Source organism: Hemibagrus wyckioides, linkage group LG06 (assembly GCF_019097595.1).
Source record: "Hemibagrus wyckioides isolate EC202008001 linkage group LG06, SWU_Hwy_1.0, whole genome shotgun sequence".
Lineage (NCBI taxonomy): Eukaryota > Metazoa > Chordata > Actinopteri > Siluriformes > Bagridae > Hemibagrus > Hemibagrus wyckioides.
The window spans coordinates 24,929,172-25,073,350 of NC_080715.1; the positions used below are offsets into that span (position 1 = coordinate 24,929,172).

General features: G+C 38.0%; 9 protein-coding genes across 18 annotated transcripts; 4 read left to right on the plus strand and 5 right to left on the minus strand.

Moving 5' to 3' along the window:
• Positions 1 to 3,409: 3,409 nt before the first annotated feature.
• LOC131354443 (hemopexin-like) lies at positions 3,410 to 7,003 on the minus strand. Its single transcript, XM_058392091.1, has 10 exons — positions 6,868 to 7,003; positions 6,565 to 6,587; positions 5,806 to 6,348; positions 5,401 to 5,555; positions 5,107 to 5,260; positions 4,770 to 4,982; positions 4,570 to 4,671; positions 4,295 to 4,419; positions 4,014 to 4,173; positions 3,410 to 3,903 (listed from the first exon to the last, which is right to left on the minus strand). The coding sequence occupies exons 1-10, from the start codon at positions 6,930 to 6,932 to the stop codon at positions 3,671 to 3,673; spliced, it is 1,773 nt and encodes a 590-aa protein (XP_058248074.1). The 5' UTR covers positions 6,933 to 7,003; the 3' UTR covers positions 3,410 to 3,670.
• A 10,794-nt stretch (positions 7,004 to 17,797) lies between these two features.
• On the plus strand, positions 17,798 to 31,696 carry ankrd50l (ankyrin repeat domain 50-like). 3 transcript variants are annotated; one of them, XM_058392094.1, is made up of 6 exons: positions 17,798 to 18,317; positions 19,273 to 19,506; positions 19,770 to 20,469; positions 26,407 to 26,654; positions 27,369 to 30,971; positions 31,132 to 31,696. In XM_058392094.1, exons 3-5 carry the CDS (start codon positions 20,033 to 20,035, stop codon positions 30,968 to 30,970), a joined length of 4,287 nt encoding a protein of 1,428 aa, XP_058248077.1. In that variant the 5' UTR covers positions 17,798 to 18,317; positions 19,273 to 19,506; positions 19,770 to 20,032; the 3' UTR covers position 30,971; positions 31,132 to 31,696. The 3 variants fall into 3 exon arrangements, with proteins under 3 accessions (XP_058248077.1, XP_058248076.1, XP_058248078.1); XM_058392093.1 differs by lacking the exon at positions 17,798 to 18,317 and adding an exon at positions 18,382 to 18,855; XM_058392095.1 differs by lacking the exon at positions 17,798 to 18,317 and adding an exon at positions 18,382 to 18,775.
• Positions 31,697 to 35,593: 3,897 nt separating this feature from the next.
• On the minus strand, positions 35,594 to 39,016 carry LOC131354118 (uncharacterized). The gene has a single exon (XM_058391409.1). It carries the CDS (start codon positions 38,852 to 38,854, stop codon positions 36,221 to 36,223), a length of 2,634 nt encoding a protein of 877 aa, XP_058247392.1. The 5' UTR covers positions 38,855 to 39,016; the 3' UTR covers positions 35,594 to 36,220.
• Positions 39,017 to 46,479: 7,463 nt separating this feature from the next.
• On the minus strand, positions 46,480 to 73,911 carry fhip1b (FHF complex subunit HOOK interacting protein 1B). 7 transcript variants are annotated; one of them, XM_058391798.1, is made up of 16 exons: positions 73,472 to 73,911; positions 72,800 to 72,866; positions 69,401 to 69,530; positions 66,198 to 66,343; positions 59,686 to 60,154; positions 58,503 to 58,638; positions 57,936 to 58,198; positions 57,335 to 57,565; positions 55,876 to 56,121; positions 55,558 to 55,725; positions 55,305 to 55,384; positions 55,034 to 55,203; positions 52,145 to 53,488; positions 51,846 to 52,024; positions 50,603 to 50,765; positions 46,482 to 50,380 (listed from the first exon to the last, which is right to left on the minus strand). In XM_058391798.1, exons 5-16 carry the CDS (start codon positions 59,812 to 59,814, stop codon positions 50,067 to 50,069), a joined length of 3,423 nt encoding a protein of 1,140 aa, XP_058247781.1. In that variant the 5' UTR covers positions 59,815 to 60,154; positions 66,198 to 66,343; positions 69,401 to 69,530; positions 72,800 to 72,866; positions 73,472 to 73,911; the 3' UTR covers positions 46,482 to 50,066. The 7 variants fall into 7 exon arrangements, with proteins under 7 accessions (XP_058247786.1, XP_058247781.1, XP_058247780.1 ...); XM_058391797.1 differs by lacking the exon at positions 72,800 to 72,866; XM_058391799.1 differs by lacking the exon at positions 69,401 to 69,530.
• A 3,865-nt stretch (positions 73,912 to 77,776) lies between these two features.
• On the plus strand, positions 77,777 to 84,408 carry cnga4 (cyclic nucleotide gated channel subunit alpha 4). The gene is made up of 7 exons (XM_058390884.1): positions 77,777 to 77,889; positions 80,978 to 81,079; positions 81,310 to 81,416; positions 82,050 to 82,719; positions 82,805 to 82,964; positions 83,059 to 83,224; positions 83,870 to 84,408. The coding sequence occupies exons 1-7, from the start codon at positions 77,777 to 77,779 to the stop codon at positions 84,406 to 84,408; spliced, it is 1,857 nt and encodes a 618-aa protein (XP_058246867.1).
• A 15,353-nt stretch (positions 84,409 to 99,761) lies between these two features.
• Positions 99,762 to 101,468, plus strand: nhlh2 (nescient helix loop helix 2). The gene has a single exon (XM_058393196.1). The coding sequence runs from the start codon at positions 99,778 to 99,780 to the stop codon at positions 100,150 to 100,152; it is 375 nt and encodes a 124-aa protein (XP_058249179.1). The 5' UTR covers positions 99,762 to 99,777; the 3' UTR covers positions 100,153 to 101,468.
• Positions 101,469 to 106,895: 5,427 nt separating this feature from the next.
• On the plus strand, positions 106,896 to 128,094 carry vangl1 (VANGL planar cell polarity protein 1). The gene is made up of 9 exons (XM_058393711.1): positions 106,896 to 107,022; positions 113,289 to 113,481; positions 114,751 to 114,883; positions 119,966 to 120,400; positions 121,386 to 121,561; positions 122,223 to 122,356; positions 126,464 to 126,599; positions 126,830 to 127,064; positions 127,570 to 128,094. The coding sequence occupies exons 2-9, from the start codon at positions 113,420 to 113,422 to the stop codon at positions 127,828 to 127,830; spliced, it is 1,572 nt and encodes a 523-aa protein (XP_058249694.1). The 5' UTR covers positions 106,896 to 107,022; positions 113,289 to 113,419; the 3' UTR covers positions 127,831 to 128,094.
• Positions 128,095 to 129,657: 1,563 nt separating this feature from the next.
• casq2 (calsequestrin 2) lies at positions 129,658 to 138,203 on the minus strand. 2 transcript variants are annotated; one of them, XM_058392125.1, is made up of 12 exons: positions 137,290 to 138,203; positions 136,880 to 137,127; positions 134,876 to 134,960; positions 134,347 to 134,447; positions 134,112 to 134,223; positions 133,451 to 133,524; positions 133,112 to 133,242; positions 132,824 to 132,869; positions 132,295 to 132,349; positions 132,097 to 132,197; positions 131,916 to 131,990; positions 129,658 to 130,663 (listed from the first exon to the last, which is right to left on the minus strand). In XM_058392125.1, the coding sequence occupies exons 2-12, from the start codon at positions 137,114 to 137,116 to the stop codon at positions 130,415 to 130,417; spliced, it is 1,266 nt and encodes a 421-aa protein (XP_058248108.1). In that variant the 5' UTR covers positions 137,117 to 137,127; positions 137,290 to 138,203; the 3' UTR covers positions 129,658 to 130,414. The 2 variants fall into 2 exon arrangements, with proteins under 2 accessions (XP_058248108.1, XP_058248107.1); XM_058392124.1 differs by having other exon boundaries at positions 129,659 to 130,663; positions 136,880 to 138,200.
• A 1,529-nt stretch (positions 138,204 to 139,732) lies between these two features.
• On the minus strand, positions 139,733 to 140,107 carry LOC131353811 (potassium voltage-gated channel subfamily E member 2-like). The gene has a single exon (XM_058390885.1). The coding sequence runs from the start codon at positions 140,105 to 140,107 to the stop codon at positions 139,733 to 139,735; it is 375 nt and encodes a 124-aa protein (XP_058246868.1).
• Positions 140,108 to 144,179: the final 4,072 nt, after the last annotated feature.

The window sequence follows — 144,179 nt, forward strand, 5'->3', positions numbered from 1 at the left end:
GTTAGCCAAACGTTGACTGCGCTAATGTTAACATACACTGTTGTTGCTAGGTAACTTCAGACTGTTAGCTAAATATTTAATGTAGATTAGAACATTCTGTGCACCATGAAAAAGAGTTCACTTTAAACCGCTCAATTTCTGACAGCAAAGTATGACAAGCAGACTGTGGATGCTAGTTTAATGTTAGATTCAATATGATAATAACTCAGTCATTTTCATATCAGAGGACAGTGTTGGATGCATGAAAAATGATTATGAATACTTCAGAAAATTAGCACCAGGAATGTAAATATTTTCATTAAGTAAGTGTGGTTGTTTATGCATGAGGGACAATTATTAAAGTAATGATCAACATTTCCATATAATTACATATTCATTTTGTCTATCTGCAATAGATATTACAAAATAGTGATTCAACACACACAGTTCATAAAAGCTTTTTTGCTTTTTCTATTCTAAACACCTGTGGTTTGGTGGAGGTGTCTCTGACAAACGTCCTGTGCAACAAGTGATTTATTTTCAGGTACAGTGGTTCATTTGAAATAAAAGTTTGCTTAACAGAGGAAATTGAGTCTCACATTATTTAAAATTTATTCACACACAAAACATTAATGGTGAACATTTTTGACTTTATAAAATGATTCTCTCAAGTCTTAGTGATCATAGTTTACTATTCTTTTTGACAGAACTTATCATTATAATCAGTTTAATTATTTCCTGTATTTTGTATCTCCATAGGCCTTATATGTATGTAAATACATTGTAAAAGCAATCAAAAACAATTTTCCCCCATTTTGTGCCCCCCCCTTTTCAAAACAATGTTACACCCATGATTATGGCTATTACATAAATCAAATGCTGAATGAACTGTGGCAGTGCAAAAAAAAATGTCCTCTATGATGTCAAGCACACCTATCTTGACAGTCCCTTCTCTGTACTTCACTATGGGAATAGTGTTTTTGGGATTATGCAATATCCTTATTTCTTCATATGTCAAGCCAAATAATTGGTAAATGGTTGTCTGAACAGAGTTCATATTGTTCCAAAAGAGTTCTGATTTGTTTGCTATCTATCTCTGTAGATTTTTCCAATTAAGTGTTTAATGATGTGGTCCCTAAGTATGTCAATGTTCCCCTTTCTGTACCTTCACAATGTTAGTGATAATGAAATGAAAGAACTAGGATGAAGGAATGGTAGTTAATTTCAGTTTGTCACCCAACAAGGAGAAAAAGAAAATGGAACAGTGCATTTGAATAATGTGTAGCCCTAAGAACAGCTGTATGTGTTGTTCATAGCATAATCCACTATATGCTAATGTGTTGTTTGTAGCATAAACCACTATACACAAATGTGTAACAATGACTGATGACTATTTTATTTACAATTGAAAATATATTTCATATGTATATGTAAATTCTATTTTCAAATTACACTACCAGTCAAAAGTTTGGACACACTTTCTAATTCCATGGTCTTTCCTGATGTTTATTTCTTTCTACATTGTAAAACAATGCTGAAGGCGGCCGAAATACACAATAATGTCCTTTGAACAGTTGATATTGAGATATGTCTGCTACTGATGCCCTGTAAAGCCTTCATAACGGCTCTAATCTGAGGTGCTGTTAATTGGTGATTTCTGAGGCTGGTAACTCTAAATGAACTTCTCCTCTGCAGCAGAGGTAAGTTTTGGTCTTGCTTTACTGGGATGGTCTTCATGTGAGCCAGTTTCATCATGGTGCTTGATGGGTTTTGCAAATGCACTTGACAATACTGTTCTTGCAAGAACTATTCCAGAACAAACTGACCTTCATGTCTTAAAATAACAACTGACTGTTTTTTGTTGCCGTTACATGGATTACATAAATCCATGTGTTATTTCATAGTTTTGAAATCTCCACTATTGTCCTAGAATGTAGAAAAGAAATCCCTAAACAAAAAACACTGAATTAGATGGTGTGTCCAAACTTTTGACTGGTAGTGTACATTCATATCTTAATTCATGACCACTCATCATGAGTTTTAAAACTAGCCTGTGTTGACTGGAAATGTGTTTGAAAATAATTTCACCAGACCTTCTCTTTGTGAATTTGAAATGACAGTTTTGTCTTTTGAAAACTTGGCTTTTTATATTACTGTATTGAGTCAGTGATACAAAAACACTCACTGGTGTCACTGGTGCAATGATATAACCTACAGAAATAGTCACTGAATGAATCAGTGACTAAATCAGAATAAACATTTTAGTGGATGGAATCAAAAGACTAGGATCACTGGAATAAACTGAAGTTACCACCACTACAACAATCTCAGGCTCAAACACTGGATCCAGGAGCTGAGAGCAATTCTTCCCAAATGGGACGGTGGTAGCTTGAGCGGTTAAGGCTCTGGGTTGTTGACCAGAAGACCAGGGTTGAAGCCAAAGCACCGCCAAGCTGCCACCTTGAGCAAGGCCCCCAACCCATCCTGCTTCAGGGGCGCTGCATCACGGCTGACCCTGTGCTCTGACCCCAACCACCAAGGAGGAGATATGCGAAGAAAGAATTTCACTGTGCAGAAATGTTATTGTGACAAATAAAGACAACTTAACTGTGCCACCATGCCCTTCAACTTCTACATTCCAGAAGAGACAAATTTAAAGAGATGACAAAATAATGTGGTATCATGTCTAAAGTCCTATTATCAATGCTACATGGCCAAAATTATGAGGATACCTGCCCATTACACCCATATGTGGTTCTTTGTCATTTTATGCTGTAGCATTACAGTTTGCATTCATTGGAACTAAGGGACCCAAACCTCTTCCTGCATTACAATGCCCCTGTGAACAAACCAGGTTTCCTGCACTTGAGCCCTGACCTTAACCCCACTGAACACCTTTGGGATGAACTAGAAAGCCAATTGCACACCAAGCCACTTTGCCGAACATCAGTGCCTGATCTCATTAATGATCTTGTAGCTGAATTATCTCAAATCCCCACAGCCACACATCTAGTGGAAAGCCTTCCCAGCAGAGTTGAGTTTATTATAACAGCCACAGGGGCTAAATCTGGAACAGGAAGTTCAACAAGCACATATTGGTGTGATGGTTTGTTGTCCCCTCTTGGCCATATAGTGCCAAATATGTTATATTCTTATTTATTTATTTATTTATTTATTTATTTATTTATTTATTTTATTTATTTATTTATTTATTTATTTATTTATTTATTTATAATAAAACACATTTAATTTTCCAGCAACAAATGAAGCTTATTAGAGTTACTTACAAATCTAAACTTGTTTTAATTGTATTCCAATTCTAAGTGTAGTTCACCCACAATATACTCTATGTTTTATCATTCTAATTTTTAACATAGCTATTTGGCATGCTATGTGAAATTTATTATCATTAAAAAAACAGAACATTAAATGATTTTACTTTAGTTTATTCATCAGCCACAATGTGCACAGGTGGTTCTCTATGATGACAGACAGCACTGACAGAAATAATAGCTTTGCAGTTTTTGTAACAAAAGTCAGGCTTAGTTAAACAAAGAACCAGAGGTAGGAAGAGATGCATATGAGGCCAGTGTGATAAAAGTGAGAGGAACACCACTACAGAATGGTTAGATTTAGAGGATGGAAGGTGTGTAGTCCTCCTTTAGATGTGGTGTTCTCTTCTCTCTTTCCCTCACACATGATGGTCACAGCCAAGCAGTTCCTTGGCCACATCCTGCTTCTCAGGCAGGATCCTGGCAGTAACAAATATAGCAGGGGACTGATAGTGGTAGAAGTCGTCATCAACCACAACCGACACACCGTTTGCATTACACATGGCAGTATCAACATGCTTATATGGAATTGTTTTTGCCTCTGTATGGGTAGGTGGCTCATGGCTTATGTCCACATCATATATTTTATTACCTGTAAATCATATAAAAGCACAGAAAGACAGCAGGGTTATGTCTAAATTATCATACACATCAAAAACTACAAAATCTTTTGATATTGCATTGTTGTTGCATTTTTTTTACCTTGGATGACATGAACAACATGAACATTGGGACAAATAAACGCAGCATCTATATGACCCTCAAGGCCCAGTGCATCCTTCACACTTCTGGGGTAACCTGATCGGAGTGTGTGAGGCTCTCCTTGTTTGTGTGATATGTTATAGACGTACACTTTGTCATCCTGCAAGGCACCAACAAATACCAAAAGATAATTATTTCTACCTTTTCTTTTTTTGTAATACAAGTTACAGACATTTTAGTTAGAAATAATGTTGAAAATGTCTCATTTAATTAGCACTAACCTTGACTATGTGTATGTGCTCTTCATGGGAGAAGGCAGCATCAATGCCATCATGGAGACCTTTAAAGGCACTCTCAATAGTTCCAGCATGATATTTGTCATCGATTTTACTGAGATAGTGGTGGCCTAATAAATGAGAATGAGAAGGGAATTTGAGAAAGTTTTAAACCAAGAAAGTTTGCTCAGTTGTGTGTTCATGTTGAAGTCTGACTGAAACACAATAGTTTTAGATTTGTGCCCATGCTATAAGTATAACTGTGTAATGCACCCACTAACCTCTGAAAGCAAACAGATCATGATCATCATCCTCAGTGATGGCATCCAGGTGCACATGGCTGCACTGCTCTCTCTCGATGTGCTCTGCCTCAGTCTTATCACCTAATAGAGAAGAGTACCATGTCATCAAAAATACCTTGAAATACAATAATGTTTTCTGCGTAGATACTAACGTGTTCATCCTCATGCTATTCACTTACCATAATGGGGACAACTCATGAAGTATTCACGGGCCTCCTTTGGATATTTTCCATGAACTTCACCAGTATTGGGGTTGAACTTGGAGAAATCGTGGCCATGCAGACAGTAATAGTGTCCTGCATAGCGGAAGGCAGCCGAGCAGTTGGGCATGCTTTTGAATTCTTTCTCATGGACCTCCTTGGTGTCAATGTCAAAGTGGTAGATTTCATGACCTGGAGTATGAAGGTGTATATTAATGGTTCATAGATTATTAATAAATTCAAATGTAACATTTAACATGCTAATCCATTTAACAAACTTTTAAAAATTGTTTTATAATGCAGTTAAATGTCATACCCTTGAAAAAGACTACGGTGTTATTGGGGCAGTCAGGCTTGTGGCACTCAACTGCAGCATCCAAATGATCTGGAATACCAGGGAATACCTCAGAGATGGCTTTTGGATAACCATCTTCCAGCTTGTGATTTTCATAGCTGAAAACCTTGTCATCCTATATAGAAAGGTGCAGAATATTTCGATTTAATTGAAATAGCTTAAATATTGAAACTCAGTAAACCATCAACACAGATGGCACATATAAAAAAAAGATATCGACTGTACTAATATACAAGTAAAGTCAATATGATGTACCAGGAAGAAATACAGGTGCTCATGGTGGTCAGGACTGTCCTCAGATGGCATGTGGAATGCTGCATCTATGTGTCCCAGGAGATGGTCATCCAACTCAGGGAAGGTCTTATTTGTAAGCTCACCGTCACCATGGAACCCCTTAAACACATGATCATCTGACCGCAAGCATCACCAAAAAAGAGACCAAATAAATTGTTAAAAAAAACAAGGAGACATTATATATGGGTATTTTATTTCTTCCCAGTAATAAGCTTTAATTATCCAGTAATAAGTATTATATAATATCTCAAACATCAACATTCATATTTGATGTATTGTATCTAAAAATACCTTCGACAACATATGGAGCTCTATTTGTTTTATTACAAAGGACTCCCTGATATATTTTGATTATTTTTTACTCACCCTTAAAGAAGTAGTGAACTCCGTCCTTGTCCTCAATTGCAGCATCAAACACTAATTCACTGCAGCGATCAAAGTGATGGTGATTTTTATTGCCATGATGATTGCTGTTCTTATGGTCATGGTTGGCATGGTCAGGGCCATTATTGGCGTGGTTAGGGCCATTGTTTTTATGTCCAGGGCCATTGTTGGCATGGTCAGGGCCATTATTGGCGTGGTTAGGGCCATTGTTTTTATGTCCAGGGCCATTATTGGCATGGTCAGGGCCATTGTTCTTATGTCCAGGGCCATTGTTGGCATGGTCAGGGCCATTGTTGGCATGGTCAGGGCCATTGTTCTTATGTCCAGGGCCATTGTTGGCATGGTCAGGGCCATTATTGGCATGGTTAGGGCCATTGTTCTTATGTCCAGGGCCATTGTTGGCATGGTCAGGGCCATTATTGGCATGGTCAGGGCCATTGTTCTTATGTCCAGGGCCATTGTTGGTATGGGCATGGTCAGCATGGCTATTTTCAGAATGAGCTTGAGCCCCAGTTACCTTTTCATCTGAATCAAACAACAGTCTCTTAATAAAACAACATCCATATTGTATATTTCCTAGCAATTTTGTAGCATATTTTTATGGCAATAATTTTGCTCTTGCTCTTTTACAGTTAGATTCAGTATGTAGACATAAAATTTGTACTGCAAAGCATACTGGGAATAACAAATACTTTTCATAAGGTTTCTCTGTGTATCTGACTTTCTCAAAATTGAACTTACCTTTAACCTGGTCATGATGATGCCTGGATACCAAGTATCAGAAAAACAGGACATTCGGGAAAGAGAGAAGTTAATATTAGATATTATAGTATATAATGTTATATTATTTATGATTAAAAAGTGTGCTATATTTGAAAACATCCAGGGACTATTACAGGCATAAATTAAAGAAATTAAAAATGTGAGAGCATAATGCTGCAAATACAGCTATAAACTGAATAAGAAAAATGGCTGTAAAAGAAGAGAAATTGATATAAATTAACTAGTTAAATAGTAAAAGAAGCTAGAGCATGCAGCACATACGAGGGAGCTGCCAGGCAGAGAGAGACAGCCAGGCAGATGGTGAAGGTCTGGATGAGTAGTCTCATGGTTAAGCGGATCCTCTGGTTCCAGTGCAGACACAGCTCAGCTGGAGGAGGTGCCGAAGAAACTGCTACCCTTCACCTTTTATAGCCAGTGTCAGAGAGGGCTGTCAGATGACCAACTGTTTACACTAATCAAACAGACGCCCACAGTTTGTACAACGAGTAGGTGGAAACACCCAGCCTCATCTGCACATACTCCCCCATGTTCATGTAACCACACACCTGATGTTCACCCCACACTCTGAGGTTGGTCAAGGTACACTGGGGACAGTGGAAGCAGGGTTATCATCATGAATTGAGCAATGTATTGTATATCCATTTATGCAGTAAATGAATATATTTTTGTTTGACAAACAACACTAATCATAAATGTCTAATTTAAACAATTATTTTAATGTGATGTTACTCTCAATTAGGTGACATCTAGGACATCAGTGACTCAAAAAGCAATTTAGTTTTTGAACAAATAAATGGTATTTAAATTTAAATTGGTTGTATCCCTGAGCAGTACTTATATGTATTTAAGTACTTAATCTTTGTGGAATTTATTGCTTGCCCTTACATCCTAATGCAGTTCCAAATAAGTACTTTAGTAATTGCACATACAGTTTACAGGACTTAAAGGATCTGTGGCTAGAGAACAGACCAACTAATTAGTGTATACCCTGTTAGGGTGATAAACTGTTTATCATCAATCTGCAATTGTATACTATATGATAGGGGTGGGATTTTACCTGAAAAAAGCCTTAATTAAAGTAGATACAAAATAGATGTTCCTCAATAACTAGCATGATATAATATCTGTTAGTCTAAGAAATTAAAAATCTAATGCATTAATGTGCAATATCTTTGTGAACTGCATCTATAAAATAATAAAAGTGTATTATTACAGATGCTTCTGCATTCAAAAGATCTTTCTAGATCTCTTTAGAGCTCAGATATTGCACATCACCAAAAAAAAAAAAATTAAGACTGCTGACCCCAGTAATGATTAACAGAGTAAACAGAGAGTCTCTTCTCTGGTATTCTGTTGGATTATTTTTTTCTCTCTTTATCTAAACATGCAGTTAGGACATCTGATTATTAATTTATAAAAGCTCTATAAAAAAATGCTACTACTAAAACGTTTTCATCAAAAGCATGTGTACTTTTTGTGATTTTCCCTCAAGTGGTTGTTTCTAGTTCAGCATCAAGCTACACCCAATAACATTTTATTATTCACTGTGTATTATATAGGCTAAGGTTGCCATTATAGATCCTTGTTAACAAACACAACTGTAATACTTTTACAGGCTCAAGACATAGTTTTTCAAGCAGACTGGTATCTTTATGAGCACTTTAAGTTCACATTTTAGGAGTAGAGTCTCTTTAAACTATGGTTACTATGCTTACTAAATTTAGACGATTGTACTTTAAAGCTCAAAAAGTCTCCAATTTTCTCATCAGTCAGCTTGTTAAAAATGGGAATTTTGGCATCATTCAGTCATTAGGCAGCGTTGCATTACTTTTTCCTGCCTGAGTGCAACAGGAGAAGTGGAGAGCATTCCCAGTGAGTTTAGCTGGATGTTTTGGCATGGCAGTGCACAGTGTAATATATGCATAGTTTAATTATTTAATTTCAATTATTAAAAAAATATAAAATTAGTATTTATGGTTGAAATGGCATACCAGTTTAGCCATGTTAATTATATTGTCATAGCTAAGACCACACTAGACAGAATGCTTCTATCAAAAGACTCAGTTTGATTAAGCAAAATATTTTGATTTTTTAAAACTTGTTTTAAGATCGATTCTTTCTGGACTGTGCAAATTAACCAAGACAAAATTGAAATCACCTGCAGTACTGTGGATTATAAAGATTTAAAACTTCAAAACTTCGACCTATAAAAGCAAATAATTCTGCTATAAATGTTAAATAAAAGATTGGAAATATGCAATTAAAGTGAATTATTATTATTTTATTGCATCAAGGAATGCATTTAATAATTTCCAAGGCTATACACTAAAGCATACATCATCAGCTGCAAAGGTTTCAAAAAAGAATGCTTGAACATCAGTTTTATTGAATGTAATGCCACGTTCAGGCAAGAAATATAAAATATATCATTTATTAACTTAAAAAAGAAATGAATTTACATTATATCTACTACTCAGTCAATAACGAAAAAAAATACATTAAGGGACTTGTCTTTCATGAAAATAAGGTAAAATGTCTTGAATTAAAAATGAATGAAAAATTAAAAATCCTGCAAAGAGAACTTGACATAAAGGAGAGAGATGAAATTGCTAGCAAAATCTTTATTAAACAGTACAAATTTTGTCATAGCTGTTTCTGCAATAGCTGTTTTTTTGTTGTTTTTTTTGTTTTTGTTTTTTAAATATGTACATATTTACTAATTACAAGTGATTAAAGTCCTGTATTGTTTTAATGCTCTTCCTGGAATGCAACTTTTCCAAACAGCAAACATTCTCTCTTGTAGATCACTAGAGTGAATGTAAATCTGGCTGTAGTCCTGTTTTCAGGGTTGTAAGTACAGTGTGAACAAAAGTTCTGCTGAACATACGATCACTAAGCAAAATATCATCATGATCATTTCTTTGAGCATGTAAAGAAGAGTTTAAATATAAAATAAAAATCCTGGAATGATGAGCTGCAGTTTGTTCAAATCCCAAAATGTTTGAAAAATATTTCTGGACTGCATCTTATATACTAACGGAATATCTGTTTTCATTCTCCTCAGCATCGGATGTAGAGGAATATCTCAAGGGAATATGTTGTATGGTCTGTCTATTCTAGGAAATGTCTATATTTATATATTTATACCGTTTTATATTTATATATGTATAGGCAGACTGGGAGCATCACATAACTTGATGTAATTCCCACTAAGACTACATATGGTTTTGTAGGATCACTGACTCCATATAAATCACCGGTTTCACAATGGAAATTAAATGCAATAAAAGGTGTTAAGCACTTAAAGAACAAGGTCTGATCCTTGGTCAAATGAAGGTTTGTGCTCTAAAACTAAAGGGTCATACTCTTTAATGAGCATTTGTTTGACTAGTGATGCCCAAAGGTTCTCACTGATGTAGCAAATCCATGCTTATTTGTTTGACAAACAACACTAATCATAAATGTCTAATTTAAACAATCATTTTTAAAATGTGATGTTGCTCTAGATTAGGTGAAATCTAGGACTATGTCTATTAGTGACTCAAAAAGTAGTTTAGTTTTTAAACTATTAAAATGGTATTTCAATTTAAATCAGTTGTATACGCACAGCATGCATCAAGCTACACAACAACAAAATGCTGAAATAGATTAAAGAACAGCAGCAACAGTAAAAAAAAAAATAAAATAAAATAAGTAAATAAATAAATAAAAACAAGAAGAAAGCAAGTTAGAAACTTTGGTTGTCTAATTAGAATTCCAGGCAACCTGGCAAACATTTGCTTCTGAGCTATTTCCTAGCCTTGTATAGCTTTAGCTCCAGTTTGTTGCACTTACCCAGGTTCTCTAAAATATATGAAGCTATGCTATTTTGTCAGAACAAAATAATGGAAGAAATGAAAGATGGAAAAATGAGCCAGATAATGTTCAATTTCTCCTGCAGGTAAATGATTTTGAACTCATTGACTCATGAAGGTTCATGATTTACTGTGATATTACAATATAGTCACCTCCATGTTACTGCATTATACAGTAAGGTCTTTTGATAAATCAGATAGCCCCGAAAATGTTTTTTCCCAGAATACACTTGGGCTACCGTATCAAACTGTAAACACATTTCAAATGTAAAGAAATGTAAAAATGTAAAGAAATGGTAGAAATTCTTTACAGGGATGAGCATGAACCTCATTTGAGCTCTGACAGACTGCAGAATTGGAAACCTTCCAATGTAATGGAAAACATTACAAAGTCTTCTAAGGTGAAAAACCTTTTTCAGATTAGAAAGCTAAACAAAGCATTTAGACACCTGCAATGACAAGGATAATCAGAGATAATGAATGACTATGCATACCCTGTTCAATGCACTGATTAAAATTTGATAAATGTTGATATGACTTTATTTTAATTGCTGCAAAAATGATTTGCAGTAAGCAGTAACAAAATGATTATGTGCAAATGCAACACAACACTCCACAGTCTTTTCTGTAGTGCACACATGATTTGCTAATATGTTTGCACTATTAGTGCTTAATTTACACTTTTTTTGCATTTTCTAAAGAAAATAAAAAACCTCTCAAAATATAAAAATATAATCGATATGGGTATGGCTTTAGATGATGGGTTTATGATGTGAACTCAAATTGAGTCAGTGACCGTGCGGACCCCTCCTGAAAAGAAGCCAAGGCCACAAACCTGCTGCCAGATCAACCGGCCTATGAACCCTGTCTTCTGTGCAACAGCGCAATATTCTGTACACATGCAGATCCCCAACTCTGACCTGATGCACACTCAATGTACTGAACATTAAGATGAAAAAGTCATTTTCGCTTCAGTCCAGTTCACTTTAGCTTTTAAACAATTTTCAGCTCTTTTCTCTGTAAATATTAAAGTAGATAATTTCCTGCATAATTCTATGTATTAATATTGAGTTAATTTATTGAGATGTTGCCTCATGAGCAATTTGCATGAAAAGAATTTTGAGAAGCCAAATAAAAAAGGATCTCCTTTGCAAATAAAAGAAAATGATTAAAAAACATCCAATGCATTTGCTTATATTGGTTGTGATTGGGGAAAAGGGTTCTCTGAGGAATAATAAGATGACGATTATTACTATGAATACTTATTACTTAATTAATATAATGCACTAATAATAATGCAACTGCACATGATGAGCACTTACCTGTTATATTGTTTTTTAAAAAATTTTCTATTTGCAGATAAGATTATTTTTGTTATTCCACGCAAACTGTTCATAAGTGCACACAATACAAGGATTAAAAGAGGATAAGAGGAGATAAAAGGAGATAAGCGGGTTTCAGTTATTTCAAATGCATTTATGCTGCAGAAAAAAATTACATTTTACTAATTAGTTCCTGACTTATGTTCCTGACTTTCTTTTCTAACTAACTTGTGTTTTTTACATACAGTATATGAAATAATGTCTGTAACTAGAAGGAACAGTCCCATTGTTGCAGTATACTTTATATGAGCTTATTAATGTGGAGTTTATATTAGAAGAGAGTCAAATAGTTGAGTGATTTTATATTATGTCATGATCCAAATGCAAAAACAAACAAACAAACAAACAGAAAAGCAGAAACCAGGCAAAGTGAAGTAATCAAGACTAGGGCAGGAAACATATAGTGCATCGGTTAATCTCTAATGTCACAGTAAATCTTACCTTTATTATTTCCTAAGTTGTTTTATAATTTTACAATATTAAATAGAGACTATTATTTGCAATTTAAACCCCATTTTTGGCTAATCAGACAAAAAAAATATTGACTGATCTACTACTACTAAGATTTGGAAAATTTCCACTCTTAAAGGGAGCTGCAACCTCATGTACTGAAAGCTCTAGAACTGTCTCACCGTTTAGTGATTATCCACCCACCCTATAAAACTTCCGTAGACCTTGATAGCTAAACTGATCTGATAAGAAGTCCTCAACAGGTTTGTGCAATACCTTCCTGAGAGATATAATCACATTATAATGGCTGTTAAGTCATTGAAGTCTACTGAAATGCTATATTAACTCCAAACTAAAAAGCTTTATAGATTTGTAAATAAACCTGGATTTCTTCTTACTTACCCAAGGAAATTGTAAGTTTGGGATAATCAGGGGATAATGGGGCTATTACTGTGGGGGGGAAACGTTTATTCAGTATAATGAAGGAGTCCAATCAATGGTTATACAAGTTATACTTGTAAGAGTTATACTCCTCAGGATGCTTGTTTCAGATTCTTCTTATCTTACACAGATAATAAGGTCTTAATAAATAAATAATCAAGGACTCCAGGACATGTAAATTCATGCAGCGTGTTAGTCAGTTACACAGAGTGAAACTTCATTCTTTTTTTTTTCTTTTTCCTCATTTACTGTCTATTTGTAACAGCATCAGCAAAGCACACATTGTCCAATCAGATGAGAAATCACACAAAAGGACAGATAGTAGAACTGTAAAATTAGTTGTGTTTTTTGTTTGTTTGCTTGAACATAAAGGTTAGACTTTTCTGGTATTTTGTAGAAAAAACATGCCATGAGCCCAGTATGGCATTACAGCTTCATAAATCACACTTCATAAATCACAAATGCATCTTCCTTTAAGTGTGTGTGTGTGTGTTGTTAATTTAAGCATTTATTTCTAAGAAGAAGCAGAATTATTGGAACCATTACCAGCTGTTGCATCATCTGTGTGCATTAATGAAGCATTAGTGCCAAAGTCCAGCTCAATTTCAGGCTACAAAATCCTCTTTGGTAAATCTAACTCCACCCTATGTTTATAGTGTCACACTAAGAAAAAAATGCATTTTAAATGTTCTAAGGATTGATTAAAATTCCAGTAAACCTCAGCCAACTCTGAATACAGAACTGCCTCTGTAATCAATATAGTAAAGCCCTTAAAACCTGGAACAAACTTTCCCTCTTCATGCATATGGCAGAATGGATTTTGTTAAGCATAAATATGAAATATCTATCTCTAAGATAGACTCTTCTGTCATCTTTATGTGCTCTGACACTGTTTGATTTGGGAGGGAACCTTCCTGTGCCAAATATTCTATTTGTTAATAGGTCTAGTGATATTCCATGTGATAGATAAGTCACTCAGGATTGAACCACTTGAGTAGAGCACATGCACAGGAATAATTCTAGAAACAGGAAAAAAATGTCTGCAAGATTCACCATAGAAAGGCAGGCAAAGTCTAGCAAGTTGTTACTGATGTCAAACATTTATTTTATACTTCATAAACTAGATTGTTAAGAATATTTGACACAACATCTTGTAAACATGGTAGACCTGTAAGTTGAAATTGTGCACAAAATTATTTACACAAAATTGTCTTCTCTCCAGTCTAACTTCTTTGTATACACATTTATATTTAATTTGGATCCCCTTTCAGCTCTAATTAACTAAATGTTCTAGTAAAGGCAAAAAAAAAAAAAAAAGGTTATATAGGCAATATGAAAGCAAAGATGCTGAGGTCTAAACCACTTCGGGTGATCCATAAAACACAATCCACCTACCATGGATATGGATGTTTTAATTCAAATCACACAGAAAAGTCTCCAACTGTGACTTTCTCATTTTTGACTATTTTCTTCACTGCACTTCACTCTCGTTTTTACTTGTCACACCACAGTCTCCATGGAGATCTAGCACAAGGACCATGAGTGATGAAATTAATGAAACATTGCTGCCTGCTACAGGCCAATAGACGAAATGGCACTGGAATCACTAGTTATATCCTACTAGACAATTACAGGATTACTGAATCAGAGAGACAGAGAGAGAGAGAGAGAGAGAGAGAGAGAGAGAGAGAGAATGAATGCCTTGAACATGGTTACTGCACCTCATTATAATTATTACACTGTTGGATCATCTCTGATAACAGTTCTCTCTGAGTTACCAGGCAACACAAAATATACACAAAGGGCATGAAAAATAAATTCATTTATGAAAAAAAACTAACTTTGATTAAAATAAATTGTTTGATTAAAACTGTACACAACAACAAAAAAATCATAATTGAGGAATATCTGAGAATACACCTACAGAGGGCACCATGGTTACTTCATAAACATTCAGCTACATTAATAAGGTTTTCATGATAAGCATACACAGAATTTACTTAAAACCATGTCCCGAAAAAATGATCGTTAATGTCTGATTCAGTCAGTCACGCTCTGAATATAGCATGGACAAATCAGCCTTACAAAATTAGCTTTTAAGTCCTCCCGAAAAATTTGGTGGCCAAACAGGTCTAGTAGTTCATTGAAATGTAGAATAAAAACCATCTGAAATATCGATCTGATCAAAACATGATGGTTAGAAAAAGTGACTTGAAGATTCTGCAGCTTATCAGATGTTAGCATTATTTTATTTGGTCTACTGTGCTGTCATGGTAAGAGCCACTGAATAGTTCATGTCTAATTACAGGTTTTTCTGATATATGGGCTATTAGTTACTTTTGTTTCTGCAGGTTATGCTAAGATTTTGCATTCTTCAAAATTCTTCAAAAGTTGAATTAACAATAAAATATAGTTTGATTATGCATTACAACCATTTACATTGCATATGTATGTGTGTAGGTGTGTGTGTGCATCCTTGTGCTTCTTACAGACACTGATGTTGCTGAATAATTTGTTTCAGACCAGGCAATATGCACAATGGACCTGCACATGAGAGATGCTTATTTTTTTAAAGTCAGAATTAATTTATGGTCACAAGGATATATTCAGGCACCTTTGTGAAGTCTTACATCATATACTCAGCTCAGTTATATCTGGGTCCCACTGGAGAAAGGTGTCTGCCAACATGTAAATGTTATATATAAACTGTTAAGGCATTAAGAATCTGACTACACAGTGACAGATAGGAGGGGCATCTAAGGAAGTGCACTATATTGTGCTGTAGAAGGACTAAGGAAGTTTTAGGTTTTTTTATTTGCAGAACAGGTAAGATTTTTACAGGTTCAAATTTAATGTGAAGCTAATGAATAAAACATAAAAGTTTATCCTAGCAGTGGAGCAGCGGAGCAGATAGAGAACTTATTATAGTCAGCTAGTGACTCATGAGATGTGTTTGTGTGTGTTCAGGGTATAGCCTTACACTTATTAAATGTCAAAATCTATATACACTACAAAGCTTAATACTATAAAACATTTTCAGTTTTAAAAAGAGACCAGTTGGTAGAATAGGTTTTGGGTATAATCAGAGTCGAATCATAAAATAAATTATAAATTGCATTTCATTTACATAAATGCAATTAGCAGGTAGCAGATATGAGAGTGTTTGTGGGGGTGCTATTGTGAATACTTCATGAGGGAGCTGAGAGAGAGTCAGACAGATGGTCTGGGTGAACAGGCTCGGCTAGGCTCAAACAGTCAGAAGGATCATTTGGTTCTACTGGAAGGACAACTAATCTATATACAAAATAACTCCCTGTTTCATTTATACACACATCCAGGTCATTGCACTGTGTGAGTGCAATGGGTACATATCAGCCTGTGTGTGTGTGGTCAACTGGACAGAAATTGTTAAACATAGCATTGTTTGGATAGATAGATAGATAGATAGATAGATAGATAGATAGATAGATAGATAGATAGATAGATAGATAGATAGATAGATAGATAGATAGATAGATAGATAGATAGATAGATAGATAGATAGATAGATAATTAAGCTCATTGGAATGAAATGCTGTGCAAGGGGTTATGCTAGTTATCTAATGGGAGATTTTGGAGAAACAAAGCCAACCAGTTGGAAGAAAATTAGCAGAGGCAGCCAGTGATTACAGCCATAATTATACTTGCATTATTCTCAAATTACCTTCCAGTACCATTTTTATGTCCAGAAAGGCTATGTCATGAAAAGAGATAAAGGGTACATAAAAATCTCACAAAGCAAATCCCAATGCTTCAGTGAAATTAAAGTATATTTAATTAATTAACCACATTATTATTCTAACAGACAGACTTCACTGCGTAATTTTGTGAAGAGCATTTATGTAACTCTCATGTGCATCTTTTTAAAAGGATAATTCTGAAATAATATGATAACCATCAAAAAATATGAAGTCATTTCCTACTCAAATGATACAGTATCTAACCTTAATACAATATAAACATACAAATAAATTAGAACAAAAAATGCTGTTAGATTACGTTTTACACAGCTTTGTGTTTTAAAGTGAGAGCACAGAGACTGACTCTCCTTTCATAATAGTCTGGTCTGATTAGGTAATAAGATATTAAGCAAAGCAGAGCAGCAATGGAAAATGAATAGAATTAGAGGTTAAACATGAGCTACTGGCATACTGCATTAGCAGGTGAAATTGCTGTCAGGAAGCCAGAAGCCAAATGCCATTAGTTTTTCTTTCTATTAACTTATTCATTGAGTTCCTGCTGCAAGAGTTGTGGGTTGCAGACACATGGACACAAAGGACTTCCTTCCAAACAGCACAAAGCTATTGTTTGAATTTTAAATATTTTTTTTTTGCTATAGGATATGCTAAATCTTTTTAGCAATTAAGCAAATGACATATAATATCCATATATTCAATTCTAAAATCGAGAGTCTAGTGTATTACGGATCATTAAATCCCATTATTTCAAACATTCCTATAAAATTTGTGATTATATGTTCATTGTGACTAAAAACTCTTTAGTATTATTATGGATGGATGGATGTGTGCATTTAACAGTAAAGTATGTACCTGTAAGGTATCAAGTACCTGTACTAGTTTCTTCTTTTACTTGATACTTTTGTGAATTTTGCTCACACAGTATATTTTATATTTTGTAGCTGTTTGTAAGTGCAACAATTTAAAGACAGACATCTACTGTGTTGAGGAACTAAACAGCTGAGGTCAGAGAATTGCTAGACTTAACAGGAAGTCTACAGTAACTCTTGGCAGTTGTTGAAAGCTGGAAAACATCTCAGAATAAACTTTGATACAGATGGATCCATTCATGTCAGCGAGGAACACGAATCTGATGCTACAGAGGGCACAGACTCACCAAAACTGGACATGAAGTGATCTTTAAATATTTCTGTATGATTTTATGCATTGCCATGCTGCCACGTGATTGGCTGGAACTGCACGAATGAGGATGGTTACCTGCGCTCCCATTAAAGTGGCCAGTGAGTTGATATACTGTCCTGTAGCTGTATAATTATCCTTTCAACAAATTATCACAGGGGCTGAATGGAAATCTAGGTTATTGGGTTATTAGTAGAAATCAAAATCTGTTTATACGTGGGGATTTATCGTTCAGTTGCAGCCTGAATACTGGTGTATATGCAGCTTAGTAAATAAATGAAGAAATGATTTGAAGAATCCAACTTGGTCGATGCAGCAGTACTGACGATGGATTTGATCTCAGACAGTCATAGTTAATTTGTCGCTGGATGCCATGACTGCATGCGGAAGCACCAGTGTCGGTGGTGTCATGAGCGCGTGGGAAACTTTGGAGGATGGATATATAACAATGCGCTTTAAAGTGCTGGACTGCTGCGGAAAATAAACGGCACTGGAATTCGGGCGGTGGAGTTAAAGCGACAACTGGGATAGTTGAAAATGCAAAAGCGTATTCAAATGCAGTAATAAGCTAATACGGTGACTGTAAATAAGCGGAACGGCGGAACAAGACATGGACCGAGAAGCAGGGCGAGACCGCCGGCGGTTCATCGCGGCGCATTGTGATGACGGTACAATGTTTCATTCACAAAGCGTCACGATCGAGCGTTTTAATTTTTATGAATGATTTTAAGCAGCCAATTCATGTCGATGAGTTCTCGAGTTTGTGCTTGTGTGCTTTTCTATGTGGTTAATAGCTCGTCTAGTCCGCCAGGGTCCAGTTTATCTCGAGATGGATCAGCCAGTAGTGAAAAGCAGGAAAATAAAAGGACAAACGCTTTCACGTGTCTCAAACTTGTGGAGAACTGTTCATGTCGCGCCTACTGCCCCGAAGCTCATTTTCGCAATTTAGTCGCTTATTTTATATCAGTTTAATCGTTTATCACTGCCATCTCTCTGCTAAATTCGTAGTTGTAACGCTATAGACGAGGGAAAATGAAACGTAAATACATATACTTGCAGATTGTCTCGGATTGGTGATGGTAAATGACGTGACTGATGGGCGTGACTGATTACCTCGCACGTGCAGGTATTGCGGATAGGTGTGTCTGGATCCAGGAAGTGTGTATGTACATATATGTGCCGCTGTTGTTTCCTGGGAGCAAATTGGTAATTTGCGTTACTTACAGTTCTTGAGTAGTGTAACTCTTTTTGTTGTTGTTGTTGTTGTAGTATATAGAAAACCTGATTTTAAATGCATACTCGTGTATTGTAGCCTGTGCTTGAGTGTAAGAGCAGGCTTTCAGTCGTGGAACAAGGAATATACTTGGCTGTTCAGCTGTTCAGTGAAACACCTTTCTGTTTTATGGCCTCTGGTGAATTGTAAACATGTGAGATATATTTAGAGCAAAGATCTACAGACCTTCCTCGCTTCCTCTTCTGATGCAATCGTGAGAAAAAGGGAAAGATGGAAGCTTTGGCATGCCTATCTGAAGAAACTTTGACCCCAAAACAAGTCTTAAATATCTCTCTCTCTCTCTCTCTCTCTCTCTCTCTCTTATGCTTCTTCATGCCCTGACATGCCAGGAACTGGAGGGGAGGAGATAAAGGAGAACAAGAAAAACCGGTGAGCAGCTGTGAGGCAGAGAGTGTGTGAAAGAAACAGAAGAGTCCAATTCTGTCAGCATAACCCCAGAGACCTGCTAGGAGGAAAGAAGGAGACCTACTGACCTGGTGGAAACCAGTACAAAAAAATAGAAGAAACTAATAGGATATAAATAAGGAAAGGATTTTGGATGTGTAGCGATCATCTGAGATCAAGTAAGAGCTTGTACCTTCTTTATTTTTTTATTCTCTTTCATTCTCTCAGTTCATTTCTGTTCAAGCCAGCTTAATTGATGCCTATAACAAAATCCTTTCTTGCTGATTTTGTGAAGGTTTCAGCTTGGAGTGAGACATTACTTTGACTCACCTGTAGAAAGTGAAAGTATTTTCATTCATCTGAGAAATTCGAAGGAAGCAGGCTTCTGTACAAGAAAATCAAAATTTGTATTTTTATTAGTCTATTTTTATCCTTTTAACAGGGTCCATGACAGCTGAGTTCTAACTAAAGCAGAATTCAAATGCACCTGCAGCCAGACACCATCTGAGGATTTTCAAATCTCAATTCCTGGAAGATATTTCACTATATGACTTCAGCATAATTCAGCACTGTGTGATTATTGATACAAATGACAGAATTATGAACTGAGGATTTTTTTTTACTTCTGGACTATCCTTTGTGCAGCTTGTGTTGTAGTATGGGGAAAGGTCTATCCACAGGCCTGACACCTTTTTTCTGGGCCAGATGAGGGGCTGCAGGCAAAGCTTGCTGCAGGGCCGGCGATTCCACTGTCGGGAATGGGCCCTGGAGAAGGTGAAGAGATACCTGGAGGCAAGAAATCATGTCAAAGGTGTGCAGGACTCATCCCATCCCCCATCAGGTGTCCTAGTGATGGGGGGACCTGGTACAGGTAAGACGGCCTTCTGCACAGAGCTGGTCTGGCCCCAATCAGAATCAGGGAGAGCAAGCGGGCTGGCATCACGGTGCTTGGCTTGGCACTACTGTCAACGGGAAGATGCAGACAGCATAGAAGTTTGGAGGTTTGTACTGGGCCTGGTGGAGCAGCTGCGTAAGAGCCCTCTATTGGCACCAAACTATGGCAACCTTTTGGCCAATCCTGCTATTGCTACCAGCCTAGATCCTCTTCACTGTCAACGCGATCCAGATGACACCTTTAAAAGGTGAGTGCTTCAGATCTGTGTTGTGTCTCACTTTCGTAGTACTTCAGGTGTAGACGTAGAAATAGAAAAAATACACAAAATCATCCATTACTCATTTGAAGCCTGTGTCAAAGGACAAAATGAGCTTCGTTAGGTTTCTGTATTCTGTAAGCACACAAATCTTTCATGGAGTCATCAACTTGTATTCATATTGACATTTTTTTACTTTGAAAATGTGATTTCTCTCTTTTATACACTGCTTTTCATGTTGTCCAAGTTGTCTGCTTTTCAAAGATCGTTTACTATTTTCTGTCTGCTGTGTTCTTTTATATTTGTTGCTTTCACTTATAAGAAGCCCTGTCATTTCTCTAGCTCCATCTGACACTCAGTGCCTGTTAGTCATGCCAATGAAATCACACTCTAAAGACTTCCTTAATATTGCTTAACTGTAACCAGACAGCTTGCCACTTCTACACACAGATCTTAGTCTCTACTTCAGATCTCTACTTTAGCATTTGCTATTATAAAGGCTTTGTATTTTTGCATATGTTTTAGTAGATATTTGATTTACTGGTGATTTGATCAAACCTTTGTTACATTAAACCAAACCTGCTGGATCTCAGCGACATGTTTCATTAATTTCCAAATTTCGCAAAGAAATTAAATCTTGATTCTTATATGTATATTAACAGCTGTTTTTGTTTTTTGCTGAAGTGTAATGAAGCACCACCCTGTCCTGTGGAAATTTGTCAGTGCATCTGGGCTTAATCCTGCTTGTACTCCCTTTTCCCTTGTCTCTTCTCTGGCACCAAGGCATTATTTGATACCCCTTTGAATGGCATTCTTTATGTCAAAGACAGGAAAGGGGTGATTGTTCTGTTTCTCTGGCACTTATATTTATTTGTTTATTCCCTTAACGTAATAATGCTGTCTATTCAAAGCAGTCACAATAGGCTTTGGAAGGCATGAATGGCAGTTGCTTTTTATGACCCTTTTAGGGGGAAAACATAAGACTGAAAAAAATGTGTCCCTACTGTGTCATGTTGGGTCTAGTTGGTGAGGTCGCCACCGCCATGCATCTGGCACTTTTCTTCTATTCTTTCTCTCTGTTTCTCACTTGGTATTTAGCGAGCTTTTGCACGTTGCTACCATTAGATCACCCTGTTTGCTTATGTCAGAGCTGAGGTTCTCACATTCTACACACCCCTCACACTTTACAAACTATGGAGATCTTTTTTTGTACCACACAAACAGGAGAATGTGTCTGTATAAATGAGAAAGAGCACAGTGGAGGACTGTATAAAGGTGTGTAAACTGGGCTTCTTGGGGGGGTCTAGCTACTAAAATTGTTAACACAGAGTTCAGAAAAACCTGGAGTGTTCCTTACCAGAGAAAAAGTGATCCAAGTGACTCTAGAAACTATGTGAAAAAATGATGTGAAACTAACTGATAGGTGTGAAGCTTACTTAAGTCTCAGAAGACCCTTAGATTATTCATTTATTATATTTTTACATTAGATATTCTTATGTAAGAACTAATAATTTCAATGCCATCATTAATTTAAACAAATTTACTTACTCATAACCTTACTCTTACTGACACTGGAAACTGCATATTGCCAGTGTTAAGCATAGTTTTTGGGGTTTTTTTTGCAAATCAACTGTTGGACAATATTCAGCAAGCTATACACTCAGTTTCTGTACTTTTTTCTTCTTAAAAGGTATATTTACACATTGTGAATCAAAGGTCAAGTCAAGAAGCTTTGGGTTTGTTAAATTTAAAAAAAATATATGTACAGTAAAGGCTTCAGTGACTGAGTAATAATAATTTTTGATTAAGCCATATATCAGTATTTTCAAAGTAAGCAAGAGAAATTACGTAAATCTTTACACGACTTTAAAATGTAGGTAATAATAAATTATTAGTGGTCGATTGAAAGCTTCATTGTATTACGTCAAATATAGTGCAGTACTATTGTTTCTGACTTAATAGCGATGGGTAACATTTTGTGAGCTCACCCATGTCATTAATAACGTTGAGGGCAATTGGCCAAACTCAATCCATGATCATGAATTTGACTTAAAGAATTATAATGGGGCCACATTAAAATGTTTATCATATTTTAATGTAAAGTAAACAGTTTCCTCCCATGTATGTACAATGTAGTAAATTTTGAATTCTTGGAGACAGAGTGAATGCTGTTTGCCTACATTTAGTGTTGAGTGGCTAAAAGTGGTTCATGTCACAAATAAAGTCTGAAGACCCTTCATTACAGTCTTGGATCAAGATTGCCTGCAAATGGCAAAGACATGATAGGTTAAACATGAGGTTCAAAAATCTTAGTCATTCTGTTCTCTGATCACCAGCACAGTCCTCTCATCTTCACCTTTAAATGAAAGTGCATAATATTTGATGTAGGCTATTTAAAGTAATTGTATAAAATCAAGGCAAACTACAAAATGTGGTAAGGTCTGATGTGGCAGGCAGTTTCACAAAGGCAATAATACCATCACTGTGGAAGGTTGGTGGTTAGATTTTGCCCAGGGAGATTATGAATTTCTTGCAGACAAACTTTCTGTGGTTTTTTTAGCAACCCTCCAGTAAAACAAAGGCATGTTGAGCACATGTAAAATATAATGTTTCAAAACTAACCATTGTCCTGGGAGGTGGCTGGTAATAAATGAAAGGAAACATACTGCCCTATGACTGTTCTAACTATTTTGCTTGTTTAGGGGACGGATTGCCCTCCACCTATTATCAGGGCCTCAGCTTACAGTTGCATTTATTCATTTAGCAGACTTACAAAGGAGACCTTTCTTGCTGTTGACTACAGAGGCAAATAAAGTTTAACATGATATTAGGTTCCATTAGGTATGCGAAAATATCTTTGCAAAATGTGGATTAAGCTATTTTACTTGCATTATAATTTGCTGCTAAATTTCTTATAATCACATAATTAATATAAATTCTATTTTGGAAGCCTAGACAATTTGGACTTTTGTTGTGGCAAAACATTAGTTTAAGCCATTAGGCCATATACACTCACTGAGCACTTTATTGAGAACACCTGTACAGCTACTCATTCATGCAATTATCTAATCATCTAATCATGTGGAAGCAGTGCAATGCATAAAATCATGCAGGTACGAGCCAGCAGCGTCAAGAAATGTGCACGTCAACCATCAGAATGTAGGAAAATGTCATCTCAGTGATTTTGACTGTGGTATGTGGTATGACAGACAGGTTTGAGTATTTCTATAACTTATGATGTCCTGGGAATTTTACACCAGTCTCTAGAGTTTTAACATCCAGTGAGAGGCAGTTTTGTGGTTGAAAGCACCATGTTGAAGACAGAGGTCAGTAGAGAATGACCAGACTGGTTCAAGCTGACAGAAAGGCTACAGTAACTCAGATAACCACTCTGTAAAACTGTGGTGAACAATAAACCATATCAGAATGCTTAATACTGTATGTTGAACTACAACAGCAGATGCCTACATCAGCTTCCACTTCTGTCAACTAATAACAAAAAGCTTGAGGCTTCAGATGGCACAGGCTCACCAAAACTGGACAGTTGAAGGATGGAAAAACATAGCCTGATTTGTTGAATCTGTCAACATCAGTCCAGGCTGGTGGAAGTGGTGTAATGGTGTGGCCACAATTTATCTTATTGAAGTTCTAATGGCTACTTCCATCATGATAATGCACCAAGCAAAAGTCATCTCAAACTGGTTTCATGAATATGATGATGAGTTAAGTAAGGAGAGATACACAGCATGACAGTGCATCTGAAGAACCTGCAGGAAAAGTGCAGAATCTCAAACGGATGTTTGTGAACTTGTGGAACCCATGCTATGAAGAATTGAGGTTGTTTTGCCCTACTTAGCATTAGTAGTGTTATTAATAAAGTGTTGGGTGAGTAAAAATGCTAAATTAGATTTTATGCAACGTTAAAAACATTCACTTGCTTAGCATTTCTTTGCTACTCAGTTCGATCATGATTGGTTCATAGTCTGTTAACTAATTTAGCTAATTCTGGCCTAACAATCAGATGTTTGTTAATATTTGTGTTTACATGTTTTGGAACAAATTTATAAAAAATCAGTGACATTAACAAGAACCTCAAATATTAATTACATCAGTATATGTAGGGAAATCTTACTATGCTGTTTTCCAGGTTACATTGGTGTGTGTGTGAAGTTTGATCATGTTGACTATAAATGAGACAAACTACAGGCCAGATTATTGAGATCTGTAATTGTCAACCGAATGTTGCGTTTTCTCCTTTATTCTGACTGTCATCTGCTTTAGTTCAGTTCTGTTTGTCCTTTATTCTGTCTATTGGCTGATTAAGCCAGTTCTTAACCCCTACTGAACCACTGCTCACATGGTCATTCACTCGTGTTTCACTGTTCTTAGCCATGTGTCAACCTCATGATCAAAGGACACACACTACTGACAAGGACTTGCCAAGCTGTTTGAATCCAAGTATGAGTTTGTTTTTTTAAGCATAACTTCATTTATCATTTATTGTCCATAATATAAACATGAAATCATTTTGGACCAAACAAAAACGCCAATATCCTGTCAGATCTGCAAGTAACTATATTAGGGTATATTCAGTACACTATAAATTGTTATTATGAGATAATCCCATCCTAGTCTAGCTTACTCCTTACCAGCAGCTTGTGGAGATAAATGGCAAGGATTGAAGGAGTGAACCCACATGATTGCAAGGATTGCAATGAATGGTAATTATTATGATTCAGAAGCACAGTTGTTAATTTTGCCAAGTAATTGTAATAACTCATGAAATACTCAAGTTAAAGACTGACATATTTAAATTGAAATTCAGTAGTTTAGGCATGTGATAGTTAGTTGTGTGATAAACTTGGCTGTTTTTTAGGAGAATGCTGAACGTTCATCGAAATGTCTGCTGTCTACTTTAAGAGCAGCATGCTCACAGGTTCTGTGCCAACATCTTATCCTCTAGCATGCATGAAGACACAGGAAATCTCTGAGCTTCCATAGCACTGACTCACCATGCCACATGAGCCACACCTCAGGCCAGAAAAGAGGAGGATGAGACAAGTGTGGGGGGTGTGAAAGAAAGAGGCGGATGCGGCCTGAGAAATGGTGTTAAAGTGAAAGGAAGGCTGTTTTCCCAGTTCAGTTCCTGGTGGTTCTCTTCCTGCCCTGACATGATTTTCATTCTTGTATGGTGGCTTATATTTGTTCCTGTTCCTGTACTCGTTACCCACTCTGTCTCTGTTTTTCTCCCCTCCCCTGTTTTCCCCTGATGCTTCCATTTCCTCCCCTGCTATATTTCCTCCCCTGCTTATTCTCTGTTCCAAAATCAGATGTGGGAAGTTGATAATTCTGATTACAAAAGCTTCCAGAGTTTCTGTATTGAAAAGATAACGTATAGAATGTGAAAATGGCTGAGCTTGAGAAGCTAGTGTTTCTTATAGAATTTATGATTAAGTGTGTAACATTAATGACAGAGCTGTTCCTGCCTGCCACATCATCGTCTCTTGTTGAAGTTAGATTTGTTAATTATTAACTTTGGTTAAATTATGCACTTTTCCTTACAGGTAGTTTATTTCTAATTTCCAACTTGCAAAGAATGCAGCATTAGACCCCCACTTCCTTCTCACTCTTTGTTGTCTCTTCTCCCATTTTTTTTTCACAACACCCACATCTTAATTAAATACAAATTTGTTCTGTGAGATTACAAAAGATGCAGTAAAAAAATCAAGACTGATATGAGGGATTGGTTTGTAGCTCAGCTTAAGAGTATTAAAAATGCAGTAAATGTAGGCAGTGTCTAAATTTATGGAAGTAACTCATTAAAATGACTAATAAATATGCTTGTGAGATGTAATGTAAAGCTGGTAAAATTTTATATTTAAATGCTACATTTTTGTGATAACCCACCCTTTCTCTTGTTTCCATCAGGGCAGTTTTGGAGACCCTGCTCTCATTACCCTCTCCATCTCAGAGTGTTTACATAGTGGTAGATTCTCTGGATTCTGGCTGTGGTGGGACTGTTGGAGTCAGTGAAAGTCTGACAACGGGGACTACGGGTACTCAGAGTACTACAATAGCGGAGCTCCTCCACAGACACCACCAATACTTGCCACCCTGGATTCTCCTGGTCTGTTCTGCCCGCAGACAGAATAAGGCTGTTTGCAAGATGTTCTCAGGTATGTACACCTGTACACACTTGGTGGTATCTTAGCTTTTTTACATCAGACAGCATGGCTGTCACTAAGTACCAGCACTGAATTTGGTAACCCTCCTTGCCCAGATATCAATAGAGTCAAGGATATGTAGATGGAGCTATAAGAACATCGATTGTTCGAACACAATCAACCAGTCCAGTGACAAGTGGCATTCTGACAAAGTTTCATTCTAGAGATACTTTTGCTGCCACTTAAAATGAACCTTTGTCCGAAATAAACATTCGATCCTTATTACTGTATTCTCTTTAAAGTTTCAAAATCATTTTATTTGTTTATTAACAGTAATATTTTATGGGTTTTTTAATTTAACTTGATATAGAAACCACAGTGGACCAAGCTGTTCAGTGGAAAATAGTTATTTTGAGACATTTAAAAAAACAATTAGTTTCAAATTCAGTAATACTGCACTACTTTGTTTTGCTTCTCCCAGCGCATGTACAGGTGTACATGTCTTTATATACATTTTCTTTTTTTTACTGGCATATTCCACACTTGGTCCATCCTGAACCATGCATTTACTAAAACTCACATTTCTTTAGTGCTTAAGCATGGACTTTACACTCGTAGTAACTCTGTCACAAATAGCCTTTCACCATTTTGTCATTTATTTATTCATTATATCTCCTATTTGTAATTTGTACATCATATCAAATCTATGTCATTTTTGTTGTGCAGGGTTTCGAAAGTTATGTCTGGATGACTTGCGGAAACCTTTGGCTGTACAAGATGTTCAGCATTATATTCTGCGGAGGCTAGATCAGGAGGGGACCCTGCGGCGGCAGCTCACACCAGAGACAGCTGACATGCTTAATTTGCTCCATATCAAGAGTGGTGGCTGCTTTCTCTTTCTTGAGCGAGTGCTGGATGGTGTAGCAAGTGGTTTAGTAGGGCTCAGAGAAATCCGGGACATACCAGGCACACTAAATGGTCTCTATCTATGGCTCTGTCAGCGGCTTTTCCCCCGTAGACTCTTTGTCCATGTTAGGCCCTTGCTCAACATTATTCTTGCCTCCCCACGACCCCTAAATCTTGAGGAACTCTTCAGTGCTGCACGAACAAGGGATGCTTGCCTGATACATGAGGACTTTCAGTCACAAATGCGTGCTCTCAAAGCACTGATAGTAGATGGGCCAGATGGGACTAAGCTCTTGTTCCATGGTAGTTTTGCAGAATGGTTAACTGATGTGAAATACTGTACACAAAAGTTTCTGTGCAGTACTAAAGATGGTCATCTTTCACTTGCCATGTCCCTATCATTGAGATCTAAAAGCCTTAACACAGAAGAGGTATGCCAAATGGGCCATCACCTCCTCAACAGTGGAATACATTCAGGTGAGCCGTCACTGCTGGCTCTATGGATGCTTTGGACTGGAGTTCCCACCCTTGGAAGTTGTGGGAGGGGCCCGTCTGCTACTTACTCTCAACATCTCTTTTCCATGCAAACACCTGTGCTGGTTCAACAAGATGTGTTACAGCTTCTGATGAAAAGTGGTGTTTTCCCTCCTACCTGTTCCCCAGACAATGGCCCTAGTGTGGGTGTACACTGTGTGGGTAAAGGGAGAGCAATAGTGAGAAGGGCACTGCAAAGAGAGGACTCAGTGCGAGCTCTTCTGGATAGTGGGGTTAATGTAAACAGGACAGATCCATCAGATGGACGAACACTGCTCTCTACTGCAGCATACAATGGGCTTGCAGATATAACTGCATTACTACTGTGTCATGGAGCAGACCCTTCTCTAACTGACAACCAGGGACATACACCTCTAACGCTTGCAGCCAGGCAGGGCCATGTAGGTGTACTTCAGGTTATGCTTGACTGGATTCAGGATCAAGAGCGTGGCATTGTTCGAACATTGCTGGAGCATGCAGACAGTGAAGGATGGACAGCTCTGAGATCAGCCTCATGGGGTGGTCATAAGGAAGCAGTGAAGATGCTACTAGAGGCAGGAGCAGAGGTAGATGGTTGTGATCCTGATGGGCGTACAGCTTTACGAGCTGCTGCTTGGGGGGGTCATGAAGAGATTTTGCTGACTCTCCTTGGCCATGGTGCTACAATTGATAAGAGGGACAATGAAGGCCGTACTCCACTCATCGCTGCTGCCTACATGGGTCAAAAGGAGGCAGTAGAGATATTGCTGGATGCTGGTGCAGAAGTGGATCTGGCAGACGGGGATGGACGCACTGCACTCTCAGTGGCTGCACTGTGTGTGCCGTCAGCAGCAGGGGGGAGAGGACATGTAGAGGTTGTGTGTTTGTTGCTGGAAAGGGGTGCTGATCCAGAGCATAAGGATAAAGATGGAATGACACCTTTACTCCTTGCTTCCTATGAGGGACATGAGGAAGTTGTAGAGCTTCTTCTGGAGGCTGGAGCTGATGTGGATGAGAGTACTGGAACCTACCCCTCTGCTGTCACACCTCTCCTTGCAGCTGCAGCCATGGGCCATGCAGGCACAGTGAACCGCATGCTATTTTGGGGTGCAGCAGTAGATGGTATTGATGGGGAGGGTCGCACAGCACTCTGCTTAGCTGCCGCTAAGGGCAGTGTACAAGTTGTGCGAGCCCTGCTGGATCGGGGCCTGGATGAGAATCACAAAGATGATTTGGGTTGGACGCCACTGCATGCAGCTGCCTGTGAGGGGCACAAGAGTATTTGTACTGTACTCACAGAGCAAGGTAGTATGGCCAGAGTTGGTGAATTGGATGTGGAGGGCCGGACACCACTCATTCTAGCAGCACAGGAAGGTCACTGCAGTACAGTTAGACTCCTGCTTGATCGCAAATCACCTATTGATCATCGAGGGTATAACGGACACTCTGCTCTCAGTGCAGCTGCCCTGCAAGGGCATGAGGAGGTGGTAGAACTGCTCTTGAGACGGGGAGCTGACACTGATGTTCGAGATGCAGAAGGAAGACCTCTTCTGTACTTGCTAATTCTGGAAGGCTGTTTGGATATAGCCACTTTACTCATAGAGAAAGGGGGTGTTCCACTAGAATCAAGAGATGCAGAGGGCCGTACAGCACTACATGTAGCAGCTTGGCAAGGTGACCTAGATGGGATTGAGCTGTTGCTCAGACATGGTGCAGACCCTAATGCACTGGACTCAGAGGGTCGACCACCACTGCACTCTGTGGCATGGAGGGGACACATGGGTGCTGGTAGATTGCTCCTCAGAGCTAGGGGCATAAATGTTAATCTAGCTTGCAAAAAACAAGGGGCCACAGCACTCAGTATCGCTGCTCAGGAGGGACACACTGAAATTGTGGCCATGCTTTTGGAAAATGGTGCTAAACCAGATCTTGTGGATAACTATGGCCGCAGTCCAGTAAAAGTTGCAGGAAAGAGAGGTCATTTCAGCATTGTCCGCCTATTAGAGAGCTATGGTGCAAAGCCATTCCTTGGACATCTGTCTTCACTCTGTGATACTCCAGGCTTCTCTCATTCCTCCATACTGAAAACTCAGGTTTCCATCTGCTCTGTTGAGGGCTCTGGAAATGGTGGCCCAGCTACGTCCTCCACCTCATCAAACTCTTTGTCAGCCTCTTGCTCACCTGCTTCTACAGCTGAAAGATTTCATTCAGTTCCTGGTTCACAGACATCTTCCTCCACATGCCACTCTCTGGCCACAGTGCAGACTGTGCCTGCAGACACCATAAGCTTCACACAGCAGATTCAGCAGCACTCACTACCCCGCTGCCGCAGCCGGCCATCCACCTTACCTCTACATGACTCAAACCATTCTAGCCTACAGAGAAGCACTGCAAGGAACAAGCAGAAAGCAGTTTCCAAAGATAACCCTACCCATGCACGATGCACAGTCCTTGGACTGCAGGACTCGCATGTTCCCCTTAAAGGCCTTGGGTCTTCACAAACTGCTGAATACAGCTTGAAGCCCCATACCCCTCACATGATTGAGAATGACCTAGAAAACAGTCCTCTGAAATTTGGAAGTTGTAAGTGGAACTCGGTAATAATGTCTCTAGGGTTGACACCAAACCAAGAGGGGGCCATTAGGCAGCCAATAAATAGAGACAGTCCACCTTTGGGATATCCCCCGCTTCATCTTCAGTCCCATGCACAAAAAGAGAGCTGGGATGGCTTTAAAAAAACATTTTCCCCAACCTTTGACCTCTCAGCTATCTCTCCACATGGTGCCTTACTAGAGGAATCTGTGTACATCACAAGCACAGACCCTCAGCTTAACCTCAAACAGGCCATTAAATTGCAGTTTGAGGGGCCAACCAGCGCAGCACTTTACAAGCGGGAAACACCACTCTAAGGTAAGGGCATACATCAGTTTTTATGAGTATATAAAAAACTGAATGTGAAAGATTAACAGATTGAAAGTAATTACTAAGTAAAAAGTTAGAGACACTTTTCTCTCCACACTCTACTAGGAGAGAATGTCTGGAATGCTAATGACATCTTTGTCTGTTGTAGGCAAACCATGATAATTAGGAGATCAAGGAGGAGAGGGTGCTATAGAGAATTACTGCGTGTAGTGGAGAACCATATATGAGATGAGGCCAGCATACCAAGCACACAATATCCTTTGACTTGCTTAAAAGGAGCAGCAAAGGAGAGGCGAGGAAGTAATGGACTTCAAAGGGCCTATGCTGTGTACTTTCTGGATATTTTTATGGCTAGTCACAATGGACAACTGCTAGCTCCCCACTCACTCAAACACTCACACAATTACAGGAAATATTCTTGCAAAGAAACACAACACATGAATAAGGTTGCATAGAGAAAAATGTTATTACATATGTGATCAAAGTACACCAAGAAATCTAAGACATGCCTGATATATAGTAAAGATTTGTTTATTTGCACACATAAAACAGGGAGTTAAATAGTGGCTCTCAAAATGGCCCAAGGCAAAGCAAGAATTGTATATTCAGAGTATTTGCATAGTACAGGGTGTCCCATCGGTCCAGCATCATATGGTTTATTTTTACAGACCATGAAGTATCCAAACAAGGACAAATAAATCCAAATAATTCAACTCATAGATTGAAGTCAAATGTATTAACAAAAAATTCTATAAATAAAAGCATATGTTTTGCTGTTTTTATATTTTCTCCTGTGATGCTGGACTTATGGGGCACCCTGTATAATAAAGCACCTTTAACACATTCTTGTTTTTTTTAAAATAATATGCACAGTGACAGAGAAGACCATTAATTTATCTGGAATGCACCCCAGCTTAAAGTAGTCTAAAGGACATTTTCCAAAAAAAAAAAAAAAAAATTATGCATCAGCTTTTCAACAAAAATAGCATAACCATTTTAAAACATTTTTGCATTTCTTCCCAAAAATGTTAGGTCATCATTGGTAATCATTTTACGGTTGTTCCTCAAGCTTCTTACCATGCTTTTTTTCTTTTTTTTCTTTTTCATTTTTTTATTACTGTTCTCTTTTGTGTAAACAGGGACTCAACAGACTGCTCAGACAATAATTTTGCAATATTTAGGCAGGTCACATGGATTAAATGAAATGATGGATTTGATATTACAATTGGAAAGACAAAGAATTCTCTGGATGTCAGAGAGAGGTTCTAGGAAAAAGAACAGATTTAAAATGGTAACAGATGTAATATGCTTTTTATTATATATGTCACAGTGTAAATAGATTCCTTAATTAATATTCTAACTTTCACTATTCTTGTTAATACTAATAATTGATAATTGTTTATAAGGATTTAAATTTTTGTGACATTCCATCACTTTGTTATGCACTGTGACAAATTTGTAGTGAAGGAGCAAGAACTTATTTCTTTCTCTCTCTTGCAAGCAAACAACAGGGCCAGTTTTTTTTGCCAGTACAAACATCAGTGCAAAATTGGGTTGAGTACAAAATGTTTGTCACTAAAATGTGCACAAAAATGTGTCTTATGTGTCTAATGTGCTAATATTCTGTAGTGCCTATAAATGTACATTAAAGCTTTTGCTATAATTTTTAGCTTTCACTGTGCAAAATCTTTAAATGTTTATCTTGTGCCCCTGTACATTTTCAGTATGTGCGAAAATTTTAGACATTCTTCTTTTTGTTTGCAGATGCATTGTGACACACACTCTCTTTTTCACAACTCAGTGAAGACTCTTTTATTGCCTCTCCAAGCTTGTTACTTCAAAAAAAATCCCCTAAAGCAAATAGGGCAAACAAGTCAAAATGCCACCTACACAAACATCAAGACATATACAGCTTAGAAACAGATGTCCTCAAATGTATGCAAATTGTACACAAGCCTTCAACTACACATGTTAGAACCATTATTATACAACAGTTAGTTCTAGTCCACTAATGTGATTGGTTGAGCAGTGTTCCAAGACATATAATGTCTTATATATTGTATAACCATATTGGGAAGTTTCGCTCATTGTATCACGCTGATTGTCTGTGTCCTCCACAAAAAAATTACAATTCCACCAACACTGAAACTCTTACTATAGTAGAAGTAATGACAAAAGCAAAGTTCTTCATGAATATACCTTTTGATTTGCAATATGAAAGCTTATTTGATAAAGATGAAAAGGAAGATGGAAAGATAATTTTCCAGGAAGCTCCTTTGACAAGAATGTTCAAATCAAGCTGACAGGATATAAAGTGCCTGTAGCTTTTTGGGGAGCTATTTACAAACGTAGGGAAAAAACAAATAAAACATTTGACCAAATTGTGTCTGAAATGTCAATTACTCTTGTATAAAAGCAATCACAATCGTGTGGTTATACTGAATCTTACCATGGCTGTGATTAGCTACAACACTCCCTGCTATACTCTTGCAATTTTGCTTACAAAACACATTAACAGCATCCCCTGTTTCAAAGACAGTCCCTGTTTGATCTTCTCCTTATCCATGCAGTGCCTTAAGTATGTAAATACATTCAAAGCAATTAAGACTGAAAGTAAAAACATTTTTTGGACAGATTATAGCAGAGCATTTTAGTAGTGCTGTGAGCATTCATCTTCAGATGAAATAAAGTTGCACTATGGGTACTGTAACATAATTCCCCATTATTCCCCATAGGACACTTCTGAAACAATTTTATAAGCAATAGGAAATCTATCCATAAAAGTATGAAGGATAATTATTTTGTACCTATTCACTGATTTAAAATAATGATAAGTTTAGCAGGGTCTGTGTATAATTCTGTTCAACTGTCTGGTTACTGGCACTAGGGAGGCAGTTTATTCCATTACTTTTTTTTTGTTTTGTTTGTTATTTTTAATCTATCGAACCCTCCATACAGCTACGTTTCTCTACACATTCTTTCTTTGCTTTGCTGAATATATGTAACTTGGTCTATGCAGCAAATACACAATTAATAGAGTGAAGACAGTTGTGTCTGAATGCTACTTTTTCCAGTGTTATTATAGAGGTAATTATGTTGGTTTACTATAAGCTATAAGGGTTTAGCAACCATGAAATATTATGATGGTGTTTTGTTTAATATACTGATGTGTGCTGCTATGAGCAATTTGTCAGCTCACATCTAACAGCTCTATCAGTGGAAAACAGCCCCCATAGAGACACAACTAAGATTTGTTCACCCTCAGTACAGGCAATGTAGTTGCGTAGTATTGTGTGTGTGGTGCAGCTATGAGTATATCACACTCAGCAACATTGCTGTTTGTTTTTAAACAAACCAACAGAAAACACCTGAATGCACAGGTTGAAAAAGAACTAGAGGACATGCACTGTAATGAGATTTTTTTTCTGCTGTCAGGGAGGTGGTCAGATAGGGTTTTTTTTTAATAAATAGTTAATGGCTTGGTAAAGAGTTACTGGATATTTATATTTAGCTATCCAAAACAACTCGAGGTAGAACGGGTTAATCTGGTTTCTACATGGCCTTTGTCTGCAAGCTAACACTTTTTCATGGACGAGTTGATCTACCTGTATTTTCTTACACTTACACCCTTATCTCATATAGTGTGAAAGCCTCTCTAATACACTGTGAACCTGGTATTTGTGTGGGATAGGTAACTGTGTGAAACTGACATTCTGTTAAAGGTCAGTACACAGGAGGGGAGAGAAAAGGTAGAAACAGAATTTTCTAAAAGCCCCACATTGAAAGTACACTATAATGGAGATATTGTTTTATTTTAAAATTACTACAAATACTATAGTTCACAGGTATGTTGATCTATTTGCTTTGTCCTTTGTAGTCATTGTAATTACTGCCACAGATCATTAGATGTCATTTTCTATAAAGATTCCATCCATCCTGCTTAAATGGAAACTTGCAAGACATTGTATCTAGCCTAAAAGCATGCATCAGAGAAACAGCTGTGTGTATATATGTGTGTGTGTGAGAGAGAGAGAGTGTCTGTGTGCTGGTTAGTCATCATCTCCTGCTGTCAGTGGGAGGTTTTCAGTTTTTCAAAACTAATATTCTACAGCTTGCAGGGAAAAATTCCAGAGTAGTTTGAGACCTAGTGAAGGTTTTGGAGACACTTCTCAAGATTCCACAGTCATTCCACAGAGTGTCACAGATTACAAAGACTTACTAATGACTAAACACAAGCACAGTGTTTCCAAATTCCTTTTAATCAAGCTATAACCCCCCCACCCCCAAACACACATACACGCACACACACATTACTGAAGAATGTGTCTGTTTTTTATTTAGGAGAATAACTTATGTTGCACTGCCCCATTAAAACACCACCACGTCAATAAACAAGTTTCCTCCCATCCCAAAAGGATGCCTAGAGTCCATAACACCCTTTACATGCCGTTACCTTTTAGAAATACTATGTGAAAGCTTGAGATGGGCAGATGATCACAGATTAAAAAACAGGGCCACATCAGTCAAGATTTCCAAGATTTTAAAAGACCAAATAAAGCAAAACTATAGCAAATTATATTTTTACACAGCATAATCCATACCACTAATGATTTGTTTGACATGTATCATTTAATATGAATACAATAATCATGCATAAAAGAAGAAAAATGAACATATAATAAAATACAGTTGAAACAATTTTAACTTTAAATTGAAAAGGGTAACTTTGATTTGAATCTAAAATTTAGCTAAAATAGCACGTTTATGGAAAGGTGTTACACTTATGCACTACATATATGAACTTGTAATCAGTTTGTACAACAGTGTCAGTGACATAGTGGGGATGGAAACAGATAAAGTGAGTCAGCTGTAATGTTACATGAGTATTGTTACCATACAAACACTATGCTATGCAATTACAGCTGGCAAATTATGACAACTTTGTAGAATAGGATTTTAAATGGATTACACAAGTTTACAGTGTATAGAACATTCAATTGTGTGATTTCAGTTCATGCAACACTACATGCATGTGTGTGTGTGGGGGGGGGGGATTGGGGGGGAGCAATGGTGTTTAAAGCAGTATTTAGACTGCATAACCCCCTGTTTGCTATATGATTTCCCAATGTAACACTATGAAGAAAAATGATAACATATGCAGTTAAAGTTCAGTCAGAATTATTTAAAACATAATAAACTTAGCAGCCAGGGCCTTTTATTTGATTTGAAGAACTTATTTATTTGTATTGGTATATCTTGATGCAGTGGTGCATGCTGTCTGACACCACTAAGAACCCATTGGGTAGCAAGGCAAGCCCTCGGGGACTACTTAGTCCCTCAGTAACCATTGTTCTACCTAAACCTTCAGGTGGGTATAGCACTACACGATGCTGCTCTGCCCAATCTGCTACTAGCACTGCTCCATTGCTGTCAATGCAAAGTCCCCACGGGCTGGTAAGGACAGGTCCCATGCTAGAACAAACTCCAAGGATGCGTAGAATATTCCAGTCAGGTCCCAGAACCTTCACACATGGCTCTCGACCTGCCTCACTGCCTCGCTCAGACACTGCCACAAGACCTGTGTGTAGGCACGCGTTCACTAGGTAAGGTCTGTGGAATCCAGTCACTACAGTTCGCTCTAGTCTTGATCCAGTTTTTGGCTCAAGTCTCAGGGAACTTAATGTGCCTTTACGAATATCTGCAACAAGGAACTCATCCTTCTGAGTCACTGTCACTCCCCTGGGTGCTTCCAGCTCATCTCGTGGGACCCCTGCAATATAAGGTCCCCCTCCAAAGGTTTGCAGGAGCCGTCCATGTCGATTAAAAATTAGCAGGGCTCGTTCAGCTGCACAGCTAAGAGCAATGAGACCTTTAGAATTAACAGCTACATCAAAGTAATTGCGGCAGGATCCTGATGAGCCTCTAGGGTCATTATTTGGGGAAGTCACTTGCTGAAAAACATTGCCATACTGATCAAATACCTGAACACGAGCATTCCCACAATCCACCAAGAAAAGCTGACCCTGAGGTGTAGCATGGACACCACTTGGCAGAGTAAGGTCTGCACGTCCTGAGCCCTGTTTACCAAATCGTCGAACAAGACACATTTCCACTGCTGACAATCTCTGTGCATCCTCTTCAAATTCCATAAGGGTTGGTTTACTTCTTTCTCCCCAGATCCTAACCCCATCCATGCGCTTAGACCCAGTGCTTACATGCTGGTTTAGTCTATCTTGGGAGGACCCATCAATGACTGACATAGACAGTGAACGTGAAACTCCCCAAGACCATCCTTTATGTTGTGGGTGTTCTTTTTGTGAATAGTTTCCATGACTAGGGCCAGATTTAGCCTGTGATGCTGATGTCTGCCGGTGCCTACTGACCTTCCACTTGCTTGATTGATCTTTTCCATTGATGAGTGGACGAGAAAGCTCACTACTGGATCTAGAGAGTCTGTGATTTGGAGTGGTATAGTTTTTAGAAGAGCTGACAATGAAAGTGTATCCAGAATCAACACTCTCAGCAGGAGAAGGAGTACGATTGTATCCATGGTCATCAAAGGATGTAGTAAGGTGAGACAATGAACGGTCATGTGACGGCAAATCCTGGCATTGGTGGCTAGAGTTAATATCTCTCTGACTTCTGGCGGATGGCATTGAGCTAATTCGAGATGTTCCCTTGAAGGAATTTTGTTCCCTCCTGTCTGTCTTTGGGTCTTCACAATGATTGCATAAGAATGGACCTTTCTGTGGCTGATGTTCTCTTTCTGAGGATAGAGATTCCAGCTGCTTCCTTGCTGCTTCTGAAGCAAGAGATTGAATTGATCCGTTTTGCTGACACATAAATTCTTCTTCTAACTCCATGTTGCTAAGCAATGCTGGTACAGCCATGAAAAGCTCATCTCCTTTGAATTCAGATGTGGGTGATTCACACTCTTCTTCCTGCAATGATTCACGCTCACTGGGGACCAGCTTTGGGTGCCAGTGGCCCATATGTGGTGACAGTGGTTTCACATCTTCACCAGATTCTTCATCACTTTGGGCTGAAAGTTTGATTTTTCGGATAGCTCTCTGGTTTCCACAACTATTTGATGAAATTAGAACTTGGCTATGTCCAGGCCCTGCTCCATCAGGCATGCTCCTACCTCCTTTCCCAGGTTCTGTCCATCTATCACATTGCCCCCCAGAGGCATGGAGGGAACACAGCTGTCCCTTTAATCCACAGGCACCAACAGGGAGATTAACAGCATGGTCCTGCACCGTAATATCACCAAAGGTGACAGCTTTTGGTTGGGCACTGGGTTTGAATGACACACGTTTTAGAGCAAGTGAAATTTCCCATGGCTGAAGAAGCTCTGCAACACTCTTAAGAAGCAAATCATACTTTTGGTCTACTTCACCCCCAACTTTGTCTCCATTTGCATTTTTTTCATTAGTATTTTTAATTTGATCTCTTAACTGACAGATTTTACGCAGGCGCTGATCTATAAGTGCTTGTCCAACTCGGACAGCTGCTGCATTGTCCCTTTGCATCTGCTCCAGTCTGCGCTGTAAATCCCGATGATCCTGCTCCACTCTCTCCAGCAGGCGACGTTCCTCTCTTTGTGCTCCCAGCAGAGCACGTTCCACTCCTCTGCCCACTATCTCAGCCTCAACTGCCTGCCGTTCCCGAAGCCGCCTGAGTTCTGTCTCACTAACTGCTAAATCACAGAGGGCCTGGGTGGCCCAACAGGGCAAGGGAAGGGAGGACACCATGGTACACTGTTTTTGGTTCTCTGGACCTTCTGAATCTGACTGTTCCACTGGACTAAGCAAGGATAGAAGAGAGGTACTAGGGGAAGCCTTGTTGCTTAATGGAGACACATGTAACATGACTGCACTGAAGGATATTTGGGATTGTGAGACTTTGAAGTATTATGTAATGGCTTCTAAGAAGGCATTCTTTTCTCAGGGACCTGTATAAAATATAAAGGGAAAAGGGCATTATGTTATAAATTAGATAATTATAGAGCAAATAGTTTAATACATTTTGAATACATTTATCTTTTAATACATTTTTCCAAGATAATAATGTTAAATGTGTTCTGGCATTCAGGTGATTGAATGAACTTCCCCTAGATGTCTGAACAGCTGATTCACTGGCAGTATTCAAACACTGTCAATAAACTTACCATTTCCTGAAGAACTTAAATTAACACTTTAATATTAGAAAATGTCTGTGTGCTTTTCTGCCTATATTACATCCACAGTTTATTTTTCCTTGGGTATTATTATTAATGAACTAGTATAAGGATGTATTTATTAACAGAAACTTCTGTAAGTCGCTTTGGATGAGGGCATCTCCCAAATGCCATAACTGGAAAAAAAAAAAATAAAAAAATTAGCAGAAAACTTCTATTATAATTACATCATAATAATCATTGTCAAAGTTTGTAAACACATGACCATCAGTCCCTTATATGAGTCTTCCCCAATTCCATGTGTGGAAGCACACAATTGAATAGGATACTTGTGTGCTGTAGCACTACAATTTTCATTCACTCTAATTAAGAAGGGTAGTGAACTCTGGAATGCGATATTATAAGTGTTAGGGAAAGATGCCCACAAACTTTTGCCATGTAGTGTATATAATAGATATTGAACCTACATTCTTATATGTGTAGCATTGGATACAGCTTAACTCACATGGAAACACAGCATTACTGAGACATGATTAATAAAAACTACATATCCTAATCATACAGTTGTTCACATGATCCCATTATTATTTCTAAAGTTTTTTATTATTTATAAAGCACAGTATATTTTTATTTACTTCTAATGTATACAAACTAGTTCTCTTAGAAGTTGATAGCTAATTAATTATGTAAAATCCTATTGCTCCAAAACGTCACCCTTTTTGTCTTATAGATAGTAATACAAATAGGCAACTCATCTATTGATAGTGTTGCTTGTTGCAGTAACAGTAGGAGGGAGTAGTGGTGGACTGACAGCTGGTTAGCTGAATATAGGATACAGATAATGTGACATCCTGTGGTAGAGTTTAAAAGGTGAGGAGACTGTAAGACGTAGAAAATGGAGGAACAGGAACAGAGAAGACTAGAAGACGGAAATCAAGATATTGCTACGGTATTTAAAAAGCACTGAATATTTTATTAGCATTTCAAATGCAGAGAGGGTAATAGCTGTGTGTGTGTGTGTGTGTGTGGGAGGAGGAGGAGAAGGAAAAGTCAACCTGTCATTTCACAAAAGACACACACACACACAGATCCCAGCCATCAGTATGGAAATCTTATGAAATCTAATCTAATGAAAAACACAGCTTAGTGAAAGCTATGACCACAAAGACAGGTTTTCTATCTCTTTGGCATGTCATATGGTTAATTTACATTTCATGTTGCAATCTATTTAAAATAGTTTCATTTAAACAAGTGCTTTCCTACTGTTTATTTGTGGAATTAATTAAAATATAAGCTGCTGATGAAAATGGCTGATGAAAATAATGAATTAATCAATAATCATGACTGAGAGCAAGGATTAATTGTACCAAAAGTTAACAAGGCATGCAATTTGTGCATTTTCCTTCTTTTATGTGTCTGTTTAGTAGTCGCATGTATAGCAGTCCTAAGCTGACAGTGTGTTGAATTTCCATTAGAATATAGCTTACATTCTAAATAATACAAAAGGAGATCAGGTATCCATTACAACCTAAATTATACATGAGGAGCTGATACTGCCGCAGTCGTAATTAAGTTCCTTTAGAAAGAAACACATTAGGTCTATGTTACCAGAAAGAAACAGACATACTAAAAATGTCATCAAAGAATAGTAAGCGACTGACAAAACTTTCGGAAACTTCTCGATTTCTTTGCTGCTAGTACGTCAATTATTTAACAATAATGAATAAATCACCATGCCAGTATGATAAAGCTCATGCATAACAGTGTACTTTAAATTAGCTACTACATTTTGTTGTATAACTATCATAGACAATTAAACAAAACATGCAAGTTTACTTAATTAAAAGTTTTATTTCAACATGTTGAGATGATTTAGTTTATAAGCATGCGTAAGCAAGTATTATTTGAAGAATGTCATAATGTCATAGTGAAGCTCATCATTAGATAAATATATGAAGAGAAAATCAAATTAGACCCTTACCTGTGTTGAGGGTCATGTAGGTACCTGTGCATCACTCTCTCTCTCTCACCTACTCACTGTCCCTCAGTCTCTTTTAGCATTCTGCTTCCTGCTGTTGCTAAGAGACTCAAAAAAAGAAAAAACCTAGTATAATGCTCAAGGGCAGCTGCCAGCTAATTACAGTTTTTGGAAGGAAAAAGGGCTAAACAACACTTTTTCTTTAACAAACAGCTTTGTGGGTTGGTTTGTAGTACTTTTGCTGTATGCATAATTAATAAATGAATGAATAATAATTATACTGCTATGTAATACAAAATATTCATATTCTTATTTCAACTATTAAAAAGCATCAAGTATCACAGATGTTACTTTTGATCACAAAATTGTACCGCATGTTTAGACATGAAGAAAAATTAACACTTATATCAGTTCTAATTGTAATCCATTTGTGTCACCAACGGCATTTATTTTAACAGTTACAATATTATTCTTGAGAATTGTTTTTACTCTGATTTTTCTCAAGATGATTGCTTGGCAATATTTTTTTGCCCTCTCTCTCTCTTTCTCTCTACATACATACATACACACACATGTTACCCAAGGTTTTGGGACACCCCTCCAAATCATTGAATTCAGGTGTTGTTTTTCAGGGGTTGGGTCTGGCCCCTTAGTTCCAGTGAAAGGAACTCTTAATGCTTCAACATACGAAGACATTTTGGACAATTTCATGCTCCCAACTTTGTGGGACAAGTTTGCGGATGACCCCTTCCTGTTCCAACATGACTGTACACCAGTGCACAAAGCAAGGTCCATAAAGACATGGGTGAGAGGGTTTGTTGAGGAGGAACTTGACTGGCCCACCCTTTGCAGCTATAACAGCTTAAACTCTTCTGGGAAGGCTTTCCACAAGGTTTAGGAGTCTGTTTATGGGAATCTTTGACAATTCCTCTAGAAGTGCATTTGTGAGGTCAGGCACTGATGTTGGAAGCTCACAGTCTTCACTCTAATTCATCCCAAAGGTCTTCTATCAGGTTGAGCTCAGGACTCTGTGCAGGCCAGTCAAGTTCCTCCACACCAAAATCACTCATCCATGTCTTTATGCACTGGTGCACAGTCATGTTGGAACAGGAGGGGGTCATCCCCAAACTGTTTCCACAAAGTTGGGTGCATGAAATTTTCCAAAATGTCTTGGTATGCTGAAGCATTAAGAGTTCCTTTCAGTGGAACTAAGGGACCAAGTCCAACACCTGAAAAACAACACCTGAATTCAATGATTCAATTATCTGTCCCAGAACTTTTGGCAATATAGTGTATGTATGTATGTTTGTATAAATATATTCATGTAATTTAATTTAGTAATTCTGCACCTAAATTAAAACTGGTATATACAGTATCTCACAAAAGTGAGTACACCCCTCACATTTTTGTAAATATTTTATTATATCTTTTCATGTGACAACACTGAAGAAATGACACTCTGCTCCAATGTAAAGTAGTGAGTGTACAGCCTGTATAACAGTGTAAATTTGCTGTTCCCTCAACATAACTCAACACACAGCCATTAATGTCTAAACTGTTGGCAACAAAAGTGAGTACACCCCTAAGTGGAAATGTCCAAATTGGGCCCAAAGTATCAATATTTTGTGTGGCCACCATTATTTTCCAGCACTGCCTTAACCCTCTTGGGCATGGAGTTCACCAGAGCTTCACAGGTTGCCAATGGAGTCCTCTTCCACACCTCCATGATGACATCACAGAGCTGGTGGATGTTAGAGACCTTGCACTCCCCCACCTTCCGTTTGAGGATGCCCCACAGATGCACAAGAGGGTTTAGGTCTGGAGACATGTTTGGCCAGTCCATCACCAAGGCAGTGGTCGTCTTGGAGGTGTATTTGGGGTTGTTATCATGTTGGAACACTGCCCTGCGGCCCAGTCTCTGAAGGGAGGGGATCATGCTCTGCTTCAGTATGTCACAGTCCATGTTGGCATTCATGGTTCCCTCAATGAACTGTATCTCCCCAGTGCCGGCAGCACTCATGCAGGCCCAGACCATGACACTCCCACCACCATGCTTGACTGTAGGCAAGACACACTAGTCTTTGTACTCCTCACCTGGTTGCCGCCACACACGCTTGACACCATCTGAACCAAATAAGTCTGCTATCTTCAGCAAACTGTATGCAGGCTTTCTTGTGCATCATCTTTAGTAGAGGCTTCCTTCTGGGACGACAGTCATGCAGGCCAATTTGATGCAGTGTGTGGCGTATGGTCTGAGCACCGACAGGCTGACCCCCCACCCCTTCAACCTCTGCAGCAATGCTGGCAGCACTCATACGTCTATTTCCCAAAGACAACCTCTAGATATGACGCTGAGCAGGTCCATTCAACTTCTTTGGTGGACCATGGCGAGGCCTGTTCTCAGTGGAACCTGTCCTGTAAAACCACCGTATGGTCTTGCCCACCGTACTGCAGCTCAGTTTCAGGGTCTTGGCAATCTTCTTATAGCCTAGGCCATCTTTATGTAGAGCAACAATTCTTTTTTTCAGATCCTCAGAGAGTTCTGTGCCATGAGGTGCCATGTTGAACTTTCAGTGACCAGTATGAGAGCGTGTGAGAGGGATAACACCAAATTTAACACACCTGCTCCCCATTCACACCTGAGACCTTGAGTCACATCACTAATTGGGCCCAATTTGGACATTTCCACTTAGGGGTGTACTCACTTTTGCTGCCAACGGTTTAGACATTAATGGCTGTGTGTTGAGTTATTTTGAGGGAACAGCAAGAGTGTCATTTCTTCAGTGTTGTCACATGAAAAGATATAAAATATTTACAAAAATGTGAGGGGTGTACTCACTTTTGTGAGATACTGTATATACCAATTTTAATTTAGGTGCAGAATTACTAAATTAAATTACATGAATATATTTATACAAGCATACATACATACACTATATTGCCATTGTGAGGGGTGTACTCACTTTTGTGAGATACTGTAATTGGTACGTGTGTAACAGTGTTAGATCACAGGTCTGGAGTTCGATTCTGAGCTCAAGTTTCCTAAGTTCTTGCAGAGTTTCCTCCTATAAAATGTGTACATTTCTTTTTTTTTTACTCACATTCATAAACCCTGAGGGATGCAAACTTTTTCTTGAAGAAAGTTTCCTAAAACAGTATTTTATCAGCTGGTGTCCAATTTTGTTCTTGATGATGAAGTTCAATTGAAAAAAACAGCAAAAAAAAATAAAATCCACTGACATTATAAAAGCTTTACTGCCACTGATTATCTTCCCAGCAGTGAGCACTGTTCCTTACCTACCCACATTTTGCTTGAATACTGCAAGCTGGCGAAAAGTGCAGTGGCAGACTGAGCTGCTGGCAGTCATGACTTGTATGAGTTCTGTCAGCCCAGACAGCCAAAAACAGCATGAAAGAGCTATAAACCTTTGGCAATGTGAAAGAAACAAGGTGAGGCTTCAACTGCAAATATACTTTGAAGTCATAGTCTATATTACATTCCTTCGCTAATAGTTGTGTTTTTGCTGAATATCAGTACTGTGCTTTATGTGCTTTTTCCTCCATCTCTATTTTTGCTGATAGTCTCCAAGCACTTTGGATAAAATGTGACTGTAATAACATATCCCGGGTGCTCATCACTGGCCCCACCATGGCTTCTGATGATGACATTTGATGAAAGAGAAAGGAACCAGTGTATTGTACAGTTCACAAATTTACATACACCTTAGCTAATGAAATTTCAGTCAATTACATCACACTTTTTTTATATTACCAAACTGTTCCTGTTTCAGTAATACTTTATGTCCTTGAAAGGTCATAGTTTTTTTTTAATTGGAGCATTTATGGAGTATTGATGGAGTATTGTAGCAAAGAAATGTAATGTGAGCCATGCACATAGAATTCAATAGATCCACCATTGAAATTAGGTCATAGTTGAATTTGGGTTTGTGTTGGGAAAACCTTAGGAATGACTCAAATTCAAGCAATCACATTCATCCTGTGAGAAAGCTCAAACTACAACCAACACAAGTTACCTAATTCTAATAACACAGCATGCATACATAAGGAACTTCTATGGGAAGTCAGTGCTGGCTCAGAGGGACTCTATGGTTCAAAACCATTCTCTGTGTGCTCAGTAACATGCTCTGCTCCTTCAGCTGCAGGTTGAGGTTACTGGATGGATGGAGCAGGGTTGAGGTGCATATCAGACCCAGTCCCCTTCTGGCCTTCACCTGCCTCAAGCTTTGGCCTGGGCAGTGTGGTTTGGTAGGGGGCCAAAAGGGATCCCCAAATACACAGATTGGTTCCTGGGTCTGCTTTCTTAGTTTGGTGAGTAATACTGGGATCGGGATAAGAGCTGACTTTGGGATTAAAAACAAGTTTAAAAAAAGTCAGGATTTTAGATGAATTAAATATTGCTGCAACAGCAAAAATTTGTTGCTAAGTGTGAATACTAAACACCAAAACAGGGAAAGTTTGTGCTGGTAAACAGATGTGCTGGTAATTTCCATCAACCTACTTGCATTGCTCAAATATATTTTGTTTGTCTCTTTAAAAAGTTTGAAACTCATAAAGAAACTTACTTTCAAACATTCTGGTTTAAGCCAGAGCCATGACCTTAAAATCATGCTTGAAAATGGCTGTGGCTTTTGTTTTGGGAAACGCCTCTCAGTTTTGTCTCCCTCTCACTATGAATAATTTCTACAAGAGCAGAACCATATTCAACTGAACTGGAATTATCCTCTGTTCATGTAGGCAGGCATATCACAAATAGCATATTTATCCTTTTAATCTCCCAACAAAAAGCTTCTGTAGGCACAGAGAACATCCTTAGTGACTAGAGAGGAAAGTGCTAAGGCAGGATTACAGTGCTGGAGAGTTCCCTTCATTTTGTTTCATCCATCATCATCATCATCATCCCAGTGTTTTTCAATATATTTATGATCCATGCTGTCTCAGCTGAGCACACTGCTGTGCTTGCTCAGCAATCAGTAGGAAAATCAAGGTGCTGAGCTACTCAATACAGACTGGACAAAGAACAAGCACTACTACCACAGCATTTAAGATGGAAGAGTAATAACAAAAGATTTTTTGGGGAAAAAAAGGGGGTGGTGGTGGCTGAGGAACAAACAAAACAATATATATCAATATACACAGGCATAATTTTGTGCGCTGTATGTCATAAAATTATAATACGGCACATGAGGTACTTAGTGACTTACGTTGATATTAGGTTATGTATTGAATCATACTGATACAGATGTGTCTGGAACACACAAAACAGCAATAGCAAGCACAACAAACCATGCTTAAATAAAGACCAAGACATCAGAGGTATTGCTAAGTAAAACATTTATAAATTAATTAAAAAAAAACATTCCCTTTTAGTGTTTTACAGATTTTTAAAGTGTAACCATTGATTTCCCCTACTGAGATCAGCTATACTCATCAGGATTTATATAGAAAAATATTTCTGGCAACATTCATCATTTTACATTTGTTTCCCTACAGTTCTGTGAATTGTTAAAGAAAAAAGGGGGGGGGTTGGGGGGGTTTGGGGAAATTCCCCAAGTTTAAGCATTACTGTGCGTGTACACAAAAGCGGAAACATTTCAAAACTAAGAGCAACGGGAGCAGGTTTGCATAGATAACAAGCACGCAAACACATGGACAACACTTCACCAATTAAAGGAAAAGCAGCCAAGATCAAAAAAAGGAAAGAAATAATAGTTAATGAATAAAAATGAACCTCAAAATCCTTTCTGGATTCCACTGAAATTACACACAGACATTTCCCAAAATCCTATAGCCAGCGACTGAGAACAAGCAATTACTTTGTCAAAAAGCTTCATTACTCTAGCAGTGTTTTTCCATTTTTGTCAGTTTTAAAATATTTTAGATAATCTAGAGGTCAAGCCTCCTGGAGCCATGTGCACTGGTGTAGCCTCTGAGGCTGAAACACAAAACTGGCACTTTTTCAGGGTATGTACACAACTGTGCCCCATTTACATTTTTAAAAAAAAAATATATCTAAATAGCACTAAAAACACCAAAGAGGGCCAGTAAGCTGTTTACTAGGCAATAATTGGCACCGCAGCTCCTGATGTTGTTCCTAAAACAGCTGTTTAATATTCACCTCTTTGCTTTAATACATGCCTTACATGCTTACACAAACCACAGCCAAAGGCATAACATCACTCCTAAAGAAATTTTAGCTCCTGTCAACGTTTTGGAGCACCTTCAAAGTGATGACTCAGTAAGAACCTGGCATATAGACAGATTTCAGAAACCCTGAACAAAGGCTTAAGGACAGTTAAAATTTTAGATGAATATTTAAACCATATTGCCACCACTTGAAACAAATAAACACAAAATGTGAACTGGTGCTTAAGTAAAAATATGAAAGACTGAAACGATGCTTAACTACGCAATGCATTTCTGGAAAGCAATCACCCCAATGGACTAATTCAAAGTCTGAGCAAAGAAAAGCTTGCTTGTAAAAGATAGCAATTAGGGCAGATGGCTAAGTGGGGACAAACGGATGGTCTGATAGATAAGTGGATAAGAGTCCAAGTTGCAACTTTTACATCCATCTTCTTAATTTAACCAGCATTTTACACACATACAACTATTGAAAATGAAACGTGATTCAATTTACAGGTCTAAAACAAAAACCTCTCTCTTTTTTTTTTCTTTCATTGAATGGAACAACTCTAAAACCTGATTCGGAACATTAACATGTGTACAGAACGTTAAAGTAAGTGTACAGAAAATGTGACATTGTCTCTATGGCTGTGAATAATCTGGAAATAATCAAGGTAGATTTTAGCTAAATTGCCCGCACAGTCAGTACATATTTAAAAAAAATAAAACAATATAAAAGAAGAAGAAAAAAAAATGTATTGGGAGAACAAACCACCCACACATACATCAGCACATGCAGTACCTTCACAATGAGTACTAAATTCTCCTGGGGGGGGGGGGGGGGATCCCAAATAAACTAAAACTAAAAAACATACAGTGAACTTACTGCCTGCTTCAACACTGAGATGGCTTCTGCTTCTCTGAACTTGGCACATTCCCTGCACAGGCTGGAACTCGCCTAAAACCTGACTGTCTCGTCATCTACGAAACCGGCCACCAGGGAAACTAAATGGCCCACTTATTCAGAAACTAAATGGAGCACCATAAAGAGCCAGTAAAGGATCAGTGCCTTTTCAAAAATCTAATTCTCCTGTTGCTATGATTATCCCTCCTCCTCCTGTTGTTATTCTCTTTCCAGTCAATTTCCTGTGCCATTTCACACAGTCTCTCATGACCACCTCCAGTCAGTCAGGATATTCAAGCCACTGTACTTGGAATAAAATATAATTTGACAAAAGGAACATAAAAAGTGGAGCATGCACTTTTCTATTGTGGTATGCTCTTTTGGTGACCTCTTTTTAACCCTCTGAGATCATGTATCTAGGAACAGACTCTTTGAGATGATCATACTTGACTGGTTAACTCTCCAAGTTTCCCCCTATAGTGTAACTACTCACTGAAACAGTGGATACATTTGTGACGTACATTAGTGGCATTCTATCTGGGTTTGTGATATTTTTGTATTTTGGTAACAGATGTTAAATTTGGTAAGAGAATTATAACAAGTCACAATTTTGCATCAATGTGTTACATTCTTCTTTTCATGTCCGGTCACTAAAATATTCAGCAAAAAATAATGCAAATACATCATATAAAATCTTAGGGAATCTTTATGGAAATCACCGATGGAAGATGGCAATTTATATGAAACCTGTAAAATGCAGTGTACCAAGCCTAACACATTTATTTCTGTGAATAAGAAATTACCCTATATTACTATATTAAAGAACATTATATTGAATTATATTAAAAATGTGCTTTATTTAGGCAATGACTTCCTTCGGACTAGCTAGCGAGCGAGCTTGTTAGGTGAAACAAGTTCTAAAAACCTATATATTTTTTGTCTGCAGTATCTTTTCAAATACTTAGACTATGGCACACAATTGACCATCATATACTATAAATAACTAAGCAATGTTTTACCAGGCAGCTTGTGTGCTCAGTGTCAAAGACTCCATTCTCAGTAGACAACAAATGCACCCAAGGTTTCAGTGAGTAGGACACTGTATAATTCACGACAGCTAACTGGCCAGCGTTCCACATTAATTTTATAATTGTAGCTTGTATGACAGATTTTCTTTCCTTTTCATAAAAAGGAGAAATAACACTCAGTTATAGACTTATATTTCAACTTAGTTACACCAATCCTGTTTTAACAACTGTACTACTTGGACAAGACTTGAAAATATTGATACTTAAAGGGTAGGTGTTGTAAGAATTCAATGGCATGTTGTCATTTCCCTCACGTTGTTTGGATAAAAGGGGTTGTACGTAGTAATCGTTCAGGCCTGCTGGCAAGGCCCTTATTATGGTTATTGACAATCAAGCCACATTGTGAAAATCAATTCCCTATTCAATTTCTACACAAATAACATAAATGTGCAGGTTTTACGGCGCTTTGTTTATATTATTCAGTAGATTCTTTGTATAGAATTACTCGGCACAGACCTAATAATATAAAAAGATCAAAGCAGCATGCCTCTTACATAAAAAAAAATGATATGTAGCGAAATAACACCAAAGATTTGCTTTAGGGAGTGCCTGTGTACAGCCATGTTAAAGCAAGTTGCTCTGAGCATAATGTGTAAAAACATTATACACATATTTTATATAGAATATATACAAGATTTATATTGACAACGTTCTAAAGCTTTAACAATTAAGCTCTTACATATCCTGTACAATTTTAAAAAAAAATTATAAACATACATTACACCTATCCTCACACGCTTGTTTTCTTTTTCCTTTTAAAAACTGTGTGGAAGATTGGGCACAGTGTCTGTCACTCCTCAGTGCCCTGGCTGGGTGGAAAGGGCATGGCCACTGCATGCTCCTGTGCCAAAGCTGCCAGCTCCTTAAGAAACTCAGAGAAAATGACAGCACAGTAAACAGTGTTCTTCACCCGCAGTGCCTCTGCCTGTTTCTCCAGACTAGAAGCTCCAGTTCCAGCCACCACGCCGCGGAACAGAGCGCTGTGCAGAGAATGGCCACCGTCCCTGACATGTGCCAGAGCCGCCTGAGCTGCATGGCGTGCTCGCGTTGGACTGTTAGTATGCCTCAGTATCAGCTCGCCCAGTGATGGCTTCCGACTCTTTACTATAAAAGAGAGACATGCATTTATGTAAGAGAAGCATGGCAAAGAAAATTCATCAGATTTATATAAATAAATAAATAAATAAATAAATAAATAAATAAATAATCTGATCAGTAGAGTAATTAACATAATTAACCTGATCAGCCTATTTCCTTTAACTTGACCTTTTCACACTATCTTATGAACAGATACCCTTTTCCACCATTTCTTGTTTTCTCACTAACCCATTGAGTCTGATCGGCGGAGAGGAGGTACTCCCGTGGGCGAATCTGTCCAGTCTAGTTTGCCTCGTGTGACAAGGAAGCGCCGAGCCTTCCTCAGCATAGCTGGAAAGTCCTCGTGCACTGCAGCAAAGGCTTCAATACGATTCTTTATAGATCCAAGCACCTGAAAAAAAAAGTTAAAAAAAAAAAGTAAAGGAAGGTGACATCAGTGCTTGCACATATACTTAAATAGGAAGGTGAAATGGTAAGTATTCACACACACCAATCAGGCATAACATTATGACCACCCACCTAATATTATGTTGGTCCCCCTTTTGCTGCCAAAACAGCCCTGACCCATCATGCACTGTGAATTCTGACACCTTTCTTTCAGAACCAGCATTAACTTCTTCAGCAATTTGAGTAACAGTAGCTCGTCTGTTGGCTTTGACCACACGGGCCAGCCTTAGCTCTCCACAAGCATTAATGAGCCTTGGCTGCCCATGACCATATCACCTGTTCACCACTCTTCCTTCCTTGGACCACTTTTGATAGATACTGACCACTGCAGTCCGGGAACACCCCACAGGAGCTGCAATTTTGGAGATGCTCTGATCTAGTCGTCTAGCCATCCTGCAATTTGGACCTTGTCAAACTCGCACAAATCCTTACGCTTGCCCATTTTTCCTGCTTCTAACACATCGATTATGAGGACAAAATGTTCACTTATCCCATCCACTAACAGGTGCCATGATGAGGAGATAATCACGATGAGATGAGGAGTTATTCACTTCACCTAATAAACATAATCTTTAAAGAGCACCTATCCAAAACCAATTGACTGCTGAGGAAAAAAACAGATGGATTTGACCCTGTTGCTACATAACATTGTGCAAAAACTCTTCTGAGTACCATTGCACTTCACTTGTTAATAGTCAAGGTCAGTTTATTGTTTGATTTAAAACTTGTGGATTATATTTACAGTAGCAGATAGTCGCGTATACAGCAACTTTGTATAACTTGTTTAACATCTGTAAACTTTTAGTAAAAAATAAGAATTATTAAGAATTATGCACACATTTTTAAAGAGTTTCTCCTAGCATAAAGCTAAAGGGTAAAGCTTATGTAAATGTGGTTTTGAATGGTACAAATAAGTAGTTGAAATATACTGGACTGTAATACGTTTTGTCACGATGGACAACTCTGCTACTTTACTGTGCTGTGTTGTTATTCAGACAGTGTCTTGTGTCCAGTAAAGTCATACCTGTATGAGAGACTTGACACTAGGCTGGAACACCATATTTGTGTTAAGAAGGAAGGAGCGGAGGAGAGGCTGAGGGTAGCAAGCAAGCTGAAACATGATGCCTGTCAGCAGAATGTTCACATACAAGGAATTTTGCATCATGTTCTCCAGCTTTGAAAAGAGGACCGTTAAAAAGGGACCTGTGGACACAAAGTGGACACAGTGGAAGATTTGTTGAGTTCAAGCTAGTCATTTTTTTGAAGTGTTGACAATTCTTGAACAGAATACTTATCACGTATGCAAAGCCTCAAAAGACTTACCTATGTATGGCTGTGCTTGCGGCTGTCCAAGTGGTCGTGCTGGGCTAAACATTGCTGGAGTGGAGGTTTCAGGCTTTGATTCTTCAGCTACCTGCTCAGTCTCTAATGAAGGGCACTCCTCATCTGTCCGATTTGAATCAGGAGGATTAGATAAGGGATCGTGAATGAAGTCATCAGTGCTTCGTCTGTGAACTCTCCTTCCCTTTACTCGCTCTTCTAGTTCTCTTAGCTCTTGGTGGAATGCTTCAATGCTGATGCCCTGGCCATTGGGGTCTTCTGACAGTGGTTCAGATGGTGCTTGCTCTATCAGCTCATCGATCAGGCTCTCAACTGACTCCAGCCCTGGGCTGCTGCAGCTTGTGGTGATGAAAGCGTCAGCTGAGCTCAAGGCTGGAGTAGCTCTCGGTCCCTCAGTGGACTTACACTCCTGGGATGAGAACTGCAAGTTTGACGGGCTCATCTGTGGCTGTGGAAGCGCAGAAGTTTGCACCTGAGATGGTTTCATTGCTGAACTATACTCTCCCTGCAAAGGAAGACTGGATTCTGTAGATACAATACCCACCCTTCCATTCATGCCCAATTCTTCCACTCCTCCACTAGCATCTGCATCTCTCTTTACCTTCTTCACCTCCATCCCTCCATCAGACATATCCACACACTCATCTGCCTTTACTGTGCCATTATAGAGTGCTCGATGTGGAAGTGTGTGTGGTTGCCGACCAGCAGGTTCTCCTGCCCCTAATGGGGGAACTGCTGATGACAATGATGATGATGGCTGCAGAGAGACAGAATTGGGCAACAGGCTGCGTTTCTTGCTGCGAGGTGTGAGGCTGATGCAGTTCTTACTGATTGTTACATCCCACTCTCCACTGTTTCGATCTGAGCTGCTCCACTCTGCACGTGCTGCTGCCACTATGGCTGCCCTCTGCTGCATGTCTTTAAGCCCGCTTTGCTGCATGGAAAAGTGTTCAGGCACCATATTGAGAGACGGGTTGGATGTGGGAGGCTGTGGAGGAGGTGGTGCAGAGTTGGGGGAAGGATTTTCTCCATCATAAGGGGCTGACCAGTTCCGACAGGCCCATGAGCAGAGCTCAATCCCCCGCCGTGCATCTCTGAGGTACTCCAGGTAACCAGACTCAGTTTCTGAAGCATCTGGAGGCTGATGCATGGGGCTATTGGGAGATGGTGTAGAAATGCTGCCCCGAGGAGAGGAGGGAGTGTTGTCAGAGGCAGCAGCAGTGGAGGACGGGTTGCCTGTGTTTTGCTGGCGAATGAAGAGAGCCAAGCGGGATGGAGTGCTAGGCTTGGCATGAATAGGTGACTCTGAAGTGGGGCTTCCCAACACTACAATAAGAATAAGAAATGAGATGTTTTAATTTGATACACTGCTTATATTAATTAATAACTGTACAAGTAATTTTACAGTCAGTGGTCATAGACAAGCACTTGAAATTCTGAGATTTTGTAATACTGTTTCTATCTTGGTCAGAAAAACTTCACTTCATAGTGAAGTGATCTATCTTTCTTTGATATGTTAATTCTGGGGCAGCACAGTGGCTTAGTGGTTAGCACTGTTGCCTCACAGCAAGGCGGCCCTGGGTTCAAATTCCGGGTTCGAACAAGCTGGGGCCTTTCTGTGTGGAGTTTGCATGTTCCCCCCTGCTTGCATGGGTTTACTCCGGTTTCCTCCCACAGTCCAAAAACATGTACATTACATACAACATAGTAATTCTAAATTGCCCATAGGAGTGTGTGTAGTTGTCTGTCTATATGGGATGGACTGGCGACCTGTCCAGTGCTGCATGTTTGGGGTAGGGACAGAGAGATAATACTACTTTACCCCTGATTCAGACAGAACATGAAAAGTAAGTCACTTTAGGACTGTTAGCACTGTTTCTGAGTCTTTAAAATTAGCACCCATAATAACCCGCTGACACAGTATAACCCCCCTATATGCACAGCTGCAGTTAATGTGAAGACATGCTGAATATTATGCCTGCTGATTTGAAATGCACAAAAAAGGTGCTGAAATTGATGGCTGGTTTACGCATTCAGACGTGCCTGTGATCTAAAATGGCTCTGCAGACCAATCACACTCATAATGTTGTGACTGTGAAAGATGTTTTCTAATAGGATATTACAAGCTTGAACAATTTTCAAAACAAATTTGCCATCAGCACCTCTTGATTGTTATAAAACAACGGGTGTCCAAATTTTTAGCCTGATGTAAAATAAAATTTGCATTCACAGGCCACACACACTTTGTAACAATAAAAAAAAACAAATAACAGTCCTAATTGATTACCACCACTAGCAGTGCATTTTATTTCAATTGCCGAATCAATGCATGGGTTTTAAGCACTTTCTGATGAATATTTATGAACGCTGTGTAAATTTCATAATGTCTCTTAACATTATTCTCCTTAATTACAGTGACTGACTGCTAACAAACGATGCACATTCCTTTCAAAAAGTATTTGTTTTGCCAGCATGCCTGACTTCTTCTACGTACATTTTTTTATTTTTCATTTGTTGACCGTCATCATGTCTAGCCAAAAGCTTGACAGAACTAATGCAGGCATACAGAATTAAGGTTTTGAGTAAGTTGAAAAGCAGATTAGGTTTTGACTTCCTTTACATGACAGTGACACCAAGTGTTCAAACCAGGAACCTCTGGATTTTTTTATATCATAGTAGTTCAAATTTTATTTTTTTTCTAAAATATCTAGTAAGCCATTTCAATAATGGCAGCAGGCAGCAAATGGACTGCAGGCTGTAGTTTGGACACCGCTGCTGTGTGTAGCATGAATATACTGTTGCCATTCAATATTTATAGAACAATTTTGGCTAGTTCCCACTGATTAAGCCTTGTTTAGTAGGTGTGCTTACCCTTTCCCCAGAAGGCAGGTTCCTCCTCCTTTTCATTACAGGCTGCTGTGGTGATTCGGCAGCATTCTGGGATGAGAGACAGGAACTTATCGGCTGATTTGCCGTAGAGGTCAGTCTCTCTGATTGCACGGCGTTGACTCAGCATCACATGTGTGCAGGGCAGCAAATACCTAAACGTACAACAGCAAATTAATGACTACGCTGCCTTAAAAGCATATTCGGGATCTAAGAGGAATTTAGGTAATTGCATATGTGTGGCACAGACACACACCTGAGAACAAGCTGGAGCATGAGGTCTTCACAGTTGAGGGAGAGCAAAGTCTTGAAAAGACTGAGAGAGACCATGCACAGCTACATAGAAACAAAAGCAAAGAAAGTTACTAGACACCACCAGCCTATCTTAAATCTACATGAAGACTTTGCTGGTTTCAGAGCTAACTAGACAGCTACACAGGAAAAAGATACAAAGTTCCTCTCCCACTGGAAAAGAAAATCAGACAGAATTTCCAGGGGCCCAGACCTACCCGTGAGTTGCTGCTGATGCGTGTGAGCAGTGTATCGAGGATTGTGTCGTTGTCATGACGATGCAGCAGTATGAAGCAAAGAAAGGTCTTGAGGAGGGACTTTTCTGAGATACTGCGTAGAAAAAGGTCCAGATATGCCGTACTTGCTATCATTTCATCCACAGATGACTGGATTGAAAAAGGACCGACAGAGAGAAAAACAAAAGTTTATAATATTATATTGCACAGCAATGGCAGTCACTGACTATGCCCATAATTAATATCAGACACAACCTCATAAACCTAGAATCAAACCTACAATTCTGAATTCTGTCTCACCTTGTGCAGGGCAGGGCCCATGACTGGTACCAGGAAGCCATTGTGGATGTAGTCAATTAGTTGGCAGCGAACGAGTGGGTGTGCCACCTGTACCACAGCGTTACAGAATTCTAGACTGTTCATGAAGAGAACCAGAGAGGACACTCCCATCCACTCCTCCCTCCGGAGAGCATGCCAGTCATCACCACGCACCTCAATCTTCCGTGGCAGAGAGGAATAGAGTGCACTCAGGCCTGTTGCTAGTACCTAGGGAATAAAGTTATAGATTAAATTTCCTGTTCAGCTAGTCTGCAGTGTTGAGCTAGAGAATAGTGTGTAACAGAGAGACAGAGACTGCTGTAAATAATGATTAAATGATTCTTTCTAATTTTAAACTTTGTTTAAAAAAGTGTTTTTCCATAAGTAGATTAGACATGTGGTTTTCTTCTACTATTAAAAAAAAGAAAAAAAAGAAAAAAAAGAAAAAAAGGTAGGCAGACATGCTAAATTGTCGCTAGGTCCGAATTATATGAATGTTTGTGCACTGTGCCCTGCGATGATGGATTCTCCTGTGCAGGGCCCCGTGTTAATGGGATATGATCCAGATTCACTATAACCCTGGTCAAGGTAAAGTGGTTGCTGAAGGTAAAGTTTAGGTTACAAATATAGAGGTAAGCAGAGCGTTTGTGTTTGTCACCTTGGGATCATTCCTGGCATTTGGCCAGAAATCATTAATGTGGATGAGATAATTGTCGTTGTGGTTGAGACATTTAAAGCTAATAATATACATGTGACTTCTACAATGAATTCTAACAGTCTGTAAATGTTGTTTGGCCTTCATTTAAATGGATCTAATATTTAAATAACTTAAACAAATAGCAGGTACATTTAAACAATCAAGTGGTTTGTGTCCTTCAGTAGCTTCGGAAAGAAATCTTTAAATGCAGTTTTCTCACTTTTCAATATCAGGGTTAGATTTAGCACATACTTGAAAAAAAAAACAAAAAAACAGTTCCATTCAGGAGAAACTATCATTTTTAGTACAATACAGTATTGGATTGGAAAGCCAAATCATTTGCTTTTGCTATGCACTTAAGACATCAGAGTTTGGGATCAAAATCTGAATATGAGACTATACATGAGAAAGCATTCAGATTTAATTTTTAAAGTGTTGCCAATGAGCTTAAAAAACATAGCGCTCAAGGTGAACATTCTCTGCTGTCTTCAATTCATTGCAAAAACAACAGAATTGGCCATGCCATTCTAACACGTTTGGAGGGGGCTGAAAAAGAAAGTGTCAGTATTTCACCACTTGAAGTGTTTTCCCAGGTTGCTACCCTTTTTATATTGAAGAAAATAACGTTGGCCATAAATAAGCTTTACAATCAGACAATCATGACACCATCCACCATCTCTCTCTAGTCTTTTGTTTTCCCAGATGTACACACATGCACATGCGCACACACACACACACACTTACCGGACAGAAGTAGGAGTTCTCAGTAATGTAGCGGGCCACAGCGTGGTTGCTGGCTGAGGTAGCCATGACCAAAAGCAAGGCATCACGTGCTTGCTGTCCCAGAGCTCCATCTCGATGGATAAATGGTACCAGCAGAGAGAAGATCAGCAGGTTTGTAGGACCCTGCTGTATTGTCCCACACTTAAACAACAGCTCCAACACAGCAGGCTGCCTTGCCATGGACACACAAACCTTAAAACACACATACACAAAAATCTACATAAAGCAATCCCAAACAATAACATGTGAGCATTAACTGACACTCTTGACCTTAATCTGCATGATTTTATGCACTGCAATGCTGCCCTATGATTAGCTGAATAGAGGCTGGCATAAATGAGCAGGTGTACAAGTGGACAAGGTAGACAATGATTGTATGTGAAAATGTTTTTAAATTGCTATATATATATATATATATATATATATATATATATATATATATATATATATATATATATATATATATATATATATATAAACACTGAAATTTATGGATCAAAATCTTTAATTGTAATAAATGTTAATTTGCGGTTTTAACAAATTGAAGCCCACACATACACACCTGGTTGAGCAGCATAACGAGGCTGGCCTCCAGGTTAGGGGGACAGCCGAGTTGAGGGTCTACACAGGCTCCCAGCAGGATGAGTAGTGGCTGCAGCACAGCGCTGTTCTGGAGCAAGGGCTGATGGGATTGGCCAATTAGCATTTCAAACAGCTTCAGTAGAGCTGTTTGACTATCAGGGTCCAGACCACGGCGCACATGCCACTGTACCAGTCGCTCCAGGATATTCTCAGACACCACCAGCTCCAGAATAGGGCCAAAAGCTGAGAAAGAGATGTAATAATAGCAACATTGTTATTGGGCTTAAGTTTAATCCACACTTCATGTGAACACTCAATCAATCAATTTGTTTTATAGTCAGTGCATATTTTCTATTTGTTGCTTGACCAAAGCTAATGTGGGAAATAGAAAAATCTACTCTTCTGAGACATTTACAACAATGAGACATGTAAATTGTTCTTAAGCACCTACTCAGATGAATTCTCAGTATAAAATACTTCACAAATCACAGATGTGCTTGAAAGCCTACACATGGTATTTGGCAGATTAAAGTGGGTTATTCTGAACCTTGTGGATCGCTGTCGCCCCCTGCTGGTCTTTCCTCTGCGAGTAGACACAGCATTTGATCAGTGTGATTCCTCACTGCTGTCAAATCATCAGCTCCCCCAGCTGTAGAGTCCCTTTGCTCTAATACCCATGACACCTGTTAATGTGGATGGAAGCCAGGTGTGAGAAAACAGCAGCAATTTTGAATGCCTCAGGCTTTAAGCTGAGGGATGTTATAAAATACAGTGGTTGCCTATAATAGATATTTTATGTAATATATATTTTATTTGAAATGGTCTCTATTTTTTCCACTAGGCTTAACATAACATCCATAACACAAAATTCTGCATTTCTATGCATGTAAGGCATGTGACATAGCTAATGCCCAAGATGGGTGTAATAGAGTTATTTAAAAGAATCAGGATGTAAGAACAAGAAGATTTTGTGTATTATATAACAGCCTTGGAACACAAAAAGAGCACAAACACTCTTACATATCATTGTGACCATGTAATGGACACGTCAACAGAGGAGGGTGTTTCCTAGCCTAGCTCTGACAGAATCCAAGATGCTTTACATATTTGTCTGAATCTCAGGTCCCAACACACTTGTCCGGCACAGTCATTCTTGGATGAACAGAATATGTTCCTGGAACATGCTTTTGTTTTTTCCTGAAACCTTTCCTTTAAACTAAATTGCTGCCATCTGATGTCAGCAGCGTATGCTTCCTTTTAACAACTTTACACAGCTTTACTTAATCTATGAACTAAACTGCCGAGGCACACAACAGATTTAGTCTCAAAACTGGATAGAGCAACTGAAGAAGTTTTCATTCAGCTTCAATTCAAGGAATAATACTGATGATGTCAAATTTGAGAAGAATCATGTTTATGGCTGTGTTGATGGAAGAAGAAAAATGCAGCTTTTCTAGGCAACTAGAAAAATGTCACACATAAGGCCAGGACCACATGTATAGCAATGTAAGTCGTTTTTGAATAGGAATATACAAGACTATACAGACAATTCACACTCTCATCCTGAGCGTGGTTCAGGCACTAAGGCATATACACATGCACAACCCCAAGCAGATCCTGTTTTAGGGAGTCCTTTTGTTCTCCACTGTCCAAATACCTTGTGATTAAGACTCAAGTGAGCAGAAACTGCAACTAGAAAAATCAGTTTTGTGTCTGTGTGCCTGTATCACCTGTCTCCAATGGTTCTCAAACACCATCAAGCATGTCTCGGGGTCGGCAGTGCACGGGCTAGATGGGGCAACGTTGCGACTATTCCGCCCCTCTGGACCCCTGGGAGTTATACGACTCAGCCAGCTCATCTTAGCTTCTAGGTCTTAGTTCAAAATTCTTGAAGTAGGGCTCTTCCAGGACAGAGGGGATGATCAGGAGAGAAAGGGAGGGGAGAAAGAAAAGGAGGAGGAAGGGAAAAGAAGAGAGGAGAGGAGAGGGAAAGAGGGGAAGGAAGGGAGCAAGTAACACAAAACAGCCAAAGACAGAGTGTGTACAGGTACACAAGAGAGAATGGGAGGTGAGAGACTAAAAAGGACGGAGTTCGGCCGGTGTCCTCAGCAAGGGTTGTCACGGTAACAGGACAGTCAGAATGTGGGACTGAAACAGGTCAGCAATGTCATCCAGTCTGTAGCCGACACCACTCCATACCTGCAGGGGGACAGAAGGACCGAGTCATGTCAGTGATGTGTGCTGCACACCTGCAATGCAACAAACAGTAAATACAATATAGGAAAAGAAAGAACAGATGAATATACACACACACACACACACACACACAGTGCATATCTGCTCTCTTTGCTGATCAAAGCTCTTCCACTGATTTGCATCTATTTATTTCCAAAAGTTGCAGTCCTGCCTACTGGAATGTGATTAGCCCATATCTACTGTCCCCCAAACCTCCAGTCTCACTCTTCTTACTCTACTCATCTTGCTTTAGTGCCTTGGTTATTTATTATTTGCGAAACACTAGGGTGTTACGTGCACAGTTCTAACTCAGATTGTCATAATGCAGAGCTCTCTGAACATTTTTGGGCAAAACATCACAGACAGACAGTATGAAATTTCTGCAAATCCAAGGTTCACCCTTTTTATTCCAGATATACAATATATAGCACTACTGCAATTATCCTTTCATTCATACGTGTAACATAATTTACTAAAACCAAATATGAGGTTTTGATACAAAGCAGATGTTTATATTTGCAATATAATTTTGGGTACAGGTAGAAACTGCATGAGTGGCGTTGTTCACACACTTGCTGTGTATCATGTACATCCAGGACTACAGTAATATGGACCCTATTCATTTAAACATGGCTTGTCTGAATGTGACTCTCAGTAACAATTTAGAATATAAAACACAAAATCTGTCCAATATTATTTTGTGAAATAAATTAATACAATGAAAAACAGGAGATTTTAAGTTTCTCTCACAACCCCAATTGTAAATCAAGTGACTCTACATGGGGCTGCTACCCCTAGTTTGGAAATTCCGTCTCTAATAAGATGTCGACTCCCTGTCTTTTTTAAAACAAAGGTTTCTTAAACTCACTCCAGTGATAATGTTTGCTCTTTTACCATCTGCTGATTCATTTTATTTAATTTTCTTGAAAAGGTTTAATTAGAAGCTTAAGTTCCTTTATGCATAGCAAGCCATCTTGTCATGTGACATTCCAGCAAGTTTTTGTAATGGTAGGGTGGAGTCCCTGGAAAAGTTTAAACAGAGGAGCTCTCTGCTGGCGTGTCATTAGGATATTTAGGTTCGAAGCACCAGTGTATATTTTTTAAGACATCAATGTCATACAAGGTTTTCTTTCCCACAAAATGGAACACAAAATTGACAAGTAAGACAGATCTGAAGTTAAAAGTGACATTATTTGATCTCTGATAAATCTTCTAAATAGTTTATAAATAGAACGGAATAGTCTTATAAATTCCGTAACAAGCAGCGCCCCATGAATTCCACCCCAAAAATTCAGAAAGCTTCCTGGAACATCACAAGATGGCTTGCTTCCCAAAAAGGAACTCACTCACCCCAAAGGAGGGAATCATGCCAAGGGAACCACAAGGTAGGAGGGCTGAAACGGCACCAGAAGCCTGTGCTGAGTCTCAAAGCACAAGACAATCTATGGTCTGTCCATCACGACTATGCAACTAACAGTGACATTGGCAAGAGCAGTGACAGAGCAAAAAACCAAATTATTCTAGGTACAGAATGTGCAGTTCTACGCTGCCTCACAGGAAGTAGCATAGTAACACGTGATGAACAATTCTGGGAAGAAATTACCTAACATTTTCAGAGATTTTATGACTGGAAAAAAACATGGATCTAAGGTCATACAAAAGTGTAGCGGATCTGCCTCCGATCTAACATCTGTAACATTACACAGCCCATGCACCAACACTGAAAACTCTTTATTCCTTAGAAAGCAAAGCAGACTGACAGCAGACTACTGTTCATCAGCATAATTACAGACAAGTGAGGTCACTGCACTACAACAGAAGCCAGAGAGATGAAATCTGCTCTGAATTCTTTATCTGATCTGGCTATAAGTAACAATGTGCAGAACATTTCCTGCCCATTTACTAGCAATGGCAAAAAGAAAAAAGTATAGCAGTTCAAAAAAGCAACTGGTTTGAAAAAGACTATTTGCGCCAAGGCATTTTGAACGCTGGGGAAAATGCTTATACCTTCAGAAATAATTTGTATTTACAATTCTGTATTTCAAATATTTGAAAAAAAAAAGTGAAAAAATATTTGAAGAAACATTTGAATAAGAGAAAAAAAACTGTTTCCATAATTTGCTATAGATGGCGCTGTTACTATTTTTGCACAACATTGTGAATGCTATTTCTTGAAGTAATGAATAAATGGGAACCATGAAATGCCACTGCAACTGAGAAGTCAACTTGAGCTATTCTTCTCCAATCTGAGCTTCTTCCCTGTTTACAGAGTGACATCAAATCAACATGGAGGCACATAGTATCAAAAACAGACAAAGAAAATTTTTTTACTTTTAATATTGACTAATGTTGATTATTGATTAATCTAAACTATTAGCTTTAGATTAATCAAGATGTTGACATTTTGGTTTGTTAAATCTAAAACAGTGACTATACATCACTCATCTAGAACAACTTAGATGCCTACATTGTTGCTTACAAAATATGAACAGCAAAAATGACCCAATTCCAAAACTGACCGATTATATTTTAGGTAGACTTGTTCATTTGTATTTTCACTCCTGCACCAATGACATACCTATGAATTGATATTCAATCCTTTCTTTGTTGAGCTCTTGATAGATGTTTTTCTTGATTAGAAAATTATATAAAACTATATAAATTATATAAAGAAAATATGCTCTAAAACTCACCTCATCACATAATCTAATCATATTTCCTTCAAAAAAAATAATGCTTTGTTATGCTGAATTCTTATTGTTTTGCATATTTAAAAAATCTAATTTTATTTGAATACTTTAGCAACTAAATATTTTACAATATGATAGAATTTGTATGTTAGCTGCTCAAAATGCCAACAATCATTTCATAATGCTATTCGAAATGAATCAGTGAATCTTTTAATGTTCTTGCTGCAGCATCCGAGGGTCCTGTTTCCAATCCAATCCGAATGCAATTCATGTGAAAAAACACTGCAGGTAGTGAAGAGTTAAACCAGGGCACACATAAGGCCATTGAAAGGTTTTGCATCATTTAAATTGGCTGGAAAATGCACAAATCAAATTAGAGCAATGGCAGCTGAGTGGACAGAGTCCTGCACCACTGACTGGACAGCGGGGAGCGGCCGATCTTAGCAAGCTCCCTGAGCAAGTCTATTCTCAACCCTCAACACACAAAGCTTTTCCCGGCATGGATTTATCATTTTTAGAGATGCATGCAACATTCTGAGTATACTGTAGTACACTGACACTGCTAAATAATATAGGCTTCTTAGGCAACAGTATACCTGAACCATTTTGTAACATGGGATATGCTGTGTTCTTCTTCACTATAGAGAGTAATCTCACAGAAGCGTGAGCAATTATGCACATTCATTGAGAAGTCAAAGCTGTGTTCCAAACAGGTGCACTAAATATTATGCCTAAGTATTAAAGACATCTGTATTGTTCTGACATACTTCCATAGCATGGTTGAGCATGGTTTGTAGTTTTCATGAGTCTGAAAATAAAAATAATCTCCCATGGTTCTAGTAGTACAGAAGAATTACAAGAATAAAAATACAAGACTACTGAATTTGTGTAGGGTTTTTTATTCTTCTAAATTTGCAACACAATTTGCAGGGTGTTTTTTTGTTGTTGTTGTTTTCCAGAAAATTAATTGCTCAATTTTACTCAATTGGTGAAACTGCATGCACGGGATTCTTCTTTTAAACTCCTACCATGTAATTAGACACATGTAATTACTTTCTTGTATTCATGTTCAACACACATGAACTGAAAAGTGCTTTGGCTGGATGTGTGCTGTAATGACGGCACGTCTTGGCCCAAATCTGAGGATCTATGTGTGGTATTTTTAAAACATTGCAAGCTCTGCTGCATGTTTCCGATTTTGTCTTGATTATGCATTAATTTCTGTGATATTTAGGAAAATAATGACATGTTCAAGCATCAGTTGTGTCTGCTTATATAGAATTTTAAATCATGACAAATTTAGCAAGAACTTTACTAAATTAGTCCGATAGAAGACACAATTGTAAATACTAAAATGTAGCTGACTAACTTCTAAACAGCTAACAGCTCTGAATTAATCATCGACAAAACCTGAACCCAAGGTACAAGGTGCTCTGTAATATACATATACAATTTCAAGCAGGAGCCTGCTTTGGTATCTCAATTTCCTGTTGATGTAAAAACAGACCATGGGAGAAATTTACAGCTGTAACCCGTCACCTGCCTACAGCAATGAAAATGGAGAAAGCTGACAGACCTAATGGGACACTGCGTTATGTTAGAAAACAACTAATTCCCACATAAACCTGTAATAAATCAACATATTAATAGGAACAAAATTAAACAGCGATTAACTTAGTTCCTGCATCAGATAGGTAACTTTGCTAAGTAAAGAAATCAATTGGCAAATGGTACACGTCACAAAAAAATGTGATCTTTTACAGTAATTACGAAAAGATCTTTTTTACTGTGTAAAATTTCTAGACTACATGAACATTGTTAGTGTTAAACACATGAACAAGTCCACAAAGCTCAGTTTCACACAGTTTCACACCTGAAACTAAGGTCCATTTATTCTTCCATACAAACATGCATGTAGCTTGGATGGGATGAAGGATGGCAAGTTGGAAAAGTCATTACCCAAATCCAAAATGTATAAGCTGCCTATGCAACTCCTTAGTGACTGCTTGGTATGGACATGAGATTGAACACATGCAGAAACATGTGGGAGAACCAACCGCATGTTTCACTCTCTTCAAACACATCTATCACGTGCTTGTTGGTCGTAATGCATCTATACTATATAAGAGGACTTAAAAAAGGTATCTGGACAACTGATCTTTACAACCCTATATCTGCCTTCCACAACCTGCTGCCACAAAGTTGGAAGCACCCATGCTCCTGAGTGGTGCAAGAGAAAAATTGTCACCCAGAAATCAGACTGAGATCACAAGTTTGAATCCAGACAATGCCACAGTCATCTGTCCAAGAGAGCAAAACTGGCTGTGCTCCCTGGGTGGGAGGGATGGCATATATTCTCTCTGCTGTCAATCACAGTGACACTAGCCAATCATGCTTGTCAGGTCTTCCATGCAGCAGGGGTGGATAGCTCTATCCTGTGCATGTGTTGCACTGCACTTTGATGCAGCATTAGAAAAGCAGGTCAAAACGATGAGGTTGGGTGGATTCACGTGTCTTGGACGAAGCAACTGAATGGAGACCTAAATGAACTGATTGTTTGGACTGAAAAAAAAAATTGGAAGCACAACTTCCAATATATAGTGTATTTGTATAGTTTGCCAAGGTAGATGTTGAAAAACTCACAGTGCCCTGACCTCACTGAACACAGCTGAGATGAACTGGGATGGCAGCTAGCTTGTTTGTTAGCAGTATTTTCTATATGCTAAATATCAATATTTATTATACACCAATCAGGCACAAAATTATGACCACCTGCCTAATATTGTGTTGGTTTTGCTGCCAAAACAGCCCTGACCCATCATGCACTGTGAATTCTGACACCTTTCTATCAGAACCAGCATTAACTTCTTCAGCAATTTGAGCAACAGTAGCTCGTCACTTGGATCGGATCACACGGGTCAGCCTTCGCTCCCCACGTGCATCAATGAGCCTTGGCCGCCCATGACCCTGTCACCGGTTCACCACTGTTACCTCCTTGGACCACTTCTGATAGATACTGACCACTGCAGGCCGGGAACACCCCACAAGAGCTGCAGTTTTGGAGATGATCTGATCCAGTTGACTAACCATCACAATTTGGCCCTTGTCAAACTCGCTCAAATCCTTACGCTTGTACATATTTCCTGCTTCTAACACATCAACTCTGAGGACAAAATGTTCACTTGCTGCCTAATATATCCCACCCACTAACAGGTGCCATGATGACAAGATAATAAGCGTTATTCACTTCACCTGTCACTGCTCATAATGTTATGCCAGTGCATGCTGAAAATGTAGCATTGACTTACAACTCTTACCTGTAGCACAGTGTATCCTAGAAAGCTAATGCTTCATATTTCCTGTGATAGAGAGGGAAATCTGTGGTAGAAAATCCTCCTGATAGTTCTGGGGTAGAGCTTCACACAGCACTCTCTTCCCACCTTCCCAAGGTCCTGTTCACACTCTGGAAGAGAACAATAAGACTAACTACACATTTTGTTGAAGGTATTCAGCCCACCCAAGTTATGGCTCCATTCACACTAAAATAAAAGAAACAGCTTTTGTTCGCAGCAGTGGTAAGCCTGTTGAGTTTATGTGCCACCTAAAGACCTTCGTGTGACAAGTGTCTACGACTCAAAGGGATATCATTTTTGACAAAGACATTCTTCTGGCCATCAGTTTGGGTTTTGTGAATAGAGCTGGAATAACTTTTACTACGGTTTGGATTTTCTATGTAAAGTAATTTATGATTACTATACATATGATTATTCAAAATTGTACTGGACACTTCAGGTTAGCACATGGCTTACATTTTAAGAAAATCTTGTCCTTTGTAGATTGCATCTGATCTAACATTAGACAACTTTTGGCATAGAAATCAAAGATACATGATTAAAAAACATGATTAAAGAATTCTGGGCTGAAAGTAATTATTAATAGTTAAATTAAAACCAAAACTAAACCTGTGGACTCGGATGTAATACTAATATTATGTGATGATAATGAAATAGTACCAATATTACCAAATGTCTCTAAATAAAAGTGTCCATTAAAAAAAATGCATTCTTTTATTTATTTTTTTTTATTCTGGCAGGACTTGCAACTATAAATCTAGGATCAATATTTTACCTATATTTTAGCTACACTGAATCAATGATAAACACATGCCTATTAATAACAGCTATTACAAGCCCCTGCAGCAAGCTAAATAAACCTGTAATCATCATGATTTTCACACATAGTTTACAGCTAGGTTAAGTCAGGACCAGAAAGAAGAGGACAAAAAGACAAACGGGGAGAGAAAAGAAGAGAGAAGAGCAGTGCAACTGTAACTTAGCAAACCAGCATCGTTTCATACCACTAACTAGCTAAATGTACTGATGTATAATCTATATTTAAAAGCATAGTTTGGTCAAGGATTAAAAAAATTTGCTTTACACAATTTTTCACAAATACAGATTAATCAAAAAGACTGCATGATAAACACCTATTGTGTTCTTTAACAGTGCAGCAATGGCGTTGCATTAAAAATGTAAGGAGAAGCAGCACTGGACAAATAATAATTCAGTCAGCTGGCCCAGCAGGCACGCAGAATCTCCAGTGTAATTGTCCAGATCCTGCATTGGTAACCTAGACAACATACCTTACTAGAATAAACACACAGCAAGCTACTTAACTAGTTATGTGCATTACCACAAGCTGAACTAACAAATACATAAACTCCCATTTGTGACCTCAACCAAAAGTCACCAGTTCAACAGATGTTTTTTTCACAGCTATGAGCTCAGATGTTCTCTCCTAACACAACAGTAATCATGTGTCTAGCATGTTTATTTTCTTTCTATATGATTAACTCTGACGTGACTGCACCTTTTGCTTGCACAAGGGTTACACTACATGGCCAAACGTTTGTGGACACCTGACAGTCACACCCATTTTCCTGAGTTATTCCCTGAACTGTTGCCATAAAGTTAGAAACAACAGTTGTACCTGTACCTGTACCACCTGACCTCCACCCCGCTTGAACCCGACTTCCTCACCTGATCTCACTAATGCTCTTTGTGCTGAATGAGCATAAAGTCTTCCCAAAAAAGTGGAGCTTATTATAACAGCAAAGAGGGGAATAAATCTGAATGAGATGTTCAACAAGCACATATGGGTGTGATGGTCAGGTGTCCATAAGCTTTTGCTAATTTTGTCTTTTGTGCAGGTTAATGAATCTCCATAGTTATAAGCATTCTACAATCAACCAGATCACGTCTCAGGTGATGTACTTAGTGTAGCAGGCAGTCGGCTTGAGAAGCATGAGTTTTAGTCACATCAGTGAGTAAAGTGCATTATAGTTAAAATTGCATAACAATCGAAAGTTACCGCTTAGCCAACGTCAACAGAAAGTAGGGTTTATTATTTGTTCACTTCTTCTTGTTCCTACTTGTACTACAGCTGGGAAAGTATGTGTGTAAAAAAAAAAACACACAAAAAAAAAAAAAACACACTAACAACCTTGACAGGAAAAGCTGCCCGGGCTAACTTATTTATAATAAGATCATGCATTTTCATTATTGCAGCATAATAAGTAATATAGTCTGTATTATATAGGCAGGGCGGTTGTACAGATACCGAGTATATGCAAGCCATTTAGGTAAATACACATAGCTGTACTTTACTGAAACACAATCTGCTCCGTGTGACTTAGTGGGAAAAGCAGAACACTCAACTCTAAGTCTCAGTCGCTGATTTAGAGGACCACAAAACCACAAAAAGCCAACAACTGTTTAATTTGCATGACCTTTTCAAATAAAACGTAAACACACACAACGTGGTGCCACAAAATGTAGGGGAAAATCATCTGAATGACAGGTAAAGGCAGAATTTCCAAGTGAGTCTAAGAGCTGAATAAATGTTATTTTAATAAGATCATCACTAAAAATAACCACATTAAAATATTAAAAAAAAAAAAAAAAAAAAAGTCTCACTGAATCACACAAAGGCTGCAACTGATAATATTGGTTGCTGTTGAACTAAGAACAACATACAGCTTTTATGCAGTAAGACAACTGATATAATTTTTCCATGTGCTCTCATGGCTGTTTTTTTCCCCTGATAGTTTATTGCATGGATCTGGATATCACTGTTTTACAGTACTGCTTCTCTCTTGCTCTTAAATCAGGAAATGATGACTTAAATTAAAATATTTTTATTTCTACTAAATTTAAGTCTATAATTATAATTACATCTGGTACAGAAGATAACAGTGTTACACTCAAAATAACATTTTTTTTCATCTATAATTGTTTATATGAACTCTTTCAAACATGACAGGGTAACTGGAGTGGCCTTGATTTTGCCTGATTTTCGGAAGCTTTGCTTTCTTGTGCAGTTCACTTCCTGCTCAGTGCTGCCTGCATTCTGCATCATGACTTGACATGCGCTGAATAATTCAGAGTTAAGTGTTTTACAGCCAGGGTTTGCCACTCCTCACAGAAACACACAGAGAAATGCTGCACATGCTGAAACGTACCATCTGTTTTGTTTGGTGGTTTGGGTTCGTTTTCTAGACCACACAGTCACTGAGAAAGCCCTGAAAGCCACTGTATTGATGAATTTTGGGGTGTATCGTCAGGGCATCCAAGACGGAGTAGATGATCTGTCTGTATAAAGACGGTTACACAGACATGAGGTTTTAACTTGATCTACCAATAACTCCTCGAGTGTATTATAATATACCCAGAGGTACTGTTTATATAAAAACATTTAAAAGAAAATGTATTCAAGGTAATATCAATATGGAATATGTGCCAGTAAAGAGAGGAAGGAGGCAGCTAACATCAAATCAGTAAACAGATTTTAAAATAATATAAAAAAAATCCTTTCTTGAGTTTAACCTATGTTACCCATGTATTGTTATATATCTCCTATTGTTTGTAACACAAGAAACAGAACTGTGAATAGCTTCTATTTTTTAGCTCAAAAAGGAGCTAAAAGTTCAGAGACGCGTCTTTCTTACAAAGTCATTTCCGCTCTCAGGTCATAATGAATCATTAGCCAGAGGTCTGATAATAGCAGGTCATTGTGGAATTAGAGATTGTGACCATGTCACACTACAGCCATATACAGATCACAGAATAAGCTACAGACTGAGTCACTGGGAAGAAAGAAAAAATAAGAAAAAAATGGCTCAGAGTTAGGAAAGTTCACAGGGCAACAATGACGAGTCTCAGGACAGCGTGTTTGGCTATTTTCTGCTAGTGGCCTGCTTTTGCACTGGCACAGTGGCTGCAAAGGAGGAGGGACTTCCAACAACATAGTGCACATCATACACAAGAACTGTTCCTGTAATTATGGAAATGGAAGAACATTGTAAAGAATATGGCAAAAGAGAAAAGGGGGTAAGGTTTTTCAAGCTAGTTACTGTAAGGGAGTTCCTTCTTGTCAGTACCCTTGATTAAAGGTTATGGATGATACAGTACCACTTACTGATACTGAATGAATCACTTTACAGTGCTTTCAAAGAACAATAATGTGTCCTGTAAATATAATAAATTATAAATATAATAAAATCTATCCTAAGCAAAAAAGAAACTTTTCCAGTCCCAATATATACATTTCTTTTCCAAATCAAATTTCAATCTTTGCCATTTTTTACAGGATCTGATATGATTTCTTGGATTTCCATATTGTTGGTAATATGATGATGATAGAGTATCAGTGTGTTGACATTTTTAGTTAACATTAGTTGACATTACGTTACCTAAAATGTCAATTTAGTTGACATTTTTAGGTAACGTAAAAAACAAAAAAGAACAGATTTATATTATATTATAAGTGCAGGTCCGTAAGCGATCAAAGTCCAGTCAGCTTCACAAGTAAAAGAGAGAAGAAAAAATCTTCAAGAAATGACTCCTACCCCTTTGCCCTATTGTGCATTTCTCGCTCTGTGTGTGTGTGTGTGTGTGTGCGTCTTTATGACAGATTCATCTAGAACATCCAGTGCTCCATGGTGCCGTTGTGTGGTTTTGGTTTTAAGAGCATTATGTTTGTACATGGTTTTATGGCACACAGCTATTGAGCTCCATAAGGAAGCTCAGCCATTATGAACTGCAGGGCTCTGACATGACTCACCATGAGTCTTGCTCTCAAAACTAGCCTCATGCTGCGTGTGGGAGAAGAAGCAAGATGAATTTGCAAAAGGCTTGCGTGGCAGAGTGGTGACAGAGAGAGACATGCACTTTAGACCAAGTTACCAAGTTGATCAGCTTCCCCTCAGGCACGTTGAGAACTGTCAAGTGGAACAAACAGTCAAACCAGGCAAACGCGTCCACCTGTCCTTACTCATCTATGCTTACTTGCTGACAGCACTCAAGTTCTGACTTGACTTGCTCGGAGGGTAGAGTAACTAGTCACGGAGTAACTGAAAAGACTTAAAGGATAACAAGACAGCACCCTATTTATGGACCAACCATTTAGAAAATTAACTCTACATTTCATTTTATGTGGCCTAAGTGAAAAATAATCAATAAAATACTCTGTATATCCAATGTGACAAATGTAAATAAGACAAGCTTAGAGTCTGATTTTTTTTGTCATTTTGCACTGAAGTCTAGAAATGAACATAGAAAGTTTTGCTCTACTTTCACTCTACCTGACTTTTGCGAATGGATCCGGAGCCTATCCCGGAAATACTGGATGTGAGGTGAGTATACTAAAATGCCAGGCCATCATAAGGCACTACACGCACACACACACCTAGAAGCCATTAATCTTAGAAACCAGAGAACCTAGAGTAAGCACATGAATGTGGGGAAAACACGAACAGTAATCTGAGCTCAGGTTTGAAGCAGGGACCCTGGAGTGGTGAGGTAATACCGACTACACTACTGTGTGCTAATATTTTCTGTAAACATGCATTGAACATAGCCCTCAAGCAGGTATCCATTCCTTAAATATAGTCATGTATTAATTGCCAATGTAATTTAAGACACAGTGGGACTTTATAAAAATGAGCAAAATGTATATAACTGAACGCTGTAGGATCACAGACAACTGGAATCACTTTTTTCCCCTCAGTGTAGTTCGGCATCATTCAGCTTCCTAGACGTTTCTTCTCAATGGTTGAGAATTATTTCTGAAATTTATTAAGGCAGTTCCACTCTTAAACAAACTATTTCTTAATTTATTATTATTTTACAAAACTGTTTATTTAGCTATTAGAATATATGACTCAAGTTGCTCAAGTGTTTGCACATTTGGGTATGTCATTAATTTTCAGTAGCTTCAGCTCCACAAAGACAGCAACTCAAGGACTTGATTAAAGCATGGACCTTGGAGCAGTGAGGTGTTACGTCTGATGTTATGAAAGTACAATACAGTGAAAGGGTAAACACATTGTAACTGAGGTAGTTTGAACAAACACATAAAAATAAGTACCGAATCTCTGACCAAGATTCAGGCACTGCACCTGGCACAATAAAGGCCATATGTTTACAGACTAACGGCCTACTTGTACAGGACACAGGTCCCGTGTAGGTCAGCGTCAGCTGGGGTCAGAGGCAGAAAACAGTGCACCTGGAGCAGAGCGGGTTAAGGGGAGCAGAGCAGGCAGCGCTGGGGTTTGAACCTCAATCATCTGACCAATACTCTATAACCTTAAAGAGTATCTATGAAATGAAAATATGAGGCATGTCCAAACACAAACAAGCATCCTGGATCAGAAGTTCATTTTTCCATATAGGTTTTCTTAGAAACTTTTTAAACTTTTGCCAAGGGCATAACTTAACCTATTATTTTTATATTATTATTGTTTAATTATGCTCCACAAGTAATTTTGTTGTTTTTCCTGGAGCACCTTTACACTAAATGTGAAAACTAAAATCATTTTCCTACAAATTTTAACAATTTCTTAATATGGATATATAATTACCTTTAATGAAGATGAAATGCTGCGGGTTCTTTCCAGAAACTGACCGCTTCAGATGACAATTACAATCCTAGAGACATGCCAGTAACATAATAATAAAACATGATCCTACATCCTCATATAAAACTAATCCAAACCTAATAGGGCTTAAGAGATAATATGTTTCCATTTATACAACTGCACTGCTCTTTACTTTTTTAATGTGAACTTTGATCACTTTACTGACTCAAGAAACGTGACCTGCCAATGTAATCTCTCTAGAATAGACAGCTTGCTGAGATAAGCTTGGTATGAACATCAACACACACACACACACACACACACACACCTTGTCCTTAGGAATTCCTGGATATATTTTGCTGTTTCACAGGCTCTCTGAAGAAGGGACTGTTACACACAGGGCCAGCTTAGCTCTACACACTGTTAGCTTCTCCAGGCTGAAATAAGGTTAGCTCGCGGTACAGTGACGATGAGTAAACACTTTCCATTCAGCTGACGTTAATCATTGCTGTCATGCACCACAGTGTTGTTAGCTAACATTAGCTTACTCTGAGGCTCAGCTGGACTATGGGGCTAATTAAAAGAAAAGCCAGCCAGTTAACAAGTATCTCAGGGTCAACTGAATCCGAAGTGGACCCGAAACTTGTCAGTAATTCGTCTCAAAATAACACTCACCTTCCTGATTAAAGCTGCTTTCCTCGGAGCCGGGCTCACTGGACGTGCCAATATTATTGAAGGAATAACTGTTAGCTAGTCTTGGCTCTGCAGTTAGCTACAGGCAAACGGCTCTGGTCTTCAACCGAATAACACCTAACGACAGAGGAAGACAACATCAGACAGGCCACTGGTCTCGCTCCAGTACGATTCGCTTTCTCTTTCCGTCTTCTTCAGTACGGGGACTGTCCTCGACCATCAAAATCTGTGATAGCTCAATCCCTTTCCCCTTTCGCAGCCATCTTCTTTCTCGAGTTCCTCCGTTGCATTATTTTTCCTCACCCGTATTCTGGAAAACCCGCCTCCTGCTCTGGGATTGGTTGACAGTTCGTCCACATGAGGAATTCACCAATTGGAACAAAGAGTCAGCCCTCGCGCAAGAGGCTAGGGCTGATCCGAATGCGAGTGGGAAAATAAATAAGGCTCCTCAAGCACACACCCACACGCAAAGGGACGATGTGACGTCTGGAACCGCTACTCATGCACCGAGCAACAAGACACACCTCTGTCCTACACACAGGGTTTACATGTGGGGTTATTCTGAAGGACAGGGGAATTACATTCCAAATTAATTTTATATAGCATTATCAATATAGCATTATTATTGTTGTTGTTGTTGTTTTTAAATGTTGATATTATTATTATTGAAAAAATAATTGAGTTTTCTCTGTACAATAACTCGTTTTTTATAATCTGCATAATTTAAATAAAGTGAAAAACGTGTGAAAATTGGTTGCTTTTTATTAAAAAAAATACGTCCCAAGCATATTGGCTAAGGGAGTTGTATACTATATACATCCACTCACCACAAGACCAAATATCTATATACACTACACTCCCATCCAAATCATTGAATTCAGGGGTTGTTTTTCAGGGGTTGGGTCTGGCCCCTTAGTTCCAGTGAAAGGAACTCTTAATGCTTCAGCATACCAAGACATTTTTGACAATTTCATGCTCCCAACTTTGTGGGAACAGTTTGGGGATGACCCCTTCTTGTTCCAACATGACTGCGCACCAATGCACAAAGCAAGGTCCATAAAGTCATGGGTGAGCGAGTTTGGTGTGGACCTCAAAGCAATAGATCATCTTTGGGATGAATTAGAGTGGAGATTGCAAGCCAGACCTTCCCGTCCAACATCAGTGCCCAACCAAATGCGCTTCTAGTGGAATGTTCAAAAATTACCATGTACTCACTCCTAAACCTTGTGGACAGCCTTCCCAGAAGAGTTGAAGCTGTTATAGCTGCAAAGGCTGGACCAATTCCATATTACATTCTTGTGCATGTGAAGGCAGACGTCCCAGTTTTGGCTTGGCTCGCAGTCTCCTCTCTAATTCATCCCAAAGGTGTTCTATCAGGTTAAGGTCAGGACTCTGTGTTATGGATCTTGCTTTGTGCACTGGTGTGCAGTCATGTTGGAACAGGAAGGGGTCATCCCCAAACTGTTCCCACAAAGTTGGGAGCATGAAATTGTCCAAAATGTCTTGGTATGCTGAAGCATTAATAGTTATTAATTAATAGTTCCTAAGTATTATAATTATAATATTCCTAAGGGGCCAAGCACAAACCCTGAATAACAACACCTGAATTCAATGATTTGGAGGGGTGTCCCAAAACTTTGGGCAATATAGTGTATCTACAGTATACATTTTCTTCAAGCTAGTTAAACACAAACTAAATAAACTAATTAAATCAGTGTGAAAATTAGTTGTTTGATTTACATACATGTCAGGCTATATATTAGCTGTTAATAGATGAGATGAGCAACAGAAGATAAAAGTATTAGCTACAAACACTCCCTAGAAACAGAGAGTCACACCGTTCATAGGAACTAACTGCAGGTAGGAACTAAAGTTGTAAAAGGGGAACTGAATAAAAAATTAATGGTCACCTGTTTCTTTTTTACTCACTGGTATGAGCTCCTGGTATATATTTATAAACAGTGCAGTAATGCTGTAAAGTAAGAATGCTTTCAAAAATAGATTTTTAAACTGTTTATTTTGATCAATTTACAAAAGTGAGCAAACAGAAGAAAAATCTAAATCAAATCCATATTTGGTGTGACTACCCTTTGGCTTTAAACCAGCATCATGCACACTTTGTACACTTGCTGCACAAGTCAGAGATTTTGTACGATTAGTGTCAGGTGTATCATCAATTTCATATTTAGCTTTAAACACAGTCATTAACTGAAACAGAAACAGCTGTTTAGGAACAACCAAACTTTGCTACTAAGGTGAGGCTGTGGAAGACAGTTTCATGGAGCAGGTCATACTCTATGGCAAGACTAAGCACAGCAACATGTCACAAGGTATTTATACTGCATCAGCAGCGTCTCTCCCAGGCAAAGATTTCAAAGCAGATTGGGATTTCAAGTTGTTCCGTTCAAGAAGCGTATAATGTTGAGGACCCTAGACACAGTGGTTGGCCAAGGAAACTTAATGCATCATGATGACTTTCCTTTGACATTGAAAGATGTCCAGCAGTGCCAACAGCAAAGAACTGGGACCCTGGGACACCCATCTTCTGCCTGCAGAAGTCTGGTCAGAAGTGGTCTTCATAGAAGAAATGTGGCCAAAAAGCCATACCTCTGACCTAGAAACAAGGTTAAGCAACAAAACTATGCATGAAAACATAAATACAGGGGTGCAGAAAAATAGCAGCAAGTGCTCTAGTCTGATGAGTCAATATTTGAAATATTTGACTGTAGCAGGAGGCATGTTGTTCACCAAAGAGCTCAAGAGTGGTACAATAATAAGTGTCTGCAGGCAACAGTGAAGGTGGATGGTGGAGGTTCTTTGCAAGTTTGGGATTGCATTTCTGCAAATGGAGTTAGAGATTTGGTCAGGATTAATGGTGTCCTTGATGCTTAGAAATGCAGGCAGATACTTATCCACCCTTCCACCATAGTTAGTCTGCAGCAGAACAATGACCCCAAAAATACAGCTAATGTCATTAAGAACAATCTTCAGTGTAAAAAAGTTCAAGGAGTCCTGGAAGTGATGAGTTGGCCCTCACAGAGCCCTGTTCTCAACTTATCGAGTCTGTCTGGGATTACATGAAGAGACAGAAGCATTTGAGGCAGCCTACATCCACAGAAGATATATGGTTTATTCTTCAATATGTTTGGAACAACATACATGCCAGGTTCCTTCAAAAACTGTGTGCAACCTTTTTTTTTTCTTAAGTTTTTATTCAACAAAGTAAAAACCATCTTTTAACATTTTTCTGGAAACCCTTTGCTCTAAAATTTATTATATAAAATTATAAATTACCAAAAAATTTTGCATTATAAAATGGATGTCCTTTAATTATCTAGTTGTTGTTGTACATTTGTTACATATCCTGCCTGTCTGTATTTTTCACTGTCCTACTTTATTTCTGTGATTTCCATAAATTGATAAGCATGCTGCCACCTGGTGAAGATGAGCACGACAGGAAGAACAACGAGATATTTCTCTGCATGTCATTCTATTCAAGCTGAGATGGGTGCTGTAAACAAGGGTAAGATGATTATAATTTGAATGGACTTGAGGGTGAAAGGGGAAAATTTTCTACTAGTAAAATAGTTCCTTAAATGACAGAAAGACACAACTGCACTGCACCAGGGTATGCCTTGTCAGGTCATTCTTATTCTCAGCAAAAAGACGAGTGTGGTGCATTGCATTGCACTACACAGCTTATTCATGTGCCTTGTACATTTATTTTTTATCTATCTGTTTATTGATTGATCAATCTATGTCCACTGTAACTGTGTTGTTAATCTTACACTATTCCTATGTCCTTAGCCTATTAAATCACACACAAAACAACTGTTTCTGCATAAATGCATTTCTCCTGAAACTATCTGCAGCTCAATTTAAACTCAACATACAATAATATAAATGTAAAAACAAGGTAAGCATTTCAAGTCATTAATTATTTCAGATCTTTTTGTTAACCTGCTGGGGTTACCTCCTGTGAGTTTTTGGCCATTTTTACTATGTCAGTAAGGCACCTCGTACCTGCGAGTCCCTCCAGGGAGATGTCACTGCAGCAACCAGCATCACCTTCCTCCTGCACTACACAGGCTGAGCTGCTTGTTACTATGAAGACAGGGTTATGAGGCCAAACAATACATAGGATCAGACACACACAAACACACAGACAAACATGAGGAAATGTGCAAGGAAATAATTTAACTATTTTACTGTTTTTCCACTAAAATAAAGACTGGAGGATCATGCCCAGTTACTGACTACTAGTAGTAATATACTGTAAAAGCTACAATGAATCGCTGGACTAAACTTATTAGTTTGCATCGCACACAAAATGGTGAAGCACAAGCAGGAAAAGCAGAAGGGCAGAAAGAAGAGAAGAAGGAACAGAAAACAAAAGTGAAGTGAGTGTTTCTTTAATAAATTTACATACATCCACATATATACATATATATATATATATATATATATATATATATATATATATATATATATATATATATTTATGTAACTGTATAAATATAAAAAATAGACAGAAATTTAAAGCAGAGCTAGGCAGCACTAGTTCCAGTTACTGAGATATTTCAAACAGATACTTTTTTCTTGCAATATTCAGGAATGTGATCCTATGTAAACATAAACGATTACTTAAAACACATATTCCATCAAATTCAGTTGTTAGAGTACTATCAGTGAATCTAGTAGCTAAAATAACTGGGTAGGCAATAATAATAAATACCAGCTAATAATAAACAGTGTAGTTGCTTTAACACATAAAATCAGATAAACTGTTTTAGACAAGTAGTAAAGGTCTATATTTATACTGGATTAATTTTAGCAGTTAAACCATTTACATTTTAATAGTTGAGTATACAGTCATGTGAAAAAATTAGGACACCCCAAGAAAGCTTGTGTTTTATTTAACATAGCTAAACATATGGGTATTTGATCTTCATTTTAACAATATTGAAAGGTTCAAGTAATATAACTAAACAAATAAAACCAGAGAAAAGTCTTTTTTTTTAATGATCTGTAAAATGAAATTGTAAGCAATCCAAATTCTTGTGAGAAAAAAGTAAGGACACCCCCACATTTATTTGTACTTAAAATGGATAAAATTACCTCCAGGTGTATTACATGAGGTGCAAATTATTAGAACATTGTACCAGAGTATTTTGAAGAAGGGTTGCCTTATTTAAACCTCAGACATTTAGCCTGGTTTGCTCTTAATTGATGAAGTGAGAGGTCTCACCATGGTGAGATCCAAAGAGCTCTCTGAGGCCTTCAGAAAGAAGATTGTTGATGCTTATTATTCTGGTAAGGAATATAAAAAGAGCTCAAAAGAATTTGTAAATCAGTTATTCCATTTTCCAGAAAATTATTTACAAGTTGCAAACATTTAAAACAACTGCCAACATGGCCAGGTCAGGCCATCCAAGCAAATTCACCCCAAGAGCAGACCGCAAGATGCTTAAAGACGTCTCCAGAAACCCTAAAAAAACTGAAAAAAACTAAAATAAATTGAAGCTGAAGCAAAACTGAACCTTGCAACATGACAGTGATCCACAACATATCAGTAAATCCACCAAGGACTGGCTGAAAAGTAAAAAAAAAATAATAGAGTATTCTGGAATGGCCAAGTCAAAGCCCAGATCTAAATCCTGTTGAGATCCCGTGGGGTGATTTGAAACAGACTGTGTATGCAATAAACCCCCCAAACATCACACAGCTGAAAGAATTCTGCGTTGAAAAGTGGGGGAAACTTTCTTCCAGTTGATGTCAGAAACTGGTAGATGGCTACAAGAAACATCTCATTGAAGTTATTTCAGCCAATGGGGGAAACACTAGGTATTAGGGCATAGGATGTCCTAACTTTTTCCTCAGGTTAAATGCTAATTGTTGTTGATTTATCTTGTTTAATAAGTGAAAACCAAGTGATATTTTGTTGTTTACATGCAATTACATCACTTTCATCTACAGGTACAAATTAAAACAAGATCAGAAATTGACATGTTGACATTTTAATAAAGAACTGAATATTCAATGGGGTGTCCTAATTTTTTCACATGCCTGTATATAAAAGTAGCAAACTTTTTTTTTTTTTTTTTTTACATTCAGTTGAGTACATTATTTTGACTGGAAACTTGAGTCAGATTTGTATTTATAAATCAACTTCAGTATACTTGTACTTCCCTGAAATTTGTAGTGGTGTTTTTACAGTAATGTACTGTTACCAATATATAGTACATAGTTTTGTGTTTTAATCTCCTGAGACCCAAGGAAAAAAGTGTCAACTATATTTTGTTTTGTGAGTTTTCCTACCTTTTTAGGTAAAAAAAAATCTACAATTTAGATTTCTTTTTTATTTTACGTGTCCACTGTAGTAACACATGATCATTGTAGTAAGAAATGACAGCCAAACTGATCAAATAAAAAAAAAAGAACAGATTATGCCTGTACAGTGATATTAATCCAAAAAATAAATGTAACCTAAAAACAAACCAAAAAATATGATTCTGGATTGTTTCACTTGCTGGTTATTGCAAGGATGATAGTATATCTTTTATTAAATTTAAATGCATAATCATTATATATGTCTGAGCCTTGCCTCATGTGGTCAATTAATGTCCAGACTTTCAAAAGAATGTCTGCCTTCTTTGTTTCCTCTGTTACTGCGAGATCACTGACAATTTCAGTGAGCTTCTCAGCTTGAAAAACCTATCCCTTGTCATTTTGCTGTTTATAACCGACACTTTTTGTTTTTTGCCCAAAACATTTTAATTCTGGGATTTCTTGTGGGGTAGTATTTAGAAACACTCCTCTACTTTGTTTTATAAATGATGCCAATTTTTTCCAATATTTTATTGTCAATGTACTGGGAAAAGTATTGAATAAGACTCCAGGTAGCACTGTGAATATACTGTATTATGATGGAAAAAAACAAGAAACAGCAAAAGGTAATAGGAATAATAATTAAATCTATTTGTTATAGCTGTGATGTACATTTGGTCTCCTACTGACCACACACATAAGTACAAACTTTGCGATCTTAGCCAATTTCCATATTTGATGATATCACTTGGATCTTCATATCTCACAGATAAATTATATTTCGCACTGATATTTAACACTTTATCACTGGCTGTAGTGAATAGTGTGAATAGTGTATATGTGCTTAGAACAGTTCACTACAATATTAATAGTGCCTAATTACTAGGACTGAATAAATTATATTGGAACATTGAGTCATTAAGTATATGTATGACAAGTACAAGATGGTCCTAGTGTCCACTATAGCTGACATTCATAAAAAGGTGAATATTTTAAAACACAAACAAATTAACTGCTTTCAGAACTAAAAGTATTATTCCTGACACTTTTATAAACAAGAATGTGTTTGATAATAAAAGTTATAGGTTGCTAGCATCCCAACCTATCACATCACATAACCCCAGCAACACACTACAATCTCTTTCTTTTTGTCTCACTCAGCTGGAAGGAGTGGGTAATTGATCCCTCTGAAGAGTTTTATTATGGCTGGTTGCAGGTCATGATCTTTCCCATTATCTACAACTGGGTTGTTATTATCCTCAGGTAGGAGGTTTTATGATGCTAATTAAGACAGAACAGAAGTCTAACTAAAACATAATAACATACTGATACTTGAATAACAAACAGCTTAGCTGCAAACAACAAGCAAGTACTTTTTATGATATTAAGATTTATTCAGTAAAGGTGAAGAAACCATGTCAGATATAGCTACATGTAGGCTGAGGTCTTACTATGCTCAGAATTAACTTCAGCCTTTGTTGACATTATTTAAGGGTCTGTTTTTATGAAGCTGACCAGCAATTACAGGCCGTTTGGTACACCTTAGACTACATCTCAGATCTGGTGTATGTGGCTGACATATTCGTCAAGGTCCGCACTGGTAAGTGTATAATTTCAGTTTTGTTATTTAAAATTACTTTCAGGGGCATGATAGTTTAGTGGTTAGCGCCTCTGGGGTATGGATTTCAGGTGTCCTCTGGGTACCCCAGTTTTCCTACCTAGTCCAAAGACGTGTGGTAGGCTCATGGGCATCTCTAAATTGTGTGTAAAATTGTGTGTAAGCGGTATCTTTAATGGAGCATAATTGTACCCCATTATTGGCTGGCACCTCATCCAGGGTGTCCTTCACATTGGGCCCAAGTCCTCTGGGCTCTAGGCTCCCAGGGACCAGGGTTTGTATGATAAGCACTACAGAAAATTGATGAATGTTGCTAATATTTAAATTGAGATAGCCATTTATTAATTATCAACATTCACATACAAATCAACTGCTGTCTTATCAAACTTTAATGTTTTCTGTCCTAAAAGAATAAGTTTTTAATACTAGTGTTTGAGTCCCTGGTATTACACCTGTTTTCTTGGACATAACTCACCAAATTTAACACATCACCAAATTACCAAGTAAAATAGGTGTGTTGGAACAAGTAATGAAAGTGAACTATAGCTAGCAAGAGTTCTGAAAGACAGAACTCAAATGGGTAGTTTATGTATTTCTCTCCTCTGTTGTCCACAGGATTTTTGGAGCAAGGCAGCCTAGTGCGAGATATGTCTCGGCTAAAAAAACGCTACCTGAACTCCTCTCAGTTCTTCTTGGATGTGCTGTCCCAGCTGCCTACTGATCTGCTGTATCTGAATAATTTTTTCAAAACTCCTGTAGTGCGGATCAACAGGTTCCTTCGCTCACCTCGCCTCTCTGAGGCCTTGGACCGCATGGAGACACGTACTGCGTACCCCAATATATTCCGCATATCCAAACTAATGATCCTCATCTTTATCCTCATCCACTGGAATGCATGCCTCTATTTTGCCCTCTCAAAACATATTGGCTTTGGAGATGATGAGTGGGTCTACCCTGACATCACAGACAGTGAGTTTAATTCCACACGCCGTCAGTACTTCTACTCCTTCTGGTTTTCCACTCTGATCCTCACCACAGTGGGAGACACCCCTCAGCCAACTCGTGAGGAAGAGTTTCTCTTCATGATTGCTGACCTTTTAATTGCTGTGCTGGTTTTTGCCTCTGTGGTGGGAAGCGTAGGGAATGTAATAATGAACCTGCGTGACCGGGACAATGTCTTCTTCCCTAATCATGAGTTGGTAAAGAGCTACTTGCGCAGCCGGAGAATCAGCAAAACGCTACACAAACGTGTCAATGACTGGTACCAACATCTCCATATCAACAAGTGAGTCATTCAGTTACACAGTATATACATATCATTTTGTACAATAGAACAGCTTTGGTAGCCATTTAACTCTGCTCTGAAACAGAAAGATCACCCGGGAGAATGAAATCCTCCAGCAGCTCCCAGTCACACTACAGACAGCCATTGCTGTGAGCGTGCACCTACCCACTCTATCCAAGGTTACCATCTTCCAAAACTGTGAGAGCAGCCTGCTGGAACAGCTGGTGCTCAAGCTCACCCCACAGGTCAAAATTTAAAGCTCACCGTAAAAGAGGTTTGAAGCTAAAATAATGCTGCTGTGTATTACAATGCTTTTAACTTTTGTGTACATTTGCATAGGTCTACAGTCCTGGAGAGTATGTGTGTAGGAAAGGTGATGTAGGGCATGAGATGTATATCATTAAAGAGGGGAAGCTGGCTGTGGTGGCAGATGATGGGGTCACCCAGTTTGCTGTACTGGGTGATAGCAACTTCTTTGGAGAGATCAGCATTCTCAACATAAAAGGTAGGAACATCTACTGATATGACAAACATGTGCATGTGCAGTGTTTTTACAACAGCATTATAGTTGTTGGATGCAAGATGAAACTTAACCAATAAAAGAATTTTACAACAACCAAAGCACTTTAATAGGAACACTGTACTAACACTGAATAGGGTCTCCTTTGCTTTTTAAACAGCCTCAATTCCTCATGGCCTGGATTCCACAAGATGGAAACATTCCTTTGTGATTCTGGCCCATGTTGACATGATTGCCTCACACAATTCATGCAGAATGTTTTATGTGTTGTGCATTCTGAGTTGTTTTCCTGCTCACCACAATTGTCACCATTCTAAGTAAATTGTAGAGACTGTTGTGTGTGAAAATTCCAGGAGCAAAAAAATATTTATTTATTAATTGCATGAATGAGTAGGTGCACGGGTGTTCCTAATAAAGTGCTCTTTGAGTGTATAACAGTAAGAACAACAATAAATTAGTGGTATATATCATTTAAAGAAGGAAGCCCATCTCATGTGCAGGTTCTAGCACTACAAAATGTGGAAAAGTTCACAGGGGGTGAATACTTTTGCAAGGCACTGTAGATAATTCATTTGATTAATAGCAAATCATATTATGTCCTTTGACATTGTTCCATTTTACACCACTTAGGCAACAAATCAGGTAATCGACGCACAGCCAACATCCGCAGCATTGGTTACTCAGACCTTTTCAGCCTGTCCAAGGAGGACCTGACAGACACACTGTCCGAGTTTCCAGCTGCCAAGCGCCTTTTGGAGGAAAAGGGGCGGCAGATCCTTACTAAGATGGGAATGCTAGAGATTTCAGATGAAGGAGAAGAGGAAAAGGAAAAGATGGAGGACAAAGTGGTGCGCATCGAGTCTAGCCTGGAGACATTACAGACCAAGTTAGCACGGTTGATGGTTGAACTGGAGTCTAGTGTCCGCAAGATGATGAATCGAGTGGAGCAGCTGGAACTGCAGACTGATGGCTGGGAGGGCATTGTGGCTGAGGGGGCCGGGAGCGAAACTGAAGATGAGGCTGAGAGAAAGAGGGAGATTGGAGATGGTGAGGGAGAGGGAGAGGGAGAGGGAGAGGGAGAGCAAGAAGAGGCACCACAAGGAGAGAGGGGTGAGGGGGATGGAGGGGAGGAAGATAAGGATGAGGGAAAAGAAGTAAAACAGAAGTGAGGATAAAGGAAAGGCAGGCAGTGTATTAAGACAGGAAGAGAGAATCAAGATAAAATATATACATTATTTACAGGCTATTTCACCAGATAATTCCAAATCAAAAGATTAGAAAAGCTGTATGTCCCACAAGTAAACTGACATTCCCTCTGCTGAGATCCATAGAATGCTTATATTATGTTATACAGATCAAGCAAAACAGTTCAGCTACAAAACTTCATCATGCCGAATGCAGCTACCTCAGTTCAACACAAGATGGCAGCAGATGAGCATGAGAGCACAGGCAGTAACATTCAAGTCATCTTACAGATAATTCCCTCTTGAGTAACTACAGTTGAGATAACGTGATTTGGCACTCCATTGCTTATAATGATAATGTATATATGATATATGATAATTCATTCAGAGTAACCTGTCCAATGTGTGTGTGTGTGTGTGTGTGTGTGTGCGCAAAGACAAACTCCCAAAGCCACTTTATGTGCTTGGACTATGTATGTATGTATGTTAGATTAATACAATATAAAGACCTAATTAACTTAATTTCTTAATTTATTACTTTTTTTTTCTTGATTATGTAGAATTCTCTTCAAACCCCTGATATATTAAGCTTAACAGAGATACTTACTAGCATGAATAATTTGAAAAAACTATGTAGAAACTATTCAAAAATGTATTATGAAGCTGAAAAAAAATCCAGTGTGGAAACCTGGATTTTTTGTTTGTACTTGGATTAGCCTCTTGCCAGTCATTTTATTGTCAAGTACCCACTTCACATCATCTTGAATCATTATCTGGGGTGGTGGATGTTTGCTGTAACTTGAATTTCAAACAGCTAAGTTGTCTTTATTTGTCACATATACATTACTGCACAGTGAAATTCCTGTTTCACATATCCCATCATTGGGGGTTGGGGTCAGAGCACAGGGTCAGCCATGATGCAGTGCCCCTGGAGCAGGGTGAGTTGGGAGCCTTGCTCAAGTGCCCAACAGTGGCAGTTTGGAGGTGCTGGGGCTTGAACCCCAATCTTCCAGTCAACAATGCAGAGCCTTAACCACTTGAGCTACCACTGCCCCCATAAATATTCTACACTCCTGTAGAATGTCTGAGTGCAATTCAATATAATGTCATGACAGTTCTTGCTAATGGTATCTCTAGTTGAACCACTATTTGCAAGTTTTGGGGGTAAAGCTTTGTGTATATTGATGGGAAAAGGGGTAGGCTCAATGAGCATAAATATCATTCAATCTTATTCAGCTCCACCCGTTTTTGAACTATTCTGTATAAACTCTAAAAACTGTTGTGTGTGAAAATCAGCAGAAAATCAGCAAAAAAGGGGGAAAAGGAGATCAGCAGTTTCTGAAATACTTAAACCAACCCATCTGGCACCAACAGTCATGGCACTGTTAAAGTCACAGAAATAATGTTTTTGTCCATTCTGATGTTTGATTAAACATTAGATTAGATTAAGTGACATGACTGACTTATATATGCATGATATTGACTGATTGTATAACTGTATAAATGAGCATGTGTACATGTGTTCCTATTAAAGTGGACAGTGTGTGTATGTCAGCATTTTTGAAAGAGGTTGTTCTTTAAATTCTTTTAAATTACTTGAATCAAGCAACTATTATCTTGAATTAAATCCATTATTTAAGCCAAAGAAAATATTAAAATGTCATTAAAATATTTGATACATTTATTTTAGCTGGTAAAGGTAGTCTTTACTTACTTAATTTAGGCAACAAAATTTTATTTATTTATATACACTATATGGCCAAATGTACACCTGACAGTCACACACGTATGGGGTTCTTCCCCAAGCTGTTGCTACAAAGTTGGAATATCTTGTATAAGATGTCTCTGTATGCTGGAGCATTGGGATTTTTCTGTTTGACAAGGTTGGTGTGGAAGAACTTAAATAACCTGCACAAAGCCCTGACCTCAACCTCATTGAACACATCTGAAATGAACAATGACTGAACCCCAAACCTCCTCATCCAATATCAGTACCTGATCTCACTAATGCTCTTGTAGCTGAAAGAACACAAATCCCCACAACCATGCTCCAGCATCTAGTGGAAATCCTTACCAGATGTTACCGACTGCCAAAGATTGACTGGGTATTCACTATATTTTATACTTAAGTGAAAAGGCTGAAGTAATTATTGACGTCTCTGTTTGTAAATCTCAGCTGAGTCATTTCTCATGCATTGAGCCAATTCTCAAGGTGTCAGCTTCAGTGGTCCAAAGGGATTCGGCTGTCGCCTGAGCTTATTTCAATAATTTATGTCACCATCCAATCAGAATCGGTCACGGATTATGTCCATTTTCTGTGCTTAATTGGACAGCGGGTTCACGTGGCTTGTCATGGCGGCTGGGCCATGGCAAGAGTAGCAGATGGCGATTTAATAGCCATGGGGTTAACACAGAGTCCCATTTTACGGCTCCCTTTGGCCATTTTAGCTGAAATGTGGGTGTGATTGTATTTTATTTAGCATTAATTTTAATCTGAGTCATTACTTTATTGTATGAACTAGCCTACGATAGAGTAAACATACTGTTTTTTTCCTATTTGTATCCTATTTTCCTATTTCCTACTTCCTGTACAGTTTCCACCTTTGACACATGCCCCTGGATTGTTTTTTAAGTCTTTACTGGAAACCCCAGTAAGTTCCGTCGGAAACTTCTCTCATTATAGCAGCATTGGTGATGGATGAATCAAATATTGTTGAAAACTAGAAAAGGAAACATCTAAATCAAAATATTCTGTTGTGATTGTAAGTTAAAGTGAGATTTGAGAGCAAATGGGGCAGGTGTGGGAATTCTCCAATATGAGCTGCACCCCTTCGCATATTACAACAATCTGCTCAAAAAAGCCCATCTGTTCTGAATTGTGTGTTTATAAACGAAATTACTGCGCATATTGCAGTCTTGCTCTTGTTCTCAGTGTGTATGTGTTAGACTGAATGCTGACCATGCTGCACTTGATGACTGATTATATGAGATCATAACATCCAAGCAGATGAGCCTTGCCATTAAAAAAATAACAGTGTGATTAGAATCACTTGGTAGCAAGACAGGCAGATTTCCACAGAAAGAAACTTTAGATGTGTGAAAAAGTTATCATATTAGTTTTTATGAAAGCAGCAACTGCACTTGTACATGACAGGAACAAGATCTATCCTGACAGACGTTAGATGAAGTGGTATGGCAGTGTTCCTAAGATATTTCTGCTTGCCATGTCTTTGCTCCCAACTGAATATGCAGAGAGCTGGCTCAGGTGGTCGGCGTGGAGCCTCAGATTGTCAATTTAAAGAAGAATGTCTCAGAAATGGCAGGAGGAATGCAGCGGAAATAGGATCGGGTGAGGATTCCAAACGAGCTCTGCCTAGAGCCGCTGCTCTGTATAATGCTGCCCGCTCCTGTATCAAGCTAATAAATTACAGTCCATCCCTTCCATAACAGCAGTGTAAGAGAGACTAACTCGGAGAGAAAGAGACATTGTGATTTAGATCCCAGATGTGACCCTGCGTTACCTAGCAACAGGTCAAACCCTGAAACATAGAGATAGAAAGATAGAAATGATCTCTAATCTAAATATATCATAAATGTTATAGGCAATAGGCTATACAAAACTCGAAAAAATTTTCCTGGTGTATATAATGCTACCACTTTATGTATTTAGAATGGCAAACACAGTCTAAATGCAAGCACATAGAATCTTGCTTTACACAAACATGCAACTTGAGTTTAATATCAATCTTTCATCAAATCTTCTACATCTTATTATGTAGACTAACAGCATACTCTGGGGCATGAAGAGTAATGCAGTATTAACCTCAGCAAACTCATTGCAATGCATGTCACAGTATCACAAATTATATATACAAATTTAATTAGAAATTAATAATGTAATTACAAATGAATAATTGTATAAAAATATAAAGAATATTGATTGTGCTATCTGTTGTTAAATGGCAGATTTTTAAAAAATACTATTATTATTATTATTATTATTATTATTATTATTATTATTATTATTATTATTAATCCCCACATAATCATTCTAGCAACTAGATTGTTGCTTAAAATAGCTCTCTATGAATCTGGCCTACATGCAGACCAATTCTTGCTGATTTCATGGTGTGCTTGGTTTTATTATCATACTGAAAGTTCCACCTGCGCCCTAGCAGAGCTTCCAGCCCGAGACAAGCCAGGTTTGTGCCAGAATATCCTAATACACACTCAGTGGCCACTTTATTAGATGCATCTTTTCAGAACTGGATGGAACTTGAACTCATCTCCAGCCTGAAGTCTCCACAATAATAGCCATTTATCAGGGCCTATAGTGAAACTTTCAGTAGGGGAAGCTGCTTCCATGATCTTGAACGTGCCATGTCTGACACCGAAAAGCATGTCATGCTTCAAAGTCTCTTAGATCAATCATTTTAGAAATTCTACTGACTATAGAAGGTTGTAGCTATATGGCCTTTTGAACTAATGTGCAGGAGTTTTTTATATTCAGTCAAAGCCATTAGGTGTTCTGGAAGCCATCCATGATTAACTATCAGTTCACAGTAAATATCTTAATTGATCTATTTATCCAGATTTGTTAACAGTTAATGTTAATAGGGCAGTACAGTAATGCAGTACGAAGCATTGCCAACTGACAGCTCCAGGGTTCCCAGTTTGATCCTAAGCTCAATGTCTGTGTGGATTTCAGGTTTTAAGAATTCTAAGGTTAATGTCTGTGTGGATTTTCTGTGCATGCTCTTGTTTTGTGCATGTGAGATTGCTTGGGTTTTTCCACTTTCCTCCTACCTTTCAAACACATGCCAGTGGGTGGCTTGGCTGTGCTAAATTGTCCTTGGTTTTCCATCTAGGGTATTCCCTGGGTTCATCATGATCCAGGCCAGAATAGAGTAATTACTGAAGATGGATGAATTAATTTTACATTACATATATTTTATTGTCAAAAAATGTTTGACAATAAAATACTGAAAAGTACAAATAATACTGTAAAATTGTTCCCAAGTGGTTGTTTCAGCATCCTAGTATTTTTATACACATTTAAGCATAATGGATAGATCAGTATTTGTGCTAGTAATTTTGTAATTTTGCTAGTAATTTACAGATTAATCCTTAATCAATAAGGAAAATCCAATATGTCACTTTGCTTTGAGAGATTTGTTCTCTAGCAGTACATCTTGTCTGACATTTTCCTGTGTTGGCTTTCCGTGTAAGATGTTTCACCTCTGTTCAGATAACCTTATACAGAATTTTTACTGGTTGAAGATAATGTCTTGAAATAATAGATGCTTATAGATATTTGTGTAAAAAAATGTGGGTTTTTTGGGAACTGTTCTTTGAAAATTTAGCATCTTATAGGGTGGAGGCAAGAATGGGAATACTTATAAAAACAATAAACATTCTTAAAGGTCAGACTATCTACTTTCATAGGAGCTATTCATATAAGCCATATGAACCACCACTGTGGAGTGTGACATGAAAAAAATTCGATGGTGCATCAAAATAGGTTTTGCCTCATCATACACTTTACAGACCTGTGTGTTTATGATATAAACGTGTATTTGTGAGTGATGCTCATGCACATGCGCTTAAGTGCTGTTTTGCAATGGACAAACATGCAGCCATATTCTCTAAGGGGTACTTTTCATGCCCTGACATGCTTTAGTGCAACTCTTTCCCCCTCTCTCTCTTTCTTTTTTCCCTCTTGTTCTCTCTTTAGCTTAAGTGGCTTGCACCAGGTTTCACTTTATATTCTGTGTTAAAATTATTTACACTTCACCACCCTCCCAAGGTATTATCCTAAGCATTGTTACCGTGGTGACCTGGCCTTCTCAAGGCCTCAGAGGCAGATGACTAGCAAACACAAACACAACAGATGACTAGCAAACACACACACTCCCCCCCCCACCCCCCACCTGCCCCACACACACATGCACACGTATATGCATGTTAGATTGCAGCATACTGTATGTTTTGAAGATGCTGAGGTGTTTCCCACAGGATCTTTCATGAGCAAAAGGATTTTTGGAGGTTACCTTATTGGAATTAGAGCTGTCTGCACCCACCGAGTGCATGTTCTCTGAAATGAGTAATTTTGAAACTCATTGAGTCAAGGAATGGCTTCATCCATCTCTTGATAACTCATCTAGATGATATACACACAAGCTGCATCTAATCAAGCTCATACTCACCCACTGAGAGGCAGAGAGTGGTGGAAATGGGGAGAACGAAAGAAAGAAAGCGAGAGAGAAAAAAACTAATTTAAAGGAAGAATCCATCATCATGGGGCTTGTCACTTTTCATTAGGGAGTGGCTAGTGGTCTGGGAGTGGCTTGGGGGAGGAAATTTTGTTGTGTTGTTGGAAGAGTGGCAGCAAGAATGAGAGAGACAGAGAGAGAGAGAGAGAGAGAGAGAGAGACAGAGAGAGAATGTTCTGGTAGAAGCTGTGTTACAATGACAGACCTCCTCGGGTCAAACACTCGTACCTCAGAACCATGTGTCTATTTCACTCATATCACACACACACACACACACAGTTGACAGATGTGATGAAATTGATATATCACCTGTATTATAGCAAGGCAGAGGCACTAACAGAGAAGATATCATGGTGACCATACACCAAAAACTCAATGTCCAGGTAATAATTATCAAATTAAATAGTGTAAAGATCAGGACAATTTCACAGCAGTCTGATAATAATAGATCAGAGAGTAGAGTAGAGATGTCAGCACAGTTTTACTTTACAGAAAAAGGGAACATCAGCAATAACAAGACTGTACATAAGAATTAAATAAATTAAAAAAACTAATATCGCAAGAGAAAATAGAAAAATAAGCTACGGATAAGGTATGAAGTACAAAACAATTATTTAAAAAACAGTGAAAAAAAACTGCTTTATCTCTGCCATCATAAAATGAAAGTTTGGCTTTGAAAAATTAATGACTTTGCTCTTATTGGCTTTATTTGTAAGCTAATAATACACCATACTGATGCACCATATGTATGTGTTTAGCAGAAATTAAAAAGTTAACTATTTAAACTAATTCCTGTATGCACAGATTAGAAATTCTGCCCTCCAAGATTGCGACAGTATTGACAAAAGAGGACTGGCCCAATAAAGCAACTATCTACAGGTTTGTGCACCTGTGTAATATCTGAGTTATCTTTACTTAGCAATTTAATGATGAAAAGAAAATGTAGATTTTTGTCTGTTTTCTCTTATTTTTTATCATCGCTACACTTTTACCTCATCTGTGCTAGCTACTTCAATCCATTGCTAGCATCAATCAATAGCCATTGCAATTTCCCACATCTAAACCATAATCCATTTAAATTCACCATATATAAAAAAAATAAACATGTAATCCTTATAATGTTCTCTAAAAGGTGAAAAAATGAATAGGTTTAAAAAAACAAACAAAAAAACACAAACTGTGTTCATCACAGTAACTGATTTAAGTATTATTTTTAAGCTCAGTGTCAATAAGAAGAGCGCCATGTCAATAGTGGGAACTGCTTTCTACAATGCCATCATTCTTGTTTATATTAATAAGCACTCGTTTCAAATGCAATCCAAAACACTGAGAAACCCCACATTCAGAAAGCAGCAGAGGAGGAGAGAATAACAAAAGACCAGAATGCTTGTTAGAGAAAAACAGATGGCCTTTAAACTCAATGGAGACCCCAAGGGAAAGCATATAGAAGCAGTATTTACACTTCAGATGTGTGGGTGTGGGTGTAAAAAGTGATAAAAAAAAAATCAAGTGTATTAAAAGTATTTTTCGTCACAAATATATATCAGTATCTTCTGTCACACACATTCACAAAGACACATCACTTAGCAATGGCATGTAGTATATAGATGACATCACTGACCAGTAAATCCCTGCCCTTTGCATGCGCCAACACACACACACACACACACAGAAAAAGACAGATGTGCAATGTGACCATACTGAACATATACTGTATTTAAATTGTTGATTCAACTGTTTAAAATGATTCCTCTAACAAACACACACACACGCACACACACACACACACACACACACATATATACATACACACACATATGTCTCTCTAGGGGTCTCTCACAGGTGCAGCATTGGCCCCTGGCACACAACCTTATACTGGCACTCATCATCACTATGACAGACAGACATAGACACACACACACACCCTCGGCTCAGCTGATCTCCACCTGAGCCTGCTGCAGTGAAGAGAGAGGAAGGGAGGGAAGGAGGGAGGGAAAGAGGGGCTCTGACCTAAACTCGCTCTCCACACTACCTCATTCTTTCTCTTTCCTGCTGTGTGTTTTGCATATGACTCTGTGTGTGTGTGTGTGTGTGTGTGTGTATAACCTTATACCAAATATAACAGTTTTTCTACATCATGGTATACATTAATTTCAAAACATTAAAGGTCATTCACAGGGATCTGTGTCTGGCCAATATCAGCAATGAATGCTGGATCAGATAGCAAAGAAAAAATTCAGTTCAATCCTGTAACAAATGGAAAAGACTACTTTGGAACTGGTGACATATTCATCTAAAGAGACATGACTGTCTGTGATTTCTTTTGCTAGTATTGATTTCTCTTTGTTAAAAGTATCATACTTATCCTTCAGCTGATTCAAATGCTGCAGAAATACTTTTTTTATTTATTTATTTTTTATTTCTGCCCACTCTGTAGATACAAATAAAGTGACCTGGTTATAAATTGTCAGAAATTGTCTATTATTTTCTCGTGTTTTTATTGGCACCAGTAAGAATAATGTTAACTTAGCACTATAATCTCTCAGCCTTAGCGTTATTGTGTGTGTGTGTGTGTGTGTGAGGGCCGGTGTGTTCAGCAGGACTGAGCTCAGGTGTGTGGTGCTGATGAGCTTCAGCTGGACAGTAATGGGTGCTGTCCAGTGCTGAGGTCACACTCGTCCAGCTGCGGCTGGAGGAGCCCCGTGCTCTCCTTCTGTTCCCTCACACTGAGAGTAAGAGACACTCACCTCCATTGGTTGCTTAATGGGCTATGTGTGAGTCCACTGAGGTTATAAATCTGTAAACGATAAGATGAATCATAGATCATATAGGAAAGATAATTAATAAATAGTTTGATACTACACCTCAACTTCAATGCTAGGACCCCAAGTGCACTCTGATTTAAAATGCAAGCCCTAAATAAGAGAATGGATAAGGATTAGAAGAAATTTTACATAAAAATAGTAATGTCATTGGTCAGTAAAGCTGGAAAGGGCAATACATGAAATATTCATATTAAATCTGGACTCTGAGAAAGGCCGCATAAGCTCCATGTTGTTTGGCCCATATGTTGCACATCTGTGTGTGCTGAGCGCACACATGCACGTTTATGTTTGTTAAAAGACCATGTGTCATGGTATAGCATGGCAGGAGGGATTTTTATTGATTTAGTACTTAAGCTGAATTAAGCTGTGAAAGAGTTTTCCATCAATCAAGCTGTCACAACACAAATCGATAGCCGTGGTTCAAGCAGCCTCCCTTTCAACTGCGAACACGAGCCATATTACACCTCACACACACACACACACACACACACACACACACACACACTGTGGTGTGTTAGTGCAGGCTAGAAGTCAGTGTTGAGTTAGATGTCCTGTAACAGTGCACAGAGAAGATAGCTAGAGCTCAGTCTGTTTAATTCAGTGTACACATGAAGGATGTTTGGGGACTGAAGGTGGGCTGAGACATTTATATTGTATTATAAGTATTTATATATCACACATGCTACAGGGAAACAGTCTGCACGGCTTTTCACATTGCACATACAATGCCGATTATGTAAAATGTTATCTTTCATTTCTTCTCCAGTTTTCCACATCTTCTGTCTTTAGTTGATACCAATTTGAATGAAATAAAAGACTAGTTAAGAGTGTTATCCATGCTCCATACAAATTCTACTCTGCTTATAAAAAGGCTAAGGTATAAATTCAAAGAAACACTGCATTTTTGCGGAATTGTGTGTTCATTTAGAACATTTTTAGAAAGCCCTCTTCTTTGCAGTGAGATTTGTTGCTTTCAGAATCAGAGGGAAAAATACTTTCCATGTGGATTTTTCTGCCCTCATCTTGGAAAACTCTAGCTATAACTGTAAACTCTGGTTGTATTTCGGCATAGCAGGGTGTGCAGAAACTGATTACATTAGGTCTATTGGTAAAAATGTTTAGTTTAAGCTATACATTATTGAAATGACAATGAAAAACATAATTTTTTCAACAACATTCATTGTTTGTACCTGAAATTGAAATGAAACATTGTTTGTCACCTTTTGTTTTTATTTCCTGTTGGCTTTCTTTCTCTCTCTCTCTCTCTCTCTCTCTCTCTTCTTTGTGCATCTCACTGTTTCACTTCTCTCAACCATCCACTGTTGCAGAATGAGGCATCCTGCTTACATCCATCTCTCCATCCACACATCCATCTTCCTATCCTCCAAGCACTATTAGCCAGCTGCCTCACAATACACACACATGCACATGCACACACACTGTTTTCATGTCACAGAGAGAGAGAGAGAGAGAGAGAGAGGGAGCGAGCCTTTAATTCTGTCAGTAAAATCTTTGCCCCTTTCCCATACTGCTGCCGTGAGTAGCACAGGGGGTGGGGGTGGATTTCTCAGGACACCATATGCTCCTTTCTCACATCTGATTCCTACATAATGTGTGCCTATGTCATCATGGGGAGGAGGGAGCGATTGTGTGCTAATGTGTGCCGTGTGTTGCTGACATCTGGGAAAAATGTTTTTGATCAAGAAAGAAGCATTTACATGCATGAATTCTGCTGGCACAAATACTAGAGGAATATGTCAACACACTTCATGACTATTGACCCACTGTCTGAATAAACATACAATCTAACCAATTAAACATGGTATCACACTGGGTCAAAATTCTGTCTTGTTTATAATTATACCACTACATGAACTACAAACAGCCCCAAAACACAGCATCTAATTTCAAAAATATTAATCATAAACCATTAGTGAGCATTTCTATTCTTTTTTCAAAACATTTTTAGGAATGACATTTAATTTTACAAAATTTACTAATTTGATCACCAACTATTTCTTAAACATCCGACTCATCCTCATAGTGAAAATAATGGCATGTAACTAGGCTTGCTGATGTTTTTGTAGACTGTCAGAAATTTTCACAGCTTATGAAAAATGTTTAGCAGAGCTTTCCGTTTCTTTGAGATTGCTTAAACACATTCCAAGAAAGAATATGTCTGTTCTTAAAGGCTGAAAGACCTTTTTCAATTATGAGCAAAAATAAAATACTGCTTCCAAAACCATCATCTGACTGAAGTGAAAAATTCACATTATAAATATTTATCGTGCTCATTTCTAGTTTCTAGCGCAGTCCTGCTCAGTTGATAAGTGTGTGTGTGTGTGTGAGTGAGTGTGTGTGTGTTTGTGTGTGTGTGTGTGTGTGTGAATGCTGCAGACTGTAAGATAAACATAGTGGTTAACATAGAAACAAACATATCATAGAAACAAAACCTGCTGCCTTAAAAATGAGCAAACTCAACTTGAAGACCGTTCTTTCAACTCACAAGCAGTCAAGTCAATGGATTACTTTAAGTTTAATTTTCAAAAAACATATATTCTCAATTCAATATCCAATCACTGTCGTGACAAATGGAGTTAAACGAGAAGAAATAAGTTGGCATACCTTATCATGTGTTGCAGTGTATACACATAACATTCCATATAAATGTTGTGAATTGCTCACTGCTGTGTGTATTTCATTTGTAATTCTAGTGTTGAAGATAAATAAATTAAAATATTTTAGGTTGGATGAAGAATGAATAAAGGAACCAATGAATCAATCAGTGAATTAATCAATCAATTAGTCAGTTAAAGTTGACACAAAAATATACAGTAACTGGTCCCTTTACTAAGAAATGAGATATGTCAGATTCATACATTTAGACAGAGAATTTTGTGTTCTTTTGTGATCTGTAAAATCTGTTGAATTACATGAACTAGTGTAACCTCAATTTCATTCAAAATTGTTTGTCTCTGTGGGGCAGAACCTTCCACTTCCATCTCTATTCCATCTATCTATCTAACATTTTATACTCTCTTCTTCCTCTAAGCTTATTCTGTCTCATAGAACTTTTGTGTGTTTATCTGTATTTACATCTGTCATTTACAAATATACATAATATCTTACATTATTATCAGTAAAAAAAAAGTAGAATATTATCTGTTATCGATAGAAAAGGAGGTTGTTGCTTTCTCAGCTAAAACAGAGCTTTAGAGAAAATCTCTGTAGTGTGAAATCCAAAATACAGAATAAGACTCAGCTTAGAGCTTAGAGGTGGGCCGCTGTGTAAAGTGTGTTGAGTGAGATTCATCTGTGTTAAAACTGTGTTTAGAGTTTGTATTCAGGCATATTTTTTGCACTAGTGTGCAATATCACTATGTAAGCACTGATCAGTGGTAATTGGGCAGAGTAGTGGTAGCCCTGGACTGTTGACTGAAAGATCAGGGTTCAAGCCCCAGCACTACCAAGCTCCCACTGTTGGGCCCTTGAGCAAGGCCCCCAACCCCTCTGTTTGTAGAGTTTATACATAATAGTTAAAAAACAATGAGTGTAAAATGGATGGAGCTGAATAAGATTGAATGATTTTTATGCTCATTGAGCCTACCCCTTTTCCCTTCCATATACACAATTCTTTACACCCAAAATTTACAGGACAGGAAATTAGGTCTATTGAGAAAATGTTTATGTTTCTTTATTGAAATGACATTAGAACAAAAAAAATAATAATGTTAAGCATTTTTTGAATAACATTTTTGCTTTATTTAATTTCTTTGTCTATTTAACTGGTCACTTCAATGAAATTGGTTTAATCCCAACCTTGCCAACTAACAAACAGAAGTGCTATAGCTCCATTAATTAGCCAGGAATGAATTTTGAAGACAATCTCTCAATGATTAGATGTGAAGTTTACCTTTTTTATTATTCTTGTGCTGTAGGCTGACTGCTATCTCCAAATTGTCCAAAGTGTGTCCTAAGGGTGTGTGAGTGTGTGTGACTGTGCCCTGCAATGGGATGACCTCTGCCTTGTTCCCTGAGTCTCCTGGGATAAGCAGATGGAAGTTATTACTATTATTATTATTATTATTATTATTATTATTATTAGTTTTTTTGTTGCTGTTGTTCTTGTTCTTGTTCATGTATAAATATTATTATGTTAAAAACTTAAAGCCAAAGAAAGTTTCAGGGATTGTGCAGAAGCGCAGGTGTATCTGGCTATGACCTGAGCTCAGGTGATGCTGAATGATGCGGGAGCCTCCTGCAGCTCAGGTGTGCTTCCATATAATTAGTGGCAAAGGAAACAGAGGTGCTAAAATAGACTCCAAGGTAGAACATTAAAAAACTTTCATGGACAGTTCTCCGAAAGATCATAAAACCTTTGCATATCCTCAGAGGATCTTTCAGCCTATAACAGCTAAATCCGGGCGGATTGCGTCTGCATGAGGTGGGGGGGGAGGTGTAGGAGACAGTGACTGTGTGTGTGTGTGTGTGTGTGTGTTCGTGCGTGCGCACGCGCGCGCACCAAATGTATTCAAACCCTGCTGTCTACCCTCACCCCTCACTTTATTTTCTTCTCCTGAACCATCAACACCAAGTCTGGCACGCGCCGAGTGTGTGTTCTTCCCCTCTAAGCCGTGTCTCGCGCATCACTTCTCACTTCATCCTGTGAAAGACGACCGCAACGTATGGAGTTGAGGAGATTCGTATCACACACACACGCGCGCATCTTTTAGTTTTGCTCTCTACGCAAAAGGGTCAAGCGGCAGAAAAGCATCATCTCTCAGCATGCTTTATAGCTGACAGTCTGCGGAGTCAGGATCTTTCAAATGCGTGGCTGCTATAAATAAACGGAACAAACTTTCCCACGGAAAGACTTGCTCAGAAATCTGTTCCTGGCTATATGCTGAATTCCTAAATGTCATATAAGGAGGAATGGATGGGACGCTGAAGAAGATCCACTGAAAACACCCTAATATTCCACCTGCTTTCTTCCACTTTCTTCCGGTCACATTCAGCATCCTACCATAGCTGGTGGAGGCACAAGGTGAGCAAATTCTATGCTAATAATCGACTTGAAAAAAGTGTGTATAACCTTCATGCAAAAAACTCTCATTATGCTATAACGCATTTATTATCGGCTAATTGTGAATTATCGCGTTGTTTTTGGAAGTGCGCTTTGATCCTTAGCAAGTCTGACTCATCCATGGACAAAATCTCATAAGTTTAAGACCTACATTTTCATTTCCACTTAGAAACATATCATTAATCCTAGTCTGAAGCTGTTGTTTGTTGGCGACCTGTCTTGTCATGTGTCATCCGGCTTCATTCCAAACCGCATAGTAGGCTATTACATCCAGCTGCACACTATGCAGAAGTGTAGTATACCCCTCTGTGGGTGCAGGATGTGACCCATAACGACAGATGGCCAAGTGTGCTTTTGAGCTCTCTGAGGCTAATTGGTTTTCCATTAACTTCAGTTAGGTCTATATTTACAGTTGCTATTAGGAATGTTAAGGAAAATATAACTCCGAAAAGTAAATCCAGTTTAATGGGATTAAATGAACAGGAACATCATCACTACTTAAAGAAAACCAAAATAAAATACGAATCTTATTATTCACTTTACAAAGGATTAGCTAACCTAAAGTTTTATAATCAATGAAAAAGAAATAAATGATCAAATAAAATATAGATGTGTACTTTGAATCATACTAGGTTGCCCTTCTTTCTTTCTTTCTTTCTTTCTTTCTTTCTTTCTTTCTTTCTTTCTTTCTTTCTTTTATTTTTATTTTCTCAATTCATTCTTTCTTAATATATACTTTTTAACAATTTATTGCTTTTCTGTTAAGCTTTCATCATTTACACTTAAGCTTATCTTAAATACACCAATGTAACTTAAGCTTATATGCATCCCAAACTTTTTCTTTCTTTCTTTCTTTCTTTCTTTCTTTCTTTCTTTCTTTCTTTCTTTCTTTCTTTCTTTCTTTCTTTCACTTATTCACTATATGTAAGTAGTCTAAATTTCATTAAGAATATATCATTCTGTACTTTTTTGTAAATCTGTACTCTTGAGGGTCACCAACAGCCGGTACCAAATTTCTCATTCATTCTCCCATTAATGTTAAAGTTTTCAAGTTATATATCTATTTCTGACTTTCTTTCTTTGTTAATTATTAAAAGTTAATTATTTGTGTTGACTTTTTAAATAGTATTATTCTTGTACCCATCCACACAGGTGTGATTTAGCACTGCGCTTAATGAAGATGATGCTGAGTCCGGATCAGAGCGATTCTGACCTTATGTGGACTCAGTCAGACCCGGAAACGGTCCTGAACGTCATTAAAGTGGAGTGTATGCCTGAAGAGTCTCCGCTAGCAGACGGGAAGCAGCGCGCGGTCGCGCCTCCCGCACTGACCCGTGAGGAAAAGCGGCGGAGGAGGCGCGCGACCGCCAAGTACCGACTGGCCCATGCCACGCGCGAGCGCATCCGTGTCGAGGCTTTCAACGTGGCGTTTGCCGAGCTGCGAAAGTTACTCCCTACTCTTCCCCCCGACAAAAAGCTCTCAAAGATAGAGATCCTTCGCTTGGCTATATGTTACATATCTTACTTGAATCACGTCTTGGACGTGTGAACGAACTGGAGAACATTAAACATTAAAATCATTTTAAATCTGTAAGACTATTGTGAGGGCAGGAATAAGATCTAGGCTGTTCATAAGGATGTTGTTATCGTGTACCACCTGTTAGATGTAGACTACAGTGCGAGGTACCCAGAGGTTGAAGATGGGTGAAAGATCTTGTGTGAAAGATATTTGTGTGAAATGGACTACAGATAAATAGCTGTGTATTTTTTTTAATACCCTCAGATGAATTTGGGTTTAGCATCAAGACATTTTCACACAGTTTAGAGCAGTGCTGGAATCATCCTGCTAAAAATAATTATTTTAAAAATGTTATTTATTTTATGTTTGTGCTGTAAACAAACTTGTACATTTTATGTGGTTGTCTTATAAATTTGGATAATTTATTTTAATTTATTGTTTGATAGTGCTCTTACACTAGGCCAATGGCGTTGAATAAATGTACAGTTATTTATATTGTAAAGTTATTGTGTTTAAGGTTTTGTTGTTGCGTTAAGCTTGCACATTTGTTGAGTTAACGCTACGTTAGGTCCTTGATATCAGTGAAGCAAGTGATTACATGGAACTGATATCTACATGGCAACAAGATGCACTTCCTCTTTTTACAAACTGCGTACGGATACAAGATCATTTCTTTCTAGAACTCAGTGTAATCTAGCCTAAGAAGAGTCGCTTTGAGGATTAAGCAACCTACTGTTTAGACAAAATAATTGATTTCGATAATCAATAATGGGCAATACAACAGACTGCAATATTATCTAATACGGCAAGACTATGTAAATTCAAAAAGATGCATTCTCTGCAGCAGGCAAGAGATAAAGCTAATTATTTATTTTCTTTTACAGACAAGCTATTTTCTATATTTTATTTATTTACATTTTCATTGTGGAGCTTAGATTTTATGGTATAAAATGTTTCTTATCTGCTTTTTATCCAAAGATGCCCAATTCAGGGCCTTAAGTGTCATTTTGTATAAAAATGTTGAATTTCATGTCTTGATGGAGAAAAGGATAATTAAAATGAAACAAAATGATCCATTGTGTGTGTACAGTATATATAGATGAAGCAAAGATATCTAGCATAATTTTACCTTGCATTAAAAACATTAGTCAGTGTTTCATGTGATGATATTTATTGAATATTTTAACTTTTGTTTCTGTAATATTTAGAGAACTCCTCAATAGATGGTTGTCAAAATTCTATGCACAGCAAAAATCCTCAGTGTACAGACTTTAAATGTCAATTCAGCCCATATAGCATATATTTTAAAAAAGGATGCATATACTGTATAATATACATTCTTAAAGTTATTCTTTGTCATACTGGTATAGAAAATGTCATTTAGGGTGCTTTGTTATGGTTATGGTACTCAAGGTATGAAAGTTTTAACTAGTTAAACAGGTGAAAGAAAAAATAAAAAATGTTTAAGAAGACTCTTTCTACTATTCAATGATGTTATTGCATTGGAGAGAGAGAGAGAGAGAGAGAGAAAGAGAGAGCATGAAAGTGACCTGTTTAACGTTCAGTATGACTGAAGGCTCTCTTCCATCTATTTGTTATTCTGTCCAACCCTCAGCCCTGAAACACACACATGCAATCTTTCTTGTTTTACATAACACAAAAAGTTTTGATTTAACATGGAAATCAAACTACCACACTAACAAAAATATGCACATAAAGACAGACATTTCACGCTAGAGTTCCTGTGGAGGTGTGTATAGGCCTGTGTGGGGATTGTGCTGTGGCCCAGTGCCCTGCTGTAGCACCATATGCCAGTCAGTCTGTTTAGGCCTCAGCTCATGCAGCATGCAGGTAGCCAATGTTCATGACCCCGCATGCAAACAGGCAATCTGCTCCCTCTGTGAGACTGTTAAAACCTATGCATTGCTAATCTTAACATCCATATGTTCCTCAACATTTTGAGAGTAGGAATCCTACAGTGATATGTTTGTCTTCATCTCAGTTGGACTATGGGAGTGTAAGGCACGTCCAGCCTATATGAAGTAGGACCTCATCCAGATATAGATAGAGTTGCCTCCTCTGTTCTATCACTCCTAAAAATGTGGTTGCTCTGTTGGTACAGAAGTGTTGAATGTGTGTAGACAGCAGCAAACCTGATAACACCTGCCAACACTTTCTGCTGCATCAGACTACTTAAATCTTTTATCAACTTCCTTTTTCGGCATTTCCCAGGGAGCTCCTTTGACCACTTTCTCCCCTTTTTATAGAAAGTAAGAGAGACTACATGGAAATATCGGTATAGAAACAGAAGACCTGCATGACCCATAGGCTAAAGGCAAAATCTGTTTCAGTTTAATCTTTTTTTGATGGAAAATTATGTGGAAAAGTACCAAAATCGATGCAAAAAAAACCCCTAAGAATGTGTCTGTTTTTATTGTGTGTGCCTTTATGACAGCTACACATCTCTACACCATCCATCTGACAGAACATGACAAAATATTCATTACGGTTTGTTTTATTTTTTTTTGGAAAAAAGGTGATTTAATAGATAGTGCTGCTTTTTCACAGTGCTGGGGTCCTGAATTGGTTCCTGAACTCTGGATGGAGTTTCTGTGAATATTTTCATGTCCACATGAGTTTCCGCCAGGTCCTCTGATTATCCCAATGCCCACAAACATGCTGGCAGATGATGGACTGGTAATACTTAATGGTCCTCTGTGTCAATGAGTCACCAGTGCATAGTGCCCTGTGCTGGACTGCCCATTAAGATTGTGTCACCACATCAAGTGTAGTGTTCCCAACACAAGCTCCGAATCCACTACAGTCCAGACCAGGATAAAGCAGTAACTGATGATAAATGGTTAACTGTTGGAGGGAAGGAAGGAAATGCTTTATTGGCTTTACTTTTAGCTTAATGGCCTTACTTTTAAAATCAGCCATTTGAAGAAAGTTTTTGAGAAAATTAATTTTTTGTTTTGTTTTTTAGACAACTGATTAAGCTTCAACCTCATGCTGGTTTCCTGACTAGAATAAAACTGTTACTAAAAAGTGAGTGAATGATTAACATACAGGCAAAATGCAGGCCATCATATTTTGACATATTTGAAGCACGATTGCTTTTTAGGCTGAAATGTACTCATCATTTAGTCATTACACTGTGCCCTTCTTATATTATTTTTATGCAAAGCACACTAGACCAGTTATCTAAAGCCATCCTTTTCTACAGTGTGTCTGAGTGATGCTGGAAGAAGTGTCATTCACGCTGAAAATTGACTTAAATTGTAATCAAGTCACTGGTTTTCAGCACTATCCATTGTCTTCCCATCCCATCCCATCCTATCCTATCTCATGCTGTTTATACTATGTAAATGTGCTTTGAACCAAATTTCCTGGACATCATCCTATATCAGTGAACGGGCTGTATGAAATTGTATATGGTGAGTAAGTAAAGAGGATTGGGACATCATTTCCCCCCCTCAATCGTCCCGCGGTGAAATGTGATTATGCAGTAATGAGCTGTCATCAGGGCTGTAATAGAGTGGGCAATGAGTCAAGAGCTATTGAAGAGGCGCGTTTAAAGCACGTTAAATGGCGCCATCTGCTGGTTAATACGAGGAACTGGCGTTAGTGGGTTTCATTGGCTTTTGCTCCTAGCAAATGAAGTAATAACAAAATAAAAACCAAATGCCGTCTGGAAACTGTGAGAGATTAAACAAAATGTTTATATGAATATTTAGAAATATCTAAATGAAAAACGAATGAGAATTGATTGTGATTAATTACCATAAATGCTAGGCTGGTGTTTCTGGTTAAAAAAAAAAAAAAAAAACTTATTCAAGGGCAATAAAAACTGAAAAAAAATGTGAGTACTTTGGTTAAATATGATTTGTGTGTGTGTGTGTGTGTTTTCTATTAACTCTGACCTACCATGAGTCAGAGCTTGTCAGTAAAAGGAAAAGCAAAATGACAATTTTAAAATAATATACAACAGTCTTCAGAATTTGTAAAGAGACTGAATCAACACTTCTGTAATCCAGACCCAACAAGAATTCTCTTAAAAAAAGGCCTCTCACATAACACACAGAGACAGCTGGAATAAGAAGCACAAAATCTGGTTGTCAGACTGATCTGCCTCATGATTTATGATTAGTTTTGTGTAAATTTGTCCCATTTTCCTGTTTTAATTATGAAACGGTCGAAGGATTTCTCCACAGCTCCAGGATTTACTGACTTAATAGATGTTGTCAGGAACTACTGGGACAATTCCCTGCCAGACCACCAGAGGGGGTGCTGGCAGGTGTATTGCTACAGCTTGGTTAATGTCATGCAGTTATGTCATGTGTGTTGTCACAAGTTTCCCTTTATTCCTAATGCGTTACCCCATTTATACCTGCTCATTTGTATGTCTTTGTCAAGTTATTGTTTATTGTCACATTGGGTTTTTAGGCTCTTTGTTATTTTCATCCATGTTGTCTCTGTTGTTTCAGTGTCGTCTTCATGTCTTCAGGTACTCGTGTTTTGTTTATTTCGGGCCATGTCCAAGTTATGTTGTGTTTATTGTTGTTTTATGTTAATGTTTATCCTGACTGTTTTAAAAAGACTGTTTTATCCTGCATTGGTTCTGATTGGAGGCGTCTTTCTGAAATTGAGCTTATTCCCTGGATTAGCTCTGGATCCACCACTGAAGGTAAATGAAATGATTGAACGACTACATTTGTGGAAGTAATTGATCAATGCAATGCTAGTACTTTTAAGGTTGGCCATTTGGATTACTGTTATGAAGCCATTTTACAGGACCAGGCACACCAGGCAATACACTGTATTCACCTGCAGACCACACAGAGTCCTATACATTAATAAACCAAATGGGAAATTCTAAAACTGACTGGAGGAGAGGTCCACTATGTCATTATATTAATTGCAGTTATACTTCTATATTGTTAGGCGTTTAATGTTCACACTCTGAACTCTTTACTTCCAAATAACATTCTTTCAGTTATTTTAAAGATTAATTTTACCTGTATCTAATAAATTTTACAAACATAGTAAAATACATATTATTTTATACATATTACAGATATGATCTATTCTAAATAGTTATAAATAATACACTGTTTAGTATTGAAAATATCTGGGAAACAAAACTTTGTTGTTTCCCTACATCAAGGTTATACCAAAGTTGAGGCTGCTATTCAATCATTCACACTTGCCTGTTTTTTCTGCATTTGATTATTTATTTATTTTAATCATAAAGGTTAGGATCAGGGCAAGGTTAGGATCAGGTGCACAACGGAGGAGGCGAGATCTGAGGCTTTACCTTCAATGCAAATTGATGTTTAAATAAGTTTTGAGTTTAATGACAAATAATTTATAACTTAAGGGTCACTCAAACACCTGCAACAACCCCTGTTCCTCCCAGTATGACTCAAACCTCAAGCACTGCCTTATTCTCTTTCCCCCATCCACCAGCCCCCTGCCCACCATATCTGGTTGTTCCCTAATGTTTACTTCAATCCTGTGAAAACAATGAATTTTGATTGTGTTCTCATTGTGGTCCTTGTTACTGCTGAATTAGAATTACAGTGGTATACTAAATCAGGCTAAATAACACAGCTACAATGCCTCTGAGTGAAAACTAGTCTTCAAGCAGCAATAAACTAAATTGAACAATGAGGTGGGCAATGAATGAATGATGCATTCAGGGATTTGAGAGGAGTTAAAAGGGATTTTAAATAGTGTTATTTGGGGATTATGATAAATTCAACAAGGAGCAGGAATCACCTTGGATACAGACATGCTCTGATTGTGTACTTTGCCTTGAATGATTATTTTATTCATTATTTATCCTGGTCAGGGTTTTGTTCAATCTGAAGGACAAGGCAGGAATGTACCCAGAATCAGACACCAGTCATAACACACACACACACACGCACACACACACACACACACACACCACCACTCCACTCCAGCAATAGTTGCTACTCCCTTAGAGAGCATCATGCCTACATTTTTTTCTATTTATTCATTCAAGGCATAGAGCAGTCTCACCCTGCCATTAACCAGTTCTCAAACCTAATAAATGTGTGTGTGTGGGGGGGGGGGGGGGGGTAACTATAGCTTTCAGTCTCAGAAATAAAGGTACCAAACTTACGCTTCCTTGTCGCTGGGGTAATACCATCTTTTTTAACTTCTTGAAATGTACCTTTTATTGTTTACATTAAAGCTGTAAATGTACACCAAGTTTGTAAGGTCCTATTATGTACCTTAAATCATTTCACAGGCGTAGTAATTTAGTGTATTCATATTAATGATATGTAGTAAAAGTGCCATCCCAGTGACAAAGCAAAATTTGATCTTTGGAATGTCAGGATAAACAGTCATGCTTGCAAATGACATTGTAACTATGTGCCATCAGCAAGGTGCAGGCTAGACCAGTATTTCTCAACAGCAGATGATCACACACACTTCACATTTGTGCTGTAACAGCCAAATTATCTAATCAGATAATGATCATGCATTTCATCAGCTAAGGCAGGTGTGTTAGAGCATATTAAAACACAGACATGTGCAAGTTAAAGGGATCATCAGAGATCATTTCTGCTCTGTGCAACGCTGCAGGCAGTAGCCTGCAGAATATGCAGCAGTGTGTCGAGCTCGCCTTCCTGCAGCAACACAACACAACCCGACTGCAGAATGAGACTCACAACATGAAACTAGACATTTAAATTCTTTAAGCGCTGTTATCCCCCTCTAGTGGAAAGTAATGGTATTACACCGCCCATCTGCTTAGAAAGAAAAAGGTACGCTGCTTCAGTCCGGTCCATATGTGTGTGTACAGAGGTGTTTTCTGCTTTCAGCGTATTTGTGTTTATTTTGTGGGGATGCTATTGAGGCGAGAAGGTAAGTTTAATCGTTTCTATTACCTTGTTCTTTGTTTGCTAGGTTGGTTACAGCAGTCTACCCTGTAATCACCTTTGGCATATTAAGGAATGAACAGAATGTCTATTGTATATATAATGATATTATACGCTACTACTAAGAGCACATAGAGTGGCCGAAATCTAGCTGAAATCCCGAAATGTGAATGTATGGCGTGGCATGAAATCTAAATTTGTTAATGAACGTGATTTTCACGGCGCATCATTGGAATTTTGTGGCCCCGTCTGGTGCGTCTCAAATCGCATTTATCGCGCTAAGTACTGTCAAAACAGCACGACACTTGAGATACAATATGTAATGTAGTCGGTTCATAGAAATGCATTTTCTGCCATTGTACTGCATGATAATCTTGCGGTTTTTTCCCCGCAGCGGGTGTAGCGCGAGCTGATCGGGTGTTCCCCCTGCCGAGCGCGCGCTGCATCCCCTGTTAATATCTCTTGACAGACATCCATAAGACCATAGTGCACAAGAACAATGCTTTCACGGAAGTGCATGGATTTGGGTGTGTGCGCTCTGCGTCTCGGAAAAAAAAGAAAAGCGAGTCCACATGGACTGGGAACACCAAAAAGATTCATTTATCACTAGATATTTGCTGTGTCTCCTGTTCTGAAAGGTACATACTAACTGCTCAGCAGATGTTCAGTTCTGCTCAGGCACCAAGAGAGGCACCCTTTCCCCCCCACCCCACCCCCCCAAAAGGCTATGAGGTGCAGGTAACATAAAACTGGGAGCAGACTATTCAGGGTGTTTTTTCTTTGAAGCATTCACAAAAATAGCATATGGGAAAGCCTTCCTCTGTAAAGATCACAGATCTTTCCAAAAGACAAGTTTTTTTTTTTTTTATCAAACTCTGCAGCTGTAAGAAAGCAGTGCACATGTGCACCCTCTGCAGAGTGATAGTATATTATCTGCATCTGAAGAAAATGGACCTTACATTTCAAAGCTTGATGGGCTGTAATTTTCCACCAAGATGTCTGGCTAATTTTGCTCCAAGCTGAGACAGAAAGAGATTGATGTAAGCCATTACCCAGCCATTGATGGTCTTTGGGTGTTAACAGTCTCCGCCATCATGAATTCTGTGATCACGTCTGGTGCAAGTTCACCTTCAAATCAAGTGGCATGTAATCTGTTGGGTTCCAGGCTTGATGAAAAAAAAAAATACTTTAGGCTCCACTGTCTGTCCCAAATCACATCTGGGTCAATATACAATTTAATGTTCGCAAATACCACTTGCATTTGAAATTATTTCATACTTGAGGTTAGCGAATCTGGGCATAATAGTGTCAGAAAGCCAAGGCTATGAAGGTTATCTGCAAGAAGATTGGTTTTATGTCACTTTTGAGTTAATCAGTTTTCCCTATGAAAATACATGCATACAAATAGCTGTTTGTCTATGTGCCAGCCTAGTCTATCCTGTATCACCTGTACTGATCACTTAAACCTGAAAGAATGTTATTTATACTGTTTCAGTGGCATCTCCATTGTTTGCAGATACTGTAATGGTTTATTAGTATGATCTGTAAAGCAGGACTGAAGAATGTGCCTGTACACTCAAACAACAGATGCGCTCTTAATGTGAGCTGAAGTTTAGGCTGGGAAGCCCACATTAAAGTACAATTAATCATTCTACCCCATTTAACACGCTAGATTGAACTCATTAGCTCATTATCACTGGCTTCATAGGCTGGATTTGGTCTGTTAGAAACAGAAAAAAATCGATGTAGTCTGTACTCCTCCATGAATTCTATCTGACCTGTATCTATAGATGATGGGCTTTCATGCAAGACAGTAGTGAATTGTTTCAAACTAATTGATTGTAATGTCACATTCTCAGGCACACACATGCTTGGGAATACAGCAAAACGCCACATAGTACACAACTGACCTAATTTCCCTTCCCCAGGGAGTGAGGGTTTGTTCTGATCTCAGTACAGTCATGTCCAACATCTGTGGAGTGTTACTGTTTAACTTTTTACTTTCTGCTTTAATGTGTGTGCAGTGGTATTCCCTCAGTCACCTGAGAACTGCCTATGGTACTTCTGAGGTAATCCAAGAGGATGTGGAACAAATAAAAGGCCCATAAAGCAAAGTGACATGAGAAAATAATGGATGCAAAATGCACCACAATGCAAAGCAATATGTCTGCCCAGTTTGTTATCTGGCCATTGTGCTATACTGTATATCAGAATGCTTCAGAGAGCATTATCTCACTTAATGAGGGCAGGAGAAAGCATAAATTCATTGACAAGCCCACTGGGAAAGTCAAAGCTCCAATGTCTTTCCATGTTATCCTTCCCAGAACAACAATTAATAGTCTGAAAAGAAGCTACTTATGTATTTTAACTGAAAATGTATGACTGTGTTGGTTAATTGTCTGCATTAACACAGACTGAAAAATACATAATCCATAGGAGGGGTGACTACATTTAGATACAGTCTTTCCTGATAATGTCTCAGGTGACAAAGGCAGAAAATCTTTGGCTTATATTTGATGAGCTGTGTCTTTTCTCAAATACAGCATGGTTTTCACACTGTCCTGATTCTGGAAAGATTGTCTAGTATCCGTTCAAGCTAATTAATATTCCTAATAAAAATAGTCCTTACCAGTAACTAGACTACATACTCAGTTTTTGTGAGTAATGATGCAGGTGACAGCATTCTGTGATCGAAATATATGAACCAACAGGTTCAAGCGTGACTAAGTGTATCCCAGTGGTTAGTGTTTCTTTATGTGGGTAGTGGTAGCTCCAGTGGTTAAGGCTCTGGGTTGTTGATTGGAAGAGTGGGGTTCAAGCCCCAGCACTGCCACATTGCCACTGTTGGACTCCTGAGCAAGGCCCATAACCCTCCTTGCTCCAGGGGAGCTGCATCATGGCTGACCTTGCCTTCTGATCGCAACCTCCAAAGTTGGGATATGTGACTTTCACTGTGTTGTAATGTGTATGAGACAATAATAAAGGCTTCTTCCTCCGTTACATTACAGACATCTTAAAGCAGGGGTGTCCAATCTTATCCACAAAGGGCCGGTGTGGGTGCAGGTTTTCATTCTAATCAAGCAGGAGCTACACCTGATTCCACCTGTTTAATCAGTTGATCTTGGCTTTCAATAGACTCAGGTGTGGCTTCTGCTTGGTTGGAATGAAAACCTGCGCCCACACTGGCCCTTTCTGGATAAGATTTGACACCCCTGTTTTAAAGGAAACTCTTTCTCTGGAGAAGTCAGTTTAGAGAATTTTTCTTTTTCTGGTGACTGGGTGAGTGCAGAAAACAAATCAAAACCAAACAAAAACGCTGGTGACAGTTATATCATCAGCTTACTGAACCTGCTTGGCCACTGGGCAGCTCTGAATCAAAAACAGATCTTTGTCCCAGGCACACTTCACTTCTTCACACCTGTATAATAAACAGTATAAATAGCAAATTCGTTCATTTTATTTGGCTAACGCTGTCAACCTACTCACATTAGTAGTCAACCCCACACTCTCCCAGCTTCTGTCTATCTGAGAACATGGATCATTGATTTCTGCAATACTCTGGCACTCTCACACATCCTGATATAAGACTGATTTTTTTTCCACCCCAAAAGCCCAGAAAGCTGCTGCTTATCAATTTTCACGTCTTCACACCTGCTTAACAACCTGACACATTGTCCTTTACACATACCTACACCTAGTGGCTATTGGTGATTTCCAGAGCTATTTATTTATTGAATGTTACAGCAATTATTTTCATCAAAGCCACACTGTACTTTGCCAAATGGTCATTGAGGCTTCAATTCTGAACTTCTTAGTCAGAGGCCTGGCTTAAGGAGTTTGTGTGTTGCCTTTTAACCTGTCAGTATTTTGAATATTGTGATGCTGTGAAATGGCTCAAGCACCAGTTAGAGCTGATAGACTGATGGAAAAAATTCTGAGAAAAAACTCACGTGATCTAAATAATCTCAAATAATTCATGTGATCTATCCATGAAAAAAGAGATGGTTTTGTTGCCAGTAAATTCATTAACATTATAACATATTGTAGTGATAAGAAGCAACCCAAAAATTATTCAAGTATGATAGACCTCTGAGGCAAAATCTGAAACATACATGTAGCATTTGCAGATAATTTATCCTCTTGAGTCTTAAAAAAAGAAAGAAAAAGAAAAAACCTCAACCTTAAACAAGCTCTGCCTCAGTGATTTACAGGCATATTACAAAACTGAGTCATCTCACTCACTATAAAGAGTATGGTTTGTTAAATTTCAAGTGTTTTCTTACTTCTGAGCCTCTTTTCAAATCATTACAACTCATGTTTTTTTTGTAGTACTTTTAGATATGCAGGACAATTAGTTTCACCTACATTTTTTCCTGTTTCATTCTTATGCCTGTTTTTTTGTCCTAGCTTTTTTTTAGCACACAATAAAGAATTGTTTATCTTTTTCTATAATTACTTTTTATTGCCCCTGGCTATAAAAGCCCAGCTCTGAGTTTCAATATACGTAAACGTTCAAGTTTATAATGCTTAAAAGCAGTGTGTGTGTGTGTGTGTGTGTGTGTGTATGCCTTGACTCTGTAGGTGTAATGACTGAATAAAGCTAGAGTTTTGAAAGCTAAATGTCTTTGCCTGCGGCATCTCTTCTCTTGCTCCAATTCCCCAGTGTACTGTACTGTAATGGACTCATTATTACAATACCGTAAATCAGTCAGCATGACCTCTTTAGTTTGTCAAATCACTGGTCCTGCCCTCAACGTCCAGTTTCACTTTTATGATGGCCTTATCTGGCCTCACAGTAGGCCCATTTTATATTATACACAATGAAAAGGGATATATATGTGAGCTGTCAGATTTCATGATGCAGGTATGAGAATAAAAAAATCAGTCACATATTGTTTGTGTATAAAGTGGTGTTCTTATCTTATTTCACCCTTCAAGAAATGCCAGCAGAAAACTGCATCCCTGTCCCATTGTAAACCATTTTTTGTTTTGCCCTTGTTTATCATTTGTGATAATGTGAACTGTTAGCTTGGATTGTCTGGCCCATCCCTGTTGCTTTAGAGCTCGTGGTTTCTTCAACAGCAGTATGCCACCCCTCCCTCCCTCTCTCACTCCCTCTCTCACTCTCGCACACAGGAATCAGCAGTGGTGTATTCTTTTCATAATGAGACATCTGGACTGGGCATCTGCTGTAGCTCAGTGTATCTGTTGTCTTTTCTTCAGCTATTCATGATGCCCATATTACAGATTTAGTGTGGATCGTATATCTGAGCCCCACACATTCTTTCTTGCAGTTTGATATTGGAAATGAGATTTATGGGGTCTTACGGAAACAGCTAAGCTTTCTTAATAAGAGCAAAAGCCAGGCACATTGCTTAAATCACATAGAAAAGGAGAAAAATCAGAATGGCTACTGGTACATGCATGCATTTTGTTTGTGGGGTTTTGTGTGTCCGTGATGTAATCTCAGTGGAATTATTTGTGTCCGTTTCACCGAAGCATGAGGTAACTCCAGAGGAATTGTGTGTGTGTGTGTGTCTGCCAGCTCAGATTACCTATATTGACGGCAGTGACTGTAGGAGTGCAGAGGCTATCAGGAGAAGATGATGGAGTATGAATAGGGAAGTGTCTGTGTGTGGGTGAGGGTGTGTTTAGGGAGGGAATGTAATCAGGATAAAGATTCAAGGTTAGCTGGGTTAGTAAGCATGACAAATACCTTAAAATCAATATATGTTATTGACATTGCAAAAATACCTGCTGTAAACACATATTCTCATGATTAACCTTGGCTGTATACTGTTTCTGGACATATCAGTGTGAAAATCAAATACAGCTTTACAAATTGTTATGGACTGAGTTCAAAGTAGGTGCTGTGGAATGTAGGAAGTGGGCAGGGGTGAGAAAAGAATAGCACATATATCGGGTGATCTGCAAAGGAAAGTCGTGCTGTTTCCCCTGCTTAGGGTAGATTGTTGTTCACTGTTTTGTTATGAAGTTTGGGGTCATGACCTAGGAAAAGGGGACTGAGGTTTGGGTGGTGGTGGTTGGTGATGGTTGTGGGGTGGTAGTGGGGTATACAGCAGAGCAGCAATCACCTAAGAGAAACCATAAAGGAAAGAGAAAAGCCTAGAATACTTGATAAATCTTATATTCCAGTTATTCCATAATTCTTCTGGACAAATGCTTCTAGCCTCCTGACTAAATTTATATTCTTCTCTCTCTCTCTCTCTCTCTCTCTCTCTCTCTCTCAAGTTGACAGTAAATTGGTGTAACCATAACTTGGTTGCTGCTTCCTGCTTCCTTGTGGCCTTTAACGTTCTGTGGCCAAGCCAAACAAAGCCCTGGACCAATCATAGAAAAGACACTTCATCATCATCATCATAATGGACACAGACTCTGTCCACTCTGGCCACTCTCAGCACTCTCGAGGGTCAAACAGACACAGGTAAATCACTTCCCCCCTTATTATTCAGCAGCTTAATTAAAATAGCACTTTTTCCAGCACATTCTATTGTTTCAGAATCAGAAATGCTTACACAGATGTAAAAAAAAAAGGTTTATATGACAAAATATTTACATTATACTTTAATATTTAAATGATTGCAGCTTAATATGGCTGTGAGGTACAAAATCAAGAAATCATAGTGTTTTCCCTACATATAGACTGTATTATCTAGCAAATTCATATCTAGCAAATAGTTATACATTATTTTATAATTATAAATTATATTTAATTTACTATTTGATTAATAAATAAATAAATTAATAGCTCAAGGTCAGAAATCTCAAATAAACAAAATGTTTTAAAAACGAATTTGTCCATGTTGCTTCAAAATGCAGAATGCATTGCCAGTAGTCCTTTACATTAAGGGCAGGCAAGATTGTTAACTTGCAATTGTAGTTGACCCTTTAAAGCCATAACAGATTTTTCAGTGATTTGTTGTTAGCATGTTATTTAGTAACTCCCATGAAATATACACTAGCTACACTGAAACTAATCGGAAAGTTAGGTGTCTGTTGTTACGTGTGTGAGGAACCCACCGGCCCTGAGACTTAAAAAGTAATTCTCAGAAAATATATTCAGCAATGCTCTTTCTTTTTCACATGACTCATAATGAATATGGCTAGGATCAAATTTCTGTTTAATGTGTGAAAGAAAGGTTAAAAAAAGATGCTTAAAATGAACTCTCTTGGTAAACTTGTTTTATTTACAAAATAAAATAGCACTTTTAATTTATCCTTTTCCATCTGTCTGCAAGTGTGTCTGATGACTCTTACTGCTCCAATTACCCAAACAGAGCTGCTAAACCACAGGAGGGAGAGGCAAATTTGTGTCAGTGTGCTTGTTTAAACTGCTACACCAGAAACTGTGCCATAGGGACAGACATTGCTCCACTTACCGGGAAGACAGCAAGAAGCTTTGCTGCTTTTTTGTCATGAGTTTGACTAAATCTAACATAAGAAAGCAGATTGTGCTTTTTATTTTGCTGTCTTGATGGAGTATTAATGGGAAAATTACAAAAATTTCTGGTGGAATGCTCTAAAAAATATGTGCTTAAAGAAATCCCCCTTGATTCACATATCCTGTTTTACACTGCCTACAAAACCTTACCGCTTATCCTCTTTCAATTAAAAAAATAAATAATCAATTTAGCTCAAATATGATAATGAAGAGTATAAAGACCTTGTCTACACGTATGTTTATTCCATACAGTGATCGCAGTAAAGACCGCCACAAACCACGCAGTCATGATGGCAGCAATCGCTCCGACAAGAACGTCACCATCAGCAGCCTGTCTGCGCAGACAGGAGCGACAGAGCAGACCCCGGCTAGCACAGAGCCTCAGGTCAGTCCATTTTACACGTGAAGTAGTGTGGTTAATGTAGTTAACTGTAGTCTATGGGTGTGGTTGTGGCTCTGTGAAGAGGTGTGAAGATAACTATGTATGTTATTAATGCCTTTGTCACTTTTTCTTGTAAAATCTCTCACAGAGAGAGAGAGAGAGAGACAGAGAGAGATACAGAGATCAGTAATGTTGGTGGCTTGGTGAATGGTGAAGGTATGCCCTGTTTGAATTAGGCTGATTACTGTACTTGTAAACCAGTTTTGTTGGATAATGCCATCGACACATCAGCATGTGATATTTTGACAACATGTAGACTAATTATCATTTTATCACAAACAAAAGGAACCTATCTAATGAGTGTTTCTATCATGAGTTTATAGATCAGTTCTTTTTACTAGAAGGTGAATCAGTGCTGACGAGGGAGACTGAAGGAAATCTTTTTGTGCTTTTGTTAGTCTTTTCTAAGAGAGAGAGAGAGAGAGATGCTGCTCTTGGCATTACACTTCATTCTGACCTAGTTGTTGCTCACAGTGGGAGAAGCCATACAATTTCTCATGTTTTCGTGTGTGTGTGAGTGTGTGTGTGTGTGTGTGTGTGTGTGTGTCAGATTTGAGACATACAATTAGGTTATCCCATGCAAGATACTATGCATGTACCATGAAGCATGATTTTACCTCTAATGGTCTGTTTGTCCTGAAGTGTATATATATAATAATATATATATTTATATTTATTTATATTTATAAATATATATATTTGTGCTCCACTCAATCTCCACTCAATGTCTTTTAAAATCATACAAATGTTAACATTTTGTTTATCTTATTTTGACCATAGAGTAATTAACAAATAAGTGTTGAGTGACTGGCATTTGTAATTCTGAAGCAAAATAGGGATTTTAAGTGACATTCCATGCCACTTTTTCTCTATCTTTTATTTGCACTCCCATTAGGAGTCTGCCAGATAAGGAGCACTATTTTAAAGAAAGAAATTAAAGGCTGACATATTTTGCTATTTAAAGCTCCTCATGTATCCATGTACATATACTCAAACACACTGTTTAAACCAGGACTTGCTAATAAGGGATCCAACAGACTTCTAGGCAACAGTAAAAGCACACGTTAGCTGAGCCTCATGATGAGCATCCGTGTTTGGACCTCGGTGCTTCAGTGTCTCATGTGTTCCCTGGCAGTGCTACAGGGCTAATGATAATCCATGACTGATCTATTCTTCTCTGTGTAATGCAGCCTGTTTGACTCACATGTCCTTTATTGTATCTGTCAAACGGTGATGGTGTGTGAAATTCTCTCTACCCTGAAGAAACTGGAGACAAACAGAGGAATGCTTTTTAAATACTGTGCACATCGTTCCTCAGCTGCCATATTCATGCATGTGGAAATGTGGTAATTAATTTGTTTAGTAGTAAGACAGGTTTAAAGAACATACTTATTAAGAAAATAAATATGTAATACACGTATCACAAGGAATATGTTAAATTTTTTTAGGTAATATCAGCCATAACATCAAGGCCACCTGCCTAATATTGAGATGCCAAAACAGCTCTAACCCCTCGAGGCATGGACTCCACAAGACCTCTGAAGGTGTGCTGTGGTTTCTGCCACAAACACATTAGCAGCAGATCCTTTAAGTACTATAAGGTGCGAAGTGGAGCCTCCATGGATCAGACTTGTTTGTACAGCATGTCTCACAGATGCTCAATCAGATTGAGATCTGGGGAATTTGAAGGCCAAGTCAACACTTTGAATTCCTTGTCATGCTCCACTATCGATTTTTGCAGTGTGGCAGGAAGCATCATCCTGCTGAAAGAGGACACTGTTATTAGGGAATGCTGTTGCCATGAATGGGTTCTGAAGCTCTGACCTAGTCATCTAGTCATCAGAGTTTGGTGCTTTGTTAATGTCACTCAGATCCTTACTCTTATCCATTTCCCCTGCTTCCAACACATCAACTTCAAGAACTGACAGTTCACTTGCTGCCTAGTTTATTCCACACCTTAACAGGTGCCACTGTATGTAGACAATCAATGTTATTCACATCAGCTCTCAGTGGTTTTAATGTTACGGCTGATTGTTTTATCTCTAGAGAGGTGTTTTAAACTCATCACTGAGCCAGAGTAACCTGAATAATAACCCATATGTGTCATACAGAAAGTAACATGATTCAATACTCATGAGACACCAGTGTAAATATTTGCAGATGCACCCAAGAGGCTCGAAACAATCCATCAAACTCCCTTCATGCTTCAAATCCCACCACAGCTCCTTTAACCAGGGATACACTGGAGATGATAATGAGCCTCTTTGAAGGAAAACAAGTCAGCGCATTGAAAATATGAAGTGACTATTCTGTTGGTTATTCATTCGTTCATTCATTTATTTATTTGCTTTCATTCTTAAGTTACACACACACACACACACACACACACACCTACGAGCAATTTATCATAGTCTATATAACAAACAGCATGCAACAGGATCAGGGACAGGTGTGTGTGTGTTTAGAATCAGGGATTAGACAGCTCATCTTCCACTTGAGAGTCATTCTTGATGTTTAACCTTACATGCCTAAGGAGTGTGTGTGAGTTAATAGACATACAGCACTACAGAGATTCCCCTTCAGTTTACAGCCTGAACTGTTGTAACTAAAACAAAAATCTCACTTAAGTACTCCGAGATATCCTATCATGTTGATTTTGGAATATTTTTGATGTTCTATGGAAGTTAATGCTTCACACAGTAGATTTTCTCCTCAGAAATTCTGATGCCCTCAAAAAACAATGGATCTCAAAATATTCTTTATGACATATAAATAAAATCTTAAATCTTAAAAAAAAAATAAAATTCTACTAATATCTTCAGTATGTAGTATAAATAGCAGCACTTGCCTTGCTGTTCAGAGGGTTCTGTATTGGCTCAAAAGTAGAAAGAGAGAGATCACTTGAAGTTAGCAAGCATATTGATTTGAAGCTTAAAAGGGATAGAAAGGGAAGAAAGGCAGTGAGTGGCAAAATCTGGCTAGTTTTTATAGGGTTGAATATTTGAGTTATATTTTAATATGTATATACATAAAAACTTTAGGTATTCGCTTGAACACCTGTGTACTATATCATCTTAATTAAAAGCCATAATGAGCATTTTACCTTGGTTGTGGCACTAATAGTGATTAAACTGTAATTAAACCAAAGGAAATCCAGGTATCCAAACACCTGCTATTGTTACACTGGAGTTGTTTTATACAATATGTGTTAAATGTTTACATACACACACACACACACACACATTTACATTGCCAGTCTGTTTTAGATTTTCTGCCCTGGTCACACAGTATTATTTTGGAAAGAATGAGAGGAAAAGGGATGGAGGGTGGAAAGAGGAGAGGTTCAGGACATTCGCACACTTGTTTATCACTCCCTCTCTTCCTGCTGCTCGCTCTTACACTGCTGGAGCCCACAGTCTGTCTCTGTTAACCAGGAGGAAATGAGTGTCGGTCTCAGTCAAGCAGGGCACACACACACACCCAGACACCCACACACACACATTTAATACTTTCTCGCATTGTCATTTATGTTCTTTAATTAAACTGACATTGACTCTCTTTTCTTTACCGTATCACGTTTTTGCACAGTGGTTATAAATGAATGTGCCATGCTGACGTGGGGTAGACAGCACACGAGAGGTGTGATGTTCAAAATCAGCTGACTCAGTGGGATTTTTATAACCTTTTTTAGTCCAGAAATGTGCCTGCGTAACCACCCAAACCTCCTCCCCCCAAAAGTCCCACCTTAAAAGCCTCTTCCCATTACTCATGACCAGTTTAGTGGATGTTCACTATTTATGTCACCCATCGTTCTTTGTTTTTTGCACCATTCTTTGAAAACTTTTGTGTGTAATCTGTTGTTTGTAATGCACAAAGGAGATCAGCATTTTCTGAAACACTCAAACCAGCCCATTTGGTACTAGCAACCATGTCATGCATAAAGGCACAGAGATCTGACTTGCATGTTTACTAGCTTCTGTTTTAACTGTTTTTTAATTACACACCATCTGTGTTATGCAAAATAAAAAAGCACACTGAACTGTAAACTCCACAGAAATCTACTAAAAATAGTATCACTCTTTTAACATAACAAATTTGCTTATCTATGCTGCTAGAATATCAAAGGCATTCTTAATGTTGTACTTAACAGCTTGTTAAGTACATTCTCCCATGATGTTTTAGATTTAGGCCTGATCTGAACAGAGGATATCAAATATCCCTAAAAAATAAATCTAACAAATCTTAAAACTCTTACATAAATTAAAGTATACATTTTAGGGAGTGTCTTTTGTTTTTTTTGTTTTTGCAGTTTTTCACAGTGAGAATTTGATGTTTTTATCATGGTGTTTAGGCGATAAATTATTAATTAAAATTCATATAATGTATAGTGCACACAGACAACACAGGGTAGCATATATTTTGAATTTTATTCTGTAAATAGAGTAAAACAATGCCAAGGTGCACTTGACTACACTTTTGGCATATTTTAGTTTAAAATAAGTAATGGATTTAAATTATTATTGAATTTGGACTGGTGTCATTCAAAATAAAAGCTCACAACACTTCCATTACAATATGGAATTTTTTTTCTTCAGGAGATCAGGTCTGGTTATTCTCAACCTTTTCTTTAACTCCCAGGACTTGTTGGTTGGTCTCTTGGTGTGTTTCTTATCAGTGTCACTGTAACTATGAATTGGTTTTTAGTATTTATCAAATAATTAGCTTGAAGACAAATAACTAAATAATAATATGGGAGTTATAATGTGACATCTATAACCAGCAGACTTGGCTCAGCTATACTGTATATATCAAAACAAAGGTCCACAAAGATTTTTGTGTTTATTGAGTCTTTTCTTAGTTTTCCAAAGAAAAGGTTTTTTTTACAAAGAAAAAGCAAGACAATAAAGTTGAATTGAAACAACATGTTCTGAAACAATTTCACTATAATATTATGGTCTCTCTCTCTCTCTCTCTCTCTCTCTCTCTCTCTCTCTCTCTCTCTTTTCTCTTCTCTTCTCTTGCCAGGATGATAACTGGGCCGAGACCACCACAGCCGTGACCGGTACCTCAGACCACAGTCTCTCTCAGGAGGAGCTGGCCAGTTTTGGGAAGGAGACAGTGGGTAGCGTGCATAAGCAGAGCTTTGTGCGTTTGCTGCCCCTGGCCCTGACACTGCTTCTTGGACTGGTGGTTCTTGTCACACCACTAGCCTTTGTGGTGCTGCCACAGCTGCTGTGGGCTGATCGTGTGCAATCTTGTGGCACAGCCTGTGAGGGCCTCTTCCTCTCGCTGGCCTTTAAACTACTGATCTTAATGCTGGCCGGCTGGGCTCTGTTCCTACGTCCGCCCCGGTCTACACTGCCTCGTCTGGCTGTTTACAGAGCACTTCTTGCTGTGCTCACACTGCTGCTCCTGCTCTCCTACTGGCTCTTCTATGGAGTGCGCATCCTTGACACACCGGTGTGTGTGTGTTTTTGTGTGTGTCAATGTATGAGGTGTTCATACAGCACATCAGTACTTACATTGCCCACTGTTGCTGCCACATAGTTTACACTGTATTTACTGAATAATTCTGACTACTTTAATAGAAGATGAATTATGTGTTATAACTTAATAACAATCTGATGGCTTAATTAACAGATTAAAAAAATCAACCACAGGCTGATGTGTTAATGATTTTTCTATAATAACCATGTCCCAAAAGTGTTCAATTCCTCTTATAGCACAGCAATGAGTTCCTGATATCAGTTATATTATAGCAGCCTTAAACACCAGCATCTCTTCTTTTCCTCTCTTGAAGTTAATAAAACAAAAAAAAGTACTCAACTTTGATAGAAAATGTATTTCCTGTGAAAAAAAAGCACTGACACTCTTTGCATAAATGTTAAAATAAGATCCTTATAAAAAAGCTATTCACTATATTAACTATATTATACTATATTATACTATATTATATATAGTACTATATCACTATATTATAAATTATTTTTTATATTTTCTTTACACTGTTTTAAAGAAAATATATAGAATATTAGACTGTTTCTGATTAGTACTGGTTCATGCAACATGAACACAATAAAGTCTTGTTGAATGAGCTGTGTGAACTAGTGTGTGAATATATATATATATATATATATATATATATATATATATATATATATATATATATATATATATATATATATATATATATATATATATATAAAATATAGGTAAATTACTTCCTGTACAACTGCAAGAGCCATGCTGTTATAGACAATCAGAGGAGAATATGGAGATTAAACTTGTGTGTAATTTCATTTGGAGTAAAGAAACCAACCAGAGAGCCAGAAAATGAAATCAACCACATTTAAATGAAATTTGTGCAGTGTGCTATGAAGAAAGAAAGAATAACTTTTGTAAATGTGTTTATGTGTGTGTGTGTGTGTGTGTGTGTGTGTGTCAGGATGAGAATTATCAGGGGATAGTGCAGTTTGCGGTGTCGCTGGTGGATACTCTGCTGTTTACACACTACCTGGCCGTGGTACTGTTGGAGGTGCGGCAGCTGCAGCCATGCTTCTGTCTGTGTGTCACACGCTCGACTGATGGAGAGACACGACACTACAACCTTGGCCAGCTCAGGTAACACACACTGTGTGAGGATGAGGAAGAGAATATCAAAGAACAAACCCTTTTTAAACCAATTATGATGTTTTCTGTATAGTGTCTATTTAGGTAGTCAATCATTTTATTCTAGTCTGCACTTCTGTTCTTCTCTTATTGTGTTTGTTTTGCTAATGTTATTTTTCTCGGTCACCAAATTTGTCATTTTGTGTAAATCCAGTATAGATCTGCAGTAATGCTGTGTGTATTTGCTGATCCAGGCATACATCATTTACTAGATTCAGGCCAAAGAAGAAGAAAGACATTAATCATGCAGTTATTTTAAGTCTCTCTCTCTCTCTGTTTCTTTCACCCTCGCTCTCTCTCTCTCTCTGTCTCCCTCTCTCTCTCTCTCTCTCTCTTTAGCTCAGTCTCATTCTCTCCTGCATCTGTAGCTTCTTTGTTTTTCCTCTTTTCAATATTTAGAATTTTTATTCATTCTCCATTCACTCTGGTATACTCATCCTGACTGTTAATTCACCAAAGCTTCTCCTCTTGCATTAGGATTTCCAGCATTGTTAGTGGTTGCTCGTGCGTGCTGTGGCCGTGGTTTTGGTGAAAACGCTACAGCTTCAGCTGATATGCCACTGACTATACCTTTAGTATAACGTTATTCTTTATTCTCTTTTACTTTGTATAGTATTCAGAGGGCAGCTCTGGTGGTCCTGGAGCACTACTATAAGGATTTCTCAGTACATAATGCTGCACTACTGACTGCTGCTAAATCGCGAACAGCCAAGCACCTGGCTGCTCTGAAGGTCTACAATGTGGATGGTGGGTTTTGCACTTTGCTTTCTTTATGACATCGCATTTTTCTTGAAATTAGAAGACAATTTAGGCTTAAGTCATATGTCACAGTAATAAAAACTCCCTAAGAGCAATTGGAAGAAAGTTTGACACAGGAAATGGAATTACAGCAGGAAGAAGGAGATCCAGCGGAAACAAAAACGAACATACCTGAGACTTTTTAGAGTCCCTGAGAGTTTTAATAGTCTAACATGATTTCTTACTCAATTTAAAGTTCAGAACATTTGTGTTGTCATATACAGAGCAGACATATAGTGGTTGTGCGGATGTGTTCATAACAATAGAAATATGTGTCTTTAGTGTATACTAACAGACACATTCTTTCCATTCCTGTGGTTTTGGGAATGCTGAATATTATCTAGTCTGTCACTTGATAGTTTTGGTGTGTGTGTATGGGTGTGTGTTTCTCTCTGTTTTCTCTGCAACATTTAAAGTTAATCCCAAAAGCTTTCTTTTAGGCTGTAAGTTAAAACCATGGAATGTACTGAGTGCCCATGGTGTGTGTGTGTGTGTGTGTGAGTGAGTGTTCGTTCCTTCTGCCCTGGAGGCAATTTCACCCATCAGGAGTTTATCCAACTTTTACTTCAGTTACAAAAGCACATATTCACCCAGAGCATATTTATTAGTGGTGTTTCTATTGAACAGCTTATATTTTGTAATCTAATTGGGAAAACCAGATTTAAACAAGAAAAAAAAACTTCCCTGGCTCAAGTACACACACTGTATTCACATGTTTAATCCAACATCACAAAGATACTGAGCTGGTATTTGGCTGCTACACTGGGCATATTAACCACTCTGTGCCTGGACCTACCCAATCCTTTCCGTTTCAGAGAAAGTCTTGAATCATGTATATAAACTACCAGTCAAACACTTGTATGTATACAAACAGTTTTCTTAATTTATTTCTGGTATGTTAGAATAATACTGAAGACGTGAACAGTTTGAAATCATAAATTCTGCAGTGAGCAAATCAAAAGGTTTTTTATGTTTGCAGAATTTAAAAGAGGTGTCTAATGAAACTTTGGCATTTTTTCTCAACCACTTTCATGAGGGTGTGTTACCCAGGAGGATTTTTTTGAAGTCCCCCAAATAGACTGAGCACTTGGTTGCTTCTCATAAATGAAAAGTACTTGCTTGAGAGGAACTATTTAATTTAAGTATAAACAGATTATTTAAATAGATTTATATTCATAAATTATTTCATTGTTTTCATTCACTATTGTATGCAAAACTCTCTGACATTTTGAGCACATGCCCCAAGGTGCCTACTGAACTAGACTAATCATGACCCAAATTTCACTCTGATATTTTAATAATAATAATAATAATAATAATAAAAACCCTCAAATCTAAAGCTGTGGGGGTTTTTTAAGCAGATTTGATATATGGCTTAGTTTGGGGATCATTAAGCACTATGCTCATGTCTTATACAGGCACGGTGCTGCCCTCATGTGTTCATCTGATTAAAATCCGACTGAACCAGATTGAAGAAACTTTATTTAACATAGATACACTTAAGACAAGACAAGAACATAAGCTGTGTAATTGACTCTAACAGTAAACCCCAGAGAATGAACTTAAAATACCTGGTACAGTAAAACAGTACCTCTCTTTTAGTCATACTAGACCTCCCTTCAGAGAAGTTTGATTATCTCCACAGGCTGTTAATGAGATTAGGCTTAATACTACTACTGATCTACATATTCAGTGCTATATAACATAACTAACTAAGGCAGATGCTGGAAACAGCACTGGTAAAGGAAAGTATTATAGTATAACAGTATCCTGCAGTAGAGTTGTCCTTTTTGGTTCTGCTATTTTTATCATTCTATGCTATTCATCACACTATGCTAGCTGTCTCCAGCACCTTATATATTGTGAACCTTTTGGAATTTTAAATAGGTTTCTGCAAAAATCTGTCAGAAAATGTGATCTGATCTTGTAAATGTAATGTGCCTAAATGATAACACAAAAACATTCCTGATCTTTCATGTCTTTATGAAACATACTTAGTCAACATCCAAAATAGTAGTGGAAAAAGCAAGTGAACCCTTGGAATTAATAATCGGTTTACCCCATCCTTGGCAGCAGTAACCACAACCAGGCCTTTCCTGTAGATGTGGATCAGACCTGCACATCGTTCAGGAGGAATTTTAGCCCATTGTTTTTTAACTGCTTTAGTTCTGTCTGTTCTTTGGACGTCTCATGTGTATGGCTCTCTTAAAGTCATTCCATAGCATCTTTATTGGGTTGAGGTCTGGGCTCTGACTTGGCTACTCCAAAAAAGAGGATTTTGTTTTTCTGAAGCCATTCTGTTGTGGTGTTTTGGGTCATTCAGTTTCCCCTCAATGACTGCAAGCTGGCAGCCAGGCCCTGATGCAGAAAAGCAGGCCCAAATCATGATGTTTCCTCCACTATACTTTCTGGTTGGGATGATGTTTTCATGACGATATGCAGTGCCCTTTTTATGCCAGATGTAGTGCTGTGTGTTCTTTCCATATAGTTCAGTCTTAGTTTCTTCAGTCCACAAAACATTTTGCCAATACCGCTGTGGAGTGTCACTGTGCTCTTTCACAAACGTCAGGCATGCAGCAATGTTCTTTTTAGTAAGCAGCGGCTTCCTTTTTGGTGTCTTGCCATAGACACCCTGTTTGTTCAATGTTTTAAGTACTGTAGACTCATGAACAAAGATGTTAGCCAGTTCTTTACTACATTCATGAGTCTTTGTTGTGCTTTTGAGGTCATTTTGACTGGGCACCCACTTCTTGGAAAAGTAGCCACAGTTCCAAAGTATCTGCATTTGTCGAACTGTAGACTTGTAAATTTATTCTTTGAAATCACTTTGTAACCCTTTCCAGCTTTATGTATATCAATAATTCTTTATTGTAGATCCTCTGAAAGCTTTTGGGTGAGACATGGCTCACAAAAGCATTTCTTCTTGTGCGGAGCAAACTCAAAAAGTTTGAGTGTTTTTATCAGTAAAAGTGAAAGTCCACAGCTCCTAACTCATTTTCTTAACAAGACTCCAGGTATGCTAACACTTGACTCCAATTAGTATTTTTGTGGTCATTAACTCAAGGGTTCACATACTTTTTCTACTAGCACTATGAGGATTTTATGGTTGTTCTCAATAAAGATCATGAAAGATCAGAATTTTTTTTTGGGTTATTATTTAGGTACATAATATTTGTCGATACTCTTGACTTAGATGAAGATCACATTGTATGACAAATTTATGCAGAAACCATGAAATTCCAAAAGGTATCACATATTTTTTCTTGCCACTCTATATAAATATTAGTATTTATACCACAACAATGTTAAATTCTTGATTCTGTTGGTTTTGATTGATTATCTATAATATAATGGCTTGGACAGTATTTGCAGTATGTAAAGCAAATAACAGGTTTATATGAATTCAAATGATTAAACAGATTAAAAATTGTGTCTAAAAGTTTTCAGTGAGAAGTATTTAAGCATCATTGTTTTTCTGCCAGTCTTCAGAACAGAGGTCTGTGCAGTGTCTTGGAAATATGCTGAATTTTTGTTTTGATAAACGGAAACAATGTCCTAGTATAACTTACAAGAACAGGAATTAACTTATTTTGCAACGTTCCCACAACATTAGGTTAGGTTAGGTACGAATACAGAGGCAATGACATGCAATCAGTATCTATCCAGTGCAAATAGCAGATAAGTGAAATGAAAATGCTACAAAAAAGTTAAGATAACAGTGAACAGGTAAATGTAAACAGTATAAATCATACCTGTAATGCAGTTATGTTAAATAGAATAAATAAGAATTATGGTGCAACAGTTAAATATTATACAGTATAAGAGTAGAGTTGAATTATAAGTTGAATTAAATATAAGAATAAACAGAAAGTAATATATCATTCTTGAATTAATACATTTGTCACACTAATTTTTTTCCTAAAACGAAACATTTTCTTCCTTGGCAAGAATACAGCTGTTTGAGCTATTATACAGTGTCCAAGTAATGATTTCTCATGTTAGAACACTAAGAGCTCAAGCTCTAACATCTCATCATGCTGTTCTTCATCTTGTCAGGTCCTGGCAGTGATGGTGCAGCAAGTCAGTCTCGAGCCAAGATGGCTGCTGCGGCCCGACATAAAGACACCAGCCACAGCGAGCTTTACTATGAGGAGGCCGACTACGAGAGAAGAGTCCGCAAACGCAGAGCACGGTAAGAGAAATGAGGGCAGGGTGATACTGAGTGATAGTGAGATATTTATATTGAGATTATGAAACGTTTATAAAGCCGAGCAGGCAAGAAATGAATTAACTAGAGGACTAGATTTCAGTATATCATTTGAGTTTGAATTAGCTTCAAGTTCCATCTAATGGTTGCTTCGGCTATAGGTTACATGTGTTCACTTTGCTACAGGATTAATATTTGTTCCATGTTCTCTCAAGGCTGGTGGTGGCAGTAGAGGAGGCATTTACACATGTGCGGCGGTTGCAGGAGGAGGAAAAAAAGAAGCCACCAGGAGATGTGATGGAGGCGCGTGAGGCTGCGCAGGCCATTTTCCCCTCAATGGCACGTGCACTTCAGAAGTACCTGCGTACAACACGTCAGCAGCACTGCCATAGCATGGACAGCATCCAGAGCCACCTTGCTTTCTGTATTACCAACAACATGAGTCCCAAGGTGCACACACAGAGACACACACACACACACACACAGACATACACAATATGGCAGATTGTTTGGAAGGACAATCTGTGCTGTTTATGAAAACACAGCATAATTAATAGTTTGTTAAAAATATTTCTATTTATAAAAATGGTTTCTTGAATGGCTATTCAAGGTAGTCTGCAAACAAAATAATTTTTGTTAACTGTGATGCTTTTTTGGTATCTTCAATGTTTTTAAGATCACTCTAAGAAAAGTGTACACACAGATGTACCGTACTGTACTGACTTTCAGATTAGACAAAAATCAAGAGAAGAAGAACATTTTAAAAAATTTATTCACTATATGTGTCTCACTCTTTGTGGTAAGATAGGAAAAAATAAAAAAATGGATAGAAAAACAAATTCATCATTAAAATCATTAGACTCTGAAAGTAATTAGGCTACTGGCCAATTTTCATTAAATTGTGTTGTTTCCAGCAATGTGTAGTAACCTGCTCAGTTCTCTGTTTTGTCAACAGGCATTTCTGGAGAGCTACCTGACTCCTGGTCCCACTCTGCAGTACAACAGTGAGTGCTGGCGGGCTCCGCAGTGGACTCTGGTTAGCGAGGCATCAGTCACCAGCCTGCTGCGTCATGGCACCGAGTTCCAGCTCAAAAACAGCCACTTCTGCCTGGTGGTCAGCAGCAAGGCTATCCCGCAGCTCAGAATCAGCGAGGAATATGTCCATCCCAAATCACACAAGTTTGTGCTGCAAGTGCAGTCAGAGACCTCCGTCTGACCCACTGCTTTGTCTGTTGCTTTTATACACAATAAACTCAGAAACGGTGTTTCTTTTTTCAATTTTTTAGAACTCACGTTTCTCATATTGGACATATTTTGATATGCAGCAGTGTTTCTTTTTGAAATGAAAAAAAAGTATTTATGTACAAGACAGATACTTGTATTTGCAAGTGTGAGAGTGTTTTTTTGTGTGTAGGTATGTGTGCTGTGCAGTGTTTAAAAACTAAAGGCTGCTGTTTATTAAGGAAGCGATCAAGCAGAAGTGTAAAAGCAGAACTGTGATCATTAGGAAGTGTTGTCTTGCAGCTTTTCAGCCAATCGAACAATATTGACACTTAAAAAGGAGGAGGGACATCAGAAACATTATCTACAGTTAAAGGAACTTTTTAAAATTTATTTGAGATGATGGATGATTTTAATACCACATTTATGTAGAAGATAAGACACAGTGTCATCATAGTGCACAAAACTCCTCAAGACTTTTCTAATTTACCAATTTCTGTAATGTTATCATTGTGCTAAAACCACAAACCATGTAGGACACACAAGCCCAGGAATGCTGCCTAAATCGTTTTGATAAACCTTTTGATTTAAGAGGGCTTAAAACCTTTTCACCAAAAGGGTCTATTAATAATTTGACTGCAGCAGTAAAACTACCTAATAAACTTTTTTACAGCCCATGAAGCTCTTTTATACATGTGTTTATAGGATTATGAATTTGTTTTGTTTCCTGTGTCTCTTCTGTGTGATGATATATGATGCGTCCCTGTCAACTTGACATGTTTGTGGTTGCTCATTTGTGAAGAATATGGCAGCCATCACCTTATCCTGCCAATTTCTCTAACGATAAGAAAAATGTTTTGTAAATGCAGTCATCCTGTTTATTTTATATAGTTTACATTGATATTTTATGTGTACATATGTCTATGTAAATTTAATTTATATGAGTATATGTGCAAACATCTTGTGTACCTTGCATGTATATATTCATATAAAGGTATTGATTTGTTTTCTGCTGTTGTAGCTCTTTCCTCCGACATTTTCTCTGAGATCATTAATATGAACTCCTTTCAGATCTTATGCAGTTTATCTTCATCTTCTGATCATCACATACATTTGCTCTTAGAAGAGAACTTCATCCTGGTTTCTAATAAAACTGTATGTCTAAGACAAATATGTCACATTCTCTATTATGTGTTGTGTTACTAATATCAACATGAATCCCTGGACCCAACCTGCCTTGTTCAGGCTGATGGAGGTGGTGGAATGGTGTGGGGAATGTTTTCTTTGCAAACTTTGGGTCTGTTAAAACCAATTAATCATCGCTTGAATACCACAGACTATTTGAGTATTGTTGCTGAATCTGCATCCCTTTTCATGTAGATGACAATGAGTTCAGTGTTCTTCAGTGACCTTCCCAGTCACCAAATCTGAATCCAATAGATCACCTTTGTGATGTGGTAGAATCAGAGATTTATAGCATGAAAGTGCAACTGAAAAATCAGTAGGAATTTTGTGGTGTAATTACTTCAACATGGACCAGTATCTCAACGGAATGTTTTTAACATCTTGTGGAATCAATGCCATGAAGAATTGAGGCTGTTCTAAGAGCAATGTGTGGTTTTACCCAGTATTAGTGTAGTGTTCCTAATAAATTGTTCAGTAAGTGTATATACACCCACCATCCACTTTATTTGGAACACTTGTACATTCTTGCAATTATCTAATAACCCAATCAAACAAAACATGAGAATGAAGAAAAGGACTTTCATCTTGATATATATGATGGTAACAGAAGAGCAGAATCTCCACAGTTTGCACAGAATGTTGGGAAAAACCAAAAACATTGATTGAGTGTTCTTTGGGTGGAAACACCTAGATGATAAGACGAGTCAGTGGAAAAATGGGCCGATTGGTTTGGGCTGCCAGGAAGGATATATTAATTTGTATAATCACCCTTTATACATAAGATGAACAGAACAGTATGCACAAAATATTGAACATCGAGGTGGGTGGGTCACAATATCCACATCAGGTTTCTCTTCTAATCAGCTGTCAGGTTTTGTTGAGCCTCTGCCATCTTAAATGTTGCAAGTCATGGAATCAAATGAAACCAATGAATTTTTAAGACAGATTTTACAACTGGTATGAAATCAGATTAGGTTTACTTCCTCTTGTGAGTCTGGTTAGGGGTTGCTGTATGGACCACCCGCATGTAAGGTAAAGAGGTATAGATTTCAAAAATAGCAGCAGGACATACCAGACAGCAATAAACAGAATATCTGCCATTTAATAAATAATTAAATTAATTTAAAAAGATCCCTGAAGCATGGTGTTTATTTTATTTTATTTTATTTTTTAATTCAGCCTGAGCAGGTTAAGTTATTCATGTCAGATGTATTAATGCTGCCAGTAGTTTTTGGACACTGAGTTCAGTTCATTCATGAGAGTGAAAGTTTGATGTTTATTGAGATTGTGCACAAAAATGTGCAAAAGGATTATGGTACTAAGGTGCTCATACAGGATCTAGATGTCCCTGAGCGAGTAAGCCAAGTTTTGATTCCACAGAATTCAAGTTTAGGTTAGTCATCATCATCATCATCATCATCATCGTCGTCATCATCATCGTCGTCATCATCGTCGTCGTCATCATCATCATCATCATCATCATCGTCATCATCGTCGTCGTCATCATCATCATCATCATCATCATCATCATCATCATCTTCAGTGTTGACCTTTCCGGAAAGCACATCCTCTATCCAGTCCTCAAGTTCGTCAGCAGAGGGCAAATCCTCATCGCTGTCTATCTCCATCCATACACTGTCCGCCTAGCAAAGGATTACAAAGACTTATTTTAAAAAAACTACTTTATACTATTTAAAAATAATTTTGTGAAAGTACAAAGCAAATAGAACACAAATGTAAACTAGCACATGGGTTGTAGTTACAGTGGTATGAAAAGGTTTGGGCAACCATCACCAAATAACTTATTTTGTTTGAAATTTCTGTACCAGAATTGCTTTAAAAAATAATGTCTGCAATTTGCAGTTAATCTAGATTTTGTTAGCTTTTAAAAAAATAGAAAGAATATTAATTGTTGCATTTGCAAAAATTTTGGATACCCTACCCTTCAGCATTTAATAATACCCCCTTTGGGAGATATCACAGCAAGCATTTTGACACTAGCTAGGAGTTGTTGTTTAAAGAGTGTCCACACACTCTATACTCTTTACACGCTAGACATGCCATGTCTAGACGTGAGATATTCTTGGGCCACCTTGCATGCACAGCATTTTTAACCAAAGAATTTCAGTGATGTTCAGTTCAGCAGACTACGGCAAATTTCTTCAGTTTGAATTTCTTTAAGTGGTTAATGGTGGATTTTTTTTTTTCAGATATGCTTTGTATCATTATTCTGTTGTAGAAGCCAATTTCATTTCTGCATCATTTTTTTTATCTGGATTATTGGGGAGGTTTTTTATTTATTTATTTATTTATTTTTTTTTTTGGATGAGGTTGTAAGGTAAGTTTTTTCCGCCATGCAGATTATGTTTGTGCAAGCAATGAAGCAAAGCAGAATAAAGCATCACCATTTCTGTGTGAACTAAACCTTTGTGCAAGTCCTTGCTGTCATTTGTGTATTTTGCTTTGTGTTTATTTCCAGCATACAGGCAAACCTATCGAAGAGTTTTCGTGGCCTTCCAGACCTTGCCCTGACTTCTACAGTTCCCCATAACTGTCATTTCTTAATGACATTTTGGACAATGGCAAGCTCATATATTTTTGTCTTTCTCTGCATTGTAGGCACCAGTTAGATTCATTTTCAGATCCCAAGTCAGATGTTTAGGTTTGAAAGTCATTTATTTATTTATTTATTTTTATTTTATTTTTTTTTACTCAGGGATTGTCAGTGATAATTTGTAATACAAATTCTTTATTATACACACACCATAAATTTTTTTAAAATATTTTTTTTTGTTTGCTACAGTGTTTGTATGTGTGTATGCCGATGTGTGCGTGTGTGTGTATGTGTGTGTGTATGAACTGTAGTCGACACCAAGAGTTTGTTGCTGTACTTACATCTGTGACATTAACTATTCCGATCTGAGGCCTGAAAAGGTCAATTTTAAATGTCTTCTCCCAGTACGGAAGTAGCTGAGGAGAGAGAGATGAAATGTAAATAGTGTAAAAGTCTCTTAGTTGGACAGAAATGCTTCTGCCACATATCATTGTTGAATGAGTAAGATTTGGGGGTACTGACCAGAGGGAAGTCATCAGGATCAATCCAGATCATACTCAAGTTAGGGTTCTGTGTATTGTCTCGTGCAACTTCTTTCAGAATTTCCAAGAACTCAAAGCCATCTATAAAATTTCATAAATAAAGAACATGATGTCACACAGAAGATTATATTAGGGGTTAAATATCTAATACTGTAAGCTTTACATGCTTTATATGTACCTGGGTCCTCCTCTTCTGCAAAGGCTACAATGTGAAAGCCGTCCAGGTCATCTTCCTGCAGAACAACAAATTTAATAAATAATCAGCATTTTACAAACTGCCGAATCTCATTCTATGATATGTGATATATAGCGTTAACCTCTTCGACTGCTCTCTTTTTTTTTTTTAATTCAAACCTTAATAACTCAAAAACAAGTTGGTTTAGAATGAACGTAAAAATTTATTTAATATTAGCTAATATTAGCTTAATATTTGGATTATGGTATGTATATATATATATATATATATATATATATATATATATATATATATATATATATACTGAGGGATCAGTGGAATTTATTTTATCATTAAAAGGGTTCCTGGCCACAAAAAGGTACCTCAGGAACCTCTGGTTTAGAAATCATCTTTATTAAATAAATTTTAAAAAAGGATTGCTGATCACCTATATATTACACAGTTTTTTCTCACTTTTTTACTTTCGTTCATTCGTTCCTTCTTCAAATTTAAATTTTTGATTAATCCTCACCCAAGTCTCAAACATGTCCTCAGCTCTCAGTTTTCGCAGTGTTGGTCTGTGAATGTAAAACAAGAAAGTCAAGAAAATGTCATCAGTACTCATCAGAACTTAAGTTTTAACTCACGCTTAATCAAGATGATCGAAAAGTTATGTTCATATTTTTTATGAACATGTACACATCCATCCGGACAGCCATATAGCCTTACAGCCATTAATCCAGGTTTTAATTCCTTCACACTCACAAGCATACAAAAATGTATTTATTTATCTATCCGTCCTTCCAGTCACACCGATTACCTTCTGTGCTCATTGATAAATGCCACAAGTTCCTCTTCAGTATGGGGTTTGTCTGGAATAGTGACTGCTTCCTCCATGAAGGGCTCATAGAAGTCTACTTCATTCATCTTGAGGGTCAACTCTTTCGCTACCTGAAAAATGCCAGAACAAAATAATACCAGGCCCAGAATAAGTAAGATCTCCATGTTCCTTTAGAATTTTTCCCCCTAATCTCTTCTTAAGAAGTTCTTATAGCCAATTTTGACAAATATTTGTTTGGAATTGAGCTCCTTTAAACAGAGACATGCTGGAGCAGGAAAAGAAATTTCTGAAAAATTGCCACATAAATACAGCACTCACAGATTTATCAAAGGTGGCAAAAAATTTTATGAAAGGCTGGAACTGCTCAGCAGCTTCATTGAAAGCCAGAAAATCTGAGAAGAGAAGAGAAGAGAAGAGAAGAGAAGAGAAGAGAAGAGAAGAGAAGAGCAGAAGAGAAGAGAAGAGAAGAGAAGAGAAGAGAAGAGAAGAGAAGAGAAGAGAAGAGAAGAGAAGAGAAGAGAAGAGAAGAGAAGAGAAGAGAAGGTCTGTTAGTAGTCAGTGAATTATGCAGACATTTGCTAAAATGTAAATAAAGCAATTCCTTTGCTATTTCTGTATGGGTTTCCTGACACATAAAGTTCTCGACTTTGTAAAGGCTTGTGTTTAAGTGACCTTCTATGTTTATGTGGACATTTTGAATGTGGGGGGATGTTGTAGATTAATGTTTAAGACGTTGGCCTACTGATCACAAGGTTGTGAGTTTGAATCCCAGCTCTACTAAGCTGCCACTGCTGGGCCCTGAGCTGAGCAAGGCTTTCAACCCTCAGTTATATAAAATGTAAGTTGCTCTGGATAAGGGCTTCTGCCAAAAGCTTTAAATGTGTGTCTTACTTTGGGGAATGTGTATGAACCATATCAAAACTTTGTCTTGTCTTACCCAGCATTGTGTTCTACTTCTCCTGCTACTTCACACACTTACGCTCAGACTCCTGATTCTTGAAGTAGCCGATTACTCTGATGTCCTCTTCCATGCGGTCAAAAGCCTGCAGCTCCAAAGCATTGTCAATGACCTCAACTGGATCATCCAACAGCTGCAAAAAGTCAAGAGTTACTGTTACATTGTACATTGCACTCATTCAACATGCAGCACAGATGGGCTATTTAAATGGGTTGATGCAATGACAGAAACAGCAAGAAGGAAATCGAATCCTTACGTCCAGCAGGAACTCCACAAGGATGTCTGCAGAAAGTAGTCCATCATACTCAATTACACGGTCTGCCTTAAAAACATAGACACTGCCCTCTTCTTGTAGATCTGAAAATAAATGCCCTTAAGTGTTACAACTAGGAGGAAAAATAATTTAGTCATTTTTTTTATCTTCACACTTTTACCATGTGATAAACAAATTAATCTTTTTTCACCTTCATGCAACCTTCATCCTGTGCTTTATCAACATTTTTTTTCTTAGCTGATTAGATCAGGCTGCAACTGAATGAACTTTGTGACCTTCGTAAACATGAAAACTGGATATTAAAACATGCATTAACAGTGAACAAAATAAGCATTTTCCTAATTAGCAAGCAAGCTACATGCCACTGTTTTGTAGATGTTTGCATGCTATCTGTGTAGGTTCCCTGGTTCCGGGTTTATTTTCCACCGTCCAATTATGGAAGACTTGAAGTGAAGCCTTGCAAACCCTTTGTGAGATAATTACAGTGCCTGCAGGCTTTGTTCAGTCTTACCTAGTTTCTTAGCGACCTTGGCATCTTTCTCAGAGTCAACCATTCCAAATCCGATGTCTTTTTCCTGCAAGACTTGAGCAGCCATCTGTAGATCAACAGGACATGTAACATGGAAGTCATGCTTGCACTTATATTAAAATTGTACAATGAATGCTTCAAAACAATGTATGCATCTATTTTACATCACAGTTTACTTCTCAGTTATTTATACTGTATATCATCTAGAATCTACTAGTATCTACTAGAATCTAGTTATCTTCACAATTAACATTACTTCTTCAATTAGTCTACTTTACATAGGATTTACTATGTATAATATTTAACGTTACGTTTAAAGCTGCATTATCTGCTAATGAACTGATCAATTAAAACTATATTATACTGTATTTATTAGGCTTGTCTACAGACCAGTTAGATTGGGTTACATGGTTATGTGAGTGCAAACCATACTAACAATAGTCCTGAATAAATCTGAATATCAATTCAATCTAATAAACACTATATGGCCAAACATATGTAGACACCTGAGCATCACACCCATATGTGGTTCTTCCTCAAACTGTTGGCACAAAGTTGAAAGCACACAGTTGTATAGAATGTCTTTATATGCTGTAACATTACAGATTCAATTCAGTGGAACTAAGAGGACCAAATTTGTGGCAGCATGACAATGCCCCTGTGCACAAAGTGAGCTCCATAAGGACATGGCGTGTCAAACAGTCCTGCACAGAGCACTGACCTCAACCACACTGAACACCTTTGTGATGAACTGGAACACCAAATTTTCACCAGTCCTCCTCTAACGGTATCAGTGTCTCACTAATGCTCTTGTGGCTGATTGATCACAAATCCCCAAAGCCACACTCCAACATCTCAGAAGAGTGGAGGGTAATATAACAGTAAAGGTGACGAAAGCTGAAATTGAGTGTTCAAAAATACCAGATATCCACTAATATTGTATTGGATTGTATACAGTTGGATTGGATTGTATCACAGTTCGTAATGTAGCAAGATTTATTAATATATTGTTACACTGAGAGCGCTTTTTTGGCTCTGGCACATATTGTTTAGTTCTTACCAGCTTACTACTAGAAAATGTGTAATAAAAACAGCACTATTCCTAAGCTATGCAGAAAAACTGCAAAGTAACATAAGATGGAAGCCAGAAAAAACTGGTTTAAAATGTTAGTTGTGTTTGTGTGTGGAAAAAGACAGACACATGAGTAGCTAGGTACAACATCCACCAGCTGAAGCATGTATATAAAAGCATTCAGGAGGTCCTAAGAATAAAATACAGCACTCACTGGAGTTCCTGATCAGAATAGCAATTAAGAATAGCAGAGAAGTGTGTTAGTATTCCTTTCTGTAGCTCAGAGGTAAAGAACATTGGGAGGCAGAAAGCAGGGAGCTCTAATAGAACTATTTGGCAGCTTCAACATCTTAGCAAAAGCTGGATTTTACTAAATGGCTACAGTAGCATTTGCCCTTGCAGTATAATGTATGGACAGTAATTTTCTTGTAGTAAATATAGCACACACTTGTAGATATGAGTTCATTAATTAATGATTAGAGTGTAAACAAATAGTCATGAAATGAGTAGACATGAAATACCATAAAATATAAATGCTTAATGACCAGCACTAATAGTGACCTTTACACACACACACACACACACACAGTAAACTTCAACATTCTTTACGTTTCTGAAAAAACTAACGTTATTTTCCACTTAACATAAGTGAATATGAACTTAACATTTTGTACTGAATATTCTGTTAATTGTAAGTCACATTATCTTATTTGACCGAATTCATGTCATACACTACTTCACCGCTAATGTATGGTTTGCAAAATACACATAGAAAAGAGATTCCACATTGTACATATTAGCTTTTCCCCAATTACTCCTTCTCTTTTGCTTATTCATCAGTCTCTCTCAATATATATATATATATATATATATATATATATATATATATATATATATATATATATATATCTCACCTCCAGTACAAGTTCAGTCATTTGGAACTGTTTCTGCAGCTCCTTGCTGGTTGGCGCTGGTGCATGGTAGAGCAGGCATAGCATCTGGTGGTTCTTCAACGCTTTCCGGTAGTTCTTGCTGTCGATGTCCAACACTCGGTCCTTGCCATCATAGCGGGGGAACTCCAGGCCTTTCTTGGCCCATGCAAGAGCTGCCAAGCTCAAACACAGCAGCACCACCAACCAAGGTGTCCTCATGGCTGTCACTGCTACACAAGTGTACAGGTATTAATCTTGCACAAACACTGTCAGGATTCTCAGGTCCCACAATCAGGTCGCTCAATTTTCTGTTTATCAGAGAGCTTTGTAGGAGAAAATAGCTGAAATCCAAAAAAAAGAGATCAAGCTGAAAGATATATTTCAAGACAAACCTTCATGGTCTTATGCACCTTCTAATGTGCTGTTCAGCCTCTCTCTCTCTCTCTCTGTCTCTCTCAGTCTGCCTTACTGTTTCCGTCTCTCTTTTGGCTGGAGACAAAGCACAGGGCTTTGAGGGGGGATACCTTACATAGCAGTAGCCCTCTGACTCTCTCCCGGGTCTTTTTTAGGAGCCCAGTTGTTTCATTGCTAAAAATACTCCAGCTAAACTGCAAGAGGCTGGAACAATGTGGGAGACTGGCTAAGCTTAGACAAATGATATTTTATCATGAGATGAACATGGCTATTTGATAACTTGCAGTATCACTGAAAAGTAGTCAGAATTAAGTGCACACAACCCTGGCAATGTTCTGCTCAGTGTGTGTGTGTGTGTGTGTGTGTGTGTGTATGTGTGTTTGTGCAGAAAGAAAGAAGAATGTATACAACAGCATACTACACTGTAACCAGACAATCTATGAGTTAAATGAGTTAAACAAAACAGCATTCATTTCAAATAATTAATGAAGTTAGTGTTAATAATGGAGTAAGGTCAGTGATCCCAATAGCACAATGGCATTTCTACCAGTGGAGCCCTGCAACTTTAAGCATGCATGCGAGAGCATGTAGACAGACAAAGCGACACAGTAAGTTCTTTTTGTAAATAGGCATTTAAACTGGACAGCTGGTGAATTAGCTCCCTAATTGGAAGGCGCAACAGGAGAAGCCACAGATAAATTCATTCCTCAAGAAGACTGCTGCCTTAACCTATTGACCCTCAGAGTCTAGAGAAACCCTCTGAAGAGACTGGCAGTTTAGAGGCAGACAGCTGCAACTTAGCAAAAGTAACTAAATAATATCGTTCTGCCAAGGAGACGGGAGGTTTCTGATATATAATTGATTCATTATTTTCAAAAGTTTGCAAATATGATGTATTATATAATACATAAAATAAAATGTGAATAAAATGTACACAAATTTCTATATGAATTCATCTGATGAGGGATTTATTGTTTTTTCAATCAAATGAATTATAAGGTTTTTCCATTAAAAAAAAATTGTTATTTTTATGTCTTGCTGATGAATGTGGTCGGTGATCATGATGAATATTTCTGGGGTTATTTGTAGCACAGGAAACTTGATACTCTTCTCATTGTCATCTATGTCTTACAGTTGAACCTACACATATAACTGTGTGTACATGTTCTGTTATTTAATTCAATTCCTCTTTAAACGTTGATAAATATGCTATAGAATACTGTGAGTTTTAGTTTCAGGCACAGAATGAAGATAATGAAATGTGAAATTTCAAAAGTATCAAAAATTACTATAAAGAGCAGAAGCAGAACAAAAGCTAAAGCACATCAATACTCACCTTTAAAACTGCACCAGGTCTCTTGGTTACACTGTAGTGCAGTTTTAAAAGGAAATATATTTTAAGGTCATTTCCATGCTTTTTTGCGATTCATTGGCTGTCACTTGCTTTTGTCTCTGCAGGCTTCTGTGATGTGGAGGTTATAGACCTGTTGTAAAGCATGCTGTTCTTCTTTTTGCTGAAAGAAAATGTTGAAATAGACTTCTTTTGGATTTTTTTTTGCTATTTTATTGACTTGAAATTGAAAGAAATTATTTCTTTCTTTTTAATAATTCTATCTATCTATCTATCTATCTATCTATCTATCTATCTATCTATCTATCTATCTATCTATCTATCTATCTATCTATCTATCTATCTATCTATCTATCTATCTATCTATCTATCTATCTATCTATCTATCTATCTATTCACCTGTTGTTGATAATCTGACAGGGATACTCTAAAGACCAACACAGTCTGTGCCTCTCCCTTGAGGTAGCAGACAATTAGACCTTAATACTGTAGTCTAAAGAATCATGAAGATGTACCCATGCTCATTCCAGACTTCTGTTCTCATGCTAGAAATACTGCATCCTTTGTAACTTACTTGTTACTGTTTACATTTTCTTAATACATTGTATAACTGTGTATAACATCACTACCTGCTTCCCAGTAGATAATGGGTTCCCTATGTGGTTCCTATCAAGGATGTTTTTTCTGTCATCTGATGGAGTTTTTTTCTTGCCACTAAATCTACCTATAGAATATTAAAGCTATTGTGTGACATTTTCTATTGTTAAATAGGCTAGAAAGATGCCTTATCCTGATGCCTTATCCTGATTTTTAAACCAACAGAGCATGTGCTATGCCCTGGATAACAACATCAGACATTTTGCTGGAATGGGAGAACATTGCACATTGGATCAGTTGGATTACTGTTTTTATTTGCTTTTGAATATCAGAATGTCAGTTGAAATGGTTTATTACTTTTGACCATCAGAATATTTTTCATAAATGCATTTAATCTTATGCCATTGGACATTTATATAATCACAGTATTCAAGAAGCCAAAGACGACATGTTTTTCAAGCAGAGACCAAAGATCATGGTGAACCAGGTCCATCAAAGTTTCTTGTGCTCGGGTTGGAGATGATGTAGCTTTGGTTGTATGCTTGAATCTGAGGTTGTGAGCTCCATTCTCCCTCGATGTACTTATGGTAGGGGTCATTGGAGTGCTCCCTGCGTTTGGACTTTACTGTGCTCACTAGAATGGCCACCACAATGAAGGCATAGATCCCTATCATTACCACTAGATACCATATAACGTTATCGAAGTTTTCTTCAGCCAGTCGGACATTTATTTCACGCTCAGCCCGTGTGTCGTTCCATTGCCATTGCTTCAGGAAATCGTTCAGAGCATGAGTTAATGAATCCTGCAGGTGGAGGGTCAGGTTGGACCAATCAGATGATGTTGTCATCTAATTAATAAAGACAGCATAGAAGGGAAGAAAAAGACAAGGTTGTTCTCTGTGGAGTGAGGTGTTGATTTCTATTTTGAAGGAACAGTTCAGTTTTTTCCTTCAGTTTCGCCTTGGAGCTACAGGATCAGTATTGCTAACAAGTAAGGCAATTTTGTAGTTTCTAGTTTCTTATTTTGCAAACAGTATGCATGTATGGTTTTTGTGACATTATATTATGTCAAGAGGCTCCTGTTTTCAGACCAACAAGTGTGCTGAAAAATAAGAGCAGAGTACTCCTCTGCATTCAACAACAGCTTGTGTGGAGCTAGTTTTAACCAGCTAGCCCTAGGGAGAGCAAGGAAGCTCACAATGCAGCCAAGTGCAAATCAATCTCTAAGAGATCGGAGCAACAGTTTCCACTACACACACAAACTGAGTATTCTTCCTGGTTAAAATGTAAAAGACAAGCAGTTCGGCAGACATGTTCTTGAGCATTGTAATAAATCTTGCTTGGGCTCCAAATATAAAAGAATCCCAAAAAATCTGCAAATCATTTATAAACTTCATGGGATGGCTGTCTGATCAAAGGTGTTCCTGCTTGTCCGATCGCCCCTTCTCACACCCCAGTTACTATTTATGTACTAATTTATAAGTATCTAATTAAATGAAACATGCTGGATATTAAGTACAAACTATGCGAAGGTTAATCATCAGCTTACTCCAAATTAGTACAGTAAAGTTAAAAATAACTGCTGGTTATTTTGTTTAAAGGCATCTGACAAGTTCCATTCAAAAAATACAATTCTACCAGAATTTGCTAGGGAAATATTTGTGAGTATTAAATGAGTATTTGACAAAAACATCTTTAAACAATGCAATATAATACTAAGGCTTAAGTTTATCTTCTTTTCTTCTTGAGTTTTTCATTCTTGACTAATATATTTTCCATTAATAAGATAAGCAGTACGTCCTTTCTATTCACAGAATATGAAATGAATTGAATTTTAGAGAAGGTGATGTTAAACTTACACTAGCTCCAGTGCTGTTCTCATGTGCATGACAGAGTGACCAAAAGTTCCAGTGATCAGAAACACCAGGTACCAGGCACTATGTCATACATCTTATACTATTTAACTAAACTCTGTGTGTGTGTGTGTGTGTGTGTCCTGCCTGCTTTTCCATATCAGCTCCTTGCTGCTCCATTTGTAACAAATGTCATTCCTCAAGGTCATTTTTGCTCAAGGGTATCATTTTCTTTCAAAACAAAGCAAACTTCATATACACACACCAAGTTCTAGTTCTTAGTGAAGTTTAGCCTTTGTTCTGCTATTATCATCTGGTGTTGCTATATGTTGTTTAAGTCTACAATTTATCCTTTGTATAGTTGGGTTCTTACCCCCTTTTTTTCCTGTTTTATATAAAACCTGGACTTTGCCTCAAACCTAGGCAACAGATTCAGGGATACAGATCATGGATGCAGCCCAGTCTGCTTCAAAAGCATAACATCATAGAACCTTTCATATTGGACTTGCTTGATTCACCCCTGCAGAGCACTTCATACTGTGGAGACGCCACTTCTGATATTGCACAGTGTCTGACGTGCTCCAGAACCTGTAACTTGTCAGCTAGGATAGCATGTGGGACCCCAAGCAAATAATAATTTGGTGAGAAAGCCATTCTTCTGCACCATTCAGATTATCAGTCTGTCTTTCTAGCCAATCAGAGCCTAACCAAAGAACTGAACTCTGGAATCTTGACTCTCAAGTCTCTTTGTATATTCATGCTCTGGATGGCCAACCCACTGGAATGCCAATGTCAAGCATCATGTGCTTCTGTACTTCTACACTCTGGTTCTGTTTACCATCGCACATGATTTTCCACCATTTTTCAGCTTATCTGGTCCCTACAATGTTTTCTCATCTATTAAATAACCCCAACAAAATATTCACCATTGCTCCCACTGGTCCTTAACAGTCATGACTCTGCATAGCTTTTCATCACAAAGATTGACAGGAAAACTTCCCAAAGCTCTACCTAGTGGTCTTCATCTCAACAGAGAACAGGTTATATTGGATTCAGGGACTATCCAGGGAACACTGGTCGTTACACAGATATACACACTCATTCACACCTAGGTGTAATTTATCTTAGTCAATCTATCTACTGGCATGGTCAATACAGGTGGGAGGAAACTCATATGGACATGAGGAGCCCAGAAACTCTACACAGACAGTCACCTGAGGTCCTAATCAAACCCAGGTCATTGTGATGCAGCAACACTCTTCAATATACTACTCTGTCGCTCCCTCAAGGTATCTCCCCCAAGTGACCAAACTGAAGTATGTCTAAGACAAACACCAGTTCCTGAGCCAAGAAAGAACAGGTTCCTCACTTCCTGTGAAGGCTGAAAAAAGCTGAAAAATGTCTCACCCCTCATCCTTACCACATACTACAGAGGGACTATCAAGAGCATCCTGAGAATCTGCATCACTGCCATGTATGGAAATTGTACCTGACACACACACACACACACACTTCTTTTCTAAATTGCTGCTACAACACTGTAAATAAAATATATTATCAATCAACTTATTTTTTATCCTAACTACTACATTGTTTTCACATTGACAACATTTATTATTTTATAATATTTTGTTTTCATTTTATTGCAAACAAGAACTGTGTACTGGTCGTGATACACTGTACATCGCTGTACCTATCGTCCTGGTTTAGTACACACTTGTACACATGCTCTTTATGATATTCTGCATAGTTCTGTGTAGTCTCATGCAGTTCTGTGTTGTTTCATGTAGCACCATAGTCCTGGTGAAACATCATTTCTTTTCACTGTGTACTGTACCAGCTATAAATGGTTGAAGTGACAATAAAGCCACTTGACTTGGCTAATGATCCAGCAATCACCGTAGCACAACACCTGCTTTCCAGTGTGTGCTCACAAACCAGTCTCCTCCTTTTCTGCCCACTGCAAATGTCTGGTTACTGAAGTGATGAGGTTTCTGAAGAGACGAGCACCAGCCCGCAGTATGTGAGCCACTGAAGAGGATGTGGCTTTCTACAGTGCAGTGCAATGTTCCACGGAAAGGAAATTGTGTATAAAAAAAACTAATGAATTGAATCAGAAAGAGTCTACTTACACTACCTAAACCTAATATAAAATTAGACAAAATTTAGTTACAGAGAAAAGCTTGTGTGTGTTTGTACAGAGATGTATGGAGAGTTTTGAATAGGTGGATTTGTTAGGACTATTTTACCACCAGGTGGAGACATATTCAAACTAGCAGAGGACGTATATGTAAGGCTGTTTATTTGTTTATTTTAAAGTTTATTTGCTTCAGATGATTTGCATTGTCACAATTGTTAGTTAAGGTACATTTATTTATTTATTTGTTTGTTTGTTTAGCTAATCAAAAACTCAAATGCTATTTCACACCTTAACAATATGAGCCACATTTAGTAGCTCAGCACTGAGTTTCCGAAACAGTGTGTGGGCAAGAAATACTTTTAGATGGCCTAAATAGAACATGCATATATGTAGGTAAACAGTTCAGTATAGTATAGTACATAAGTTCGACAGTTTCCTTTCCATTTGAATAACATATTATCATTTGAGAAACTCCCAAAAACCCAAGCTAGTTTCAATTCAATTCAATTCAATTCAATTCAATTCAATTCAATTCAATTCAATTCAATTCAATTTATTTGTATTGCGCTTTTAACAATGGATATTGACTCACAGCAGCTTTACTGAAATATAGAAACATAAAACTTTACAAGTTTAAGTTACTATTTATCCCTATTTTATCCATTTAAGTTGTATATGATGCTGTGAAATTCATTTCTACATTCACATTGTGCATAGATTGGTCTGAAAGCCTTCACACAACATACAACATGAAAGGAACAATCATAGTGAAGGTTCTAAAATTCTTGTGGAAAAAATAATTCGATAACAATCAAGTGGAAAATGCTACAGAGTCAGTTAAACATCTCTGTCAGTACAATTGGTTTGATAATATGCAGGTGGAAAGTTTATGTTACCACAACTAAATCAGCCCCAGACCGGTGCACT

Coding starts and splice junctions, on each gene's coding strand:
- LOC131354443 (XM_058392091.1), bottom strand. CDS start 6,932: ATGAGACTACTCATCCAGACCTTCACCATCTGCCTGGCTGTCTCTCTC. Junction 4,672..4,769: donor CATGAGTTGTCCCCATTATG/GTAAGTGAATAG, acceptor CTTCTCTATTAG/GTGATAAGACTGAGGCAGAG. Junction 4,420..4,569: donor TGATCTGTTTGCTTTCAGAG/GTTAGTGGGTGC, acceptor CTCATTTATTAG/GCCACCACTATCTCAGTAAA.
- ankrd50l (XM_058392094.1), top strand. CDS start 20,033: ATGAGGGGCTGCAGGCAAAGCTTGCTGCAGGGCCGGCGATTCCACTGT. Junction 20,470..26,406: donor CCAGATGACACCTTTAAAAG/GTGAGTGCTTCA, acceptor TGTTTCCATCAG/GGCAGTTTTGGAGACCCTGC. Junction 26,655..27,368: donor TGTTTGCAAGATGTTCTCAG/GTATGTACACCT, acceptor TTTGTTGTGCAG/GGTTTCGAAAGTTATGTCTG.
- LOC131354118 (XM_058391409.1), bottom strand. CDS start 38,854: ATGTTACATGTGTCTCCATTAAGCAACAAGGCTTCCCCTAGTACCTCT.
- fhip1b (XM_058391803.1), bottom strand. CDS start 59,814: ATGAGCTGGCTGAGTCGTATAACTCCCAGGGGTCCAGAGGGGCGGAAT. Junction 58,199..58,502: donor GGGCGACAGCGATCCACAAG/GTTCAGAATAAC, acceptor TCTCTTTCTCAG/CTTTTGGCCCTATTCTGGAG. Junction 55,204..55,304: donor ATGCTCCAGCTTGTTCTCAG/GTGTGTGTCTGT, acceptor TTGTACGTTTAG/GTATTTGCTGCCCTGCACAC.
- cnga4 (XM_058390884.1), top strand. CDS start 77,777: ATGAATCGCTGGACTAAACTTATTAGTTTGCATCGCACACAAAATGGT. Junction 77,890..80,977: donor GAACAGAAAACAAAAGTGAA/GTGAGTGTTTCT, acceptor TGTCTCACTCAG/CTGGAAGGAGTGGGTAATTG. Junction 81,417..82,049: donor ATTCGTCAAGGTCCGCACTG/GTAAGTGTATAA, acceptor TGTTGTCCACAG/GATTTTTGGAGCAAGGCAGC.
- nhlh2 (XM_058393196.1), top strand. CDS start 99,778: ATGAAGATGATGCTGAGTCCGGATCAGAGCGATTCTGACCTTATGTGG.
- vangl1 (XM_058393711.1), top strand. CDS start 113,420: ATGGACACAGACTCTGTCCACTCTGGCCACTCTCAGCACTCTCGAGGG. Junction 114,884..119,965: donor CGGCTAGCACAGAGCCTCAG/GTCAGTCCATTT, acceptor TTCTCTTGCCAG/GATGATAACTGGGCCGAGAC. Junction 127,065..127,569: donor CCAACAACATGAGTCCCAAG/GTGCACACACAG, acceptor TTTTGTCAACAG/GCATTTCTGGAGAGCTACCT.
- casq2 (XM_058392125.1), bottom strand. CDS start 137,116: ATGAGGACACCTTGGTTGGTGGTGCTGCTGTGTTTGAGCTTGGCAGCT. Junction 132,870..133,111: donor TTTATCAATGAGCACAGAAG/GTAATCGGTGTG, acceptor TTACATTCACAG/ACCAACACTGCGAAAACTGA. Junction 131,991..132,096: donor ATCCTGATGACTTCCCTCTG/GTCAGTACCCCC, acceptor CTCTCTCCTCAG/CTACTTCCGTACTGGGAGAA.
- LOC131353811 (XM_058390885.1), bottom strand. CDS start 140,107: ATGACAACATCATCTGATTGGTCCAACCTGACCCTCCACCTGCAGGAT.